This window comes from Pollicipes pollicipes, unplaced genomic scaffold (genome assembly GCF_011947565.3).
Source record: "Pollicipes pollicipes isolate AB1234 unplaced genomic scaffold, Ppol_2.1 Scaffold_5724;HRSCAF=6776_pilon_pilon_pilon, whole genome shotgun sequence".
NCBI lineage: Eukaryota > Metazoa > Arthropoda > Thecostraca > Pollicipedomorpha > Pollicipedidae > Pollicipes > Pollicipes pollicipes.
The window spans coordinates 38,955,587-39,099,765 of record NW_023596746.1 but is presented as its reverse complement, the minus strand read 5'-3'; the positions used below and the strand labels follow the sequence as shown (position 1 = coordinate 39,099,765).

The 144,179-nt window shown below is 46.6% G+C and overlaps 5 protein-coding genes and 1 long non-coding RNA gene across 18 annotated transcripts in view; 2 read left to right on the top strand and 4 right to left on the bottom strand.

Moving 5' to 3' along the window:
* Positions 1-3,266, bottom strand: part of LOC119103313 (dynein light chain Tctex-type 1) — a 6,674-nt gene extending 3,408 nt beyond the window's left edge. Inside the window, exons 1-2 of one of the 13 annotated variants that reach the window (XM_037226796.1) lie at positions 3,246-3,266; positions 1,962-2,066 (exon numbers count right to left, since the gene is read on the bottom strand). In XM_037226796.1, coding sequence (XP_037082691.1) covers positions 1,962-1,982 — 21 coding nt within the window. In that variant the 5' untranslated portion in view covers positions 1,983-2,066; positions 3,246-3,266. The other 12 variants (XM_037226794.1, XM_037226788.1, XM_037226792.1 and 9 more) reach the window with 12 other exon arrangements.
* A 36,028-nt stretch (positions 3,267-39,294) lies between these two features.
* On the top strand, positions 39,295-41,189 carry LOC119103510 (uncharacterized). Its single transcript, XM_037227084.1, has 4 exons — positions 39,295-39,402; positions 39,684-39,777; positions 40,109-40,280; positions 40,807-41,189. Exons 2-4 carry the CDS (start codon positions 39,684-39,686, stop codon positions 41,018-41,020), a joined length of 480 nt encoding a protein of 159 aa, XP_037082979.1. The 5' UTR covers positions 39,295-39,402; the 3' UTR covers positions 41,021-41,189.
* Positions 41,190-65,487: 24,298 nt separating this feature from the next.
* On the bottom strand, positions 65,488-72,124 carry LOC119103515 (uncharacterized). The gene is made up of 6 exons (XM_037227091.1): positions 72,052-72,124; positions 71,247-71,364; positions 70,350-70,448; positions 67,813-67,894; positions 67,359-67,439; positions 65,488-65,835 (listed from the first exon to the last, which is right to left on the bottom strand). Exons 1-6 carry the CDS (start codon positions 72,064-72,066, stop codon positions 65,697-65,699), a joined length of 534 nt encoding a protein of 177 aa, XP_037082986.1. The 5' UTR covers positions 72,067-72,124; the 3' UTR covers positions 65,488-65,696.
* On the top strand, positions 69,827-124,605 carry LOC119103518 (uncharacterized). Its single transcript, XM_037227093.1, has 4 exons — positions 69,827-69,867; positions 122,061-122,156; positions 123,028-123,088; positions 123,673-124,605. The coding sequence occupies exons 1-4, from the start codon at positions 69,831-69,833 to the stop codon at positions 123,929-123,931; spliced, it is 453 nt and encodes a 150-aa protein (XP_037082988.1). The 5' UTR covers positions 69,827-69,830; the 3' UTR covers positions 123,932-124,605.
* Positions 95,137-104,965, bottom strand: LOC119103517 (uncharacterized). Its single transcript, XM_037227092.1, has 6 exons — positions 104,916-104,965; positions 104,067-104,181; positions 101,108-101,206; positions 97,423-97,504; positions 96,978-97,058; positions 95,137-95,470 (listed from the first exon to the last, which is right to left on the bottom strand). Exons 1-6 carry the CDS (start codon positions 104,928-104,930, stop codon positions 95,332-95,334), a joined length of 531 nt encoding a protein of 176 aa, XP_037082987.1. The 5' UTR covers positions 104,931-104,965; the 3' UTR covers positions 95,137-95,331.
* Positions 111,598-113,840, bottom strand: LOC119103519 (uncharacterized). Its single transcript, XR_005094770.1, has 3 exons — positions 113,783-113,840; positions 113,337-113,417; positions 111,598-111,826 (listed from the first exon to the last, which is right to left on the bottom strand). It is a non-coding gene; the product is annotated as an uncharacterized LOC119103519 (long non-coding RNA).
* Positions 124,606-144,179: the final 19,574 nt, after the last annotated feature.

The following is a 144,179-nucleotide window of genomic DNA, read 5'->3' as shown; positions in this document are numbered from 1 at the left end:
ACTAATGATTTTCCATCTTCTTCGAGTGGGCCCACACGGGATCCCCTAGATTCTAAGTTGTAATGGTTAAAAAATTATGCCACCAGAGCGAGTGTGTGCTACCCGTATTTGCGATACTCTTTTGGCTACCCTGATTTACTTCCTTAGTTTTCTGAACCAATCCTATGCACTGCCTTGTGGCTCTCTGTGTCCTACACTTTTTGCCCATCATATGCCACCTTTTTTCACTGCCAGCAAATTGCGCACTGTCTGCGTCTTGATGGTCCTTGTGGCTCTCTATTGGCCCAATGTCTGCTGATATGCGTCAGCCATGGGGATTCCTAAAACTATTTTCTTGCATTTTACTAAGGGGAATGTGTTTTTCCTGTCCCTTTTCTCAAATACGCTGCACAACTTCCGACATCTGGTGTGTGGTGGGTCAAGCTAGATTATTTTCCCCCTGCAAGCTAGCACAAAACACTCTCAGTTCTTCAAATTAACCTCAGCAACCTCTTACAACTGCTTATACTGTGTAGCACAAACACGTGATTCATGATTCAAACTTGCACAGCTTGCTCAACACTGATTGAAAGCCAATTGAAGTCTACTATATTTGGAAATTGTGCTGATAGATGTCAGATCTGAGTGATGTGACAATGATATTGTTCTTGGTCATAAATGGCACATGATCCACGAAGCAATGCCATTTTAATGATGTCGCTCTGGCGTCACACATACCTGACTGGCCTTCAAGTAGTCCACATGTCTTTGCAGGCATGTAGCTCAGAAACAAGAGGGCTTTAGGTCTTAAGAAGGCACGGATGTGAGCTGCACTACATGATCTTTAAAATGGCCATTTCAATTCAAAGCCCTACAGAAATGTGGAACACTGTCTTTAACTAGGTCCTACACTCTTCCAGCTGAGTCTAGGGTATGAAATATTTGGCATCTCCTTCCTGAATGAAGGATCAAGCTAAGCCTTTCTTGGATCCTCAATCACACTTAGGACTACATTGGTGGCTGGCATATCCTCAGCATGGTCTGTCCTCCCCTCTTATGTCAGCTGATTTTTACAAAGGCTGATGTCACCAGCCCCAGGTCATACCTGTCAAGGTCACAAATCAAGCACCCAAAATGACACACACGTCCTGTCCTAGGTGGGTGGATTGTAAGGCAGGTGCTGTAATCAAATGAGGTATCAGGATGGACAATGTGTTGACAGACTGTCGATTTAGTGCTTGTTTGTCTATTTGAGGCCCAGAACTAGAAAATGAGCCTGTATTTTGTGCTTTTGTATCAGAAAAAGGCAAGAGAAGGAACCACAGGATGTTAATGACATAACACAACACATGGGCATTATAGCAGTCATTTCATGTACAATCAAAGTATTACATACATGACATGGCATCTAACAAAAAGAATCCTACCATTTCTCTTAGCCTGAAACGGTGAGGACTTGCCATGAATATGTGGTGTGGTTAACTATACTGTCCCACCCCATTACAGTCCATGGGCATGCAGATGAAACAGTTGTAAAACTAATCACATTTTAAAGCATCCCAGCCACATAACCATATCAACAGTTTATACAAACATTTCACAGCAAAAGTATCAATGAAATTATTAAATAAATTTACAGATGTGTCATCAAACTATGTCAGTATTACAGTAAACAAATAAGCATCTTTGTAAGGCAAGATATTTGGGGCAGACATATTATTTTGAATGTGTGGATGTGTAACAGCCAACCATGCATCTTAGAAAAAAAACATATATTTGCAACATACATTTCATTAAAACACAAAAGTGGATACACAAACACAATTGTTAGGTGTGATGAATCACACACCAGCAAGCAATCACCTGATGAACAAATATTTGTGATTAACAAATATTTGAAGTGTCTTTGTTCTGTTGGGAATGTGTGTATGACAATGTGGCATAAGTAATAACTGATCCCTATATTCAGAAAGATGACTTACCTCTTCTGATGAATCCTCCATAATCCAGATGTTACCTCTATGTGGTACTGCAGGAGTACAAGAAGTACTTACAGGCTTTGAAAGACAAACAGCTGCTTTGGTCTACTGCAAGAAAAAAAGAGCAGCCAGTCATTGAATGCAAATGTGTGTGACTGATATCATCTTAAAACATCAAACTGACATGTCACACACATTTCAAAACATGTAGACAAAATCATGGACAGGCTAACACATAACACAAGTACTTCAGGCATGCTGTCATTTTACGAAGATAAACCTTAGGTGCAACGTAGCAACACATGTCAATGGGGAAATGCTCAGTTACCATGTAGGATGATATTTGGATTTTCATGCATATCAATTATAGCAGCCATTTTGTACCACATACATCACAGAAACATGCAGCCTTCATGCACTGCTTTTCCAGACACTTTTCCCGGCCAGTCTTTGAAAACTTTGTACAAAAATACATGCATGCATGGGCACGTACCATGCCCACAAAATGGTGTACCAGCATAAGCCTGTCTTTACTGGAACAGATACGTTACCACCTATAGCAATAGATAATGGAGGTCTGTTGTCTGGCCTCACTCTTCAGACACGAGCCAACTGCAACTGAAGTTGGTCTTTCCGCTGCATCGGTTTACGCCCGACTTACATGACTGCTGATAACTGGGCGAGTGTGTCGCTAGCGATATGCACAAAACACGCATCTTTTTGAACCTCCATGCATACGCACTGCAAGGTAGTGGGGGCCTGGCTTCTGAAGGTGTGCATTAGCTTGGTTGTAAGTCATATCATGTCATTGGGGCTTTACGACGCACCCACCTGCTCAGGCTATATAGCATCGCCCACCTCTCACCCTGACAGGAAGGGCGGGCACCGCGGGGAATCGAACCCCGTACGCCTGGTTTCCCAGACGCGCAGTGGTTAGCGCAGGTGCATTAACCACTACACTACCGGCACCCCTCGTTTGTATGGGCTTTTTTTGATGGGACAGCGCAAGGCCTCTTTTCTCTCTCGACGGACCTAGTCACCTCCGAGGGGAGAAATTTATCTCCGGCAAAAAGCCAGGCAACGATTACGTTACGCCGGCTTATGCTGTCCGGCTCAAACCAAGGGAGAGGGCATTTGCAAGTGACGTTAGTGACGCTACGTTAACCCGACTCATTTTTGTCCAGCAAGATTATAGCAAGTACATCAGGCCGCAGCAGCAGACATATTTATTTCATGACGACATAGCACGCATTCAATACGTTCGAACGTGAAAGTGAGGCTCCTCACCCATCCTCCCTCCCTACTCCTGGGGTGCCACGTCCTGTGTCCTGTGTGGGGTGTCCGTGTCATCGATGGCGTTGGCTCAGCTGACTTGCCGGCGACCCGTGGGGTGGATGGATGCCGGCCCGCTTCATCGCTGCAACGGGGAGATCAGCCCCCGGGCTCCGCCGCCCGGCACGACCTTGCGGTGTCGTGTGATGTTATTGCGTCCTGGAAAGTCCTAACTAAGAAAAAACGAGGACTCCTAACCAATAGCGAAAAATCTGCAATCTTTGCCAAATTATGCAAGAAAGAAACCCTTTATCCAAATGGAGACATTTAATCCTGTACTGTGTAAAAACTCAGAGGAGAACGATCAAATCGGGATAAAAATCACCGAGGAGAGAGTGGAGATTGAATGGAAACCGAAAAGCGTTGGTGTAATTGATGAGCGGCTGCCTTGATCGTTGGCATACCGGACACACGAGGAGGAAGTGATTTATTGTGAAAGGGATGCCGCAGTGATGACACAGCGGAGGAGGAGTGCGTTCGAAAAGGTGGCAGTGAGTGATTTTGGTGTGACCGATACGCAGTCTGGCAACCAGCACTTCCTTCAGGCGATTATCTTGATTAATTGTCGGCCAGTATTGAAGTATGGGTTTGATTGGGTGAAGGTGAAGGTGGTGAGCGCGTTGATCCCATTCAGATTGGAAAAAGAGTCGGGAGTGTAAATTGATAGCTGCTAGAATATCAGAAACGGGACAATGAAGATGATTACGTTCCGGAAGCATGAGACTTCGTTTTGCTTCTTCGTCAGCAGTGCTGTTTCCACGAATATTTGCGCGTACAGGTATCCAGAGAAATATTACGTGAGTTTGTTGAGGAAGGGAGCGGAGCGTTCGTCGTATGCCGTTTAAAGTTCGGTGGGATGAATTATGGAGAGTGATGATAGCTTGTAACGACGAATGAGAGCCGGCGCATATGACTGCCCTTTGTAGATTACCTTGCTTAATGTAGAGCAGAGTTGCCAGGATTGCTGTTAGTACAGCTGTACACGCAGTATTGTAATTTGACAGGCGGTTTGATTTGTGGTAATTATCATGTACGAAGGCAGCTCCTGTGCGACCATCGCGTCGGGTGCCGTCAGTATAAATAAAAGTGTGCTGGCCATATTCTCGTTTGAACTCAGCGAAGAGTGCATGCACTTCGGTTCCTGATACGTTTCGTTTTTTTGTGTTTAAACAGAAAGATTACGTTAGGTGTAGGGTCGCCTTAAAAGGGTCGGGGACTGGGGGATGGGTTGCAGGGAATGTCGGGGAGATTAAACACTCGCTGCGCTCGAATGACACGAGTGCTGATGGTTGGATGCTGGAGTTCCGCGGTGGTAAGTGTGCGGTTGGGGCGGAGGTGTGCGAGGGCGTTGTATGTGGGGTTACCAACGTGCGCTGTGGCGCGTGCGCCAAATCTGAAAAGTTGTAATTTTCGTCGGTGTGATAGGGAGGGGATATTCGTGCCCGCGAGCAGATTTGGGACTGGGGAGGTGCGAAGTGCACCAGTCACTATGCGAAGGGCTGCGTTTTGGATGGTCTCCAGGGTTTCGACTTTTTTGGAAGAAATATCATAAAAAAGAAAGCCATTGTAGTCCAGGATCGGGCGTATCAGGGAGGTGTAGAGGCGGAGGAGAGTGCGTATGTCGGCGCCCCACTCCCGCCCTGCTGTGCATTTCATTATGTTCAATCGTCTGGCGCATCGTTGCTTAAGGTCAGCAAAACGAGCATTGAAAGTAAGACGACGATCGTATGTCATCCCAAGGTATTTAAAACTGTAAACTAGAGGGATTATTTCACCATTAAGATTCAGGGTAGTGGGAGGTTGAACGTTATTTCGCCTAGAGAAGATAATTACAGCTGACTTCGTCGGGGAAATCCGCAGTCCCCACCGTGCACACCAGGCGTGAATATTTACAGCTAACTGTATATAATGCAGTGCGTGATCGACATTAGCATGCGTATGCCACACAGCCAGGTCGTCCGCGTATAAAGAATGCTGAAAATATGGAGAATATTATTACTATTGTTGAAAACATCATTTATCATCATAAGGAAGAGGGTTGGAGATAAGACACTGCCCTGAGGAAAACCGTGATCCTGCGTCGTCGGAGTAGAATACGTATTTCCGCAACGCACAGAAAACGTCCTATCAGGTAGGAAGTTTTTAATGAAAGCGGCGAGCCGGCCACGTACTCCGATTTCATGTAATTTAATGAGAAGGGCACTTTTATTCACCCTGTCAAAAGCGGCCTTTAAATCCACGAATAGTGCTACCGTAGTAGATTTAGTCTGAAATCTGAGCTGAACTGAATCTATAATGTGGACCATGCTGCCCGCCGTGGAGCGGCCGGAACGAAAGCCGTTCTGAAAAGGTGAAAGAAGGTGATTTGACTCAAGAACACCCTGATACGTCCGTTGACCATCCGTTCCAATATTTTAGAAGCACAGCTGGTAAGAGAGATGGGGAGATAGCTGGAAAGGTCAGAGGGAGGCTTAGAAGGCTTAAGTATAGGGGTAGGTGTGTTAGAGCGCCATGAGGGAGGGAAGGAACTGTTAACCCACATATCGTTGAAAGCCGACAGAAGTCAGTGTCCAGTTGGTGTTGTTGGTGTTGTTGGTGAGTCCAGTAGGTGAGTCCAGACCTAGTAAGATTTCGAAAAAAGTGGTATGCTAACTGGTCTGGACCGACAGAAGTGTTTCCGCACTTACTGATCGCAAGATCCAATTCATAGGGTGTGAAGAGTACGTTGAATGTCTCAGTGTTAGCAGACGTGAAGTTGAGTGCGAGCAGTGTGCCATAAAGTGTGCTAGTGATCTGTTGGGAATACTGCTCGGATGATGATACACGGGCGAAGTGTGTGACAAATTTTGTGGCGACTTCGAATGGAATGCTGTAGTGTTGGTTGCTGACTACAAGGTGCGGGGTCTTATAACGTGGCGTGCGTTTGTTTGTGTAACACCGAATCAGTGACCATATTTTAGATAGAGGGGTAAAGCGGTTGAACGTACGTGAAAATTGCTCCCAGCTTTCCTGTTTTGCGCGTTTAATGATTATATCGGCTTGATGTTTAGCTCTGCGAAACTCCTCTTCATGAGCTCTTCAAATGCAATTACGAAAGGCACGCATAGCCCGGCGTCGCAGGGCTAATGCGCGCTGACACTCATCGTTTCACCAGGGCGCACGTTTGTGCCCTGGACGACGATGAGTGTGTGGAACGAACTGGTGCGCTGAGGCCAAAATAGTGTTTATAAATGTAGGTAGGTTGGGAGTTGTGCCTGAAGGGTGTGCCTCATCGATATAATTTTGGAAACATGCCCAGTCTGCTCTGCGAACATTCCATCGGGAAAAAATTGGAGTCCATTTGCCCTGATGGGACCTCCAAATTTATGTGGATCGGGTAGTGGTCACTGAAAAGCATGTCTGATTGAACATTGTGCGTAAAGAGTGGTGCTATGCGTGGTGTTGTTAAGGCTGGATCTATAACAGAGTATGTCACTGTGCCTCCGTGGTGATGTGCACGCGTAGGTGTCAGTTTGTTGATACATATGAGGTCATGAGTGTCCATGAGTGTGTGTAAAACTCTCCCCCTTGCTTGTGTCGTGCTACAACCCCATGCGCGATGATGGGTGTTCAGATCCCCAAGGAGACAGGCGAGGGAATTTGTGCGAGTAAGGCCGAGAGATCAGCTGAGGAGACAGGGCTAGTTATTGCAACTGAATTGAAATGAGTATTAAAATGAGCTTGACGATGCAAAAAGTTATTTGAGACGAACGAGGCCAAACCGCCTCGGCGCGGGTTTTGGTTTACGTTATGTGTGTAGAGGCAATAACCGTTGATCTTAAACCTATAATTAAAAGAATCCTAGAGTCATTAGATAACGTCTCTTGAACGGCGACTATCCATGGTTTGTTTTTTATCATATGTTCCTTGAATTCTCCCCAATGGGATACCATAGATCTCGTATTCCACTGGAGCAAGAATTCACCGAACTGGGGATTCATTTAGGACGGGGAGGGGGACCATCCAGCGGGGCGGCAGTGAGAGAGCGATCGAAGGGCGCGACGACGGGAGCGCGTAACGGGTCGGGCTCGGCGTTCGACTGAGGGACTGGCCCGAGGGGGGGGGGGGGTTGGCGTCGGGAGCGCGGTGGCTGAGACATCGGATAGGGCTTCTTGGGACGCCGGCACGAGTGGAATAGACCAACAGCGACGTGATGGGGTGGGAGAGAGGCTCCCCGAGTTTGGCGGGGCGGGTTCCTGCTCAGGGAGGTTCGCAGCCGCCGGGCTCGCTGTAACAGGGTCGGCTGGCGCGGGCTCGATCGTACGCAGCACTGGACGTGACTGACCTGCTGAGGATGGTCGGCGTGCTGAGGAGGAGCGTTGTGCTGAGGCACAACGCTGGTTCGATACCTCAGGCTCCTCAACAGGACGCGGAGGAGGGAGGGGGCGCCGCCGCGGAGCTGGTGTTAGAGGGGGAGGATGGGGCTACGCCTCCCGCGGCGTGGGCCACTCCTGAGGCTGGAGCACTCAGACCGGTGCATAGGCCGCTGCCGCTGCCTGCTGCTGGCGCTCGCGCAGCGCCTCGCGCTGCATATGCCAAGCGGGATAGGCGCGGCGGTCCCCAGCTGCGTGCGGGCCTTTGCATGTGGCGCAGTGCGGGTTTTCTGCGTCACACTCCCGCGTGTGATGAGGGTCGGCGCAGCGGCCGCAGGTCGGGCGCACAACGCGGTAGGTCCGGTCAGTGTGGCCGAACCGTTGGCACGTGCGGTACTGCTGTGGTGGAGGGGCCCAGGCCTTTACCGGGACCATGAGGTATCCACAGTGGATGGCACGTGGGAGATTTAGCCCCCTAAATCGCAGGCGGACGAGTGGGTTGGGGCCCAGGCCGGGACGGCGGGAAGGCAGGCGCATAACCTCGCACACCCCTTGCTCGGTCAGCTCCTCTAGTAGCTCGTCGTCCGACAGCTCGGTGAGCTCCGGGCTGTACACAACCGCCTGGATGGTGTTCAGGCGGTCTGCGATGGTGGCTGTGACCGCCCGCCCCAAAAAACTGCTCAGTTTGAGCAGGGTCTCTGCCAGACGCTTCGAAAAACCCCAACTAGCAGGGTTCCGAGCGCAGCGGTTTGGTTCCATCCACTTCACCGGTGTGGAGCTCGAGCTCCCGACGGATGGCAAAAGGGTTCGTCGTGCGGAAACTTTTTCCGTCGACGTTTCTGATGAGCACGAAGCTCCGTCCTTCCGGAGGGGAAGTGGAGGGGTGTAGACAAGTCTCTCGCTGGGCCGGCCGCCGGAGGGGAGATGTCGATGACATCTTGGGTCTTAACCTTAAACTTAACTTACATTAACTTATGAACTAGTTATTACATTGACTCAAAACTAAATTACACAATTCCAACACACATTAAGCCGTCGTCAGCACAAGCGCGATCAGCTACCCGCCCCGTCCCTACAGTGGCTGGCAGGTGGCAGCACTTCCTGGCGCCGGGAAGAGGCGGAGCCTAAATTGTGGCGTGAGCACGGGACGCTGAAGGAGAAATATACTACTTACTCTTTTGAAATTAAGATAGGCGAGACGGAATACAGTGAACGCTACCAGGACAATGTGTGATGGAATCTTAATAAAAATGCCACCACCACATTGCCCCACAACGACAGAAAACTAACGCAGAACGGAGCAAGCTGGAACACGACCGCCGTGAATCACGCCGCAAGCCGGTAGGGGTTGTATGCAGTGTCCTAGAATTGCCGACTTTGGGTGTAAAGCAGCACCCTATGGGGAGGAATTTTTCACTCCTTTTCCCCATATTTTACGTGAATTTTTCCCTCCTGCCTGACATTGTCTAATCGCACATGCCAAACGCCTATTTCCTTTTCTGAGGTTTTCAGATGTCATCCAAAACCGAGCTCACTTGAAACCACCAAGCATAAACGAGGCTCCACAGAACCTGGACACCTATGGCTATGTCCTGCCTCACCTACATCTGAATCATGTCTATCTATGCTCAGAGCAAGGGCGCCAGGTACCTCCAAACCCAAGAACCGCAGCGACCCCAGCCGCTTGCACGCATTAAGTTTGGTTTGTTTACGAAATGCATCACAACCTGCACCTGTGCGCCAAATGCAAGGTTTTCACGCATCCCCTATTTTTGTGGTCTCACCACCACACCACGAAAGCAGAGCCTGGAGCAAATACCAGGAAGGCCTGGTAGAGAATTTTACCGTACTTACTTCTTTTTCCCGAGGAAACTTGGCCACTAAATTGCATCACTCCCGAAATGCATGAGTGAAAAGTTCAAGAAATGTCTTTCAAACTAAACTCACGAGATGAATATCAGCATTTGAGCACTTACATTAACAGATTTTAAGCCAAATCAGCTGATTACAAAATTTTGCTAGACAAGTACCAGTCTTTCTATTTATTTAGTTACTTGTTTTTTTTTTTTGGTGTGATACCAGTGTGATACCACTTTATTTTTTCTTCCTTTTCAAATGTCTTTAGAGGTACCATCTGCTGCTTAAAATGCTGACTATTTTCTCTCCAAGATGCTCCAACTGCAAGCTTGTACGTATTTCATACATAAATTGTATTAATTCGCCAGCCGCCCAAACATGTTTGATATGCACCCAAGAGTGAACAATTCACAGAGAATGAAGGAGACAATTTGAAGCGCAGAACTTATTTTTACCGCTATTTTTGCCCAGTTAAACCTTTCGGTTAACTGTTTTCTTAGTTCATGGCGGTGCGCACCAAGGATAAATCCGAGCTTTTCGAGTGCCTGACTTACCAGGCTACCTGGCAAGGCTTGGAATAGCCTCGCCGAATGCTGCCTCTATATGACAGCATTAGAATGTGCTGCCATATGGAACCTTGGGACAGACCTGACGCAGCTAATACAAAAGTGTTTGATGGCCGAACTCTGCCCTCTGGAGGTGTTTATAATGCACACCCCTTACTTGTTTCGCATTTTAATATCGAAGGTTGGTGGGCATGATTGATATTTATATTTGGAGGGGAGGGGGGGGGGGGAGTCGGATGACTATCTGCCAGCAGACCATGCAAAAGATGGATTACTAGGGGAGCAGGAAGAAGCCGGTAAGTTTCCTGTGGACCGTGAAATTGCTTACCTTACCTGCTTTTAACACATGATTGGCAACCAGAGCTATTTTCGGTTTTAATGTATCGAGTTTTGCCATAAAACAAATTATGATGCCACAAGATATGCAATGGGCTTATTTTGTTCCATATTCTTGGTTATTTACCCCAAATTTGTTGAAGTGGTCCCTCATGGCAGCTTTAACCTGATGTTTGCTATAGTTTTCATGGATTGCTGACTGGCAAATGACTGTACCGTATATATGCACTATATTTTTAACACAGGGATGCTCTAAGCTGCATAAACTTATAACATGAGTTAAATATTGGTATGTAACAAATAGTCAGACTACCCCATTTAAAACGTGAAGCCGACATCTCAAACTTTGTCATTAAATATGAATAAACAAGCCCAAATGGATACATTTGCTGCAGTTTAAAAGGCAAGCAGCAATTCTGGCATGGTCATCTAAAAGTTATCTTATTTTTGGAGAAGAGAGATTGTTTTGTGGAGCACACCCATTATTTCCCTTGACATACGCTAACCATGACTATCAAAATAAGTTGTTCAAAGTTATTTAAAGTGTTTTGATTTGTGTCTTGTCAACTTTGTGTGACATCAACAAGCATGCACAAATGAGTTGAATAAAAATGCAAGTTGAAACCCGCCAAAAACTAGCGTTAAATATCATGTTTTTATCACAAGTGCTGCTGTCAACAGATAGGTGAGTTGAGTTGATGTTCATCATATGGGCTTCTCTAAGTTAGGTTAAGTTGGTCAAGTGCATGGCAAGTGGCAATAGGAGTTGCGCAAGAATCAGTAACTCACAACTGCTGCTATGATACAAACTGGTTATACAGGATGAGATGATGTAAGGCCTCTTTAGGTTAGGCATGGGCTACTTTCATGGAAATAAGCATTGGTATTTTGTAAGAAACAGTGACAAAATGTTTGTTTTCCCTGACCCCACCTACATTGTGTTTGATTTGGTGATGGGCTGATGTGTAGAAGTCCAATGTTTTTTGTTTGAGTGTTTTATGCTTGTTGAATTTTCTGTCATGTTGTTATTGAATTTCTTTGTTTTGTTTTAAAAGTGCTGTGGAAGGGAATTGAAAAGTGCAGCATCAAATTATTGGTGCTAATAATTTGTTATGCTCATGAACTGTTACGAAATTACTATGCTTTAACACGCTCCCGGTTGGCCGGCTAGACACCCTTCGCTCGGGTGTGGGGATTGGAACCCCCCCCCCCCTCTCTGAGATCTTGTGAACTAAGAAAGCTAGAGACACCTAATTTACAGGGTGTTTTGAGCTATACGCGAACTCACTTAGGTTTGGATTTCAGCTTCCTAGGTCACGACCATCAGGTTGAATAAGGTCAAACAAGGTCAAGTTCCAGGTTCGTCTCCAAAGCGCCCCCAGAACCTAGGCAGTTGTCTGTAAGCAAAAGGCCACAAGCCCATTTGAGGTCATCGACCTTGTTTGACTCTTTGAAGGTCATGGTGACCAAAATGATACAAGACTGCTCTGCGTTTTCATTTGAATAAGCGACAAAGATTACGCCAGGCAGCATGTTCCTAAACCAAAACGTTCGACCCGGGTCGTCTTAGGTCAATGGCCTGTTCTTATCTCTAAGAAGTCAACTGAAAATTTATAATGCGGTTCCTGTTGTCAGTAAATTAGAAATGAGCACCAGAAACTATCCCATTCTGCAAGCCCTAGAGTAATAAATCAGGTTGGTTTTGACCTTGGTCTGACCATCATACCTGACCTTAGGTCAACGTAATTTGCGCATTCAATATTTTTGGTGCCTGAGAAAGCATCTCAGATATGTATGTCTTCGTCAAATACTCCGTTATTGTATCAGATTGAACGATTCCCCAGAAATTGCTTTCGCTGAAACCATGGGCTGACTTTGACCTGTCATACTGACTGGTCAAACTGGCTGACCTGCTGACCTGTAACAAAAAGTCTGACCTGTAAGGTCAGCGACCTTACAAGTTACATCTAAAATTTGTATGCCAAACGATCCGCTGTGCAATTTTCTACAGCTATGCAAAATGTGGCGCGGCTACGCGGCGCCGTTCAAAAACCATTCGGGAAAAGCCCTCGGGAGGGGGTCAATTTGCCCCCCACCCGAACGCGTGTTAATGTATTCTGTTTCACTTTGATAGCCTAAGATGTTAAAAAACGAAATAGTTTTGTCAGGTTTCTGATATTGCGTTCATGCCAACTTGAAATAGATGTCTTTGTTTGCTGAAGCATCCGTCACGAACTCGGTTCTGTTCTGTTTTTTGTGAATTGATTTTTTTCACTCCAGCACGGTCTTTTTGCGATGGAATTTTTCACTCCCACCCTAATCCAAAAGCGATTCTAGCTCCCTGGTTGTATGTGTGTGTCATTGGGGCTTTACGCCGCACTCAGCTGCTGAGGCTATATGGCGTTGCCTGCCTCTCACCCTGGCAGGAAGGGCGGGCACCGCGTGGAATCGAACCCCATACCTCTGGTTTCCCAGACGCGCAGTGGTTAACGTAGACGCGTTAACCAGGTAGGGGTTGTATGGGCGTTAGCAAGCATTCCATATTCGAAACAAGTGCACCATGTCTGCAAACATTCAAGACTCAAGGTACTGCCACGTCTGTCAATCCAGCAACAGACAAATATTGGGCTGCTACTGATATTGTGAGGCGTCGTGGCTGTCCCCAATTGTTCTTTTTGACAAGTCAGCTCCAAAAAACATGCATTTTATGGCCATTTTTTGGGTAAACATGAAGTTTTAAGCCTCGTTACATTGCCAGTCTGGTTCCAGGATGTTACGATTGCCTACAACTTTGGTGTGCGGGGTCTTCTCGACACGCTAATTCTGAACAACATAGCTTGTTGATGGGATTTTGAATATGTTTCAACTTGTTTGTCTCGTAATATGGTCAGCTTTTGCGAAACATGTCATTTGTGGAAGCTAGTGTCAAAAAGGCCCGTACAGTATATTTGGAGGCAATTAGTTCGTCCTGCAATATCAAAGTATCGGTGTAAAGAAGGCTGTAATTCAGAAGTCATGCAAATTGCCATTCCCAAAACCAATGAGTTTTGGAATTAACGAGTCGAGAAGGCCACGCACACCAAACCTGAAGGAACTCGAGATGCGCGCAGTATCACACAGATAGTCCGACACCAATATGCTGCTAGATTAACGAACGTTGTGCTGTCACAAAACATTGAGCCGTGTTTTGCAGACGTGCGTATTTAATACTACAAGTCATTGGAAGATATTAACCGGTTAGACGAATGCAATTTTTTTAGGAGCTTGCGCATTCTTATCAGATTAGGACAGATACCACATTTTATTAGAGACACGTTGATAGTGCAGTGCTGCATAAACAATTACTCAATAGTAGCAGGCGCGGATCTAGAGGGAGCTAAGGGGACATGACGCACCTCTTGGGGCCCTGAGGTTTTCGCGCTCCTTCAAATCCAAAAGTTGATACCCCGAAGGAGCACTTAAATGTCATCGGAAATTGCTCCAAATCCTTTATTTCGGAAGCACGCACGCTTTCTTTTTAATAGCAGGGGGCTAGAATCGGTTTTGAACTAGGGTGGGAGTGAAAAATTTCATCGCAAAAAGACCGTCCGGGAGTGAAAAACTCATTCACAAAAGATGGAACTTATGAGCTCTTGTCTGATGCTTCAGCAAACAAAGACATCTATTTCAAGTTTGCATGGACGTAATATCAGAAACCTGCCAAAAATATTTTTTAACATCTTAGGCCATGAAAGTGCAACAGAGCACATTAAAATATAGTAACTTCATGGTAGTGTAATGAGCATAGCAAATTATTAACACCAATAATTTGATGCTGCACTTTGCACTTACCTTCCACAGCACTTTTAGCACAACACAAACCAAGGGAATTCAATGACAAAATAGTAACAGAAAATTCAACAAGCATAAAACACTCAAACAAAAAAACCTTGGACTCATGCACATCAGCCCATCACCAATTCATACATAATAGACATTCCTCTGGCTTCTGTTAAGATGGAGTCAGGGAAACAATTATTTTGCCACTGTTTCTTGCAAAATACCAATGCCTATTTCCATTAAAGTAGCCTAACTATGCCTATCCTAAAGAGGCCTTACTTCACCTCATCTTGTATAACCTGTTTGTATCACAGCAGCAGTTGTGAGTTACTGATTCTTGCACCATTCCTATTGCTACTTGCTATGCACTTAGCCAACTTAACCTAACTTAGAGAAGCCTATATGTTGAACGTCATCTCAGCTCACCTATCTGTTGACAGCAGCACTTATGATGAAAACATGATAAAGCTGATTTTGGGCTGGTTTCAACTTGCATTCTTATTCGGTTTATTCGTGTATGCTTGCTGACATCAGAGAAAGTTGACAACACACAAATCAAAACACTTGAAACCACTTTGAACAACGTATTTTGATTGCCGTGGTTAGCCTATGTCAAGAGCAATGATGGGCATGCTCCACAAAACAATCTCTTTTCTCCAAAAATAACACAACTTTTAGATGACCATGCCAGAATTGCTGCTTGCGTTTTCAGCTGCAGCAAAGGCATCTATTTAGGTTTGTTTATTCATATTAAATGATAAAGTCTGAGATGTCGGCTTCACATTTTAAATGGGATGGTCTGGCTATTTGTTGCATGCTAATGTTTAGCTGATATTACAATTGTTTTGCAGCTTAGAGTATCCCAGTGTTAAAAATATAGTGCATATATACAGTACAGTCATTTGCTAGTCAGCAAACCGGGACAACTATGAAAACAACATCTGGCTAAAGCAGCCATGAGAGACCACTTCAAGAAATAGGTGACAAATAATCAAAAAAATTGAACAAAATGGGTCAGTTGCATGCCTCGTGGCATCATAATTTGTGTTATGACAAAACCCGATGGATTAGAACAGAACATGGCTAACTCTGGTTACCACTCATATGCTGGAAGCCGGTCGGGTAAGCAATTACTTGGTCCACAGGAGGCTTACTGGCTTCTTCCTGCTCCCCCAAAACAAAAAGTCAGTACCTTTTGCATGATCTACTGGCAGACAGAGCCATCCCACTCACCCTCCAAATATAAATATCAATCATGCCCACCAACCTACAAGATTAAAATGCGAAACAGGTAAGAGGTGTCCATGATAAACATCTCCAGAGGGCGTAATTTCGCCATCAAACACTTCTTCATTAGCTGCGTCAGGTCTGTCCAAAACCTCTGCATTGCAGCATTAGGATAGCCTTGTCAGGTAGCCTAGTGAGTTGGAAGCTCGAAAGGCTTAAATTTATCATTATGGAGCACCGCCATGCACCAAGTAAACGGTTAACCGAGGCTTTAACAGGGCAAAAATGGTGATAAAAATAAGTTCCGTGCTTCAGGTTGTCTCCTTCATTCTCTGTGAATTGTTTACTCTTGGGTGCATATGAAACATGCTTGGGCGGCTGGCGCATTAATCCGATTTATGTAAAAAAATACGTACAAGTTTGCAGTTGGAACATATTGCAGAGAAAATGGTCAACAATTTAAGCAGCAGATGGTACCTCTAAAGGCAATCGAAAAGGAAGGAAGAATGAGGTGGTATCACGCTCGTATACTACCAAGAAAAACAAAAGTGGTTAAATAAATATAAAAACCGATAATTCTGTGGCAAAATTTTGTTATCAGCTGATTTGACTTAAAATCTGTTAGCATGAGTGCTCAAATGGTGATATTCATCTTATGAATTTGCTTTAGAAGACATTTCTTGAATTTTCACTCCTGCATTTTGGGAGTGATGCCATTGGGAATGATGTCATTAGTGGCTTCTTCCTGCTCCCCCAAAACAAAAAGTCAGTACTTTTTGAATGATGTACTGGCAGACAGAGCCATCCCACTCACCCCCCAAATATAAATATCAATGATGCCAACCAACCTACGAGATTAAAATGCGAAACAAGTAAAAGGTGTGCATGGCAAACATCTTCAAAGGGCAGAATTTCGCCATCAAACACTTCTGCATTAGCTGCGTCAGGTCTGTCGGGTCAAGTCAGGCTAAGATTCCTCGGGAAAAAATAAATACGTGGAGTAAAATTCACTACTAGGCCTTGCTGGTGTTTGCACCAGGCTCTGCTTTCGTGGTGTGGTGGTGAGACCACAAAAATAGTGGATGCGTGAAAACCTTGCATTTGGCACATTGGTACCGATTGTGATGCATTTTGTAAACAAACCAGACTTAATGCGTGCAAGCGGCTGGAGTCGCTGGGGTTCTTGGGTTTGGAGGTACCTGGCGCCCTTGCTCTGTGCATAGATAGACATGATTCAGATGTAGGTGAGGCAAGACATAGCCATAGGTGTCCAGGTTCTGTAGAGCCTCGTTTATGCTTGGTGGTTTCAAGTGAGCTCGGTTTTGTATGGCATCTGAAAACCTCATATAGGGAAATTGGGGTTTGGCATGTGCGATTAGACAATGTCAGGCAGGAGTGAAATATTCACATAAAATATGGGGAAAAGGAGTGAAAATTCCTCCTCATAGGGTGTTGCTTTACACCCAAAATCGGCAATTCTAGGACACTGTTTAATAGGCACCAAATCCAGGGATACCACAAATGAACTAACTCTTCATTTCGAAATGCACAGTGTTCAAGGAGCACTACATTGTCGGTACCTTTCCCCTGCTGAAATCCTGGGTCAGCTTTTTCGGAGGTGGTGCATCATGTTTAATACGGGACACAATATTCGTTATTCTCAAGAAGAGCCCAATTTTAGAGGGCATTTCAAAGGCCCCGGATCTTCACTTGTTAAGGGGCATCACATTACAGGGGCGAGTGTGTTGCATCTCCCACTCTGATGCAATCTTGGATCGTTACGTTGGGCGAGAAGGCACGAAAATTTGATTGCGGTGCTCCATGTTTTGTTTTTTTTTGTCAACAGGCACCAAATCTAGGCAAGCCATTTCAAGGGCCCAACAGCATAATTTCAAAAGGGAGCAAAAATCATTGTGCACCATAATTTCTGTGCTAGGGGCCCGAAGTCTGCATTTCCAGAGGGCACCGAAATCCACGGGGACCAGGATCCAAGATCTTGGATCAGCCCGTTCGGTGAAAGGGCACCAAACACCTTTATTTCGGGCCAACAGAAGCCTTTCATTTTATTTGGCATCCCATCCCCGCCGCCCCAAAATCTCCACTTCCAAGAGACCAAAAAGTCCAAGGGCACTGCAATACCTGTCTATTGAAAAAATCTAGATAGGTCCATTCGACGTGGGCCGTTGGGACCATCTGAAACCAGGGCCGACAAGCCGAACTGGTATCTCGGTGCTCATTAGACTTGCTGTGTCGGTAAGAGATCCTTTGACATCAGTGATGGCTCTGCATCGATTCCGTGTCGGATATGCCGGGCCCGATCAGAGGACCTGCCACACCACGGAGGGACCGGCGCGGCGTATCCCTCTGGGCCTCCGGATTGACCAGGGATCAGCGGTCGATTGGTCCACGTATTGCTATAATGGCAGCCGTTACGCATCCAGGGCCGGACGGAAACGGACGGACGTAGCCGAACGGCCCCCTTTTCGTAGCTCGTAACCAGGAAATTCCAATGTCATTTAAAGTTGATTATCTGAGCTGAATTAGCAGGTGGAGCAACACGAGCAATGGGCATTACGGATTGCGTCACGAGCTCGGTGTGCTCTATGTACCCATCCGTCCCGAGTAGCAATCTGAAAGCTGCAAAGGGGAAAGCTACGGTCCGGAGGTACTTTCTACACGTGTGCGAATGGGCGCTCAAAAGTATCGCTTTCCGACGCGTGGTCCTATTCGCCCGCCCATGGACCACCTTAACTGCGGGGTCGAAGCTGCGCGGTTCGCGGAGACTGCAACGCCGGGTGTCGGTGCACTTTTCGCTTTACCATAAGACCACGCGCCTAACACACGTCCGGTTGACCTGCGTCATTTTACGTCAGTGAACTATTGTAACCTTCACGAAGTCTAAAGAAGATGTATGACGCGGTTCCCGTTGCAATAAATTCCAAATGAGCACAAGAAATTATTCGATACAGCAGCAGCCGAGCAAGCCTGAGTAAAAAATAGGTTGGTTTTGTCCTTGTTCCGACCTTCATACCTGGCCCCAGGCAAAAGGAGTTTGTTAATTCAATTGCTCTGCTGTCTAACAAATTATCTCATAGATTAATGACCTTGTGTAACACTCTGTTATTGCATCAAATTCAATGATTCACTAGAATTTGTCTTCGCTGCATCCGTGGCGTCAATTTGACCAGCCGTAGGTCAGCAACCTCACAAGGTACATCTTAATTTGGATACCAAACGGTCCGCCATTTATGTAAGTTGTTCAGTGCATTAACGAGAAATATGTCACATAGATAAGAGAGTATTATTAGTATTATTCCTCGGAAAGACAAGGAGAATGGAGACATAGTTAGGCTGATATTTTGGCAACATGCCCTTCTCGAAACAATCGCAGAAGTGAATTCATTTCTGAATTCACTTCTGCTATATAATAAACAATTCAGAAGTAAACTTACTTCTGCTATTGTGTCGAGAAAGGCATTTTGCCGAAACCTTAACCTAATTTTATCTCCATTGTCCCGTTTCTCCCGAGAAATAAGGCTAATACTACCGTCCTATCGATCCGCCATTTCATTGTCTACAGCTATGGAAAATCTTGCGTGGCTGCGCCACGCCTTTCGGAAATCATTCCGAAAAAACCTTTGGGGGCGGATAAATTTACCTCCCACCATGTGTGCGTTAATTATATTGCTTACAATTCTGGCTTCCGATTTATAAAAGGTGAACTCCCTCTAGCGACCAAGGGTTAGACATAACGATGCAATTTTGTTTAGCCTGTTTGCATCTACGCTGGCGTTTAGTCCATGGGCCTCTTAACATATTCGTAAAACCCCGAGAAAATCCGGTAAGGGCCCTGACTGCTAATGCCTGCTTTTTATCGTCGAAGGAAGCAAAGAAGCCATCGTGAAGTGATAGAAGCCTTTGGTTTATTCCATTCAGTCCTTTCCTTTCTGGTTGATTTAATATGATCTATGCTTTTAAATACATGCAGAAGTGTGTCATCTGCATCAAGACAATATCCTGAAGCTACCTCTGAACACTAGCGGGACAAGTCTTAGCCCCCTGTTTTTTTTTTGGGGGGGGGGCAATGGGAATTGAAAATTTACTTTCTGAAACTAATCGACCTTACAAATGCAAAGAGGCACTGGATGAGCGATATTATTAAGCCTTTTTAACGATTTGCTTTACAACCATTTGCTTTTTACAAAACCAAACCGCAAGCGCCAAAAAGGGCCTGAACAATTTTGTTAAAGGCAATTCCGTATTCAGCAAGGTCTCAGGCCCTCAACTTGGGCCCAGCTCCTCTCTCCCTAAAGGCGAAAAGAAAGTGGGTCAAATTCGGGGAAAACCCCGTTGATGGCGTATTGTGGGGATGGGTTGCGCCGCATTTTACCGCTTGGCTCCTACTCCGCCTTAAAAATCATTTTGCGAAGATACACCAATGGTCATTAAGCGCGCGCTCATGTGGGAGTCAATTTGATTCCACCGAAGGTTTTTCCGCAATGTCCGTACGACGCGGCGTAGCTGCGCCAAGTGTTGTGTATCTGTAGACAGTTGAATAGCCGAGCATTCGGTACCAAAAAATAAAATTTACCTCGTAAGGTCGGTGACCTGCGGCAGGTCAACTCAGGCCATGAATTCAACGAAGACAATTTCTAGGGAACCGTTCAATACTGATGCCACAACGGAGTGTTAGACGAAGCCAAATACCTCTGAGATAGCTTCTGAGGCAAGACAACAGTTGAATTAACAAATTCAATTGGCATCGGCATCTCCTCTCCTCCAATAAGACATTGACATCTCCTCTTGCCAAAAATCCCAAAATGTGTCGTGCGTTTAGACAGGCTCTTACAAGCCATATTTTAAGTCATCTTCCCTGCATGGACCTGCAATATGCCGAGCCTACGGGGAATTTTTTTTTTTTGGCTAAAAGCCAGTCCTATTATTTATCTGTCCAAAAAGACATCTATCTTCTATCTATTTATCTGTCCAATCAACACCCTCTCTTGCCAAAAAAAGAAAAAAACCGGATGCGCGTTCAGGCAGGCTTTTACAAGTCATCTTACGCAAACACATCGTATCCTTTTAGGTGGCCATTGCACGGCCATCAACCTGTTGGATTGGTGCACCAATGTCGTGCGGTTGGTGGTGCTATCAATAGCTAAGGCTGTTTTCGAAACGTCTTACTGGCATTCTTCGACACGTGGGCTATGGTGTGAATGGAACCAAAGTACATATATGGTATGCGACTGGGCAACACAAGTCATCCCGCCAAATACCGTATAAGAGGACCATTCAGCACCTGGTAAAACTTTTAAACCCGATGCTTTATCCGGTGCATCCCTAATGATCACTGGCGTGGGTGTGGTCACCATACGGATGATGTCAATGCATAAGCTGGAAGGACGCGACGTAGGCCTTATCAATGCCACTGAAATTGGAATATCACTGGAATTACCATTTAACTATTTCTTTTCATAGGTTTAGCAGACAAGGCTGCACTGATGCTTAGCGTCCGAGCAAAAATTTGCTATTTGAATTGAACTTTTCCTTTTGCATTGCTTAATTATTGTCAGCATTGCACCTTGGCAAGGCGTGCTAATTTTCATCGCTGAAATTAACGAATTTAGCGCTCCTCGCTTTTAACGGCTGTGATCAAAGCGTTGGAAAGTGTAAATATTTTGGATGGACGTTGGTAAGATTATGCTAGTGTATAACCTATCAAGTCCGCTTGGTTCACTCTCCTGGATAAGCCCGCAGCGTCTTTTATTCGATGCCAGCGTCTCTGTTAAGAAAAAATAACGAGTCCCTCCGTTTCATGGAGACAGTTTCGTCCACAGATGATCAAGACAAATGTTGATGTAGCATTACAAGTTGGTGGGCGTGCTTTTTGCAATAATGTTTCGACTATGCAGCTTTCTTGTTAAACCTCTTTTTGCCGGTTCCGATTGTGTAAAACATTGGCTACCTTATGATGGCTTTAAGCGCTTCCTTGACACACTTGCTACATCGCGTAGCAATTTGTAGCATTCAGTGTCGAAGATTTGTCTTCTGGCTGTTTCAACTTTCAGAAGCTACTGGTGAACACTGTACAGCTCTGCAGCCACCATCTTTGTATTTTCCCAAGTTTGCGGTATTCCGCACTATTTGTAGCAATATGTGATTTGTTCTTCTTTAATTTCACAATACCATAGGGTAGTCAGAGACCAGTATTTGTCTTTTGATCGCTTCCTGATATTCTGTGACAGGTATGTGATGCTGCGTACCGTGCTTCTTTTAGCCCTGCACGCGAATTGGGGGGCTGGCAAATACCATGGTGCGGCACAAAAGGCCGGCCAGTCTGCACGCATCGACCGTCTAGCTGCGTGAGTTCGTACTGATTCTCCTTCCCACAAACGACTTTGAGTTCCAGTCTTCGACAGCCCTCAGGTGCGACCTCGTGGGCCAGACCTCGTGCGCCCACTGGCCCTGCTCTCCTTTTGCCCAGACCACTCCTTCTCCCCATACGGCGAGTGGCATCGCCGTAATTCATGGAATATTACTTTTTTTCCTGCGAACTCCTTCCGACTGCCTGGGATAGGGTCATGCGCTCCTCCGCGGCGGTCCACCGGTCTCCAGTTGCCCCACCCTCTGCAGGGTACTGACCTCGGTTACATCCTCTGTTTGCGCGCCTTGGCCCGCGCTGGAAGGAATGCTGTCCGCCGAGAGAGGGCGGCTGAAGTAATGGCGCTGGCGGGAGGTAGTCAGTGGCCGAATAATGTGCTACACACCCGTACCCCGTTGTTTATCGGCCGCGCCGCCTTGCGGACTTGAATTTCATCGAGCGGGGAAATTGTTCTGTTTTCCTGGTTTACGTGTGCTTCGAGCTTCGGCTACCTTAGCCATGGAGGTTCTAATGAGGTAGGATATCTCGGTTAAGCTCACATGCGTGGCAAGCATACGCCGGTGATAGGTAAAGAGGTACTCGCGGTATCTCGACGTAGTTTTAGTATGAATTTTTTATCTATTTTACCTTACACTGACAAAGATAAGAAAAAGTGCTAGCCTTATTTCTTGAAGAAAAAAAAACAAGGAGAACGGAAATATAGTTGGGTTGCTATTTTGGGCAGCATGCCCTTATCTACACAACACTTCTGCTATTGTTTCGATAAAAGCATGTTGCCGAAATATCAACCCAACAACATTTTCATTTTATTGGTTTTTCTCCGAAGAATAAGGCTAATACTTCTGTCTTATCTATGTGAATAATGTTCCTCGCTAATGCACTGAACAACTTACTCTGACAAACTCAAAACACATTTTCTATCACCACGATTTTCAAGAGTTGACCGTTAGACGCGGCGTAATGGATTCGCCGAGCCAAGAAAGCATTAAACATTTGTGTTATGAGCATTACAATTGACCATTAAACTCAAGAGTAACCATGTTTGGCTGCTAGCACCCCAAAGAAACTTTATCGGCTCCGACCAGTGTACAAAATACACCAACCGGCCACCCGTAGTGGAACTACTAGGGCAAGCGAGCAAAAAAGTTGTGGAATTAACTGTTCGTGGCGTAGTAATAAGCAAACATCACATTTTTTTGGGGGGGATGGGTGGGTGGGAGTGTCTGTTAACCAGCTAAGAAAAAACACTTTTCTTCTGTCCTATTGCGACAAAAAGTTACTAACCCTTTTATGTCGCATAATAAATTTATTCCAAGCAAACGAATCTGAAATATGTCGGTCATGAGCGCTGTAAATCACGAATCCATAGGGTCCAGAATTGTCCACTGCCGCTGACCCGTCACAAACCAGCTCTTCTAACGCGGATCGCAATAAAAATAGCCAATCGGCGCGCTGCACTCCATTTACCGCAGACTAACGGGCATGAAAAGTGCACCAAACACCTAATTCACGTCCGATTGCAATGCAAACATATCACTTGATGCAGCGAGTCATTATACCGGAGAAAAAAACATGTAACATATGGGGCCTACATTGCGTGGCTGACGAGTCAACAAAATCCCAAATTTTTCATTGTCCTCTTCCGACACGCTAAAACCGCCTGTATTTACTCGGATTGAACCCAAAAGCACACCAATCAACACACCGTACTTAATATACCAGAGGCAAGCAAGCATGGGGTGTCCCAGTCGTGAACGTCGTGATCCACGAGTAAATAAGGCCTGAGATACTCCATTAATTAATAGCCCATAAATTTGCCCTTGGCAGGCATGACCTGCGGCCGGTGGCAGCGGCCGCGATATAGGTCAGATGACGATGAGATGACAGACGAGAACAGGACGGACCGTGCCGACATTGCGGCACATTAAGCTTTCGCCACCAAGTTCTGCCGTTGGCATATAATTGCGCGATTGGGCGGCGGGAGTCTATACATTTAAAAGGTTTGGATTAAGTAAAAAAGTGGCGGAGGTGATTCGTTAGCAGTTGTGAACTTTGCTGCCCGTGGGCTGCGACACTTGTGACCCTTCTGTTTCTTGTATTTTGTCATCTGGTAAGTTGATGACGCCGCGTCAGTCGGTGTACGTTTTAGTAATCATAGCGAGGACTTACGATTTTTTGGCGACTCAACATCTTTTCTTGAGCGCGCGAACATTGAAGCACCTCCCTTTGGGGCGGGTCTACCAGCTGGATGCGTATGTGTCATTAAGTTCACCTCGCTTGCGATCGGAGCGGTTCATAAGGCTGAACTGTTAATAAGAAATAGTCACAAACATGAGGAAAACCTTTCGGCGATACCCTTTCCCTTATCTTTGCACTCGTTTACGCAATCACAGTCAAGCTGATGGAAGTGGAAAGCTGGCATTTAAGACAGGTGAGCGCTCATCTTACTTTTTCGGAATATATACCTCACCGAAGATATATTCTCGTCACAGTCTCTGCCCTATGCGTGTCAAAGACCTGGTCGGTGTCGGCTGCTGGCAAAGCAACGTTTTCACCAGAGTAGATTTTGCTGTTTATTAGGGGATCTCGCGGGGTCACAAGCGGGGATTCCCCTTCCAAGTTAGCATATCAATCCTTTCCCGAGAGAGAATCCTCATAACCCCCTAAGGCCTTCCAGAATAATGTCCGGATAGGTTTGGGCATGATGCTGAGTTGTAGCGTGCTTAGTCTTGAGCTAAAAGGAGGGTTTATAACGTGCTAGTTGATCCCTATTTCCCCGGTTGACCTGTCCAAGGATATTCATCACATTTCAGTCAAGCCTGTATGATGCAGTTTGACAGAAGCTTCCAAATGCCGCTCCCTCAATGGCTTTAGCTTTCTGAGTTTTCGAGCTCTTTGGGGTCTCTGAGGCCCGCCTGGTAAGACGAAGGTGGAAAACTTCCGTAAGCCGAGGACTAAGGCGAACCCTGTCGGAGGCCGGTTTGGGAGAAGGTACCGATGTCCGCCCGCCGGTGCACCACTGGCCCACCCACAGGTGGAACCCGCTTGCGATTCCCCCACGATTTGCAGGTGGCACATTCGCTTGCCTGCAGCAGCTGGATCTGCTTTTTTGTTTGTTTGTTGTTTTTTTCCTGCTCTAGTTGCTGGTCCTGACATCAGGCTTGTTTTTACCCGTGTTCAGCAACTTTAAAAGTATACCTCGCCCTGAAATGTATCTAGAGATCTACAAAGACTCATAATGGCTATAATAATAGGGACCACGCAACCACGCTGAGCCTACGCCGCTAAGCTACAGCTGAGATGACCGATATGCTGGGGTGGTGGAGAGGACGCTTGTAGCCACGACGCTGTCAGGTTTCAAATAAAGATCCCAGCCCTCTGCAGTCGTCATTCTGAACCAGCGGGGAGGGCGCCGACTACTTTTGGCAATGGCGGGTCCAGGATTTCGTGAAGGAGGCGCGGTACGAAACATTGCGGGCCCGCTGGAGTTTGGACCCCTTGCAAAAATTCTCGGATTTTGTTCATTAAACTGTGAGATTTTTGTTTATGCACTTGATACACGTGAAACCATCTTATTGGGTGCAGTTGTAGAACACTAGGTGTGGTACATACAGACCTGCATGAATCGCGTTTATTTTCTCCAGATCCAGATCCTGTCATTTTGAGGCTGAGTATTTCTGAGAAGATGTGGCAAATGAGCTATGGCTGGCTGTTAAATAGGACGAAAATTGAGCACGACACATGATTACAAGTTTATCTACAGCTAGCCGGCTTCCGGTAACTGGTCGGCTAGTCGTGATTAGCTGATGGTTGATGAGTAATGAAGCTTTTGTTTGTACTGAAATTAAGGAGTATAACATCTAGCATTCAAGATGTTTTAAGAGCGTGAAGCACAAGTATAATGAGTCACGTAAATTAAAGAGCCAAAGGAAATGAAACATGCGACTTCAGTGGCGTGAAACATTGTTTTAAGTAATTGCGCGTAGCAATTCCTTGGAGCATATCCGACTGCTGCTCTGCGGCATAGGCGCCAAGGAAAATCGCCATCGCATAGATCTCGGGCTCGTGTACATGAATTCACTTAGCCAGGCCCGTACACATGAACAAGCCAAACATCCTGACGTTCGAAAGCCCGCATGGCGGCGCTTTCGGCAACAGAGTAAAGGGCTTCCGACCTCATCGAAGGAGCCCACGACCAATGTGCAGAGTCTCAGAGTGGTCAGAGTGTCCCAACCGATTAACATTTAGGTCTCCGTCAACAGCGTAGGTCCTTCGACAAAATGGAAAAAGGCCAACAGGGACAACAGCTGAACGATCGGTGGTGCCACGACATGTCAACAAAAATGCTCCCGCCTACAGCGTAGGGTCCTCCGAGCAAACAAGAAGACCTTAAGACCAGAGGCGTAGCCGGAGACTTGGCAAGGGGGCACAGTGTTGACAGAGAGCTCCTGACAGTGAAAGGCCTCCCCCAAGTCGCCAGATATGGCCCATTTGCTATAAAGAGCTTGTTTATCGTTGTTGTCCTTTCATTTCTACCTTCTGTACCGAAGCAGAAGCCACAACCTACCACGGGATAAATTCTGCCTGAATTTTTTGGCCAACAAATTGTAGAAATCATGCATTACACGGCTGCATGAAATAAATCACAGGTGCTCTTCATTTCACCATTGCCCAGCAAACCCTTTAAAAGCAAAAAAAAAAAACTGAAGCTTTACCAGAACTCCTATCTAGAGTCTGGAGAGTTATTGGAGGGGGTGTTCCACATCTGTATGGGGTTTCGAACTGAAAAAGCCATCTTGAAGATTATTCGGTTCGGTTCATAGCCCCGCCTTTCTTCAGATTTCAACCCGTCTAGTTTTTGAGCTACACGCCTGCGCAGAGCCTGCAAACTTTTCCGGGAGACTTTTCTAAGGCCATCCGGGCAGCCATAACGCTATGATGTCATTCAAAGTCTGCCATTCCATTGGTCATGCGGAGATCAAAGACAATAAATACACAATTGTCTAGTCGTTTGTATCTGGCGTTCGTGAAGACGAATTCAATACATAACGGTTTTCAATTGATCCTTAATCAATGTTGGACAAAGTACGATAACGTAATAAAAAATGAGGTATCGATGAGCACCTTTACTTAATAGGGAAATGTGTTGCCAACAGCAGCGTTTTCTTCTTAAAAGCATACCAACAGTTTTAAGTAAACTGATCCCATTAAACAGGATGCTTGCTTCAAGATCCTAAAATGTGGGAAATTCCTTTTTAAGTCCTCGGGAATGTACCTTGTAGATCGAAATTGGCCAGCAATTTGTATTATGAGGGCCAGGCCATGCATTTTCCGGAAGTGTTCAACATTCAGATAATCGATTAGAACTCAAAGTATACAGCGCGGTTTTGAACATCTGTGCTCACATATCCTTGCAAAAAATACCGACGCCCGGCGTTGCAGTCTCCATGGGCATCCGTCCCGTAGTGAAAGGTAAGACGTGGACAAAGGTTGGATGAAACTGATGACACATTTGAAAAAAGCAACTGCGAACCCTTGTGGACTTTAAATCGTGCCTTAAGGAGGTAGTCTGGATGCATATTTTACCTGCGCCATTTTTACACTGATGATTAGAGCGGATTGGCATTTATTGGCGCCACGATGGTGCGTTGGAATGTGACAATGGAATGAGTTTGAATCAATCGAAAGGACAGCTTCAAGTTAGTAAAAAGATACACCCAGTTTAAGGTTTACGGTGCGATTTTATTTTGAAAGACATTTAGAGGTATTATTTCACGTCACTCACTCTCGCATCCACGGCGCCTGCCGCCTGGTGTTACTTACAGTGGCCAACGCCCTTTGGTTTTACGGAGACCGCGGCCCAGCCATCGCCGTCCTGGCCCCCGATATTGCGTGCGCGCGTACTCAAACTTTTTTATGTCAAATGCTTCAGCAGTCCGTTCTGAAAAGGAATAAACGTTCTCAGGCAATCATGGGGTGGTTTTGTTAATTTTTGAACCCATTTGGGCCCACCGCACTCAACACTAATGGGACACCTTGCTCCCTCCAGGAAAGAGGATCTCTTGAGTGGAACACTAGTGGCACAATACTGTTCTCGGTAAGGACTGAACTGGCCCATGTTGGAATCGAGTTGGTGGGCTTACCGTTCGGTACTGGGGGCGCTTAAATGACGAAGGGCCCTTCCTTCGTCTCAATGTGAGCACTTATCATGAGTCATCATATTTCCTTTCATTGTCAGAGGGCCCTGACCAACACAAGAGGCCCTCTGGCATTTGGTGTCTCTTTCCCCTCCCTATTCAGCAAATATTTTCCTGGCCAACTCGAGGCTCATTTTTGACACAACACACCCCGTTATGCATTGCGGGCCCCTGACCGATACAGGTGCCCCATATTGGCACAGGGGCCCCGACTAATGTAAACCACGGGCTCGGCCTTGTCCCTGCTTTGAAAATTGTCCCTGCTCCCTGCTCAGACCGACACGGAGCAGACTGCTTGGTGACGTCTGGCCGAAATACTGGACCGTAATGTTTTAGGTGTCCTCAATCGGTGCAGGAGGCGTTCTTACCGGCATTTTAGGTCGCGACCTGACGGGTGCGGGGGTGCCCTTAATGTGACCCACGGCCAGTCCTTCGGAACCCTCAGCATTTCAATCAGCGCGTTGATCTTTGGTGCTGAGGATCCCTTCGGCCCGTCTTCAAACCTCCTCAAACAAAGTTAGTGACCGACTCGGGGCCACCAGTCGACACATGATCCCCTGTTAGGCACTGTGCGCCCATGACCGACATAGAGACACCAACCATTGTTTTAGGGACGCAGATCAATGCAAGCCGTGCCTTGGTCTTGCCCCTCCATGGGAAATAGGCCCCCAGTGTTTAGGCTAACATGGGGCGGCTGTTCGGTGTTGGTGGTTTCTGGCCGAATTAGACACCTGTATTGTCTCAGGGATCCTGAAACAGTGCAGGAGGCCCTCTGACTGGTGTTTAAGGTCACAAACCCACGGATCGCAGTTATTCATGCGAGCTATAGGCCCTTTAGACCTTTATGCCCTCCAAATGGCCCCTGATCTCCGGTGCCGATGGGACGCCCGGGTCTCTTCGGGCCTCATCAAACACTGCTCTTGAAAGGTTCAGGGCCTCCTGCGAACACAGGATCCTCTTTTAATCACCGTGGGCCCCTGCCATGGGCCCCGATCAGCCTAATCCGTTGGTCCTGGCTTTGTAACTGCTTGGGAAGTGGGGCCTCAGGCTCATACCGACACGGAGCCGACTTTGTGTACTGGTGGTGCCTGACCGACGTACATGCCCTTATCGACTCAGGGATTCCCGATCGGGGCAAAGAGCCCTCTGACTGTCATTTGAGGGCCTATCTTCGCAGGCCGGCGCCTCTGAAAAAGACTCCGGCTAGCCCTTCGTGCTCTTAGGCCCTCGAATTGGGCCCTTGATCATCGATCCCAGTAAACCCTCCAAGCTCTTCAGGCCTCCTCGAACACTGTCTCTGGCCGACTCGGGGCCTCTTGCCAACACAGGGCTACCTGTTAGGCGCCGAGGTGCTTTGACAGACGCTGGTGCCCCGACCTTGGTAAATCTCTGGCTTTGACTTTGCCCCTACTTGCAAAATGGACCCTCAGCCCCATGCCCACACGGAGTTGATTGTGCGTTACTCCTGGTGTCTGACCGGCCTATAAGCCCTTATCGACTCAGGGGGCCCTGACCAGCGCGCAAGGCCCTTAAGCTGGCACTCGAGTGCCCTGCCCTGCGGGTCGGGGCCCTGAATACATCCTGCGGCCAACCTTTTGGGCCTTTCTGAACCTAAGGATGGGGAAGGGGGGGGGGGGGTGCACGAGCCCCCTGTGCCCTTCTGCCACCGCACAAGACCTATGTTGTGGGCCACTGGGCGGTCAGAAGTGCATCGCCAGGTTAAGATATGGGGCCCCGGCCAAAGCGCTAGGCCTTCCGAGCAAACGGTAAAAACCCAAGGCCACTGAACGGAAGGCAGTACCTCGCCAGGTTAAGATATGGAACCCCGGGCAGAGCGCAAGGCCTTCCGAGCAAACGGCGAGAACCCAAGGCCACTGAACGGCCGGAAGTGTCTCGCCAGGTTCAGATATGGGACCCCGGCCAGTGTGCAAGGCCTCCCAAGCAAACGGTAAGAACCCAAGGCCACTGAACGGTCGGGAGTGCCTCGCCAGGTTAAGATATGGGGCCCCGGCCAGAGTGCAAGCCCTTCCGAGCAGACGGCAATAACCTAAGGCCGATGTACATGATTGCTTAGCCTTGAGTGATAGAGAATGATTGGTAGATGAAGGTATAGGACCAACAACAACAGCGTAGGGCCCTCCAAATCAATATGAAGTCCGCAAGACTATTGCAGCGGATGCCTGTGTGATCAAGAGTGTCCGGGCAGGTTAACAGAAAAAGTCCCGACCAGAGTGTATGATCCTTCACAAATAGGATGAAAAGGAAAGAGCTCTAGACTAATGCAGAGGGTCTCTAAGCGTTGAGTGCCTCGACACGTTAACTTAACACGCGCCCGGGTGGCCAGCTAGATACCCTTCGCTCGGGTGGGGGTGGGGGTGGGGTGTCAATTTACCCCCTGAGATCTCGAGAACCAAGATAGAGACACCAAGTTTGCAGGGTGTGTTGACCTGTACGTTAAATCACCTAGGTCAAAATTTATGGTTCCTAGGTCGTGACCTTCAGGTCAAATAAGGTCAAACAAGATCAAATTCTAGATTGGTCTTCAGTGCCCCTAAAACCTAGATAACTGTTTCTGAGCAAAAAGTCACAAACTCATTTAAGGTAGGTGACCTTTTTTGACCTTTTGAAGGTCATGGTGACAACATCATACAAGACTGCTCTGAGTTTTCCATTTGAATAAGCGACACGGATTACGCTAGGCAGTATGCTCCTAAAAACAAAATGTCGACCTTCGTCATCTTAGGTCATTGACCTATTCTGACCTCTTACAAGTAAACGAAAGATGTAAAATGCGGTTCCTGCTATCAATAAATTCGAAATGAGCACCATAAACTATGCCGTACAGGCCCTAGAGTAATAAAACAGGTTTATTTTGACCTTGGTCTGATATTTGTACCAGGCCTTGGGTCAACGTAATTTGCTTATTCAATACTTGTTTTGACTAGGAAAGCATCCCAGAGATGTATGGGTTCGTCAAACACCCCGTTGTTACGTCAGATTGAACGATTCTCTAGAAATTGTCTTCACTGAAGCCGTGGCCTGACTTTGACCTGCCGTAGGTCAGCGACTTTGCAAGAAACATCTAAATTTTTCATGTCAAACGATCTGCTATTCAATTGCCTACAACTATGCAAAATTTAGCGCTCCTGCGCTGCGTCGTTCGGAAACCATTTTTGAAAACCTGCGGGTGGTCAATTTGACCCCCGCCCGAGCGCGTGTTAAATGAGCCTCGGCAATAACGCAGGACACTGAGCAAGTGGAAGCAGCCCGAGACTAAAGCGAAGGGCCCTGGTCACGAGGGTGCGAGGCTATTACGAGGACCCGGCAGGCTGGCATATAAGGCCACGATAACAGTGTAGGGCCTCCGAGCAAATAACAAGAAATCAACGGTAACGTGGAAGGCTCCTAAGCGACAGGATCGACCGGGTAACTGGACATATAGGGCCACTGGCAGAAGTGTACGGCGTCCGGACAGCGTAATAAGCCTTACAGTCTCACCACTCGCCACCAGCTTTATCAGCCAAAAATTATGTTTTTTATACTCATGACCCTTCACTCTCTCTTGCGACAGCTGTTGGTAGCCTCGAGGCCAAAGGATATTCAGTTCTTAGGTTTTTTTATAGAAAACTGCGTGCTTTCAATCGGTTATGAACCTCCATTAGGGCATATAGACGCTTTAGGAGCCGAGGACCCATCGATACACAAGGAGTGACTCATGGGTTCATTTTCTGGCGTCATTACTGACGGAAACCGCTAAGCGAAGAGGTTCAAAAATTGCATGATACTGATCGGTGCGTTTACCCTATGTCCTAATTTTAGCCCAGATATGAGATGACGGTATGCCAAAGTGTGGCTATATTGGGTTGAATTGGTGTTGAATAATCAAATCGCCTTAATTTGTTATCATATGCTTCTTTTCGGGAGCATTAAGTACAAAACTGGGCAGGCTTAGAACTGAAGACATATGAATCGGTGGTATTCAAATAATACTGCAATCCTTTCATTCCGTGGGATTCTGACGTAGCGAGAACGAACACCAGCACATATTATCGTTAAGTGACTTTCAGGCGCCACCCACGAGCTGACCGGCGATTGCGTGCCCGAGAATCGTCCTTGGTAAAAATGTGTTTATGTCATGAATCACTGCTGGCCGCGGGTAGCGCCAGCATTGACAACACAGGCGCAGGCACGGACAAGTGTTGAAAACTGACGAATCGACATGGCTGTTCCAGGCGACGAATCTACTAAGTGTCGCTCATTTTGTGAAACCTCCGGATTGAGAGGGCACATTGACGGAGCTGTTGCACGCTGCCGTCGACTCTCTGCGCCAGGTTGGCCTTTTTCAAAGGGTGTCGCAGTGAGATGCATGAAAATATATGTTTCTACTCAACAAAGATAAGATGAAATGTTGCTGTATTTTACATGAGTTTTTTGTACCATGTAGGTATGTGATCTGTCATGCACAGGTGTGCATGCTGTCACGTGATGCGTTTTAATTATTTGTTTCAGCGCATTCGTTTCAAAACATTTTTCTACTGACATCGTGCCTTCAGGTGGACTACATGAGTTGATTAAAAGGGACTTCATGAACTGGGAGTGCATAGCACCCATTAATAAGTCACTTGATGTTTACCAGATTATTTATATCATGTGGTATCTGGTGGCACCATATCTGGCCACGTGAGATCAAATCACGCTTATGAATTTTTGACGTAGGTATTTAGATGCGCGCAGAATAAAGCTGGTGAAAATCTAATCATGCCACCATTTCCTTGCGACAGGTAATATGAGTACCTGAGACGCTACAAGTTTCATGGCTTAACTTCGGACGGCCCCGCGCTTACGCTATCCATTCGCGAGTATCCCGTTGGTTCTTTGTGAAGTGTCATAAGTTTGCACAGTTTGAAGACCTGGGCTGATGTAGCCTCGACCGTGAATGACCTTTACAGCACTATTTATGCTTGTCAGTAATTTTGTTTCACGGTAATGAGCGTTTGTCAGGAACATTAAAGGAAATGTTGCACATTTGTATGGCGTTTTGAACTAAAAGAGCCATCTTGAGGACATTTTGGTGCAGTTCATTGATGTGCCCTTTTTAAGACCCAAAACGGTCTGGTTCCTGGGTTACACTCCCGCAAAGTACGAAAAGGCTTAATTACAGCCAACTTCAAAATCGCGTTCTGATTAATGACGCCATAGAAACGTCATTAGATCTCCGTGATATTACAGGCTGTTTTTTGTTTATGGTCAAAACATCGTGGCCACTGATACATTCGCAAAGGCGATGATGCTGCACAGGTGGTACAGTCCGCGGAAAATGATTGGGTGTCAGTAAGATTTTATTGCTGAACGCGTGTCGCGAACACAAGCGTGAGCAATTTCGGGTTGTGCGACACTTGTCGTGAACGGGTCATTTTTCCTGATTTCTAAGCCCCAGTTCAATGTTATAAAAAACAATGCCACTGTCTGCAAAAAATGCGGCACCCAAAAAGATGGGCACTCTCCCGAAGTTATAAAAAGGAAGACGCGACGGCAAATCTTTTTTTCTTGCTGGCGTTTTTTTCTTCTTCTACTAACGTATCTCTTGACAGCTCGGTTGGTGCCTTGGAACAGGAGCACAGAACCTTGCACGGGTTTATGGGCTAACAAGGTATTATGAAATTGGGAAAACATTACAGCAATTTTGGGTATATACATCCTCTCTCCTCCTCTCTGCTCTCTCTCCTCTCTCCCTCCTCTCTCTCTCTCTCTCTCTCTCTCTCTCTCTCTCTCTCTCTCTCTCTCTCTCTCTCTCTCTCTCTCTCTCTCTCTCTCTCTCTCTCTCTCTCTCTCTCTCTCTCTCTCTCTCTCTCTCTCTCTAAGTATTTCACATTGGTACAATAAATTTAAATCTTGAACACAAATTGCGTTTTACAAGAAGACGTTCTTGAGGCGCATTACCATGAACCCTCGTTGGGACTTTGTTTCGAAGGGAGGTCACGGTGAAGTCCGGTGTTGTGACTGAAGATCTCTGCGCAAATTGTGAGAAAACCTGCGATTTGATAGTCCTGCGAGCTGTGCAATGTGAGATCACACTTATTTGACAAAAGAGTGTGAATCGGGGCTCGAAATGCGTGTGATCACTAGTGGTGTGTGCCAGTGGCTTGTATTGGTATTGACGTGATGCGTGTGCGTGTGTGCGTACGTGCGATGCGCGTGCGAGGTTTGGTCTTCTTAGAGAGGATACTGTTTTGGTGTTATTCAGTCTACTGACTCCCGACAAAATGTGATATATTGGTGCCTGATATATTGATGCCTGTTGGTTTTGATGCATGCCTCTACTTTTGCGTTTGTGTTTGAACATGACAAAAGAGTGCTGGCAAACTGAGAGAAACACTAAAACTTATGTTGCAGGGGCGTACAAAGGCAAGTGCTGGTACTGGTACTTCATTATGATCTTGCCAACATTGTGAACCTATTGAGGCATTACAGCACGTAATTAATCCATCGCATGCCAGTACATCAGCAATGCATTTTGGCAGTAGGGGTTGGTGTGTGCAGCTTATTGAGGGACATGCTCAGTATAGGCTCACATTATTTGGCTTTGCAAAATTGTCTTTCCCTAAATAATTTTGAAAATATAGTTATATTGCTACCGATGCACAGTGTAGTGTCTTCACAAATCTTGTATGCAGGCGAGCATTGCTTCTGAGTAATCAATGCCATAGTCACTGCAACTTGTGTGGGATGCGGGGTGCTGAGAGGTGGAAAAGTGTTGCTGTTGGTGTCTTGGACAGCACTTATAATATGTGTATCATGAGCCTTGCATGCACTGGCAGCTTCATCACTTCCTCGCATTTTGCCCATGTAGCCATAACTACATGCACTTGTCACGTCTCCAGCCTTGTGCAAGGTCAGCATGTTTGCTGGGTCCTCACATGTGTAATGTGTGAGTGTTCTCCACATGTAAAATGTTCCTGTTATTTTTTAGTAAAGCAGCCTGATGGCTGCAGCATGTTGCATGCCCATGGAAGTGAAAGATGTGTTTGCATCTTTCTCACCTGCGTTTTCTGGATTCCCGAAGCAGGCTGAGCAAGTGACGCCACTTATTGGTTGTCTGCTTTACTGAAAGTGATTTGTATATTGCATCATGTGTTTTTGGTCAGTCCTATATCAGACGGGAAGTCAATACGAGAGCCCATGCTTGACCCATATGTTCATGTTGGAATTTATTATGAAAACGGCATGGATTGCAGTCGAAATACCATATTGTTGTCCATTTTGTCATGCCGCAGAACAGCACCGAGGTAGTGCCAAAATGAAGCTATTGACCAATGCCATTACAAAATGTACCGCATTGGTTGAGTACTCTTTGTCAAGATTATGAGATAGCAGGTTATAATTTATGACCGACTGGTCAAAATTTATTTAACAATGCCAAAGGACTGTCTACGTCAAGAATGTTGCTGCACTACAGTGGTTTTATCAGGGTTAACTATTAATTGCATGAACAATCCTAAGCACAAAAAAAAACATTCTTGGTAGCCCAATCTTGCCATCTTTATCATAGCAATAGCAATGCCTTGACAACCAATGCATGGCAACGTTACAAATTTACTGATTTTTTATGACACTACATTTCCAGTTGCAAACAATAGAGACAATGTTACAAATTTGTTAATTTTGGCACGACACCGCATTTCCAGCAACAAACAATAGAGACAGTGACTATTGAGGACTACAGCATCGCGCGCAACGATGGGTCGACGACAAAGTATTGACAAAATCATCAACAGCAAAGCAGCAACAGCAGCAGCGCAGCATATCGTGCTTTGGTATTAATAATCTGCCATAAAAGCTGGCAATCGCCACGTTGCGCATGTCAAGCAGTCTACGGAAGCTTTTCTTACGGCCAGCACCAAGACAAAGAATCCACAGGTAACCCACCCACCAATCCGGCCCCGACACGGCCCCCGCGACGAGAATGGCCGGCTGGCGTCAGCTTTCGTATGTTTCGAGGTATTCTTTAGGTCTGGCTGGCAGATGCTGCCAGGTTTTGCTGTCGTCACAAACCCAGTTCATGACTCCATCAAACAATGGCGTGATGCGGCCCATTTTTATAAACTTGAAGATTCTGCTACTTAGCGTCGTTTTTTTAACTTTGAAAGCTAACCAACAGTCACAAGGAAGCATTTCCCATCATATCTGATGCCTAGCTCAATATCTTCAAATGTGGAACATTCCCTTTAATGAAAACTACAGGTTTTACCTAATGCGATCTTTGCAATGGCTAGGCTGTAAAGGTCATCGGTGTTCGATGGTTTCATTATTCTCCAACTGATGGTCACTATTTTCCAGCTGATGGCGAGCACGCATTCGACGCCAAATTACTTGCACAACTGTAGACCAGTTTGGGCTGTGCTGCTGATCCTTTCAGAGGCTTACGTCACACCAGTGTCGAAAATCCTGTGGCATGTTCTGTTCTAGATCACATAAGGTCAATGACCTTTATACACTTAAGCTTCCTATGACTGAAGAAACGCAAGAAATGCGTTACGCTTTAGCCTGCCCGCCTTTTCTTAACGATCTGTCCGGTTAAGCTTCCTATGACTGAAAAAACGCAAGAAATGCGTTGCGCTTTAACCTGCCCGCCTTTTCTTAACGATCTGTCTGGTTCTTCAAAAGCAGGCAGGTACCATAATAAACCAAGGACTCAACTTCACCTTGCAGGCAGGAAGACCACGACTAAAGAAGGCTGACGTCGGTAGGTTTTTTCTCGACCGGCTCCTTCCCAGGCGATGGCAGCAGCTGAGGTGTGGTCGACCAGCCGTGGGATCAGTGCTGTAACAGCCAGCGCCAGAGGCCGTCGGTTCACTGGCGTGGTCTGCCTTTAAATAGACGCTTCGGCCCGGTGTCATTCCCCAAGGGCACGGCCTCGCTTCATGTCACTGGAACAATCCTCTGATCCGCCGGTCCCTGGGAATCGGGAATGCCTCTGCGTGTGCACATGTGCCACCTGGGGAGCCTGAGAGCAAGCGTGTGGACAAGACTGTCTCGAAACGGTGCTGAAAACCTGAGACATCTGCCTTGTGCGCGCGCGTGGCAGTGTGTGTGTAGGTCACATAGTGCGCGTGTGTAACGACCAGGGTGATTGTGTGCATATCACAAGAATACCTCTGCGGGGCATGACTGTCAACATAGAAAACGGATTTATGCTGCGATCTGCTTCTGGTTTTCGTTAACGGCCTTACTAGTTACAAAGGATGCTGGCTGGTTTGATTTTATGGACTAGGTAATGTCGCGCCATTAATTACTGGTGACATGAAACCAACGGTTTTCAAATGTCACTTTCCCCAACCGGTCCTTACCCTACAAATTTGATAATGTGCGATCTAACGGCACTGTCTGTCGGTTTCGGTCCATATTTATGCTTCATGCGGTCGCCTCCTCATCTCGCTGTGGCGCAGAGCCCCAGCGTGCCATTTGAGGTCATTGAACTGAGTTGAATTCGAAATGCCACTAGCTTGACAGATGTAAGTTATTAAATGCATTTGCGGGGAGCGTAAGGCGTCTAGATAACACAGTACCAATAGCCTTAGCACTCGTAGATTCACCGGGTGAATGGGAAGATAAGTAGACTAATGATGGATAAATGGATTAATTCATTCATCTCTTCATTCTGCAAATCATTCCGAGAGGAATAAGGCTTTTATACTGATAAACTGCATGTTTAAAATTCGTTGGCTGAGGTGAAATGTTAGTTGCATTTAATCATGAGTTTGACACCGCAATTGTTCCATCGAATTGTTCGGTTGCTGCCAGACTTTAAGCGAGAGAAACGATTTCAGGGTTCGACTGTAAACAAATTAGAAGGCAAAGTGACCACCGTTTAAAATGACCTTGACGATGACCCCACGCTGACATGAAGAAAAAGCCTAATGATAAATTATAAGTAAGTTTACAAGCTGTCCAACTGACGCTGTATTTTTCACATCATCTCTCGTCAATCACGAAACGGCCACCACTCCCCGCACTCGTCAGTCAGTGGTGGCTGAGTGCCATCGGTGCGGAGGCTGTGTACCTCTCCAGCTCATTGGGGGCTGCCTCAGTCAGTGGTGGCGGAGTGCCATCGGTGCGGAGGCTGTATACCTCTCCAGCTCATTGGGGGCTGCCTCAGTCAGTGGTGGCGGAGTGCCATCGGTGCGGAGGCTGTGTACCTCTCCAGCTCATTAGGGGCTGTCTCAGTCAGTGGTGGCGGAGTGCCATCGGTGCAGAGGCTGTATAGCCTCTCCAGCTCATTGGGGACTGCCTGTCAAACATTTCTGGTCACGGCCGGGGCCAGTCTGCTGAATCCAGGGCAGTGATCTACATTGTGGTTGGATTTCGACAGCACAGATACACTTACTGCATTCAGCTCTCAACGTTTTTTTCGTGCCTGAACCCTCGATGTGAATAAAATCGCTGCGCCTGATTTTTGGCTAGTACTCTATAATATGTTTTTGGCTCAGCGCACGTGGTGTGTAGCGGTGCATTGGGGACATCGCCTTCTACTCAGCGCCTACCAATGAATGCGGTCTGGACGGTTGCCGTCTTGACTCAGACATGATTCGGCTTTGATCGCAGTCTCTCCCCCCCCCCCTCCTCAAAATCTTTATGTTCCTCTCGGGCTTAATTTCTCCCGTTTCGGAATGCCTGCTGTGGGCAATCATATTTCCTGACACCGAGGTGCGCTTAAGCTGTGCTGTGTGAGACTGCAGTTCCATGGGCCATGTTGAGAAGAGATCCCTTCGAGCTTTTTGCAAAGACTGATGATTCTCAAATTGAGGACACCAAATATTCTGGTCGGAGATGTGGCTGCACCACGGAGCAAATAAGCAAGGGCCGCTAGAAGAAAGCACTATGGCCATAGGGTGTTGGAACCCGCAATGCGGACCCGGGAACACGTTGTGCATATTAGGCTGCACATCAACTGTTGTTAGCACAGTTACAGAGCACTGCATCCGGGACAGCTGCCAAGTGGGTCATGCTAAGTTTGCCACTGTGGTGCCAGTGGGTACGGAAGTCGGTTTCACTGGCCAGTGTTCGTCCCTGAGGTGTTGCATCTGTAGCCACTGGTCACCGGAGTCACCCAGCGTTGACACGCTGTACCACCCTGTGCCACCTGTGCCACCTGTGCCAGTACAGGTGCGCGTGACAACGACGGTGTCCGCTTCCGCCGCCACGCACTGCGGCGGCCGCTGAGTGGCCCGCGGGGTCGGGGCGAGGCTCCGCTCGACCCAGGGGAGGCGGCCCGCCCCACCGGTCGGACGGCCCAAAACTAGGGCAGCTATAAAAGACGTCGCCTCCAAATGGGCTCATTTCCCGTTACAGCTGCCTCGCCGCCGGACCACTCCAGAGGTGTGTGTCTGTGTGTCTGTGTGTCTGTGTATGGGGGGGGAGCGCATGGGGGTTGCCTGGCTGGGAAAGTGTGGTAGGCGGGCCGTCCTGGCCGTTGCTTGACTCGCGATGCGCCACCACTGACGCACAGGACCGCGGCGCGCCAGGCCGCCGGCAGAGCGGCCCAGCGCTTGCGCACCGCTGCTGCTGGCTGAACTTCTGGCACGTTGACCCCTAGCCGGGCAGGCAGGCCGGTGGTCCGCCGTCGTCTGTCGTTGAGGCTGTGTGTGTTGCGTCGGCAGATGAAGGCGCGGCTAGTTCTGTTGGTGGCCCTGTTCGCGGCCGGCTGCTATGCTGAGCAGCAAGGCCAGGACAGCGTGGAGATCAATGAGGCCGGTGAGTACCAGCGCGGTCGTGTCAGGGCAGCAGACTTAACGTAAAAGCTGTGCAATTTAGCGATACTTGTGAGGACCATCGTCGTAAATTTGCGTGCCGCTCGCCGCCACAGACCGCATTATGATCAATAGAAGCGTGGCTTCTCTGTGTAACCTCCATCGAGCCAGATGGGCGTCAGAAGCGCATCTCTTTTAGCGACAGTCACGCTCTTTGTCACGCTTCTAGTCACGCTCTCTGTCTGTTGACCGACCCGTTGGACCCGATGCTGGCGTGCCGTGCTCCACCGTAAGCGACCCGCCTGGCGCCGCCCCACTGACCAGCGCCTCCGCAGACGCCGCCCAAGAGCGCCTGATCGCCCTCTACTCGACCTTCACGCTGTCGAGGATCTCGAGCACGACGACCACGGTGGCGTTCTCCTGCAACATCGTGCCGGCAGCGGCCACCGCCTGCAAGCGGCGCAGGAGGAAGCGTTCCGCCCGGCCCGCCACTGACGCCATTCAGCTGTGAGTGCAGGGCCCCCGCCGCCGCCGCCGGTCGTCACGCGGGCGACCGGTACAGGCGCGACCGGGCCGGGTCCAGGGTTGTGCTACGGTGCACAGCACAAACTGTTACAGACCACGACACGCACCGTGTACCCACACACTGTTACAGACCTAAGTCTGGCTCAAGCTCGCGAGGCGCGTGTGTCAGTCGATGTTTGATGTTCACGTCTCCTAGAGAGCGCGGCGCCACGGCTCGTCATGTCAACAGTAGTCGTGTAGCACGTGCCTGTAGAAAATTTTGTTAACTAATGAGGTCACAGCAAGTCTTCGGACATTTCATGTGGGCCTTTTTGTGCTGGAGGCCTACGCCGTGACTCAGGGTCGGAACAGGGCAGCGGATGAGCCTTCCATAAACTGAAAGCCGTTTCATTTCATGCGTAAAAGCACAGAGAACGTCACGTCACAGGAGTGGCGGCCGTGAAAACGCTAACGAACAGGTCGCAGTGCGCTGTCACCGGAGGCTGACGTGTCTGCCGTCATGTTGCAGGGCTTCCCCGGAGATGGCGGCACCCGAGCTGAGCTCATCCCTCGACCGCAGCCAGCGGGACACATCCGAGGCCTCCGGCAGGCTCTTCTTCACCATCTGGACCACATCCTTCACGACGCTCACCACCACGTTCATGTCAACCAACTTCTCGACCACAGTGTCGTACACGCTGCTATGCACGGCACCTGGCCAGAGCCTGCTGCCCCTCTGCTGAGGCCCGCAGTGGTTCGCCGAAACTCGCCTCCGACACACGCTGAGCTTGTTGTTATTGTTTCTCACGTTGTTACGCGCAAGCAATATGACCAAGGACTGTTTCTGTTACCGCATGCTGTAAATATGAGCATTTACCAAAATGAAGAAAAATACAGGGACGTGAATCGAGAGCCGGACTGTGTATAAAAGCGCTCGGGGGATTGTGTGAGAAAGCCGCGGCGCACTTGTTTGCTTCTCTTCGGATTATTTAGCTTGGCACGCGCCAATAACTTCCACTAAACGATGAGGTACATCATCGCCGAAGAGCTCATGCACTGGGGCTGACGGGGAGATTGTTGGCTGGGGTTGTTTTGATAGTCCAGCGCATGCGTCCACTCCATAGCCCGTCGGGGCGTTCAGACGATACTTAACGCAAGATGAGGCAAGTGAGTAGGTTCTATCCTCCTGTCGTCTAATCCCAGGGTTTGGCCGGTCTCAGTCTTCATCCACACTCGGGCCGTCCGATCCCTGAGTCTACCACACGTGGCTCGTGCACACTCGGGCCGTCCCCGAGCCTGACGCTCGCGCCTCGTGCACACTCGGGCCGTCCCCGAGCCTGCCACTCGTGCCACGTCCACACTCGGGCCGTCCGATCCCCGAGCCTACCACACGTGGCTCGTGCACACTCGGGCCGTCCCCGAGCCTGCCACACGTGCGCCGTCCACACTCGGGCCGTCCGATCCTCGAGCCTCGCCACTCGTGCCTCGTCCGGCATCTTCGTATCATCAAAACCATGGATTCATTGGATCTACGACCAACGAGTGTGCTTGTACTTTGTAAAGGACGACCACAAGGTAGACGCTCAAAAACAACTGAGATTCATTTGTTTTCCATGTAACACAAACATTGATTTGTCTTTGACATTTCTGTCAATAACAATGCTTGCCACGAAAAGTACATATTGCTATTCTGACGACCGTTACTGGATATAGGCCCACCAGCCCATACACTTCGCACCTTATCTAAACGCTGGCTACAACTGCGGTCGAACTATCATCAGTGAAGTTGTATGCATGATGCACAGGTCAGCAGAAATGATCGTGTTTGTTGTGATGCACATGTTGGTACTATCTTCATATTTTCCTCATAATTTCTGCCTATTTTTGCTTGCCCCTGCACGTGAAGAGCTATGAATGCCCAGCTCATAATGAAATGCAGCACAGGTAATGCTAGAGGCTTGAAACGTCTATGCATGAACGTTATATTACAGTACAAAAAGCGATGAAAACATCAGTCACGGTGCAGGAAAACTGATCAGATGGGGTACAACTAAGATGACATTGAAATTTAACCCATATACCTTTTCCAGGCAAAAGGTTTCTCAGCATCATTTTAGGCCAGTGAGCTTCTCCTACCTTTAGCCACTAACAAACACCAAAAAGATTTCGAGATAATTTTGATGTTTTACTTTGCAGTGAAGATCAACAACTATCGTAGGGGGCAAGTTTTTGAGAAAAAGAAAGAAGTTGTTTTTTGGTTAGCAGCCTCTTCTGGCGTTCATAACGTTAATACAATGATCCCTAAAAGATGATGCCTAAAAGAGGATTAAAGACACCTTTCATCGTTTTCTGATCATTTAATTGGAAATAAACGTCAATAATCACCCCATAAAATAATTTTTTTTAGCCAAAGGTATCCCTGTTTGTGACCTTGACCTGACCTTCATAGGCAACCAAAAATCAATGGAATTAGTTCTTATCATTTGCAATAATTGGAATGTTTTAGAAGTCATGCCAAAAAGGCTCGGCCTAAAGCGTCTTTCTCGTGTCAGCTTGAAAGATTTCCTTGTGTTCGCAGACAAACACGGGTTTCCTGATTGGCTAAAGGTCAGTGACCTTAAAGGTGTAACTGATTTATTGCCCTTAAGATCGGTTGATCATTGCTTACGGTACGAAAGTGTGCCTTCGCCACGCTGCACACGCGGGAAGTTATTCTGGCAACAAAGCCTTGGGGACGGGCGTTCTGACACCCAGCCCGAGCGCGCTTAAAAGTGGGTATTTCTTATGCAGTCGTACCTGACTAATCAGCAACACCGTTTCAACCAGGGTGCGTATAGATGGCGCTAGTTTTCACCGAAACGACCAGATTTACTTAGGACATGGCAGCTTATGCATCTCAACAGTACGGTGTGGGCATTAATTCAGAAACCGGCAAAAAAGATGGAGCTTGGGCGAAATCTATCCCAGTTCGGCGAGAAGGTTATGCATAGGGTAGTAACTATTCGTCCATACATTAAAATGGCGTATTCGGGCTTCGAAAATGTAGGGCATGTTTTGTTAAAGGTGTAAACAGCTTGACTGCATCCTTCGAGAGCCAAAATTACCCATAACAGGTAGGTGGCCATGAATGAGACAGCCTTCAACCTGTACCCCGGGCACACGTGCGACCTGAATGAACTGCCGGGTTTGAGTCAACGAGATAGTCAGCTCGCAACATGGTATCATCGTGACTTTACCGCTTGTCATAACCCTCTGTGATCCCCGCTAGCATACTCCTGTCGTATGGGCATGTTTCCTCTACCTCTGCTGTGCTGCAGCGTGCTATCAGCAAAGCCGACGAAGCTGCGTTTGCGACCATACCGTCAGCGATCCTTGATAGTGAGTAAGCAACTCTGCTCATGGATGACGTCCCCATCATTGTAACCCCCCAGCTTCCACTGCCGACACGTCCTATCCGGTTTTTACCAACCGACTGTCTGTTCCTCAACCCCATCGGCACTTGCTTTTCCGTGCCGAAGTCTAGCGCCAACAGACAGGCACGCATTCGGGGACTGGCTGACGGTGCGGGCTCCACCCCAATAAAATAGGAGAGCTGTGACCTGGCGAAACAATGCCCTTGTCAGAAAAGTATACGAGCCACGTGGTTTGTATCCAACGACATCGGTTTCGCTAGAATGCGCCATGCTGATAGCTTTCAAGCTGGTCATTATTCGGAAAAGCAGAGCCTGGTGTGAGATGAGGAATGATAACCTCCAAGCATTCTTGCTGATGCTCTTGCTTGCGTACGTATGATGCGCTACTTTGGTGAACGCACTTTGCACTTCTTATGTGACATTGAGGCATACTTTATCAAGCTTAAGATTTTCATCAGAAAATCCATTTGTTCTGCATCGCTTAACCATGCGATACCGCAGCTAACTTATTGTTGCGAGTGACCTAATACTTTAACACATCTGACAGTGGCGGATCAGGCAGGGGTCTACAGGGACATGATGTTCCCCTGGGCCCGAAGAACATCTCGGACCATGTTTAAGTATGAAGCTCGGCAAGTAATGAAGGCAAGCTCTGTATGTCAGGGACGGATCCAGGATTTCGTCAAGATGGAGGCGCGCAACATCGTGGGGCCCCCTATAGTTAAGGCTACCTTTCCCCAAAATCCTTGCACTATAGGCATTAAATTCTAAGATTCTTGTGTATGCCATTTTTTACACGAGAACCCATCTTACTGTGCACAGCTCGAGAAAAATGGCCATGCCACGCGTGCCAATGCATGGAGGTCGTTCATTTTTTTATGGTGGATCCTGGCGGATCATGTCGCTTTGACGCTAAGTATTCGGGAGAAAACATGGCAAAATGCACTAAAATTGGCTGCTAAAGACCATTAAAATCAAGCAGAACTTTAATTCCTAGCTTATTTATGTCTACCCGGCTAGATGTAATCAGCTGATGGCTGATGCCTAATGCAGAGTTTTTGCTTTGACTGTCATGAGGGAGTACACAATATCCTTGTTTTCAAAACGCATTAAGAGCGCGATGCTCAAGAATACCAGGTGTCAAAAATTAAGTTATCAACGGGAATAACATGCACACCATCGGCGGCGGTGCGTAGCATTATGTTCGATAATTACGTGTAAACGTTCATCGGCATATAGCCGACTGCTGCTCTAAGGCTAAAGCGCTAAGAAAAATCGCCACCCGGCGATCTTGAATTTGTGTACATGACGTAAATAGTCAGACCATCATTAACGAGTAGGCAAAGCGCCCTGGCACTCGCAAGCACACGAACAACATAATCAGCTTTCAGGCAATTCGACAACAGAATAAGATCCGTCTGAACTTATCGGAAGAGCACATGATCAGTGTGAAGGGCCCTGAAACGATCAAGAGTGTCCAGACCGATTAAGTTTTAGATCCGGGGCGGTTGTGGTAGAACGGTTAGAACACTCGACTCTGGGTCTGTCAGTCAAGGGTTGGGCTCGGCCGCGCCAACACCACAGTCCGGGTGATACCTGATATAAGCACCCGTCTCAAAATGGCCCCAGCAGTCGGTGGGACGTAACACCCAAGTCATTATTACTAAGATTTAGGTCTCCGGCAGCGGTATAGGCCCTCCTTTATTAAATAGCCCAATTCTAATAAGGACGGTACCTGAGCGGTCGAGGTTGCCTCGGCAGCCCAACAAAGAGGCTCGCATCAACAGAAAAAGGTCCTCAGAACAAGCGAGAATAACCTGAGACAAACATGGTGGGGCTCTGAACGATCGGGAGTACCCCGGCAGGCCAACATATAGGGCCCGGCAAGAGCATGGGGCCTTCTGGGCAAAGGGGAACAACCCAAGGATAGTACACCTGAACCAATGTCCATTTTCGATCAAGAGTGACCGGGTAGGTCAATAGAATGGACCCCAATAGGAGTGAGGGCCCTCCGCAAAAGAGCACAAACGGAAGAGACACTAAATCAATGTAGATTTAGGGTCTGTCCCTTCCTGCACTGTACTCTGCCTGCTTGGCGGCCCCTTCTCCAGATCCTGCCCCTGCACCGTCCTCCATCTCCGATGTAGATCCTCCTCCCGCTCCTTTTTCTGAGCTGACCTTTACCTGCAGGATGGCTCCTCTTCCTGCACCATCCTCAATTTGCGTGGCAGCTCCTCCTACCGTCCCTGTTCCCGCGCTATCCTCCATTTGTGGGACGGCGCCACCTCCTGGTTCTCGTCCTACCATGTTTTCCCTCGGAAGGATGCGCCCTTATCCTGCTCCTTGTCGTGCAGCATCCTCTACCTGCGAGGCGACTTCTCCTCCTTGTCCTACCATAGCTTCTTGTTCTCGACTGTCCTTTATCTGTGGGACTCCGCTGCTCTTCCTCTGAACCGTCTTCTATCTACAGGTGCAGCTTCTCTTCCCCTTTCCCTTCCTGCGCCGCCCTCCATCTGAGGGTCGGTCTCTGTCCCATATTCCCCCTGCACCGCCCCCTCCCCCTCCATCTGCAACACGGATCCTCCGCGCTGTCCTCTTTTAGGCAGGCGGCCCCACCCGCTGGTTCTCCTCCTGTGCCGTCCTCCCTCTGTGGGATAGATCCTGCTCCTTGTCCTGCGGCATCTTCCATCTGTGGGGTGATTTCCCCCGTCTCTATTGCTCCTGCGACGTTCTCCACGTCTTGTTCTAAGAATGGGCGTATTTTCTTGGACCCTAGCTTCGCGCCCTTTGGCACGTATTCTTCACATAATCTGTGCTTTTCTTGTACATTTTGTTTCATACAAAAGTCTGGGACGCAAATTAAACTGAGATCCAATCACCTTTGTTTCTTTTCATGGCCAATACGCACCTCTTCCCAACTATTGCGGTCTTGACGCACCGGAATGATGCATGTTGTCACCGTGAATCAAATCTTCCCCCCGCAACCAAAGAATTAATTGAGTATGGATTAAAAACGGCGGTTGTATTCCATCACAGCGTGTGCGCTTTCCTGCGTTTTACTTGAATTACTCGGTGGTTTGGCACGCTGCCCAGGCCTCGCCTGCTGTCCACTGCACCTCAGATTTAGGGAACTGACCAGTTGAGAAGCGTAAGATAAAGCACTTTATCGTAACTACATTATGTTGGTTGAGAGCCTGTTGGGAAATGCGAGGCATGCGACGCTACTGATATACGGAGGAATGCGTATTGAAACGTCGAGAGCTCATAGAGTCCAGTGGTCAAAAGGTCCAGAATCGCAGCATCCAGCGTTCACAACGTCCAGAAAACGTCCAAACCCCCGGGCAGAGGAGGATCATAAGGTCCTGTGCTCATAAACTCCAGTGTTGATAACGTCCAGCGTGCGTGAGATCTACGGTTTCGGATGCTGGCCCAACTCAGCCGACGAGTAACGTCATGCGGACAGTGCTGCCCAGTTAAACTACTGTGCATGGATAGGGCAACGTTTTGTTTGAGGGCACAAACTCCGCCGCGTCAGCACACCCTTGGCAACAGGCACATTAAATAATTCAAAATTGATCCCTGGCTCGTGGCATGGGAAATAACTGGTTATTCGGCAGTACCTGCACGGTAATCGTGGAAAGCACTTGTCCGTTTGCCTGCTGTTTGGTATTGTGGGCAACGGATAAGATCCTCCCCGGTATTTGATTCCGTTATTTACTGAATGTGTTGGTGATGTTTCTTACTTTTTGAAGGAGTCCATGATTAATGTGTAAGGCTGACTGATTTCATGTCTGCTCCAGGTAGGCGCGCATATAGATCTCCAGTTCCTGGCTCGCTAACCTATATTGTTCGTGATTTTATTTGACTGATTCCCATCCCTCCTCCAACTGAAAAATTATTTCACACGTTTCTGCAAACGGGACTTAGTCTGAATTATACATGCCTCTACTCTCAAAGAGAGGGGTAGGGGCTGCCTCATCAGCCGAATCCGGACACTACTCCCTGGTAAGACACATTCAATGGCTCAGCCTACTCGTTTCTTCGATTAAGTACGTTTTAAACGGGCGTGGCTTACCAAACTAACTTGGTTGGCTGAGCGATGAAGATACAACGAAGAGTATGAAAATACGAGAAGAATACAGAGAAGAGCACCGTGATAAGATAGCAACGAATTGGTTTCTCTCCGAATTTGGTTCACTTCCTCACAAATCTGCAGGCTGCGACCTAAGTTACGGCAGGTGGTGAAACCCATGCATATTTGAACGGTGAAACCCATGCAGCTGAAAAGGGAACCGCACTCCTGGTTGCAAGTAAATGGGAAGTAAAAAAGCAAACGTTGGCTGCAAATGTATTCAACTGCCTGTCAAACGTCACGCAAAACACTGCGCACGTTTGGCGCTTAAAGGCGCTGTTGACTCACCATCTGAACAGCGGAGCAGAGTGTATGCCACTGAGCTGGTTTGCAATAGATGAGCTGAATGAATTGGGAGAATCGTGAGTTTGTATTCGCCATCCACTCCATCAATCTTGACACGTTTTCCTCCTTTTACGCTTCAGAACCTCTTAAGTATAGCATTTGGGGCCAGCAACACCAATATAGAGTTTATCGGGACGGATGCAGTTCGCGCCGCAGGGGGGCGATGGTGGCATCGTGGTTAGTGGTTAGGGTGCTCATCTTTGGACTTTTCCATCCTGGGATGGATTCCTGGCCACACTACTACGGCATCCCACGTACCTAATGCCTGATAAATGCGTAATAGAAGCTTTCCGCCTTGAAATGGCCATAGCAGCCGATGAGACGTAAAGCTCCAATGGGTATTTCAGCCCGTCCCGACAAACAAACCGCCGCCCGCCAAATTTGCAGACAATGCTTCCGATCAGTCACTGCATGTATATGGAATAATAATGTGTGAACGGTTGGACGCGGAGCTCGGACACACAGGCCAGCCCAGAGGCTGCCCAGCTTGACGGTCCGGTTACGGTTGGACGCGGAGCTCGGACACACAGGCCAGCCCAGAGGCTGCCCAGCTTGACGGTCCGGTTGGCAGCCACGCCTGCGGCGGGCCGGCGGACGAGGCAGCCCGGCCGCCAAATGAAGAACGCATTCGCGCGCGCACCATCCCTCGCCCAAGAACCGAACCCCGCCACACACGCGCGAGGCCTGTCCGTGGGGCAGCCCGTCCGCGGTCGAAACGCTGGCAGCTCAGTCGGGCACGCCGCCATCTTCGTATCAGAGCCTGAGGCCCCTGACTCGGTTTCACTCCGTTCGCTGCGGTACACATCCCGGCGGGCCGGACATTCGGACGTGTCGGACATCTCGGGATCTCGCTCGTACTGGACCGGAGCCGCCCGCCCCCCCCCCCCCCCCCTCCTCCTCCTTGACGGGCGCCTTAATGGTAGAGCTTCATGTCAGTCAGGAACCAGCGCCGAATAGGGTCCCTCCGCCCGTTTTCTCTAGGGCCCAAATGCGTCGAACTGGAATCCCTGTGCTATTTATTAAACCCGCTACTTTTTAAAACGATGAGTGGCCCCACGTTGATCCAGTGTCAACCATCTCCTTCCCCGTCAGTGAGCCTTCAGCGTCAGAGAGGAGACCAATGTATTATGTGTAGTAATAGTAACCGATTGGAAATCTGAGAGGGGACGGTACGGTCCTTCAGCTCCAATCGAGAAATGCATGGGGTCTCAAGTCTTGGCTGAAAACTCTGTTGGGGTTTGGCTGTTGAAGGGGGTTGGGGGGGGGGGGAGAAGAGCGAGGGGTCCAAGAGCCCCACGGGAGGAGCTCTTTCCGAACCATGAAATCCAAAAATGACCATACTGAGTGAGAAGGACAAAAATATTGCCAAATGAAAATTCTGACAATACCGTAGCAGCGTCTAGCAGTCCAAAAAACGCTCTCTGGTAAACTCGTGGACCCCCTCTGGCCGCTCAGTCGGGGCATGCGGTTAAGTCATGCATCAGATCTCGCGCCAGGTAGTGGTCCAGAATCGGCCAAAACAGAGGACCATTGCAGGCTAAGTGGATCGGATTTGTTATTGAAAATTAGGTTCAGTGCGTGTCCCCGTTCACAAACGACGGTCTCATGGCAGGGCAACGTGAATACACCTTCAAAAATACTTTCGTCTCACAAACACTGCGACGCTAAATGCCCACATGCGTCACATATATTTTCGTGATTGACGGTGACAAGCTATTTAGATGCCTCTTTCGGTGAAAATGACAGCACATCGCGCATTTTTTTGTTTCTTGTGAAGATTGTTTAGCCTCCGGAATATCTGACCGAATTATGACCAGAGTGACATAACGGGAGAGCTTTGGCACCCACAGAGCGGAGTACGAAAGTGTGGATTCATGTAATGTTACGCTCAGGAATATGTGACTGATAGCCATATCCCTTCTGCATGTGCGCTGTACGCATGTTTAAGCATCTACGCTCGCTGTATGTCTTAACCATCGCCCTGATTCGCCGTTTTGCATAACTCGGACTGATAGGGGGAGACGGGGTTGATGCGACCCTCCCCCGGCGTTTCCAAGCTTATAAAGATAGAGCTTGCCGAGAACAGCAGTATATTGTTCTGAGCACAATTTCACGATTGGTATTAGTTTTTGTGTTATTGACAGGTCAAAGGTCGAATTTGATAGAAAACCGCACTTTCTAGCTTGATTTTATGTTCACGAGAACAAACTTTGCAGTGACACGGACCTTAAATTGGCGTGTGTCTTGTTCAATTCTGAGTACATTCTGTAGTGCAATTCTCTTGCCGCCCGCCGCCTCAGCCAGCCATAGATCGCCGTGGAGTGTTCATCACAAACTGCCGCTGCTCCGAAACCGGAAAATCTAGGATCATGTTTTGGTATTAAAACGGGTGCCATAACCACCACCTATCAAGGGGAAAGTTAAACGTTTTGGTAATAGTGTTTTGTAAGATAATTTTCTCATTTTGCTAAAAGCTGAAGCCATAGCCGACAAAACAGGAAAAAATAATGTTTGTTTCCGCCCATAATTGCTTGCTACTAGCTTCACCTCACGCTGACCCCGTTCCCAAAGACCAAGTTTCTCGCAGCAAGTTGTGCTCTGTCCATGGGCTGGCGCCAAAAGGTTCCGATGCTCGCGAAACTTTCCCCATCCGAACAAGAACATCTTCATTGACGCGCCGGACAGTTCGCACGCGCTTGGCGACAGGCAGGTTGGCACGAATGAAAATGGCGCGAACGATGAGATGATCGACCCAGACAACCGATCGCTGTTATCGCGTAAGACGAACTGCAGTGAACGCATAAGACCGAAGGGAATATGACAAAGATACGGGTATGTAATCTGAAGATGATCATAATAGTTTTAAATATGTTCAGCTCTTTTCATCGTTTCCCTAAGCCTTTGATAATGGATGTAGGAGCGCACTGTGCGCTTACGACAACCCCAGTGTGTGGGGTATGTTACAAATGCTCTTGAATGAATGTTCCGAAAACCAACTCCTACGCGACAAGTCGCGATCTGTCTGGGGTCCGGTGCTAGACAACTACGGCGTTTGAGAAACTCAAAGCGGAAAACGTCCCCGTTCGACCACTTATGAATGTCATTAGAACATTTTCATCCACGCGCCGAACTTCCCGCGCTTGACAACAGGCAGGCTGGCGCGAATGAAAATGGCGCGAACGATCAGTTGATCGGCCAAGGCAACCGATGGCCCTAACTGCGTCAGAAGTCAGTGAATCAGACTTCGCATAAGGCCAAGGGAAATACAACCACCATGCGGGTGTAACTATGGATATGGAGACTATAGTTTTTAATATGAACAGTTCGTTTCATTGTTTTGCTATGCCCTTGGTAATGGAGGTAGGAACACCGCGTGCTCGAGGCAAGGGCGGCAGAAAGCACTCAACGGTGCTTATTGCATAGGCTCTTGAAACGGGGTGAGCGATGCAGTATGCAACAGACGCCTAGCAGCAGGCCGTATGTAGCAACACAGCGTGCGCACCTGTTCGCGTGCGTACGTGAACCACTGGTGGGTATCTGTTGACTTGAAGGAAACATGCGCTTAGAGCCTGCGCGGGGTGAGTTTAGCGGCAGCATGGCCCAGTACACATGTCTCGTGCGAAGAAGGCGTCAGCTACATAGCATGTACAGGTAACACTTTTCGGAACATAGAATTGGGTTTCGCAGTCATAAACACAACACGCCATATATTCGGATCCACACCAAAGTGACATAAATGGGCTTACGCGAGGAGCCGAATGACAAATTCGGAAGAAGTAACAGGCTACGCTTTGAGACGATGAAGCGATGAGATGCGTCTTGTCAACCGACCTCGACCAATGACGGATCCAGAGTGGTGCGGGGTGGGGGTGGAATGGGGCTATGCCCCCTGTCTCTTCCGGTGAGGGGGCAACAAAATATCAAGGTGAAGGGGCAGCAAAATGTTCATTTCGCATCCCCATAACCATTATTTTCAAAAGGCCCCAAAGTTTCACGGGCACCACAAATGACCACGGATATTTATTTTCGATAGGCACTGATATCCGGGTACACCATAACCGGCCCAAACTCTTCATTTTCTAAGGGCACCAGATTTCAGGGATACAGCAGTGTTGTGCCTCCTACCCTGACGAAATCCTGGATTGGTTCCTTGGGCTAGGGGGCACCGAAATAATCAGTTTGGAGCATCGTGGCTTTCATTTCGCGACATCATAACCTTTATTTTAAAGAACACCTCTATCTAAATTGGCGATTCAAATTTCCCAAAGGTTTGGTTTTAAACAGCCTTCAAAATCCGTGGACGTCACAATACCTATGCCTTTCACACTTGCAAAATTCTCGATCTGCCTGTTCCGCGAGAGAGCACCAAAAAAGATTCGTTACCGGTTATCTTAGCTTTTATTTTCCAGAGGCACACACTTCATGTGGCAACACAAAGCAGGAGCGTGTCCAGAGGGGGGGGGGGGTCACGGGTTCATTCCTCTCCCCCTTGGGCCCAAGGAGGTTTGAACGCCCTGAAGAGGCACCAAATCTCATCGCAAAGGGGCAACAATACCTTCATTCCAGACCCACATGACATATTTTTATGAGACACCAAATTGCAGGAGCACCACGACATTTGTGCCGTTGTCTTGACGAAACCCTGCGTCGCCCCATGCCGTGAAGGAGCACCAATCCTTAATTTAGGGGCAACATAACTTCAAGAAGCGCCCAATTCCAGAGAGCACCAGTAAGGGCCCCAACCCTTCATTCTAAAAGGGCCATACATTCCAGGGGCATCACTATGTGGAGCTTTCCGCCCTGATCAAATCCTGGATCGGACCCATGGGCAAGGAGGCACAAAGACCGTCCTTGCGGGGCGACATCATCTGGATTGCCGAGGGGTACTAAATCAGAGCGGGCCATTTACAAAGCCCAAAACCATAATTTAAAAGGGCGCCAATATCCAGCTGCATTACGATCGGTGAGCCTGTCACTTCGGAAAAATTCTGAATCGGACCGTTCAGGGAAGGGGCACATTGTTTAAGGAGACAGGCACAAACAGTCTCTGTTGTCATTGGGGCTTTTCGACGCGTCATCACAATGCCCGTGCTTCTCCATTACCGAAATTCTGCACAGGCCCATTCGGCCAAGCGACACCTTTCTGTCGGACCACCATTACATTTATTTCCTTGAGACAACAAATGCAAGTGGGCGATTGAAAGAACAATTGAAGGCGGTCCAAAACTTCCCTTTCAAGGGGCGCCGAAATACAGGAGCACCACGATTGCCCTGCCTTACACTGTTGAAATCCTGGTTCGGCTCCTTTGGTGAAAAGGCAGCAAGAACCTTGATTGCGGGGCATCATAACATGTATTTTTATGAGCTCCCAATTTAAATTGCAACACCACAATCGGCCCAAACGCTCATTGTAAGACGATGCAAAGTTCCAGGGCCCTACAATGGCCCATAAAGCTTTGTTTTCGCGGGAAACCGAATTAAGCACGACTTCCCCACGTTCCCCCTGGGCTCCAAGGATCCCATGGGTTCCGAAGGTCCTTTTTTGGTCCCCTGGGGCGGAAGATCAATAGCCCAATTAAAGGGTCCGAAGGGCAGGCCAAAGGTCGTATGGAGAGATCACAGTCCGAGGGCCGGACCCTAAAATGTAAGAGTAGCTCTATCAGTGATCGGAGACCCGTGTGACTGCGCGTCTGTCTGAAGCAACTGATTGAAAACAGCCATATCGAACAGTCCATTCGGTGCTATTTTGGGGCAGAGCGGTTATTTCCCGAGCAGAGATAAGGCTAAGATCTCTAAATGCCAATAAAAATGCATCCTACAGCCGTCGGGACACCTACGCAATGAGTCCCAACCAGGAGCACATTTGCTGAATAGGGACGATGATGGGCCCCCTATGTCAAAGAGCCTATTGTGCTGGTCTGGACCCCCCTGACAGTGAAAGTATTCATGAGAAATGACAAAAGGGGGTTCTCATGTACAATGAGACAGTGGAGAGGCCTGTGCCAGCCAGGGACACCAGAACCGGACGAGGAATGCTCTGCACCATTTCAGCCAGGGACCGATAAGGCGAATTAATGTCTCAATGCCAATTATCGGACTTCCTGTGCCTAGTAAAGAGTCTGTTTGCATCAGCGAAGGCCCCTGCGCCGATCCGTTGCTGCATGTCTCAGTTAGAAGGCAAGCCACATCGAAGTGGGGACCGGTCGTGACGCATCCCTCTGAGGGTCTCCGTACGGTCCTGGGGGCTATCACTAGACTCAAAACCTCTGGGGACCCCAGGATTGGACGCAATGCCTTCAGCTGCTGACCAGAACGTTTTACCAATGTCATTTATTTGGCTGACCAGTTGGTTCTCTGATTGGGTTCAGCAGTTGCAGCATTACAAGCAAGAGAGATTACGTCATTGCGCCTTCCCATCGCGCCTTCCCGTAATCCGTCCCAACTACCAATCTAAAAATTGCATTAGTGAAACATCCGGCAGGGAGATACCTTTTATACGCATGCCCATTGACTTCATAAAACGTCGGAAAGTACCAATTTCCATGCGTGGTCAGTTCCACCCGCTGTTGACCGCCGCAAGGTGTTGTTGCAAGGTTCTGTAGGCTACGATGGTGTAACTACAACATTTTTGTTGTAACGTCTCACTGAGCACCTTACGGAGGGGGCACCAAGGAATCACGTACGGTCCGACCGCAATACTCTTCTCGGGCGCCGAGCGCTCACACAAATCTGCAATGTTATCATCTACACACAAAACAATGCAAATCGACATTTTGGATGCATTTCTCATTCATGACCACAAACCACTTCTAAGCAAAAAAAATGGATCAAACTTCTGAACTATCTCTTCGGAGCAGTATCACAAATAAATCACTTGGACAGGGAACAAGGCACTGATGAATGGTGCGATTATTCGGTGATTGGCATGCGGTGTTGGGATTTGCTGTGTTGATTGTGTTATTCACAGTGTGTGGTACTAATGATATCTTCTGCACGGCTAAAGAATTGTTCGTTGTTGCCAAGTCAAAACGGCAGTGAGTGCTGTCCAGTAAAAAGTTTATAACTGGTTTGTATGCTCGTGTTTTATGCTCTGATTTAAAATGTTTATGGTGCCGAAATGAAATGAAGAGCCAGATATACAGAAGAGTCAGTCACCAGTCATATACCGTGAAATTTCTGCGAGCTTCGTGTGTCTGTCGTCACAAAAGCATCTATATATATATATATATATATATATATATATATATATATATATATATATATATATATATAAATGTGTGTGTGTGTGTGTGTGTGTGTGTGTGTGTGTGTGTGTGTGTGTGTGTGTGTGTGTGTGTGTTTGTGTGTGTGTGTGTGTGTGTGTGTTTGTTTGTGTGTAGATAATTATTAAACGCTATTTGCGATTCGATCAAAAGCACCGGTCAGAACCAACACGACACCGGCTCCTCTTACTTTATCGGCTCCTTAGAATTCAGGGCTGTATCCACCAAAAATTATCGTATTCCGGCCATTAAGTTCTAATATTATTATGTGCGCAGTTCGTATACGGGAACCTAGCTTACTGCGCACAGCCTTAGAAAACTACACGTGCTTTGTATGCAAGTACGCGGAGCTTATTCACCTCCGTCGGGTCATGGTGCATTCTGTCATTTTAAGACTAAGTATTTCAAAGAAAACATGACAGCATGCACCTAAATTGCCTGCTAAATGTCATAAAAATAAAGCACGGGCTTGATTTTTAGCGTACACACGGTTAGCCGGGGAGTTGATGAGATCAGCTCATGGCTGAGGACTAATGCAGGGTTTTTACTTTGTCTGTTGCAAGGGAATACAGAATATTATTTCCTTTAAAAAAATATTAAAACGCAACGTACAGGTATAACAATCGTCACAAATTCAATAAACAATGGAATAAGATGCACGACGTCGGCGGCGTGTAAAATTACGTTCGACAATGACAATAGCGAATTAATCGGCGTAATCGCCATACCCGCAAATTCAGTCATGAGCCCGTAAGAAGTAAACCCCCAATAAAAATGATTAGGATTTAGGTCCCCGTCAATGGCGTAGGCCCTCCTATAATATGGAAAAACCGGAGACCAATAAGGACGGCACCCGAGCAATTGAAACTGCCGTGGAAGGCCAACGAAGAAGCTCCAGTGAACAGTGAAGGGTCCTCATAACAAGCGAGAACAACTTAACACCAGTATGGTAGGACCCTTGAATGATCGGGAGCACCTCGGCAGGCTAACAGTTAGGGTCTGGCCGGAGTACAAGCTCTCCTGAACAAAGGGCACTAGCCGAAGATCAGTGTACATGAATTAACGACCCTGTGTGACCAAAAGTGCCCGGGCAGGTTAACAGAAAGAGCTCTGACAAGTGAAGGGTCCTCAGCAAATAAGCTCAAAAGGGAAAGAGTCATAGGTCAATGAAGAGGGCCCCTGGGCATCGAGCGCCTTGGAGCGTTACCTTATATGGGGCCCCAGCAACAGCACGGGGTCCTCCAAGCAAGTGGAAAGAACCCGATACCAATATGAAGGGCCCCTGAGCAACCGAGTGTACCCTTGCATTTGGGGCCCAGGCAGCAGCGGCGGGGCGGGACAGCCCTCTTACCCCGCGGGCGCAGCGGTCCATGCCGAGCCCGAGCCGCCCGCCATGTCTCCGGCCGCGCCGCCGCCCGGCGCATCTGCGACCAGTCCGCCGGTAAGCTCTGGGGCGCGGCCGCACCCAGGCCGGACACAGCCGCTCAACGTCTCGGTAATTTATAGTTACCATGCTTGACTGTACGCATCACGTGGTCATCAGTGGAATGCCAGGTTGACTGTGCTATCTGTTGACAAAAAAAAGGGAAATGACGACAGGACTCAAAGATGCTTATGTTGTGGTATCTAGCGGCAGGAATCCAAACTAGCCTGGTTGTCATGGATTCTGGACGTTTTTAGGACTGGACTTTGCGACCCTGGACTTCACGTCCCTAAACCTTATGACCGCTCCCAATGGGCACGAAATTTGACCCTTTCTGGACGTTATGGACACTGGATGCTGCAATCCTGGACGATATGAACACTGGACACTGCGATCTTGGACTTTTTGACGGCTGCCTATACGGGGAACGATACGGATACGGGGAAGACCGTAAAGGTCGATAACGCTTCCAGTTGATTGCACGATGACGTCGCCCCATTAAACTGATATCATGTTAGGTGCTTGTAGACCCATGATGATCAGTAAATGTAGGGCCACGGGGATGCTGCTTTCAAAATACATAGGGGTGAGGGAGGGGAGGGTTGTAGGAAAAAATACTTGAAAAAATGTTATCAGGCTTCATCTGCGTGCGTGCAATGCCCACATATTTACTCACTGAAATGACTTCTGCTAGATTTCTTTTAGACATCTCCTTTTCTTTTACCGCCTGGTTAATGCTATCAGGCCTATAAGGGCGAGAAAATTACCTGCATAAAAAGCATACTGATTGATAGTGGTGTCAATTTTTGCAAATTATTTGGGGGCGATTTTTTTGGGGGGTGGGCCGACGGCCTAACCTCCTATTTTTCCCCGTTGGATTTAACCCACTTCACTTTGATTAAACGCAATGTATGTTTTTAATCTTTGTATGGTTTATAAAAGTACTTAATTGAAGCAGTATAGAAGTTATACAGGGTTGGGTCCAGGGAATAGACACAGGACGCACGCGTCTCTTCTGATCGGCGCGTGAAGGTGCCCTTTAATAGCCATCTTGGGGCGCCGATGGCACTCTTCTATGGCGGTCATGGCAGACGGCACGCATTTTTGGTTGTGGGGGACGGGGACGGGGTAAGCCATGACGGACTTCGGCTGTACCCATATTCAAGAGCTTTTCACTTTAACCTCACAGACCGTTGCGTGTCTTATGGCGCTAGTTATGTGGAGTTTATTGCCTCGTTTATGCGCTCAGCTGTTACGATTTGTATCTTGTGGTGAGAGTAATCATGACGTTTCGTTATGAGAGTGGTACGAGACGCCACCACGCAGAAAGATTAAAGAAGATGGCCTTTATGTTATGCTCATCTTTTGCCCACGTTTTTGTTTTATTCCAGCCAGAAACACTGGAGAGACCAAGCCTGCACGGGGGGAGGGGGAGGGGGGGGGGGGGCAACTCAACATTGGGAAAGGGGCAGTGACCTCACAGAACAAAACAAATCGACACCCGTGTGGATTGGCCTTAACTAGATCTCGCCGCTGGTAAGCGCTATGGTTTCAGATAATAAATGTGAAGCAATGAATTGTCCTGAAATGGAATATTTTCAGGTTTCTGTGATCAAATGTATGAGACCACATTCCGTAGTGACACAAAATTTAACTGAGCGTGATCCTTTTTCTAATCATCAGCACAATGATGTGTAGTTTTAGGTGTTTTGAGCTTTAAGTTGCATGATGTAGAGCTCCGTTAATGTAGCAGAGTCGCCCCACAGCCCGCGCCCTCCGTTGGCCGTCGTGCAGTGTTCCTTAAAACATCGCCTGGGAAAAAAGGATTTTTGCGGACCGGTTGCTGGTGTCAAAGTATGCGTCATAGATGCCTCACAGGCTGCCGAAACCTGAGCGCGGCTTCACGAAATGCCGGTAAAGTATCCTCCAAAAAAGAGAATTCCCCCTTCTACCTGAGCGAAGATAAGGCTTGCTATTTGTTAGTGTGATTACCACTCCACCAATGTTACGCCACATGATGTATTACTGAGTCTTCAGTAAGCTTCATGGATATGAATGTGTGCTGAATTGAGTCCAAGATAACATTGTGGGTAAGTGACACAATCATCGATGGCTGGGAACGGCTGCCTTAAAGGGCTTTTGTTTGGTGCGGGGGATTTACCCAGCCGTAGTCAGTAGAAGTAGTTGTTTCAATGCTAGGTTTCTGGGGCCATTAATCAGCATCTATCACCGGATAATACAACTTTACATTCAAAAGAAGCATCAAATTACATCTGTCCATATCTTTAAATGTCATCCCTTTAATGCTCAAAGACAGAGATGAGCCTTAGCGTGTCAGTCTTCCATCGGGTGTAGCATTTGCTCGCAGGTTACCGCGACTCTGGCATGGGCCAGATCAACAGTGTTGCGCCTGACACCACCCACGCCTTAGCGGAGTCGTCGTTATTGGTGGCATGGTCTAAAGCTGCCACTTCGTTGGACAGGCAGTCCGCAATTTCGCTCCCATGTTTGAAGCTGGCATCGAGCGGTCCTAAGTGCAGAGTCGCGTTGTGACTTTGTCATACAACGCGTGCGCCAGCCTCTGAATTCTAGCAGCATGCATAAGGATCTGGCCAGACGGCATGTCTGCGGTAGCTGCTGACCTGATTTTGGGTACGCGGTGTAGCGGGTTGCGTGGATACGCTCGAGATACGAGACCTGTAGACTGTGCACTGCACGATATCCAGAGCTTCTGAAAAGCGATTAGCTTGGCACGTGACCCCACGAAAGGTTTCGGGGATGCCTTTCCGGCATGTCATGCAATCGCGCCCAAAGTTTCGGAATCCTCCGGAACATTCATTGCGCGTGTTTTGACATCAAAAATGCATCCCTAGTAATTCTACTTTTTGAGAAGCTACTAGCTTTTAGGATCACCGCACGGCGATCCACGGCTGGCGCGGGCGACGGGCGGCGACCGACGATGCGTGTTACAACGTTACATTAACGGATCCCTACATCATCAGTAGGTGCAGAAACACGACTTTTTAAATTCCGTGCCAGGGCGGATCATGATCTCATAGGGCGTGTGAAGTTAAATACCGTCGATTGTTAAGAAAATTTGATCTTTGACTGCTGTTCTACAAGGGCCAACGAGGGACCTAGTAGCATGCAACTTATTGGCAATGGCAATGCGTTGTTGAGGTCCATCCACTGTTTCTTTCCGCGAGGTCCTATCTGCCTTACTTTGGAAACGGCAGGGGGTCGCATCGACACAGCCTCTCCGGTATCCGACACGCGGCCGCGACAGTGTCGAACTTGCGCCCATCCTAGTGCCAACCATGCACCCACTCGGGTGACGGAGACGCGGCTTCTCCTGTGCCGGACATGTGGCCTCTCCTGTGCCGGACATGTGGCCCCTCCTGTGCCAGACATGTGGCCTCTCCTGTGCCGGACATGTGGCCTCTCCTGTGCCGGACATGTGGCCTCTCCTGTGCCGGACATGCGGCCTCCTGTGCCGGACATGTGGCCTTACCTGTGCCGGACATGCTGCCTCCTGTGCCGGACATGCTGCCTCCTGTGCCGGACATGCTGCCTCTACTGTGCCGGACATGTGGCCTCTCCTGTGCCGGACATGCTGCCTCCTGTGCCGGACATGCTGCCTCTACTGTGCCGGATATTCGACAGTGCCATTGAGTGGCTTACTGCCGCTGCAATGAGGCACTGACATGGAACGCTTTTTCAAGAGACATAACATTATAATGGTGCAGTGCAGGTGAATGCAACAAGCATTTAGCACCTTGCTTTTATTGAGCTCCTGATATTTGACCATTAGGTTCTAGGTCCATAGCTGGAACATATGACGCACGTCATGTGTTCGTATGCTGTACGTCCAGATGCCCATCACAGGTCAGCGGAGAAAACTTCAGGCGGTTTAGTATGCATGCTGCCCAAATACTGCTAAGAGAACCAGTGAGCTTGAAATCGATTGTTGATCTGAATCAATCCGAAATCAGAATAGCTCTAAACACTTAAGATCGATATGCAAAGAAATAATCGCAGCGCCCGAAATTCGAAATATAAGCTAATTCTGTTTATCCCTGTTCGCTGCGTAGATATTGACCCACGGCCCATGCAACCCAGACCATTGAATAGTTTATCCAGTGAAGGATTTCTATTTAGTGGCTCTGGAATGGGGAACCAAGTGTTGTAGACGCGGATTCCAATTGCTAGAAATCTAAGCTTTGGGCATCACGGAAAACTTTGAGATTTCATTTTAGACACCGCAGCTATAGAAACAAGGCATAGATGTGATCATAAATAGCATAATAATTCTCAACTCAAGTAATGCAGGTCGTATTATCAAACGTAGTGTAGAACTACTAGCAAAGCGGTGGAGATTGATTTTTCTTGGATAGATTAAGCCCTATGAGAGCTCTTTCTCCAACACTGGTATTGCCCCAGTATGTCGTGAGATAGTGCATGGGGTTTGCTTCATGCCATTTATGGTTATACTATGGCCGATAACCAAACATGTTGTCGCCGTTCCCTTTACACGCCACGTCTTAGGCTCAAACCAGACCGATGTGCTCACCAGCCCTAAGCTCGCTACACCTGCCACTCATGCAGTAAGATCTACGCCCTGACCACCGAGGCTTTGGGCATGGCCAGCAACGGATACTTTAGTGCAAATGAACCTTCCGAAGCGCAAAATACTGATGATGTTTATGACTCATTATACTTCACTTACAATGGTTGGTGTGGTTTATCGTAGCTATAATTATGCTACGACGATTTGTGATAGATTTTGGCTGCAGGCTACAGTTAAGGCTGTTGCGAATTTCGTTGGTGACAGGAAATAACCTTTTCATCCTTTATCATTTCATCAAATCATCTGTCGTAGGATTTTTAAGCATGTACTTTCCTATTGGATGCTGTCAAGGTTATGTTAACAAACTTCACCATAGCAAATTTTAATTGCATGCTGAGCGTGCCGAATGTGCTGTTTGGTCATGATTCATTCATTAGTCCTTCCCCTGATCCGACGTCTTTCATAATGTGGACCGATGAGGAAGGAAACGGTTAAGTGAACTTCTCCAGTTTCGCAAGTGAGAACGACAGAACCTCGCAAAATCCTGTAGATTGCTCTGACAGAAGTTTAACAGTACATTGCATGCAGGGGGGCCAATAATTTACCTCACCAGGCCAGGTCAAAAGTGAGATTTTTGTGATAAGCGCAGTGCTATTTTGTTAATTTGATTATTTGCAGTGCCCGTAATCCGAAATAACAAACCAGCCTCGCTAAGGACGGTTCTTTTCACGGACATTGACCCACCACCAATGTAAACCAGATCACCAGATAAATTATCCAGAGTAGGATTTCTGGCTGGTTGTTCTAGGTTGGGGAATAAATGTTTTTCAGGTGCGGATGGTAAATGATAGAAATTGGACTTCTGTTAACTATGGAATGCTATGATTTAAATTTCAAACACTGCAGTCTTAAATACAGACCATAGTCACAATACGAAACAGCAGAGCAATTCTCGACTTCGAAAATTTGCATGTTAAATCAGGAAACGTGGGCAATATGATAGTAAAGACGTGGCAATATTTTTTGGGGGGATCGATCTAACCGATGAGAATTCTTCATCCACCACTGGTAGTGCCCCAGTGTGTCGTAGGGTGGAGCATGAAGTTTGCCACGTGACAATTGTGATACTTATTTTATTATTTATTCACTTTTTAAGCTGCTAAGATGACATGCTTGTGCGGAGCCTTAATCATTATGCGGAATTAATTTTGATTCAAGCCCAACAGAAAAGAACTGTATGTTTTAAAATTATTTCACATTGTGCTACATAAAGATTACAGGCAGAGTAAAAAACCGACATTCTTCGAACAAGTAGGGACTTGCAACCTACCCGATAAGCCCGGTTGGTTGCAAACCCAGAAGGGAGTTTGCAACTTCAATAGAGAATTTGCGAACTCCCCAGAGAATTCGAGAAATCTCTGGATGGTTAGGTTGCGGCCATGTTAATAACAATAATATATTGTTATCATAAATAAGTGAATAACATCAAATAGAAATTGATTGCACGCCTTGCACCTGCGTTGTGGAACGCGTTTGTGAGTGCGGTAGTCAATGAGTGGCAGCGGCCATTGAAAAGCGCAACACATAAGCCTAGGTTTACGCGGCGATTTGTTTTTGGGAGCCATGGCAGGTGCTGCATATCCGGATCTAACCAGTTCGAAGGAAGCTTGTGTTACGCTTCCTGTCGCCGCAGGGTCATGAAGCGTCACCGGGCGCCCCAATTTAGGCCGGCTTTGTTTTGTCCGTTGTTGGATACGAACAAATCCGTGACGTCATCATTCTGATATTCGGCAGATGGCCCAAAAATAGTGAAATGCTTGGGACTGGAGCGATTGTTCGTCGTCATGTTTATTATGCGTCGTATCATGTCCCAGCCAAACCGACAGTGTGATAGCTGTGTCGGACTGAGGCCGGAATGAATGATCACAATGCCGAACCAGGCCGTGACATGGGATCATTTCCGAGGGCATGGCAGGGCACCGAACTTAAAATCCCGAGAAAAGTTATTAGAAATGTGTTACAGGTCATTGTATCGCAGCATATTTTGGCGTAAATTATATTCAATGGTCTACTGCAGTTTTTCATTGTCGGCAGTTTATAATTGTCATTGCCATTATTTTCCATCATAGCATGCATGCATATTCATATAATGTCGGATAGAATTATAAGCCGGGCATTTACCTTCAGTACCGCTCTTTGAATGTTCCACGGCTTATAGCCATTCAAGTAGCATGAAAAATGTAGGCCTCCTTTGGAAGTACCCTCAATATTCCTTAAGCTGCTTAGGCAGTCTGCAAACTTCCAGTTGTGTTTGCAAAGTCCTTTTTTGTTTCTTTTTTCTTAGTTTAGTTTTTTTCTTAGTTTTCTTAGTTTACCGCCCTGTATATGGGGACAAATCCATACATCTGTACATAAACACCCTTCAAATGCGTCGCAATAACCGCAATAGAACGCCCGGATTCGTAAACCAAGTACAGGTCCTTACATGGTGCGTGATGTTACCACCAGTCGTGTTTCATCCCACAACTATCCCAAGCCATTTGCAATACCGCAATACCGTAATACAGAAGAACCGTTCGCAATACTGCGTAATACTACCACAAGCAATGAATTCACAATACTAATAAAGCTACTGTTTGCTTATTAACAAGGATAGCAGAAAATATTTCGTCCAAGACTCTTGGCCACCCAAACATCATTCACAATTGCCGTTACCACAAACGATCGTAAGATATTGATAAATGCCGCGGAAAAAACTTTGCTAGAAAAATTGAGGGAATCACGTCCAGGGTATCTACCCTTATTTTACATAGCCTGCTAGCTGCAAGTTTTATTTCTATGGAATATTTGCTTGACGTCATATGTTAAACTAGCATTTTTACGCAAACCTGTACACAGATACAGACATTGAAGGAAATGAAAAAGCAAGTATACAAATCTTACTGAATATCGTTTAAAACTTATGGCAATCGCTGTAAGAGAAAATGTAACGAACCTCTGTTATCCCGGTGAATATTGCATATTACTTAAGTACGAAGGTACAAAATATGCGTTTCCATTTAGTTTTACTCGTATTTCGAATACTGTTGCATATTTCACCCAGCAGGAACTGTGGGCTATGTTGATAGGTGAGCAAGGCTGGATCAATATAAGCACAAACTTAATGGGCACTTCATACTCGCAATAGTAGCCTAGGGCGGCATTTAGCTTTGCTGATGCAAAAATTCACGTAACTACTTGATGAAATCGGCTCAAGCTTTGAATTTTTGGGGCTTTATACATGAGTTTTGCATTGAGACGTTCGCCTACAGTTTTCAATTTGTGCAACCTGATTAACGCGTGTGTGTCATGTCTGCAATGGGTTTTCTTCCACTGGGGTTCTTGCTAAAAATCAAACTAAGAATTGTCATAATTGCAAGGCCTTTGCAAGACGCTCACATTTTAGGATGGTTTTAAATTTTAGCGACAGCAAAAAAAAGGGACTGGGGTTCTTGCCACGGAGATCAAACTCATATTTCATATTTTGTCATATTTCAAAATTGCACGTCTTTGGCAAGATACTCATATTTTGGGGTGTCTTTAAAATTTAAGCAATAGCAAAAGACGCACTATTTTGTTAGGTATAATTTTTAACCCATCATGCCCATCACGTCTGGCCAACATCATTTTAACCCTAAATCCCATCACGTCTGTTCTTTGTTCAGAGCCGGCGGGTTCTTGCGTGTCAGACGTTGGCGGGTTGGTGGGTTCACAACTTGCGTCTCTAGTTGCAATTAACCGTGCACGCCGTAGCAAAATCAGAGTTGACTTTATCTATTCCACTTTGCATAACGCGTCTCAATAAGAGTTCACGCCGTTGGGGTTGATTTGAGTTGACCCTGTCTGACTTTGTTGACTCTGTTGACTCTTAAGCAATACACTAGTCTGATGGAACGCAGTCCGTGCGAAGAAGTGATGTCAGATGTCTGCCTCTTCTTGACCACGGCAGTCGCTGATGCGGAAAGAGACGGAGTGCGGGTGCCGGTGCTTCAAGAAAAATAACGATCTATCTAGGACAATAACAACGAATTTCACATGGAAGGCTGATGTATTGCAACAAATAATGTAAGCAGTTTAACAAAGTAACAGGCTGCGTAGCCATGGAGTACACCGGCACCGACCACGCAGAGGCAACAATAACAACGCATACATACTCAGCAGCCTGCATTATAAGACGATAATGTCAATTGCACACTGTCGGGGCAAAGCAGCATAGAGCCTGTTTACGTAGACATCAGCTAGCACAAGGGAGCGAAGTTGACCCCACCAATCGTGCACGCAACGCTGAGACTGACGCTGACGCCAAACGTAGTGACAGTGCTGACGGAGGTGATGATGGTCGTGAATGTCGACCACGACGTAAGTAGCCGGTTCTCCCTGCAAGCAAACGAGGTCCGCCATTAGTGACAGGCACGCCTCCAACAGCACAGGTCTCTCGACCACATCGCTGTCTTCACACAATAATAATGAAATTGATCATGAGGATCCTTTCCACTCTCTGGGACCAATTGTAATTGTAATGGCCTTTCCTCAACCAACATGCCTGTCTTCGCAATCCATGGATCGTCTTTACCCTCGCACTGGGGGGGGGGGGGGGGGGGGGGGGGTCGATGTGCCTACTCCAAAGGTTTTTATAACAGATCTCCGGGAAGTCGTGCAATCGCACCCAAGCTTCCAGCTGCATTTGGGGAATAAATTTCATGCGATCTGACGCAGAAATATGTCACTAGGATTTCTGGTTTTGGAGAAGCGCTTTTTTAGGAACACTGCACGACGATCTATGACCCGTGGAAGCGGCGGGCGGCAACCAACTACGCCGCGGGGCGTGCGGGGCGGGTCGGCACGGCTACATTAACGAAGCCATGCGCTATGAAGACTTGATCAAAACAAATAGTCATGTACCATTGTGCTGAGAATAGAGCAAGGAATACGCTTGTCTGGGCGTATTCGCTACCAGGCATGATCTCGTATGTGTGAGGCTGTAAAATTCAAAAAGTGCGATTTTCGGGAAAACGTGACTTTTGACCTGGCATCATGGCGTCAGTTGATCTGGCAGCATGAGACTTATCACGGACCGCGAGGTGAAATTGATACCAACCCACTGGTATTTTCTGCTAACCTCTATATTTCTTACTTTGGAAACAACACGGAAGGGTCACATCGACCCCCATCAGTCGGCGTTATGAAATACGCCGCGAATCAGAGCGAGAGCCACAGACAGGAGAGTCCACGCAGTCTGATTAACAGGCGTCATTGATGAATTATTCCCATTGATGTGGGTGTTGTTTCAGTTCATTTGGGTCCTAACGAGATCGTCAGGGCTACTTCAGGGCACAGTGGAGAGTCCCACGTGACAGCGCAGTGGCCGTCTTTTTACATTCGTGGTCCTTTTGACTGAAGGACAGCAGGCTAATGTACCGCAGGCCTTTCTATCTGTTAAACAACAGCTATGCTTCATGCACTTGTTGCCCATTTCTTTTGACTTCAGTAGACCTCAGGGCCTGTTTAGCTCACAAGGACACCTGTGAGATTATTAGTGCTTGTTTACACCGGCACGCTGATGTCAGTAATAACTCGCGTTCTCCCTGTAAGCTCGGGGCCATTTTATACACTTTCTGAATGTTTGAATGGTCGAATGTTGCTTTAGTGCCTAAGTTTTGGCAAAGTGGTGTGTCCGAAGGGAACCCAACATTGTCAGAATTAACTCGGATTTTTGCATCTAGATGTGCTTGAATCCGATCAGGAGTCACATAGACCTCTTTTTCCTCCAATGATGCGTCCTTGTTTGGTAACAACGCTTAAGATAGGGCTTAAGTTGGAAAATCCGCATCTAACATTGTGGGGCCTCATTGTTCTGCTGGGTGGCAATGATCCAATCAGGGGCACACCTAAGCACTTACTGATCAGGAGCGTTATCTGTGCCCTCCGCTTCCGTTCTAATCGACGACTGGACTTCCGGAGTCAGCCCTGAGAGAGCTGGTCTGTAAAAAGGAGGCCGCGGCTTTTGTGAATGTTCCGATCGCCTTTCAGCTTGCCACGTTCAATGCACAGCGTTCGGGCATGCAGACATTGCGAGATGCGTTCGCGAATCTTAGCCGGTCAGTGCCTAGCTAGAGGCTAACGTAGTCTGCTTAGCCTGGCCACTGGGCAACAAATAATATGCGAAAACGACCAGTGCGTCGTCAAAACAAACTGCGTCATTAAAACGCGACGAATAATACAAAAAGTGACTTTGAAGACAGGGCGTAATGATACCGTCTATCTAAGTAAAAGACACTGCAACACGGCAAGATTCAAGGCTAAAAAGCAAGCGTGGTGTGAGAACGGCACGCGTTGCAGCCTTAAGACACTCACAGGTCGTGTCCGGTTGTTGCTACAGCAGTTCTCTTCTTTCGCCTCTTCCTCCTTCCGGTGCACGTAGTAGCGGTGTCTACCGCTGAAAACCAGGAAAGCAAATGAAGCTTCCAGCCACATGAGCCCTCCACTTTGCCTCGACCCTATGCTGTATTTACATAAGCGTCTTCAGCCCGAGCTCCGCCAGCAGTTCGAACCAGGCACTGTGAAACCAGAGGACAGGACCAAGCGCTGGCGCCCTGAGGCTGACTCCGATGACGTCAGCGCTGGTGCCCTCCACCCTAGCCGCATCACTCAAGTTTGGGTCTGAGGTCTTTGAATAAAAGAATGGATCCGATTTCATCCATTCCACGGCACATGTTTCCATTTCTGTGTCCTAGGAGCCCATGCGTTTCCCTGCATATTCTTCCAGTTCTGTGTCGTAAGAGTCCATCCATTCCACAGCACATGTTTCCAGTTCTGTGTCCTGGGGGTCCATGCGTTCCACGGCATCTGAGTACACGTGTAAGTCCAAGTTGGATGCGTTAATTATAACTTTCAGGATTGAGATCGGTCCCGATCCCGGCGTTCATACCTGGTCAATCCTTGGGTCCCCGCCCGGAAGAACACATTTTCTCCCCGGAAATTTCACATTCCTCCCAATTCAAATTTCAAACGGTTACATCTTAATCTGATATTTCAACTAAATTTAAATGAGTACCAAGATCTGAACACCAAAGCTCAAACATGAACATTCCATCGCCTGATTTTCCTTCGCTCAGATACTACACAAAAACTGAGACATGGAAGCCCATGCTCAGCCTGCAAGGGCAGGTTAACCAACAGGTGCCCGAACCACACTGAAAGTCCGCAGGTTGGGCACACAGCTTGGGGAACGCATGAGTTGGGCATCGATAGCGTCTGAGGAAATGGCGCGGCTTTGGTTACCGCAATCATCGAACAAATCGAACCAGCATTGAATTATCTCAGATTGACTTAAATGCCTTTATTCCCTAAGTTACTACGCTACACAAAGCAATAGTGCGCATTCCCCACTGCGGAAAATGTGGCACAGTGGTTCTATCTTTGCGCAGTAATGCTTCTCTCGGTTGCTGACAATGCGCTGGCAATGGGCATCCTCCTGAAATCTTCAAGCGAGCCCGTCAACAGTTAAGAGCTATGTCCCGTCAGTGTCAAGAGAAGAGGACACATGTGTGACCTGCGCTCATAAGGTACTAAACAGTGATACAGTTGGACTTCTGTCAGATGCTAGGTTACGCATAGAACATTACAGCTCAAACATGTAAGCCCGAACTACCCCAACCACTTAATATCTTTCGTAAATGCAAATCATTATGATGTGTTACCTACATTCACTTTTCATACAGCTGGGCGTATTAATTTTCATTAACTACGACTCACTAAAAGTCCAGTGACGAGATATAGCTCAGTCAGTCGAGACTCAACGAGACACAAAGGTGGCGACCTGGGGGCAAGACGCTATCGGGTGAAGGGTGAAGACGCAAGGGTGAAGAGCCTGAAATGCAATGGCCATATTCGCAACGTCATTTTGAAACGTTTTGAAAGTTGTTACTAACGGGGTGGTTTCTTTTAGACACTGTCATTGCTTATCCATTAAAAAATGACTAGGAGCGTGACTTTTGAAGCGTTATACCTATCATGCTCGGGTTTCCCAGGTTGAAATCCATACTTTCGAAGAGGAAATGCGGGAAAATTTTTTCAGACACAATTATGCGTAAACGTAGCGATAAATACACAATTTACAGATAATCTGTCAAACACGTCATCGGTGCCCCAATATAGACACGTTGGAGTCAGTTCATAAAATGGACGAAATGTGTCCGCAGTCTCGGGCTCATGCACGTACCATTTACGCATGCAAAACGGCGTATAGCTGCAAGGGTTTAACAAACCTCACCCACGAGGTGCTCCACCGTTTTGTTTAACTCCGATTTTTTTTTACAGCTGGTGCCTAAGTCTCCAAAAAGACGATTGCTATATCATTATCCGTCGCCGCAATGTCACCCTGTGGTTTGATACGCAATCATTCTATGGGTAAGTAGATGAAATCTGGTAGTGTCATCACCATGACGCAACGACTTTGACAAATACCAAATATTAATAATCACAAGATATTTCGTCGTTTGGCTTTCAAATAATGCCATCACGACTGCCAAACCCAGTGTCGGGCTATGTTTGCATTGTTGCTATTGTTGATTCCACTGGAAATATCATCTAAAATCTTTGAACTCAAACCTCCCTGTGACCAGGTAACAGACACAAAATATGAATACAGTTTGACAGCCCTCCGTATAAAGAAAAAGACAGAGAGAGAGAGAGAGAGAGAGAGAGAGAGAGAGAGAGAGAGAGAGAGAGAGAGAGAGAGAGAGAGAGAGAGAGAGAGAGAGAGAGAGAGAGAGAGAGAGAGAGAGAGAGAGAGAGAGAGAGGGGGAGAGAGAGCAATCCAGCACTGAACGTTATGAATATTACGCATTCGTAAACAAGTGTTCTTTTTCAAACAACGCATGTTTCCTTACTGCTAATGCAGGTGAAGGGAACTGTTGTGGTACTGCTGACGATTGAAAAAGAAGTTGTGGTGCGGCGAAGGAAAAACTTCACGAATCGTCCGGCCACATCTGAAAAATACACAGGCGTCACGTAAACAGAACGTGGTAGGTGTCAGATGGGTGCATGTCACATGGATTAACAAATCTCGTTTGGAAGTTAGCGGTGACTGTGACTAGCGACTGAATTATAATCATCATAAACATCAACAACGCTCAACTGTGAGCAACGGCACAGAACTATGAAATATTGTGACAAGATCCCTGGTAAACCAGTGCACCATGCGAATCGGTGAACATTCAATAATGGGCGATACCAGTGCCAGGGGAAACATTCATGATTAGAAATAATTGCGGTGTTGAGAACATAGTAAGAAATAATTAATAGACTTATACAAGCTAATCTTAAGGAAATCGGAGGAGAACATTACTGCATGACCTGCCAATCGCCCGCACAAACTCGGTGAAATCAGTCATTGCCTTTCGGTAGCAAGAGATTAGGAACTGTGCATCGCATTCGCCTGTGTCTGGACCTTTGGGTGCACTTCGTATTTGGCTCGCATTGGTCTGAGCATGATCTATGTCTCACGGAAAATGTGCCTAGCATTCTTTATGTTTGGGGGCCAGCGCGAACCATCTGATGTTGCTCTGATCAGCCGTTTTAAGTATCGACCTCCGGCAGGAGTGCTGACTGCTCACCTTGTTCCCGTCCATATGTTACGTGCTGGCTATCGCTGTCATGACCTGCATGAAGCACTGGATGTTTGTGCCAGGGACGGCGTGAACTGTAGGCTGTACTGTAGGCTTTTATCATTGGCACACTGGAATCTGTCCCGTTGAACATGCCAGCGCATGACCAGACAGACTCACCGGTTTCATCCTGAAGATCAGCTCCATTTCCTTCTAACAACACTTTTCCACCGTGATCAGTGGAGAGGGTCAGTTGGAACGCTGCTGATGCCAGTACTGCTACCAGCAGCGTGCAGCGCTGCGGCAAAAACAAACCATCCAGCACAGCATGAGCGCCATGTCAGCTTTCTGTTCGAGCATATCTTGGTTGACGATAGTCTTAGGCTTGCTGACGGGTCAACGTTGAGGAATCAGACATCACAGCGCTTTAGTCCTTATGGCAAATATTCCCGCCAGTCACGACGAGCATTGCCACCGAATGGCAATAATCATTGGTGCATTATTATCGACACGCGTACCCTCCACGCCTAGAAGTGGCACAGCCCTGCACCAGAGTTCGAGATGCAGCTTTTTCACATGCATGCAATGAACGCAGTCCCATCTTGGGTGTACAAATACAACGTGTCGACATCCGATCACACAATCTAACTGCATCGGTAGGTCCTTAACAGCTGTATGTCACTGTAGATACCAGCGTGGCTACCAGGTAAATCTCCATAACCGAACTGCTGGCAAGAGGGTACTGCACCGATTCTTCTGTGGCCGACAATTTTTGATTCGTTTGCTCCGCACTGACTTTTTATCATGGATACGAAGCAGCATGACTTGGCAAATCTGTGTCTTTTAGATAAGACACCTCGCGTCGGTATTCCGCATAAACTCATGTCAGGAACTCCTGTGTTAAATGAAGTCAGACAGAGCCGCGCCCAATCACCACGCCATGTAGGCGGCCGACAAGCGCCAATACACAGCGTGTGCTACGTACCAGAGACCAGCCCATGGTCGCTCGGGAGGACTGCGACCGAACTGCCGACGTCCAACTGCACTGCAGCTGTGTAATGACCCACGTCGCAAACTCGGCGCAGGTTCGCCTGCCCTGAGGGGGGGTAGCGGTCGCTGCAAAGATTGGCGCGCGGGTGCCCCAGGGGGAGCCACCGCTTGGCGCGTGCAGTCATAGCTCAGGTTGCCTCGCGCACGGTGTTGCTGGCGCCAGCTCCCAGAAGATAAACATGCACACGCGAGCTACTGTGTTATTTAATTTGTTGAAATGGAGTGTTCCACATGTGCCTGGGGTGTTGAATTGCAACCTACAACCGTCTGGTTTTTTAGCTAAATGCCCGCGAATGTGTGCAGACGATTTCGCACGGACTGTTTCAAAGTCATACTGGCATGCACGATGTCGTAGTAACGTCATTCGAAGCCTGTCTCTGCATAGGCCATGCGCTGCTGAAAGCCTGCAAAAAATACAATCGACCCGTTCAGATCTTGCGCCCCTGAGCACGATTTTTAAGTATTGTGGACGTCAGTTGGAAGGAGCAATATCTTGGCCTTCCATCAGAATGCACTTAAAAACAGACTTCTCCCCAGACGTGACCCCCTTTTTCAGAGTTCAGGGCAGCGACAAAGTTTCGCAAAGTGCGTTTGGGGGTTGGGGCGTTAAGTCCTGGTAACTGGCTCTACTTACCTCCAAAATACGTCAACAATGAAGTCACTCCAGATTTGACCCACGTTCGTCTCAAAATTTGGGGGCTGGATGGAGCCCAAGCTGAAAGGAGGGGTGGGGGGGGGGGACTGGCCACCACACCTGAACAGGAAACAGGTAAAGAAAGCGTCTACACTCTCCCGAGCGTGAGAGACTCAATTTGCCTTCATGAAAGGAGACTGAGCCTGCCCTTCATAAAAGGAGACTGAAACGTTCACATTGTGCAAATTTCTATAAATACATGTGCAACATATTATTTCACGGAACGTCGATTGCGATGCAATTGCGCGCATCCCAATAATGAAAAAGAAAATGTGTTTCGGTGGCCTAGACCCTTTCAGCACCGCGGTGTGGGGAGACAGTGTGTGGGCGATTTGTGGGCACACTATGCTGCCTCCCAATTTGTTGGTGCATCATGTTAATTCTGTTTTCAATATGCTCCTCGTCCTTAAAGCGTTGTTAGTTCAGCGTAAAAGAATTTGGCCGCTCACTGAAAGCGTTAACTTATCACATGCACCCTACGTGATGCTACGTAACCGTCAGGCTAAGTTTTTGTATCCGCTTTGCAGAGGTGAAAAAGTGCCTTTTCTGACACTGACGAATTTTGAAACTGTCCAAATGGTCACATTAAGCCAAGCCTTTTAAAGAACCAATACGGTATCATTCTAAATGAGACACAACACAAAAAACAAGACAAATGAAATGCAACGCGGCATAATCACCAAACATTTTCATTTCGGGAGCTCATTTTCACTGAAGTATCATTCGCTGGCCATCAAACACTGAATGATGGTTCATACTTAGCTAATAAAGTCATCGGATGAATGCATACGTCACCAGCCTAGAGGCGTGTAATTTTTTGTTCAGTTGAGGGGGGGGGGGGTCCTCCCAACCAAGAGGAATGTAGATTCTGTTTTATTTATCATTTGCCATTCGTTGTTTTTCATCAGTCAGAACCGTTTATGGTTCAGCCCTCAAACAAACTAAGTTTAAGAAACTACCCCTGCTCCCAACTGTCAAAAAGTGCGTCAGTGGAGGAAAACTCTTAAGTGCCCTTCGGAGCCAGGCTCAGCCATTTTTCTTCCTGCATCCCCCTCTCCCCTAATGCTAAGCATTTTTGCAATGCTGCATCCCCGTACCCCTACATTTACCGATAGCATGGTTCTATAAGCACTTGAAAACAATATTACTCCCTTTTGACGTCATTGTACAATTAGGCGTTGGGGACCTTCGTCACCTCCGCACAAACATCGCCGGCGCGGAACTCACATTTCCTAACATGATCCCAATTAAGTTGTGCAAACCCACGCAGTATTGATATCAACAGATGCAAACGAAAAAAAAGTCTGGGATGCGACAAGCTGCATGAGAAGCCTACACTAGCGTTGTGTGGCATCTTACCTCGAGGCCGCCGTTCCTCCCAGCGGCAGAAATCCCAGGCTGAATCATTGACATGCGTCGCTTCAACGCTGTCCGTTATCCTCTGAGGCTACATTTCGGATATCCACAAACAACAAGCCTCTTAGATTGGCAGTGTCTTTTAACGCTGTTACCGCGGACGCCCCCGTGGCAGAAAGAGGGCCTTAGAAAAGCTGCACAGCGCCTTAAAAAACCTGAGTAACTGGCTAAATTTGTCAAGCCAGTCAGCTTCTCAAGACATGAACACGACCAACGGCAGCACACAGCCTTGCATTGAACCCAATTCAATACCGCGTGGCCAGCATTCGAGCCCATGTGTCTCAAAGGGCACGACGCTTTAAACGCTGCATACCAAACTGATCACGTTCGGCGCAAGATGCTCTGGTCAGTCACGATTCGTATGACTATTAATATGCCTAACTATTTGGTATTGTATGTTGTTTAATATGTGGAGTGAATCTCAGCTGAAAAAAATTGTGAAAAATGCTGAATTCTGGGGCATTGAAAAAGCGCTGTGCCACTACTTATCTGTGATATCACCTCTGATATAGTGTGTTGTTCAGTGCATTAGCGAGGAACATTATTAACATGATAACACAGTAGAATTGGCCTTATTCCTCGGAGAGAACCAAGAGAATGGAGATGTAGTTGGGTTGATATTTCGGCAGCATGCCTTTATCAAAACAATAGGAGAAGATTGAATACATACATCATATATTCGGCAACATGCCTGCGGCAACATGTATTCGGCAACATGTTGCCGAATATACATGCTTTCGGCCTATTTATTCGGCAACATGCCTCCATCGAAACAATAGCTCCTGCTATTGTTTCGATGAAGTCATGTTGCCGAAATATCAACCCAACTCTATCTCGAATCTCCTGGTTTTCTCCAAGGAATAAGGCTAATACTGCTGGCGTATCTGATATAGTACAGTTGGCAGAATATTTCTGTCACCTGCTGAAAACTATCCTGATTAGAGCTACTATGCTTGACAACATCTTGTGGCTCAACTTGCTCATACAGAAAAATATCAACGTTTCGACATGTGCTCTAAACATGCCTAAGCTGCAAGCGTTAGCAAGTACAGACCAAAACTAAACTCTAAGTTGCGTCTAGCTGGCGTGGTCTGTTGTAATACGGTCTGGCCTATTTTGTCATTTGTTTCCATTTTCACAATTTTGTCACCAACTGGCTTGCAGGAGAGTCTGTTTTTGTTACTGATCATATTCAGTAAGTTGGAAGCTTTTTTAGCCCTTGGCTCCAGGTGGTCATGCGATTTGTTCCAAGTTTTGTCGGTAACAAAAAACTTTCTGACCCCTACTATCACATGTCAATGTTATTGGCATCGGTACAAGTAAGTAGGACATCCGGTTCGTAGATTTAAATGCTAATTGAGAGATTTGGGTTGTCACGAATTCATGCGACCAGTTTTTCCGATGCACGGACTGGATAAGATCGGGTTTAGACATTTGAAGCCAGCAAGCAGACTGGTGGGCGTATTGGATGTAGACCAGCAAGACCGAGATGGACCGGATCACAAAGAGCTTTACAGGGGTAGCGTTGCGAGTCATGCCCATATCTTACTTGAAGTAAATGTTTTGGGTGTCTCATTCACCGATCCCGGTGCATCGTCACTCTTAAAATGCGGTGTTTGTCGATGCACTCTTTCTCAAGATCATGTAAGGTAAAGTTGTTCAAAATAAGCAGGGGTGGTAAAAGTGTACTCTTTCTCGCCGACCAAATTTCTAGAGGAAAAATTATCGCTAACAGCGTAATGCGATGTCATGTGACAAAATGGCCATTAAGTTCATGCCCAGTAGCGCCATCGGCTATCAGCCTATCACCGAAAGTCTCTTTCATCACTGCAATTTTCAATATCACGCACATAAGCGTTCAATCATACACTGTCCTCCAACAAATGTCAGGATAAGTGCTGCTGCTAGGAAGGCAGGCGCACCCGCACCAGAATAATGAAATAGCTTAACCACATTAGGGATTTACCTCCTCCCTTGGGACTTGCCGGGCTCGATCTACGGCTGGATCTGCTTCATCTCCGCCGCAAAATAACAACGAAGGACCTCGATAGCCAGGGTAGCATAATACCTCGCAGATTTCGAACCAGTGGCAGGCGGTACTGGGAATGACGTCAAATATAGCGGCCTCCAAGATGCCAGGCCCCCTTATGAAAATAAGGTGTGCGCTTCGAGCTCCATCTCAAACGTCATCAAGCTATCTGCTAAACGTTAGGCATGCTCTTAGCCTGGCGCGACATAATTTGACTGATGGACACCCCTCACCGTGCGGAACAAGTAAATTGTATCGAAATATGTCAATAACTTCACATCGGGCGGCCACCTCTTTCTGAACAAGTTATTTGCCCTGCCGTGGGGCGGGGGGGGGGGGGGGCATGCGATCCCCGTACGGTTTTCCGAGGATACCAATGCGGCATATTGTGCAGTCTCGCTCACATCTTTGGTAGCCTCTGGGGCACGCCTTGCACGCGTGTTGACATAAAAAAGTGCCCCTAGAAATTATTGTTTCCGAGAAGCGAGTTTTTACGAGCACTGCAAGACGATTCAAGACCGGCAGGTGCAGCGGGCGGCAAGCGACGGTTCTGCGGACCGCGCACGGAGGGTTGGCACTGTTGCATGAACGAAACCCTACGTGATAAATAAAGGCTCAAAACATATAAAATTACATGCCATTGTACTATCTGAAAATGTCATTGTACTCTTAACAAAACAAGATACATGCCTCTTTATGTTCCATGTCCCTAAACTGTATGGTTTCGTATATATTAACATGCAAAGCTGATGTTTGGTTATCAGGAAAATTTGACTTTCGGCTCGGTCTAATGGGGTCAACTAACAACAGGAGACTTCTTACCAGTCACGAGATCTGGGTAAAGACAGCTCACTATTCATTTGTTTGTTTTCTTTTTGGGAGGCTTTACCTTTCTTCGTTTGCAAACGTCAGGGAATCCCTTTCCCTCCCCCCCCCCCCCCACCCCCACCTGTCCGCGTCACATACGCCGACGAATCAGGGTAAGGTTAAATTGTTAGCTGCCATCCCTTTTCATGTATTTTAGATAAAGTGGTCTAAAAATCTGCATTTCAGATCGTGAAACGTCAACTGCTACAACAGAATGACACATTTCATTACCAACATCCAAATATTGGTAGAAATTCAATCACCAAGCCAAAATTGCCGCTTCCATGCATGCAGCATACAAATCTTAAGTTATCTGTGATGTTTGTCATGTACCATGCAGGAGTATCAATTCAGATTAATTTCTGCACTATCCAATACCTATGTTGGGTTGGGTTCCATCAATACTGATTCCTCCCCGCCCCCGCTCCTATCCGACATTTCTAGCTTGGAAATTATAAAAAGACATGAGAAAAATGCAACAAAACCATATTCTCCGAACTTTATTTACTGACTTTGATCCATGGGTCACTACCTCCCCCTAACCATGCATAAAATTGGCACTCCTGTCATTATGCGATCATCACAAGAGGTATATTGATTTCTACTATCATTTCATTACGATTTGGATATAAGATAGGCTGTCTGCCTCACAAACTGTATGTAAATGTATACAGTGATAATGCTATTGGCTCCGCCAGGACAATTTTACAATTCAATGTTAGCAAAAGCAGTAGCGTAATATACCATATTTGCATTCATGCAATGCTGTGCTCACAAGCGCAAAGGAAATATGCATATGAGTGAGCACTGCGGAATGGCTTCCAGAGCTTTCCTGTTGCAGCAGGGGTGCTATCACCAAGAAACAGCCAACATTGTCCTTAGAGGCAATCAAATACCAATCTTTCACTAACCCCACAGACAGTTGAGCCACAATACCGTAAAACATGATGCTATTTGAAGTAAAACTCTTGATGAAGGAAAGATGGCAATGAAACCTGTTCCCCTCCCCCCCCCCCCCCATTGCCAACATTTACCACACCACCCCACACCTCACTTTTATTGCCTTCCCATGCCTTACATGATTGGCAGTCATATAAATTTCCAGCGACGAAGATTTGTGTCGGCTAAGGGTTAAACCGTAAAGAATTGCTTAAATGCTACGAAAACATTGATGAAATCATTGCATTTCAAGCAGGGCATGGTTTTTTAGAACAAATTTGTGAGCAGCTAAAAGTATGCAACGTACCCCCAAAATATGGATGTCTCCCAGACTAGCACACCTCTTAGTACACTTAGGTGGAGGGTTGGGGCCCTGAACTGAATTAAAAGTAGGTACACCGCCTGATTTGAAGATCTATATCACTGGTAACTGTTCTCAGTCAGTGCAACAACAAAACCGGCATGAATTGGTATTCTAGAACCGTTGTCATCTCTGGTTATTTCCTTCATGAGAAATGCCATCAGACTTCAACATTAAACCCACAACTGTTTTCAAGGGAAGAAGGCTGGTCGCTTGTGACCGTTTCAGTGAGTCAATAGCCATCTCGGTGTCTTGAAAAGGTGGTTTTGATAATCACAGGTCAATTTTGACCTTGATTGGATCATCCCGCCGACTTACCCTGAACTGTCAATGCCTCTCGTTGCTGAGGACAGGATGCTGAATCGCGACACCGCCAACGAAATAAGTACGGTCAAAAATTAAACCCTAGGCGGGTATTCATCACACTGCACTGCGAATGCCACTTGCGCGATTGCAGTGCATTGAGAGTCACCGCCCACCTCATATCGGTCGCATCGCAACGATTATAACATCCCCTTGGGGCCAGATGAATCTCCATATCTAGATTTCTTTCAGTTTTTTATACTATCTAGTTCGGGCCATTGAGGGTCGGTTGTTAAAAACAGCCAGTCGGCCGACCGATCGGGCAATGAGAAATACATTGATTTGTCGGCGACCTGTCACCGAGTCTGCCGACCAACTAGAATACTTATTTTGTCGCCGGGTTGGAACGAAACCTAGAAAAGATACCAGGGTGCCGTAGAGTACGGTACAGAGTCTTTACGGGAATGTTCGCTGGTGTGTGACGACATGTATTACCATGGAGGCATAATGTCTATGTATGGAGACCTTATGATGCGTTTTGCATAGTGTGCTGTATTTTTTCGTCTTGGCTGTCACCAAACGTGCTGTCCAAAAACATTTTTGGCACCAAGCTCCGCGTGGAGATATATTTTTGTTGCCGACCTTATCCACCAAGTCGGCATGTTTAACCACCCCTGAAAAATACGTATGGTTATGTCAAACCAGCTGGAGGTCGGGCAACAGGCTCTGTGCCTGAGTTAAAAAAGCTAAGAAATTGTGTAAATGTGTTCCGAGTGGTCTAAGTTTTGTGACAGCTGACATGTTAGAGCATGAGCATGAACAAAACCCTAAAAAGGGGATAGGACCTGCCCCATTTGGTACAAGACTTAGGATGTCACAGGCTTCACATCTTGGTGACATATTTGCCATCTTATATGCTTGCTGATGGCTGAAAGGCAATTCCCAATACGTAGATTCAGTTGATGTCCAAAAAGGGCAAGCCATATCATGTATGGTTACATGGTGTCATCTTTTGTGCAAGTGATGCATTTTTTGGTAAAACATTTTGTGTACGATATAAATACATAGAACATACAATGTTAACATACCATGAGAGTAATGTGCATATCATTCAAGGAGTGGTCTGTCACACTTACTTTTTCAGTGGCATAAAGAAAAGGAAACCGTTTAAATTACTCTTTTCTCTGGAATTATGATAGGTTTATTGGTTTCATTTCCCAAAAAGGTCATAGTAGGTACAATGTGCTTGTTATTACTCATTATAAATGTATTCTCAAAAGGCATTAAAATGTGTTCCATTGTACTTAAAATTAAACAAGGAACACGCCTGTTCAAGTTTTGTATCACCGCAAGGCACAATCTCGCAAGTTTTATGTGTAGCTAAAAAGGCGTAATGTTCTTGAAAATTCGATCCTTAACCTACCAGAATGGGGTTAATTATTAACCCGAGAACACGAAAGCTAGTAGCAATTGCGAGATCTCGTTGATACCAATCCTCAAGTTTTTTTTGCTAGGTCTTATCTTTATTGCTTTGGAAACGTCAATGGTTGGAGATCGTTTCACCCCCTCTATCAGTCCGCGTTATGAAAAGCGACGAATCAGAGCGAGTGTTGATGACACAAATCAGACCAATTGTATTTTGGGAGACGGCCTTAACCTTTCTTAGCTCTTGCTTCCTGCTACCGAGAGGAAGAGCGACTTTGGGGTAAGAGGTCGAGTATCGCTGGCATATATCTCGCACGCTGCTCATCGCACCTCAGATTTAGCAAGCTGACCAGTTCACAAGCATGAGATAAACCCTTTTATTGACATCAAGAATGTGCCAAATAAAGGTAATAGAAGTGTTCGCAACGGTTTGACACTGAAACATTTGCTAATACCATTATTGTATGGCCTTCGTGTAAAATTGCGTGGACGTGAGACCGTGTTAGGAAGTGCGAGGCCTATAAAAGTAATAATATGTGGAGGCAGTGAAGGTCGCAAACGCTTCTAGCTGATTGTACGATGACGTGACCTGATCAAAAGTAATTTTATTTCAACGTGCTTGTAGAGCCATGATAATCAATACATGTGGGACTGCATGGATGCGGCTTTGCAATATGCATAGGGTCGAAGGAGGGAGGGCTTCAGACATGACATTTAAAAGATTTCTCATTTCCTCCAAACGTCATCTATTTTCTATTGAGAATGGAAAGCAGAAGCATAGCTTATCATAACAAATTTGCGGGGACGTTGAACTCTGAAAAGACATTGCTTGATGACACTTGCGATGGCGCAAACGCGCCTGATGTGTGTTTAGGAGGCAGTGGTTGTAACTCCAATCACAGGTTTCTGCGGTAATTTATCAACCTATTCTATAAAATAATCCAACTTTGCATCCCAACGAAGCACTAAATTACATTTGTCCACGTCTTTAGATTCCACCCATCCACTGATGAGAGACAGTGATGAGCCGTAGTGTGTCAGGCTTCCGTCGGGTGTGGCAGCTGGTCGCAGGTTACCGCGACTCTGGCGCGGGCCACATCAACAGTGCTGCGCTTGACCTCGCCCACGCTCTGGTCGGGTCGTCGGTATTGGTGGCATGGTCTAAAACTGTCACTTCGTTGCTCAGGCAGTCCGCAGTTTCGTTCCCATGTTTGAAACTGGCATCATCCGGTCCCAAGTGCAGAGTCGGGTTGTGAATCTGTGATACAACACGTGCGTCAGCCTCTGTATTTTAGAAGAATGGGTAGTGATCTAGCCGGAATGCGTATCTGCAGTAGCCTCTGGCTTAATTTTGGATCCGCGGTGAAGCGAGTCTCGTGGATACGCTAATGGTCTGAGGCCGGTAAATTGTGCGCTGCACAACCTCCAGAGCTTCCAAATAGCGGTCAGCTGGGCACGTGACCCCACCAAAGGTTTCGGAAGATGCGTCCCCGGCATGTCATGCGATTGCGCCCAAACTTTTGCGATCATCTCGAACATTCATTGCGCATGTTTTGACATGAAAAACTATCTCTAGCAATTTTAATTTTGAGAAGCTGCTGACTTTTAGGAACACTGCACGGCGATCCACGGCTGGCGCGGGCGACGGGCGGCGACCGACGATGCGCGTTACACCGTTACATTAACGGATCCCTACATCCTCAGTAGGTGTAGAAACAATGCGTCATTAACAAAGCGCAAGCAATTATGCGTTTAACGGAATGTTTGCGTTGAGAGGTAAATTGGTAGAGTGGTAATTGTTTGTTAAATGATCATTTTGCAGACAATTAAGTAAACCAAAGTTAAAAGCTTTAGGACATCCGAACGTACATGTTGAAGGTATTCGGGACGCATTTTTAGCTGTGCGATTTTCAGACTGACGAGAACGGACTGTCCTGGACGGCACCGCGAAGTATTGCTGGAATCCGGTGGAACTGGAAAAGAAAATATACGATCTTTATTTTTCGTGTTGCCGTGGCTGTTAATCAGTTCGGAGGGCATTCTCAAAGTTATAAAAAATGAGCCCAGTCATTGCTTTGGACGGTACTAAATAATTCTGCAAGAAATTCGGAACCATTATTTTATGACGATCGTTCTCGCGGACGCGGCGCCAGCCGCCTGGCGTTACATGCAGTGGTTAATGCGTTCGGTTTTACAGAAACTGCAACCCAGGACATCGCTGTCCTTGATCCGGCGACTGCGGACGCGCAGGCCCAATTCTTGTGGAGTAATTTCTTTCATCAGTTGATTTTGCAAAAGGATTAACGTTCTCAAGACAAACATGGAATGGTGTTCTTCGTGTGTTAACCTGCTTCGGCCCTCCGCATTCAACACTAATGAGACGCCATATTATTTCCGGGAAGGGAGCCCGCTTGGGTAAAACACTAGAGGACTCATATATTATCACACATTGTTATCCCCAGTCAAGGGCTGAAAAGTTGTTGCACCCCACTGCAGAGTGCCTTTCGGTTACCATTCTGGCGACTCAGGGCGAGATCCCACGGCCGGTCCAGAGGTCATATCACGTTGGTGCCGTCCCTGACGCCGGAAGTGTTCTGAGCCGCGCAGTTGACCTCGGGTCGATGCAGGTAGCCTTAACGACGCAGCACGATCCCCTATCGCCGCAGGTGGCTCGATAATTGGCACACAGACCTCAATTCGGCTTAACGGACCCATGCTGGAATAGGGCAGAAGGGCCCTCTGTTTGGTACTGAAGGCGCCGGCTCGAGCAGAACACTTCCATCGCCTTAATATGAACACTCATCATCAATTGTCATGTTTCCCCCCATTGTCAGAGGACCCCGTCCAGCGCAAGAGGCCCTGTGTCATTCCGGGTCCCGCTCCCGTTCCTGTTCAGCAAATCATCTCCCGACCAACTCGAGGTCCCTTGTCGACATCGAATACCCTGTCAAGCACTGTGAGCCTGTGAACGATGCATGAACCCCGCATTGTTGCAGGGGCCCCGACCAATGTAAATTACGGGTGTGTAAGTCGGCCAGAAATCCGAATACTGAGCAGTAGGCCCGCTGTCAGTCTGAACCCCAGAGGCCCATTTTCCAAGCAGGAGCAAGGTCGGGGTCACGACTTACGTTGGTCTGGGTCACTCGGCCTGGGTCACTGGGTCTGGGTCACTGGGTCTGGGTCAATGGGTCACTGGGTCTGGGTCAGTGAAACAATGGCTGGAGTCCCTGTATCGGTCAGGGACCCACAGTGCTTAAGACGGTCATGTGACGGCTAGTCGCCCCTAGTCCGTCGCGGGTTTTGTTTGAGGAGATTTGAAGTGGGGTCTTCGGAACGGAAGATCATGGGCCCAATGGGACTCGAACCCAGACCCCCATCCGCAAATCTGTGGCCTGAAATGTCAATAAGAAGCCTTCTATAAAGGCCCTCTTATCAGAGTTATCTATTCGTGTTGCATACGACCTCGAGGAGGCCTTCAGAGTGTGCAACAGAGTCGCTGACCGATATTTCAGGCCACGACCCTACGAGACGCGTTTTTTTATGTGACCTACAACCACTCAGTCGGGTCCTTCTGCATTCCAATTGGACCTTTGCTAGTTGGTTCCGTTCAGCCACCCGAAACCCTCTTCGGGCCTCACCGAACACTGCCCTTGGTCGGCTTGGGGCACTTTGCGAGCACAGCACCCTCTGTTAGGCACTGTGGCCCCTGACAGACGCTGGGGCCCCGACCAATGCACGTCGCTGGCCCCGGCTTTGTTCCTGCTTTTGAAAATGGTTTTTCAGGCCTATGCCGTCGAAGAGCTGACTGTGCGTTGCTGGTGATGTCTGACCGACACACAGCCCCGTATCGATTCAGCGGGCCCCTGGCCAGCGCCTGGGACCCTCTGGCTGGCACTAGAGTGCCCGGTCTTGCGGGCCGGGGACCCTGAACACAACGCCCGGCCGGCCTTTCGGACCGTTAATCATAGGTCCTGAGGGTCTCTTTCGGCCCCTCAAACCCTAGAGGGGACGTGCCTCGTGTCTCTCCCCCTTTGCCTGCGGTACTGGGCCTCGGCCTCTCATGTGCCGTCACGCCGTCAGTCCGGTGACGGGCACGCGGCCTTTCCTGTGCTCGATGGTCGCTCCTGTCTCGGACACACGACCCTTCCGCGCCCGACACTCAGCATTTCCAGTAGGCCATTGACCGCCGCTGCAATGAGCTACCGGCGCTGCACGTTCTGCCCATATACGGAACATTATAATGACACGCTGCGAGTTTATGCAAAAAGTATTTTATCCCGTTGCGCTATTGTTATGAGTACGTGATTTATGGCCATAAGGCCCTAGGTCCATCGCTAGAACATATGATGTGTTGTACTTGAATGTGCCCATAGCAGGTTACAGAGCGGTGGTTAGCGGTACAGAGCGGTGGAGCAGGTTACACTATGGGCGGTTATAATATACACACTGCCAAAATGCTACTAAAAAAGCGTTTAGATAGAAATCGGTCGCTGACCTGAATCAAACTGAAATCAAAGTCGTTGCTAAACACCGAACAAAACCGTCATATAACGAGACAGTCTCAGCGCGCGAGATTCGAAATATCAGCCAAACCCCCTGAGCACGGCTCGTTGCGCGAACATTGACATGCCATCCATGTAACCGAGATCATGAGCTAGCTTATCCAGTGTAGGATGTTTGATTAGTGGTTCTGGATTGGGGAGTTTAAAAAAATTGGCGCGGATTGTAATTGCTAGAAATCTGCATTTGGACGTTACGGAAAACAATGCAATTTCATTTCAGGCATTGCAACAAGCCATAGTTGTCATATGAAAGAACACGGCATTTTCAACTGAAGGTAACGCAGCTTATATCATCAGAGTGCACGAATGATAGCAAAACGATGGAGAGTGATGTTGCATGCATGAATAAATTCATGTAAAAGCTCTTCCTCCAACACTGGTATTGCCCCGGTATCTCGTGTGGCAATGTATTGGGTTTGTTACGTGCCGTTTATGGTAGTACTACGGCCGCTAACCAACCATGTTGCCGCCTTTCTCCTAACACACAACGCCTTAGGTTTGAACCGAACCGACGAGCTGACCACCCTGAAGCCCGCTGTGCCCGTGACTCGTCCACTAAGACCTACGCGCTAAACAACGGGGCTTTTGGCATGACCAGGAAATGATACTTTAGTGTAAATGAACCTTCCGGAACGAAAATATTTATGATGCTTGCTACTCATTGCACTTAAGTTGTGTTTGCTCCATGTGGTTTATCTCAGTTATGTTCCAATTGCGGTAGATTTTTGATAAATTTGGCTCCAGCTGACAACGCAGGCTATTCTAAATTTCGTCGGTTCCATGAAAGCCATTTTTCATCCCTGATGATTTCATCAAATCATCTTTGCAAAGTCTCTTTGAAACATCTACTTACCTGTTGATATAAGGGTAATGCCAATAAACTTCACCCGGGTAGATTTTAAATGCATGATGACCATGCCGAACATGTTGCTTGGTCATGACTGATTCCATAGCCCTCGCCCTGACTCGCTGTTTTTCATAACGCAGACAGATAAGCAAGGAGGGGGAATGTAACCTCCTGTCGTTTCGAACCTAAAAAAGATAAAACGTCGCAAAAACTGTATTGGTGTGATGGAGATATTACGATCACTAACAGCTTATGTGCAGCCAGATGAATAATTTGGGCCAGGGCCAGGCCAAGAAGAAAACCGAAAGTTCGCAAACTACCAAGAGATTTTCAAATTACCCGATAAGCCAGGTACTCTGCAAAGCCCCTGGGGAGTGGGCAAGTTCACCAGAGGATTTGTGAATTCCCTAGAAAATTTGCGAAATCTCTGGGTGATCTACTTGTGGCCATACTCGGCGCATAGATGTTTTGTGTGTAAGTTTAGCATCTGTATCGGATAAAAGCGCATTGCACCCTCGCATGCCACCATCAAATGTATTCACATCTACAAGGATAACACAGGAGTTGTAGCCGCTGTCCCCGGAGAAAAAAGAGGAGAATGGATATATATATATATATATATATAAATACATATACACACACATATATATATATATATATATATATATATATATATATATGCATGCGTTGACATTGGCAATATGCCCTTGTTGAAACCATATCAGTAGTTGCTCTTCTGGTGCTGTTCTCACAAAGCCATACAGCCGAAATATCAACGCATCTATGCTTCCATTCTCCTGGTTTTTCTCCGACGAATCAGGCTCTATTACTACTGTCTCATCTTTGTGAATAACGCTCCTCACAAATGCACTTAACATCTTACATAATTTTGTTCTCATTTGACCCCACAAAATTTTTTCCCCAACCTCGAAAACATTTACTATGGTCAGCACTGGTGCGAATCGAATATCGGGTCGTGAGATGGACACAATGCACTGCGACTTGCATTGTGCGCGCCCTTTGTCATTTGGAGGCTTGTGTGAAGGTCAAACATGTAGTGCATCTGATAATCACACATGGCACAGACACAAAAACATGAATATTGAGCTTGGCTCACCATTATGACATGCAATTACGAATGCGACAGTTATAAATGCAGAAGGAACTGAAATACGTTGTGTGACGTCTCCTCTTGCCGATATGAGTCAGAATAAAACGCAATTTATGGGCTGCGAAACGGGGCTGTGACTGTAATAGTCAATGAGGAGCAGATTTCATTGAAAAATCCAACACGTGGGCCTAGATCTCACGGCTTTTACTGCTTGGAAGCCATGATAGGAGCTGTATATCCGGACCTAACCGGTCTGAAGGAGGCTTGGTTGACCCGTCGCAGCAGAGCCGTGGAGCATAATCCGGCACCCCACTATAGGCCACCATGTTTTTTGCCTCTTGTTAGGTGTGAAAACATCCGCAACGTCACTGTTCTGGTCTTCGAAAGATGGTCAGGAAATTGCTACTTTAAATGACTGCGAATGGAGCAGCTATTTCTCGTCCCATTTACTGTTTTACATGGATTTGTTGTGCTACGTCCTTACCAAACATACCGCATGAGCCATGTCGGATTAAGGTCGGAATCAAGGATCCCAATGCTATTTCAGGTCGTGATCCGGGGTCACTGTGGGCGGCGGGGGAAGGGCACTCGACCCAAAATCCTGAGAAAAGTTATTGCGCATCGAGCGCAAGAAATTTCCTACAGCTCATTGCACCGTAGCATGTTTTCGGCATACCCTATGTTCACTGGTGTACTCCTTTTTTCATTATCCGCAATTTCATTATTGTCATTGTCATGTTTCATCATGGCTTGCATATATATATATATATATATATATATATATATATATATATATATATATATATATATATATATTAATGCCGATCAGTCATAAGCTGGCCTTATCTACTGTACTGTACTTTGAATTTCTCATGGCTTATAGCCATTGAAGTGGCATGCAAAATATAAATCACCGTTGGACATAGCCTCAGTATTTATTAAGCTACGTAGACGATTTGCAAGCTTCTAAATATGTTTGCGAAGTCATCAGCAAGTTTGCAAATCTTTCTTGCCACCAGCCAGACCTGCATCAGACAGCTAGGGGTTTCGCAGGCAAAAGTCCGCTGTGCTGCAGTGGTGATTCGTTACGAACCCTCAAGTACTAAGGAAATTAAAGGCTGCATGTCGTCATTTTTTCTTAGTCCTCGGCCTACGCAAAAAGTGTGCATAAAAAGTCATGCGAGTGTCATTTGATGCGCAACATTTTTGGCTACCTCCAGTGATGGTGCTCATATAGCAGGGATCAACGTGCCTGCACTGCGGAATTTCTATCATGCCAATGATGTTTCAAGTCATAAGAATTGTCCTCACTGCACCACACTGTGCATGGACACAAATACCATCTAAATGCGTCACAATGGCCTCAATGAACTGACCCGTATTCGAAAACTAAGCGCAGCCTATCACATGGTGTGTGCTATACTGAAGTGGATACATCATATAACAACACCAAATAAATACCATATGACGGCTTTGAAATGATCCACATTTCCTTTTTACCATTATCCGTGTTCTATCTCACTTCCATGCCCGCACCGTTTGCAGCACTACACGTAAAGGTAGCCAAAAAAAGAAACATTTCGTCCAAGAATCTTGGCAACTTAAACGAAATCATTTACATTTCGCACTGCCACCAACAACCGTGAGATATTGTTTAATGCTACAGCAAAATCTCTACGATAGCAAAGTGACGTAATCCTGTCGAAGGCCTCTGCTTATATTTCACATAGCCTCTAGACCGCAACTTTCTGTTTCCATGCAATGTCCTTTTGTCGTCGTATGTCAAATCGGCATTTTTCGACACAAACCTGTATGTAGATACAGATATTGGTAGAAATGGGAAAAGGCCAGCAGAGAAAAAGTTTGAATGAACCTTTTGATGAACCCAAAGCTTATGGCGATGGCAGTAAGGAAAAAATGTACCATACGCGCCAGCCTGCGGTATACCGAACGTACATCATGTGTCTTTAGGCATAACTGGACAAAGTCTACGCCACCATCAAGGCTTAGTTTTGTTTCGAAAACTATTGCGTATTTCACAACAGTAACTGCAGGCTATGTTGACACGAGGGCGAGGCCAGACCAATTGAAGGCACACGGTTTCCCCCCTCATTTCATCGAACATTGATGGTCAATGACCATCAGGTATGATTACCATATAAAGCAATCGGAGGGGGGGGGGGGGTAGAAGTGTGTTTCATGTCGCCGACCAAATATTTGCACACAAAATTATCAAAAGCAGTGATACACGATAACATATGACAAAAATCGCACTGACGTCCATGCCCAGCAGCGTAATCCAAATTCGGGGCATCACCAAAAGGCTCCCTCATCATTGCAACTTGCAATATTATGCACACGACCGCGACGTTCATTTATGCACTGGCATTCAACTAATGCCACGATTGCTTTTGCTACAAAGAATGCAGGGACATCGGCCGTTTACAATGTGACAGTTCCATCACAAAGGCAGTCTTCTTCCACCCACGGGACTTGTCGTGGCCTTACATTTAAACTGGATCTATAATTAAATTTGCTGCCCTCAGCTACAAAAAACGCCGAAGGATTTCAGCATCTAGAGCACCTGAGAACCTGAAAATTCCAGCCGGTGGCGGAACTCGAGGCTATGTCCCCTTTTGGAAACGTAGCGTGCCCTTTGAGCCCCACCCTAACCATCATCATGCTCTTCACCACACCTTGGTACACTGCAAGCCTGATGCGACATGTGTTGCGTGGTGGGCACCTTTCCATGTGCAACGGCAAATGAAAAAAGCTTGAACTGGGTTTCTAAGCTGCCTGGAAAGGAGCAGCAGCATATCATGCTCCAGGTTGGGTTCAGACTGAGGTGAATGCGACTGCGCAAACGCTGCGCAAGAAGTGGTGTGGGCGTGCTTGAAAAAGGATGAATCGGGGTCGCGGAAAATGGGACCATAGAACTGCTTGAGGGCAAAAAATGCCGGTTATTTGATACTCTTGTCACGCCAAGCATAACCCCAACCAATAATTCACGGCCACACCTTACCTTCAGAAGAATGTTACAGGCTTTGACGAGCCGAGGGTGTCCGAAATTCCGGGCTCGAACTTAGTGACTTCCCGCCGTTTGAACAATGAAATGGCATGTGTTTTCATCAAAACGACACAAACCAGCTATCGCCAGTCCCAGCCTTCTCTTTTACCCTTTGCATAGAACAACTCAGCTATCGTTTTTTTTTATTTAAACGCACCGAAGGCGCGAAATTGTTAGTTTTGTTGAATTTATGCGTCTATCCCTTTCTGGACCATAGCCTGGAATTTTTTGAAACATCTCTAGGCTGTGGCTGTGGTTCGCACTTCAATGTTTCCCGCGCAAAGCTTATCAGTTTTGCTTAACACGCGCTCGGGTGGGGGTCACATTGACCCCCGAGGGTTTTTCCGGAATGGTTTCCGAACGGTGCGGCCTAGCCGCGCCAAATTTTGGATAGCTGTAGGCAATTGAATAGCGGATCGTGTGGCATAAAAAATTGGATGTTTCTTCGTAAGGTCGCTGACCAACGACAGGCCAAAGCCAGGCCATGAGTTCAGCGAAATCATTTTCAAGGGAATCGTTCAATCTGATGGAACAACGGAGTGTTAGACGAAGCCATAAATCTCTGAGGTTTTTTGCAGGCGACACAACAATCGAATGACGACATTCCACTTACCTAAGATCAGGTATGAAGATCAGACCAAGGTCAAAACTGGTATGTTCTGTTACTTTGTGTCTTGTTGCGGGAAGTTGCTGGTGCTCATTTGGAATTTATTGATAACAAAAACCTCATCAGCTATCTTCTGTGAACTTATTTTAGGTCAAAATAGGTCACTGACATAAAATGGACCAGGTCCATACTTCGTGTTTATGAACGTACTGCGTAGCCTAATCTTTGTCGGGTATTCAAATGGAAAAGTCAAAGCAGTCTTGTATGATTTTAGTCACCATGACATTCGAAAGGTCAAACAAGGCCACTGGCCTTGAATGAGCATGTGACTTTCTCCTTAGAACATGCATTTAGGTTCTGGGAACAGTTTGGAGGCCAACTTGGAGTCTGACTTTATTTGACCTTATTCATCCCAAGATTATGACCTAGAAGACTCAAAATTTGACCTAAATGATTTCACGTGCAGGTCAATACATCCAGTGAATTTGGTGTTTCTAGCCTTCTTAGTTCCTGAGATCTCAGGGGGTCAAACTGACCCCCCCCCCCCCATCTGAGCCGAAGGCTATCCAACTGGCCACCCCAGCGCGCGTTAATGTGTGATTAACACCAGCTCCGTTTAAACCAGTTGGTTTAGACACGTTGCACGTTATGTAGTTAACGTTTGTTAACGTACAGGCCTCATCATGGCCAATGATATGAACATGGTATGTGCTTTGATGTGTGATGTGTGCTAGCTTAAAATCGTTTACATGTGTAAGTGATGCCTGAAACGTGATGCGCGATGCCTGTTTAATTGAGATCGTCTGTATGTATAATTGATGCGTGATGTGTGATGCCTGTTTAATTGAGATCGTCTGCATGTATAATTGATGCGTGATGTGTAATGTCTGTTCATTCCAGCTCTCTTGCATGCTTGAGTAAAGCGTGATGCATGGTGCCTGTTTGCTTGAGTTTGTTTGCATAGATGCATATTTTCGCGCATTCTATTTATAATGCTATTATTTATTCGCGCATTGATATGCACTGTATCGTAATAATGAATGGAAATTGGTCCTTGTTTAATCTCCTGTATGCTGGTGTTCTGCAAAACTGTGGCTCGCTGTTTTAAAAAAAACAACTGAAAAGTAAGTAGAATCATCGGCAGACAATTGTGAATTCACTTCTGCTCTCTGTTTCTATAAAGACATGTTGTCGAAATATAAACGCATATATATATATATATATATATATATATATATGTTTGATTAAAAATAACTGCTGACTCAGCATTAACGAGCTTTTTGATGCATCGTTCTATTTTCCGGGCCTTTGACTTTGCGTCATCGCTTAGATTAAAGATGGTTCGCACAAAATTACTCATATATTCATCACTCCTTCCATTCTAACGTTTCGAGATCTTATCTCATCTTCGGAGAAGACTAAATTGCACAAGAAAAAAGTTTTGAGTTTTAAAGGATGAAAAATTGTGCACTACTGTTGGAAAACATCTTTTAGTACGGAGAACATAAATGAAGCATAACTAAGTGAAGTAAGACGGATTGCTATTTTCATCTCCATACATGTAAGAAACACTCATAATGGGAACATCACAAAGACACAATGGGAACACTATTGTCACAATCACATCAGAAGTGCTCACCGCCCACCACCTAGTAGCTCAAGAGTTCTGCAAGAATTTGTCTGTCTGTTTAAGTGCAATTTTTTTTTGAATTTGTGAATTTAGTTTGTGCAATTTAGTTTATGCAATTTAGATTTTGTGCAATTTTTTCTTGTGCAGCTTAGTCTTCTCCGAAGATGAGATGAGATCTCGAAACGTTAGAATGGAAGGAGTGATGAATATATGAGCAATTTTGTGCGAACCATCTTTAATCTAAGCGATGACGCAAAGTCAACTGCCCGGAAACTAGAACGATGCATCAAAAAGCTCGTTTATGCTGAGTCAGCAGTTATTTTTAATCAAACATGTATCAAAGAAAGAATTGTGCCAAAATTTTCCAATATATATATATATATATTTATATCCATTTTCCTGTTTTTTCTCCAAGGAATAAATTTCTTACTACCGTCTTATCTAAATTGTTTTCTACTACCAGTGTATTTAAGTAAGGCTGTCTTCCTCCACAACCCGCACTCAATATAGTTATTACGTTAAAGGTTACATCAGAAAATGTGAGGAAAAACAATACTGAAACATGACGTATTAGTTATGTTAACGAAGATGTCATGCTCATGTGTCAAAGGAAATTATGCATCTAAATGAGCGCTGCTGAATGGCTTACATCTATCTTTGCCTGTTACGATAGGGGTGCTATCATCAGCAAAAGGCCAAAATTGCTCTTAGAAAGAGCCAAATGTCAAGCTCTGCTTAGCTCCTACAAGAATACTTCCTAGCTAGCAATTCCTACTGCAAGAATAATCATACTTCGCTCCTACAACGTCCCACAAAACCGCCTCATTTTTAAGTAAGCCTCTTGATTAAGGGAAGACCTTAATGAAATATTTACTTCCCCGGCCTCTCCTCATTGCCTTCATTTCCAGCAACTCCTTACTGCTAGCACTCATTGCCCCATCATTACCTACATTATTCACTGTCATATCAGTTTGGAGCGCCTCATTTTTTAAGCAAACCTCTTGATTAAGGGGGGACCTTAATGCAATCTTTACTTCCCCCGCCTCTCCTCATTGCCTTCATTTCCATCAACTCCTTACTGCGAACACTCATTGCCTCATCATTTCCTACAGAAATGGCTGTCATATCAGTTTGGAGTATGCAAGACTAATATTGAGAAAGGGTTGAAAAGGGAATAACCGACATTTCAACGCTAACAAAACACTGACGAAATGATTGCATCTCAAGCAGAGGCTTAGTTTTCAAGGAGAAGTGGGACAGCTGAGCAGTGAAAAAAATGTTATTTTCCCACAACATATGTCTGTCTCTCCAGATTTCGCACACCTAATCGCAAACGGGAGGGGGGGGGGGGAGAATGGACGTCCGAGCTGAAAAAGAGCTAAGTATATACCTTGATTTGAAGACTTATTCCACTGGTAACCATCCTCAATCAGGAAGAAAGCGACAATGACATAAATTGGCACTTCGGAACCATTTGCACCTCCTGTCATCCCATTTCCTGAGAGGTGCCATCGGCCTCCAGCGCCAAACCACAGTTTTCTTCAAAGGGACTCCTCCCTTGGTTGGTGCAAGAAGCTGCTTCGGTGCTACGGTGCATGTGACTGATACCGTGAATCAACAGCCTTTTCTGTCGTTTTTCTGTGCCTTGAAAAGGCTTTCTGAATAATCACAGATCAATTTCTACTCCGATCGAATCATACCACCGACTTCACCTGCACAGTCAACCAATGAAGTCTACAATGCCCAATAATGGAACCTTAATTATGAAATTAATTCATTATAAAAATACAAAAATATGAAATTAATCAAATGAAACTGCAATGCGAACACCGTTTGCCAAGAAACAGTGCATTAAAAGTCGCTGCCAACCTCACATATCTCAGTTGCATCGCAGCCATTGAAAAATGCCCTTGCAGCCAAATAAGTCACTGTACCTAGACCTTTTTCAGCGTTTTCTACACTTTTCCTCTGTCTAGTTTTGGACACTGATAGTTGGCTGATAAGAGCAGCGAATCGGCCGACCGCCCGAACCAGAGCAAATGCGATTATTTGTCGCAGATCTATCACCGTAGTGAGAGCCCAACTACAAGTGGTAGGATATTTTGTCGCCGGATTGGGATGGAGCCTAGGAAAGATATTATGGGACCATAGGGTAAGGTACAGAGTAGTTACGAAAAGGCTTGCTATTGTTGTGGGATAAAATGTGTTAATTGAATTAAAAGGTGTTTTTTGAAGCTCATATAACGTTGAGGAATGCGCGCTGTAATGTTTTGTCGTGGCTGTCACCAAGGCTATCAGTAAAAAAAGGCACCAAGCGTCGTGTGAAAGTGGACATTTTTGTTGCCAAACTTATCTACCAAGTCGGCAAGCTTTACCACCTCTGAAAGCAAAAAAGTTTACGTACACAGTCGCAACAGCAGCTAAGCACAAAATTTAGCATTGTTTGCATATATATATTCCACCTAAATATTCAACAAATTCAGACAAAGCCTTGAAAATTCGCGTTGTTATGCACAAGTTTAACATATAACTGTTCGCACAAAGCTTTTGATTTTGTGCCGCCTGATTAGCTGGTGTGCCATGTCTGCCGTAAATTTTCTTTCACTGGGGTTCTTCCCAATAGAATCAAACCAATAGAATAGACTGGGGTTCGACTGGGGCTCACTGGGGTTCTTCCTAATAAAATCAAACCAGGATTTTTCATGAATGCATGTCGTTGGCAGGCCACTGATGTTTTGGGATGGTGTTGAAATTTCAACCTTAGCAAAAATGCTCTGTTTTGTTGGATGGAACTTTTGACCGCTAAGGCCCACCATGTCTGGCCAACAGCTTCTCCCACAGCCTGCGGGTTCTTGCAAGTCAGATTTTGGTGGGTTGGTGGGTTCGCAACTTGCATCTCTAGTTAGAATCAACCACGCACGCCGTCTGAGGGTCAGAGTTGACTTTATTTATTCCACTTTGCCTAACGCGTCAAAAAAAAGAGTTGACTCTGTTAAAGCCACGCACTAGTCTGATGGAATGCAGTTCGTGTGAAGAAGTTATGTCAGATGTCTGCCTGTTCTTGACAACGGCAGCCGCTGATACGGAAAGTCACGATGCGACGGTGCTGGACAGAAAATATAAATCTCTCTAGGACGATAACACAAAATTTCAGATGGAGGGCTGATTTATTGCAACAAATAATGTAAGCAGATTAACAAAGTAGCAGGCTGCGTAGCCATGGAGTACACCGGCACCGACCACGCAGAGGCAACAATAACAACGCATACATACTCAGCAGCCTGCATTATAAGACAATAATGTCAATTGCACACTGTCGGGGCAAAGCAGCATAGAGCCTGTTTACGTAGACATCAGCTAGCACATGGGAGGGAAGTTGACCCCACCAATCGTGCACGCAACGCGGAGACTGACGCTGGCGCCAAACGTAGTGACAGTGCTGACGGAGGTGATGATGGTCGTGAATGTCGACCACGACGTAAGTAGCCGGTTCTCCCTGCCAGCAAACGAGGTCCGCCATTAGTGACAGGCACGCCTCCAACAGCACAGGTCTCTCAACCACATCGCTGTCTTCACACAATAATAATGAAATTGATCATCAGGACCTTTTCGGCAGTTCAGGACCACTCAGAGTTATTACAACCTTTTCTCAAACAATATGCCTCTCTTCGCAAGTCACGTGTCGTCTTAACACTCGCGCTGATGCGGGTCAATGCGACCCGTCCAAAGGTATGTGATGGTAGATCTCCGGATGTTATACAACCGCATCCAAACTTTCACTTGTTTATGTGGAATCCATTGTACGTGACCTGACACAAAAACGTGTCACTAAACTCTCTGGTTTCGAAGTAGAAACCTTTTAGGAGCGCTGCACGGCGACGAATTATCTGCACGGGCGGCGGGCGCCAACCAACGATGCGCGCGACAGGCCGGCATGGTTACGTTAAAACGGGTGTCTCACATTTATGTGGGCTCTTTGAAGACCTTTTGGTGCCGTTCACAATACTGCCATTTTTAAGGCCTGAGGCCCTCTAGTTTCTGAGCTACATGCCAGCGAGAATGGGGAAAGGCATATCAAAAACAGTATTTGAAAGTCACCTTGGCATGCACGCAGCCATAATAACGACAGAATCCTGCCATTGCATAAGCCATGCGGCGATCAAGGTCAGGAAAAATATAATTGTCGAGGCGTTCACATCTGGCGTTTGCGAGCGGGATTTCCAGACATAACGTCTGGCAACTGACTCTCAATCAATGTTGTGCAAGGTTTGATGGCGATACCAAACCATGACACATTGAGGAACATATTTACTAAATAAAGAATTGTGCTGTCTAGAACACATTTTACCACTTCAAAATATACCATAAATTATAAGTGAGCTTATTTCATCATACGTCATGCTTGCTTCAATATCTTCATATGTGAAATATTTCCGTTAACGAAGCCATGCATCATAAAGGCATGGCCAAACTCATAAAGTTATGCACCATTGTAATGATAGAATAGAGCAAGAAACACGCTTGCTTGGACACATATGCTACCAGGCCTGGTCTCGTATGCACGAGGTTGTAAAGTGGAACAAATGCAATTTGCGGGTGTGTTTGACCTTTGACGTTTTGTAGCGGGGTCATTTGTTGATCTAGCAGCATAGACTTGTTACCAATCGTAACGTCTCCTCGGTACCAATCGGCTGATGTTTTCCGCTAGCTCTATATTTTTTTCGTTTACGAACGGCATGAGAGGGCCACATCAGCCCTCTATGAATCGACTTCATGAGACAGGCCGCGGCTCAAGGCAAAAGTTAAAGGCAAGATAATTCATGAAGTCGAGACAATATCGTCAATGATGATCCATCTCCATTGATACAGGGTTGCTCTAGAACATGTGAGTCCTAACGAGATTATCGGGGCCACTTCAGGGCGCAGCGAAGATTCCCACGCGACAGCGCGGTGGCCATTTGTTTACATTCGGAGCCCTTTTTGGGCTGCTGGTGAGTGCTTACTTATCAAAATTGTTATCTCTCCTATCCGCTTCTAATCTCATCGACGACCGGACTTCCTGTGTCAGCTCTGAGGGAACTGGTCTGTAAAAAGGAGGCCGCAGGTTATTTGAGCATGCCCATGCCCTTCCAACTTACACCTTTCAATGCACTGTGTCTGAGCGTGCAGACATTGCGAGATGTGCTGCACCTTAATTGCTAAGTGTCTAGCTGAGGCTAACGCAGTCTGCTTGGCGTTGGGCGCTGGGCAACAAATCATACACGGAGAATTCCAGTGCGTCGTGAAAGCAAAATGCTTTAGTAAAACGCGGCAAACAATGCAGTGACTTTTGGCCACAATGCGTTCCAACAACGACTCAGTATAAAAAACAACTGCAACACTGCAGGATTAGGACCAATGGTAAACGTGGCGTGGGAAAGGCACGCGTTGTAAAAGGAAGACACTCACAGGTCGTGCCCGATTGATGATACAGCAGTCCTCTTCGTTCGCCTCTTTCTCCTTCCGTTGCACAAAACTGTTCTGTTTATTGCTGAAAACCAGGGAAGGATATGAAGCTTCCTGCCACATCAGCCTCCCAGTTTGCTTTGACACTATGCTGCACTTATATCAGCGTCACCAGCCTGTTTTCGCGAACAGTTCAAACCAGGCATCGTGAAACCTGAGGACGGGGCGGAAACCGAGCGCTGGTGCTTGAGGCCGAGACCCGATACCACCCTTCCCGCATTAACACGCGGCCGGGTGGCCGGCCCGATACCCTTCGCACGGGGGTGGGATCAATTTGACCCCCTGATTTCTCGGGAACCAAGAAAGCAAGAGACACCACACTTACAGCGTGTGTTAACGTCTTCATGGTCAAAGTTTCAACTTACTTAACTCACTTAGATCAACTCACTTAGGCCAAAGTTTCAGGTTCCTAGGTAATGATTGTTAGGCTAAATAACGTCAAGTTCAAATAAGGTCACATATAGGTTGAATAAGGTCACAAAGTCAAGTTCCAGACTGGTCTCTAAAGTGCCCTCAGACCCTAGATAACTGTTTCTATGCAAACGGTCACGTACCCAATTAAGGCCAGTGACCTTGTTTGACCTTTTGAAGGTCATGGTGATAAAAACCATGCAAGACTGCTCTGAGTTTTGCTTTTGAATAAGCGACAAAGGTCACCCTAGGCAGTAAGTTTCCAAATACAAAGTTGACCTGGCTCATCTCACTTCAGTGACCTATTTTGACCTCTAAGAAGTTCATAGAAGATATATTATGCGGTTCCTGCTATCAATAAATCTGAAATGACCACCAGAAATTATCCCGTGCATTGCTAATCCCCCCCCCCCCCGAGCGCGTGTCAACACGCGCTCGGTTAATGGTCAAATTGACCCCCAAAGATTTTTCCAGGATGGTTTCCGAACGACGCGGCGTAGCCGCGCGAAATTTTACACAGCTGCAGACAATTGAATACCAGAACATCTGGAATCAACCATTTGGATACATATGGTGAGGTCGCTGACCTATCGCAGGTCAAAGCCAGGCCATGGTTTCAGTGAAGACAATTTCTAGGGAATCGTTCGATCTGATCCAACGACGGAGTGTTACACGAAGCCATCCATCTCTAAGATACTTTCTTAGGCAACACAGCAATTAAGTGAACAAATTGTATTCACCTAAGGTCAGGTATGAAGGTCAAGCTAGGGTCATAACCAACCTGTTTTATTTACCTAGCGCCTTCTGTATAGGGTGCTCACTTCGAATGGGGTGCTCATATGCTCATTTCGAATTAATTGATAGCAGGAACCACGTTATACACCTTCCACAGACTTTCTAACGGTTAAAACAGGTCGATGACCTAGAATGACCCGGGTCAACCTTTTTTAGGAACATACGGTCTAACATAACCTTTTTCGCTTATCTAAACGCAAAACTCAAAGCGGTCTTGTGTGATGTTGGTCAACATGACCTTAAAAAGGTCAAACAAGGTCACTGGCCTTAGGTGAGCATGTGACTATTTGCTTAGAACAGTTATCTAGGCTTTAAGGATCCTTTGGAGACCAACCTGGAATCTGACCTTGTTTAACCTTATTTGACCAAAAGGTCATGACCTAGGAACCTCAAACTGACCTAAATGAGTTCATGTGCAGGTCAACACACCCTGTGAGCTTGTTGCATCTAATTCTTTTAGTTCCTGAGATCTCAGGGTGGGGGTCAAATTGCCCCTCACCAGAGCGAAGGGTATCCAACCGGCCTCCCGGGCGCGTGTTAAATAAGTCTCAGTCTGAGGTCTTTGAATAACAGTCTGAATTCGATTTCATCGATTTCACGGCAAAGGTCTCCAGTTGTGTTCCAGAATATTCGGGCCGAGTCCTGAGTCCATGCACTCCACGGCATTGGAGTACACGCGTGAGCCCAAGTTGGCTGTGTTAATTTTAACATTCAGGATTGAGATCAGTCCCGATCTTGATATTTATAGCCGGTCAATCTTTGGCGCCCGACTCTGAAAAAGCACATTTTCTCTCCGGATATTCATATTTCTCTCATATTAAACTTCAAATGCATGTGGCTTCTTTGTTTTAACTCAGATTACGTGAGTACAAATATTTTAACACCATAGATAACAAATGAACTAGCCATCACCTGAATCTTATTGTCATGGGCTTAGATACTACACAAATATTGAGACATGGAAGCTAATGCCCAGCCCGCAAGGGCAGGTTAACCAACAGGCGTCCGATCCACACTGGAAGTCTAAAGGTGGGGTACACAGCTTTTGGGAAGCACACAGATAAGGCAGCGGTGGCGTGTGAAGAAGTGGCGCGACTTTGGCTACCATAATCATCAAACAAATCGAACTCTCATTTAATCCACTTAGATTGATAAAAATGATTTTATTCGTTAAGTTACTACGCTGCCCAAAGGCGATAGTGCGCATTTTCCACCGCGGAAAACGTGATACATGCGATTCTGTCTTCACATAGTAATGCTTTTGTCGTCTGTTTCCAATGCACTGGCAATGGGCATCCGCTAGAAAAGCTCCTCCAAGTTAGCTCGCCAACGGTCAAGAGCTATGCCTCGTCAGTATTAAGAGAAGAGAACACATACATAACCTGCGGTCATAGAGTACTTACAAGTGATACGTAAGGGGATCTGGCAAATGCCATGCCCCGCGTGGAGCATTATTTTTGAACACGTAAGCCCAAACTTCCGTAAGCCCAAACAAAGATAATTGTGATGTGTTATCTGCATTTTTTTTGCGGAGCTGGGTGTGTTCATCTATAACTCCATTGTCCTGTTTTTTTTCTCCGAGGAATAAGGCCATTACTACTGTCTTATCTAAGTGAATAATGTTCCTCGCAAGTGCATTGAACAACTTACCTTATACCTATCACGCGCCGGTTTCCCAGGCTGAATTTCAGACTTTCGGAAAGAAGAAGCACCAGTTCTGCTCAGACACACGTGTATATACGTAGCGATGAATATACACTCGACAGGTAAATTGTCAGAGACACTATCGATGTGCCAGTATAGATGCGTCGGAGTCAGTTTAGAAAGTCGTCTAAGCGTGCCCGCAGTCTCCGACTCTTGCACGCACCCTTTGCGCATGCAAAACGGTGTATAGCTGCAAGAGCTTGATAAATCTCGCCCGCGAGATGTTGAACCGTTCTGTCTGACTTTGAGCTTCTTTCCAGCCGGTGTTTGCGCCTTTCAAAAGACGGTCGCCGTGTCGTTGTCTGTCGGTGAAGCGCTACCCTGCGGTTTGATATGCAATCAGGCTATAGGCAAGTAGATGAAAATAGACATTGTCGTATGTCGTACGACGAAATGGTTACGTCGTAGTGACGTAACCATTTCGACAAATATCACATGATGATAATTATAAGATATGTCGACGCTTGGCTTTCAAATGATATCATTCCGGCCATGAAGTCCAGTGTCTGACTATGCTCTCGCCTTAACTATTTCCGATTCAACCGTAAATCTCATCCCGTATCGTTGAGCTTAAGCGTCCCTCTGACCAGACAACAGATGCAACTGTTGAATGCATTTTGAAAGAGAAGTCATCATGAAAATAATCAAGCGCGGAATGTTACGAATATTACACATTTGTAATCCCGTGTTTAACTTTAGATAATACAGATTTCCTTACCGCTAACGCAGGTGAAAGGAACTGTTGTGGTACTGCTGACGATTGAAAAAGAAGTTGTGGTGCGGCGAAGGAAAAACTTCACGAATCGTCCGGCTACGTCTGAAAAATACACAGGCGTCACGTAAACAGAATGTGGTACGCGTCAGATGGGCGTATGTCACATGGATAAACAAATCTCGTTTGGAAGTTGGCGGTGACGGGGACTAATAACTGGGCTATGATCATCATTGGCACTAACAACGTGTGAACATTACTGAATTGCTGCAAGATCCGTAGTATGTTGTTAGCAACGAGGATTGACCTCACATTATTGTATGATAGGATGTTTGTGGATGAAACCACGGTGACCGCCTGATTGTTCACGGTGCCTCCATTTCGCTGTAAGATACCTGTCATACCACACGTCGAAAATTCATTATTTCCCATCAATTTGTCGTGTCATGAGTATGTAGTGCAAGACAACATAACCAACTTCTCTGTACAATAGAATACGGTGTCCACGGCGCTCACGTGTCACAGAGCCTGCACAAATAGTGCCTGCAGTAGCCGATGAGTACCGGTCCTGACTGGCGCCCTTCTATACTGCATCTGTACCTGCCCCAGACTGCTGACGCCTACTACTACTACCGCATGCTGACGATACGGTTTAATTCGGAATTGGTATTCGCGCTACGCCAAAGCTAAGCAGCTTCCAACAAGGAATATGCGCCTGACCAGGGCTGCGCAGGAACTGCTCAAAATTCACTGATGGACGTCACCATACTCAGGGAAATATTCATGGTTGGAATTGCTTCCAGACTGATGCAAGCTAAGCTCAGGAAATTGAAGATGAGAATTACTGCATGAGGTCCCAGTCTGCCACACAGACCAGGTGCAAGGGAATGTTTCACATTTGCAGATATTCAATCGAGCATTAGATATAATGAAACAAGCTCACTTAAGGCTAGTGCTTTACTTTTAAGTTGAAAAGGCTTCTAGATAGCACTATTCTCTGTCTAGTTAGTATGCTCCTCAGTGCCCCATGGTTTGATTGCACGTCATCTTACCTTGCATGACACTGATTAAGGGCGAATTGACGGCCATTATGTCTGGAAATCGCGCTCGCGAATGTCAAATATAAATGCCTCAACAGTCATATTTTTCTTGGGCCTGGTCGCCGGATGGCTTATGGAATGGAAGAATTTGAATGACGTTATCATGACGTAATGACTGCCAAGGTGGCCATGAAATACTGTCCCCGATATATCTGAGAGCGCGTCGCCGGCTGGGCGCTCCCGGTCTCAGGCGGGGTCCGCGGACATGGGATCACCCAGAGGTAATAATGTTTCGCTCGCGCGTACTAGAGTTGTGGTCGTTACGCGTCGTTAGATGCTTCCCAAAATTGTGTTCTTTAGATTGTATACTATATGCTTTGCGTAGATATGTGATTGTCAGGTGCGATAAGGTGGTTCTGTCGGAGTACGTCGATCATTCAGCCCCAAAAATTATGATACTATGATACAAGGTGAATTTCTTTGGAAGCAGGGCAATAGAACGCTGGATACTCCAAAGTTTTGGCTATTGGGTATCGACACATACTATAAGTATACCAGAAGCGGGATAAACACCAGGTTTAGTATGTTGTACCAAAATTTAGCAGTGCTGTGCTAGCGGCATCTTTGGCTTGTCTGTGACGATTAAGTGTAATCACGTCTATCAGTCGCAAAACTCTACGAAGTGGCGCGCGGTAGCGGGGCAGGCGGTTGGAGGATCATATTGTTAGAGTTATTTCAGATGCCTCTGGGTAAATCTTATATATATATATATATATATATATATATATATATATATATGTGTGTGTGTGTGTGTGTGTGTGTGTGTATGTGTGTGGGTGTATAACGCTAACAGAAGGTCGTTGCACTCGGTAGTTCTATTACCAGTTAGTGACCGTATTCGCTGTGTTCCATCTCAACTCCGCTGAAAAGAGATAGCGGTCTCGGATTCGATCTCTTGCCGGGACATCGCGGCGCGTGCATTGGTTCGCGCTTTGTCTCATAGCTCGAAAAGGAGTGCCACGGCGCACGCTTTAGATCCTGAAAATCGGAAAGAGAATTGTTCAAGGTTCATTTCCATGCCCTTCGTTGCATGTATATATGCTTAGGTTTTAGAAAGCCGTGGGCCTGAAGACGGGCATTTTAACATGGGGACCCGATGGCCAGTAGTGAAATGTGCGCCGCTGCCTCCATATCTTATACTGGACTTTTGACCCCGCCCCCCCCCCCCGCCCGACTTGGGAGCAAGTCGCCGCCTTCCTCTTAATTCCGTGTCGAATGGGGATGGTGGCAACTTCGAACACGAAGTTCGAAGTTCGTCCGTGGCCAGTAGGGCGATACCGTCGGTAAGCATGGATGAACAGAAATAATGTCATGGCCCATTTTTTGAGTCGTGGGATAAAACTGAAATGTATTCGTACCCAAATAATGGTTTCATGACGACGGAGGAGATCGATTTGTGGCAGCATTCACTTCGATCGCCACATGTGCAATGCATGTGTACCTCTGTGAAATGCCTTCTGGAAACCGTGTCATGGCCGTTGGCACAGTACAGTGTACCAGACCTACATACGCGCAGTTTGGCTGGCATTAGTCTGCGCATTATCTATCTGTCGCGGATAGTGTGTGAAGCTCTTTCTGTTGGGGGGAGGGGGGAGGGCAGCGTAAATGATCTGGTGTTGCCCTGGAAAGCTTGTGAACGCCATTTCAAGTGCTACCCCACCGGCAATGGCGCAGACCATTGATTTTGCTGCCGTGCACATGCTACGGCTTGGCTATCTCTGCCAGGAACTGAATGAAGTACCGGCTGTTTGTGCAAGGAACGGCGTGAACTGTATGCTGTACTGTAGGCTATTTACCACTGGAGCACTGAACTCTGTTGAACATACCAGACCTCGGCTGGCTGCGCATGAGCAATTGATCCTCACCGGTTTTATGCTGAAGATCAGCTTCATCTCCCTCAGACACTTTTCCATCGTGGTCAGTGCAGAGGATCAGTTGGAACGCTGCTGGTGCCAGTACTGCTACTAACAGCGTGCAGCGCTGCGGCAAAAAAAAAACAGACCATCCAGCACAGCACGAGCGCCATGTCAGCTTTGTGTTCGAGCATATGTTGGTTGGCAACAGTCTAATGCTTGCTGACGGGTCAACGTTGATGAATCAGACATCACAGCGCTTTAGTCCTCATGGTGGATGTTCCCGCCAGTCACGACGAGCATTACCACTGAATGGCAACAATCATTGGTACGTTATTATCGACACGAGTGCCCTCTACGCCTATGAGTGGCACAGCCTTGCACCACAGAGTTCGGGATGCAGCTATTTTACATAAATACAATGGACGCAGCTCCGTCTTGGGTGTCCAAATACAAAGTGCAGATGTCCGATCACACGATCTAGCTGCCTCGGTTGGTCCTTAACAGCCGTATGCCACTGCAGATACCGCGGTGGCTACCGGGAAAACTTCAATGGCAACCACCAGCAATAGAGTACGGCACCAAGACTTCAGTGGCCAACAAACTTTTGACTCGTTCACTCCACACAAACTTTGAATCATGACTGCTCAACACTACCTTTTTATCGTGAATGCGGAGCAGCACAACGTAGTCACACAAGCGTCGTTGAGATAAGCATGCCTCGCGTTGGTATTGTGCAGCAGCTGTTGTCATGAACGTCTGCAATGAACTCCTGCGTTAAATCAAGCCAGACAGAGCCGCGCCCAATCACCACGCCATGCAGGCGGCCGAAAAGCCCAATGCACAGCGTGTGCTACGTACCAGAGACCAGCCCATGGTCGCTCGGGAGGACTGCGACCGAACGGCCGACGTCCAACTGCACGGCAGTTGTGCAATGGCCCACGTCGTAAACTTGGCACAGGCGTCGACTGCCCCGCAGGGTGGGAGGCAGGCACTGCATGAATTGTTTGTATTTATGTATTCACTTTCCGGCACGTTCCAGCATCTCATGCATTCTTTACGCAGGTCACATACACGCTTGGCCTCACGTCGCGATGACAGGTAGCGGCAAGGCATGAGTAGTCAGAGCTCTCACGTAGTGTAACAGCGGCCAGCCAACCGAAGCTCGACACATAAACTGGTGTCTACCACTGTCCTGACACGCCGCAGGCAGTCTGATGTCGTGTGACTGGCGGTTGCGTCTTTCTGTCCTGTCGATGTTTGTGCTGAGTATATTTGCCAATGCTCATGTCCTGTATGTAATGCTGGACAAGTGACGTTGTCCCGTTGAGATGATCTTATGAAGAACGGTTACGTTGTATGGCAGGCGTATCACATTTACCGCTGGAGTTTGGTTTACCAGGTGGGAAATATAGTCGACATTCTGCGGTTTGGCATTACTCTCACGTAAAATTCTAGAATTGACTGAACCTGTTTCAAGTTTGATTGGTTTGCGCTACCGTACACAGATGTGCAGTGGCGACCTATGGAGATATGAAAATATATCTGGAGATGACCAAGTTCTTCACTATTGTGCCTATATTTTCACTGCGGAGACTTTACCTTCCATGAGATACGGCTACAAGCAGCCATGGCAGCGTACTTTCATGATGATAAGGTGCATGAAGAAGGTGAGCGGTCAAAGGTCAAAGGTCAAAACAAGGTTAAGTGCCGTGCCGCTCTTCTCATTCACGCTGTCTTCGACGTGGATTGAGACGGGCGGCACGTGTCGTATCATTTCCTGAGTGCCGATGACCTTACTTTACCTTATTCATTCCCTACAGCATGCAATTGCCACTTTTTAGCCATATGCCAGTTCATTGCAATCTACTCTGCCAACAAAGCCCCCCCCGTCAGTCAGCGCAAGTTCACCCACAAAGCCGTCACCGCGCATGTGAATTTCTCATGCTCGTTCCTTTGTCCCGTGGAAGGTGCAGCCTCGTGCCCCCATCAGTTTGCTCTCCAGACGATTTTCGCTATTTTATTTGGCGTTTTTACGGGCACAAGCCAACACGCAGAACGGCGTACGCACTAGTACAACTCTAAATTAGTATGTTGGATGCTGGTGACCAGAAATACGTGGTGTATGGGACCCGAAAACCTTTCCAGCCAACATCTTTTTGGCAGCTTAGATAACCATATCCCAAGCTTCAGAACCGTAATGACGCGCGGCTACTCGTGTGGCCGCGTACAGGTCATGGCCGTGGATGAATGGTTATAAATCGCATGCCCACGTTTATCAAAGCCCGAAAGGTAGGAAACGTGAGCAACTGGAAACGTCGTGCCACATGATAATTAGTACTTAACCGATATACACCAGCCACAGCGGTAATTTATAGCCTGTCGAATCATTTCAGAGACCAGTAAGAGTCGAAAACATGAGTTACACCAGATCGTCCGGTGATGTTTTGGAGGCTTCGGTACCCGGACATCCGCAAACTGCTTTTTTGATCAAGCTGTCATTGTGTGCTTTCGAAATGATTATATTGACAGAAAGCCTCACCGACCCACCAAAACACACAACAGCAAAACAACGGTGACAACAGTAAGAAGAAGTGAACCCCTGAAATTTCCTGAGGAAACAAAGGCCGAGGAATCTGTGGGCCCATGCTCCATATCGAACTTACTGATTTTGCGCTGTGATCAAATAATGGGGGTTTACATCTAAGGGTAGGTGACGTGAAAAATTAGCTAGATGAAAACTAACTTTCCTGGGGCAGAGTTACCTAAGGAGCCCCAATGGGGTTGTCTGCCGTAGGTGCCACAGATGGGGACGAAGGAGGTGGAGATCTGGAAAAAAACACCTGATGGTCCTCAAGACAACTGTCAATTTCCTACGACACGGAGCATCTTTAACCCCTAGTTCAACAAACGTCGTGATCTTAATCTGTCTGACTATAACCGACCGACACAGAAATAACTGCTTGATATCAAGGAACCATTTCAGGGTTTAAACTTGAACATAAAAAACGTTATGATATGTAAAAAAGGCATATTTATAATGTCCCAAAGTCAATAGATATCAAAAACTTGCTATACAATCGAAGCGATCTTGTCATGTACTGACACGCTCTAGAGGAATTTAATGTTCACGCCAACTGAAGTAAGGCACGACACACTGCACGACGGTCCACGGCCTGCGTGTTCAGCGAGCAGCCAACGACGAATCCACTAATCACGAGTGACGGGGCGACATCATTATATCAACGGAGCTATACAGCACACATTTTGCCAAAACACTTAAAACTACATACTAATGCGTACAGAAATAAGCAATGAATACGTTTGTTGGAGCTTCATGCTATGATGTAGTCTGCTTTCATAAATATGAGCATGTGAAGCTGACGGCGTGATTTTTAGGAGAACTTCATTCTTGACCCGGTGGAGTCATCTATTAAGCTACCATCACACAAATTATTCTTAATCGCAAGATTGCCTTAAGGGCTTGATGTCCTTTTGTGGTCTCTATCATTTCTAATATGAAAAATGGAAGTTTAGTTAGTTAGCTGGTTTAGAAAAGTGAAAACAAAGTGTCACGATGAGCAGCCAGCATACCATGGTGACCGTCCATGACCATGAAGTGATTTCTGTTTAAAGCAAGCAGGGGTGGTAAAATGCATTATTTGTCGCCGACCGAATTTCTGCGGACAATATTGTCAAAAGCAGCGTAACACGATAATACATGACGAGAAATGACAGTGAGATTTTAACATGACATCAAAAACCGATCATACTTCAAACCATCAAGCGTAATCAAGGCTACAGAGAACCTAGACACCAATGGCTACATCCTTCTTCACCGATATCTGAATCATGCCTACGCATGCACAGAGCATGGGCACCACATACCGTCAAGCCCGAGAGACCCAGAGATTCCAGCCATTTGCATGCGTCAAGTTTGGTTGGTTTACAAAATGTATCACAATCTATAGCTCTGTACCAACTGCAAGGTTTTCACGCATCCCCAATTTTTGGGTCACACCACGCAAACACCACACCAGGTTAGCAAAGCCTTGTACATAATTTTACTGTACGTATTATTTTTACCCGAAGAAACTTTAACACTAAATTGCAACAGTCCCAAAATGTGGGAGTGAAAAATCCAAGAAATGCCTTCTTAACGAAGTCTAACACCTGAATATCACCATTTGCGCATTCATTTACTCATAATACCACCATTTTTATAGATTTTTTTGTCAAATGAGTCGATCACAATATTTGCCACAAAACTTCAGTCTTTACATTCGTCTACTTATTTTTGTTCTTCTTGTCTTATAGAAATGTGTAGCTACTTCATTTTCCTTCCTCTCCGATAATATTTAAATATGCCATCTATGTCTCAAATTGTTAGCCAATTTCTCACAACATATTACACCCGCAAACTTGCACATATTTCATGCATTAATGGGATTAATTTGCCAGCCGCTAAAAAATGTTTGATGTGCACCTAAGAGTGAACAATGCATGGAGAATGGTAGAGGCATTTTGAAACATGGAACTTTTATCGTCATTTTTGCCTTGTGAAATCCCCAATTAGCTGTTTTTGGGGGGGTCACCACGTGGCTCAGTTATGATTAATCTAAGCAATTCCACATTTTCTGCCTCACCACTTTACTTTATCCTGCCGTATATTGTTCTGGGACAGACCTGGTGCAGCTATACCAAACTGTTTGGTAGCGAAATTCCGCCCTTCGAAACTGTGTTCTCATGCAGATCTCCTCTTACTTATGTCAAATTTTAATCCTGTAGGCCGGTTGGAATGATTGATATTTATATTCTGTGAATGGGTTGGATGACCATGTCTGTCAGAAAACCATGTGAAAAATGTTGGTTTTTTGTGTGCGGAGGCAAAAGAAGCCTGCTCATAAGAAGCCATTAAGTTTCTCCTGTGAAGCACATAACTGCTGATCTCACTTGCTTTCAGCACATGATTTGTGACCAGATTTGGTCATTTTCTGTTTGATTTTGTGTTGCATAGTAATCACATTATGAAGTAGATATCAGTTTTCGGCACATAGTCAAACCATCCCATTTTAATGTCTGGAGCAAAGAGATGTTTATGAAGCATACCCATTATTGTCCTTCACCAATCAGAATAAGTTATTGAAAGTGATATGAGGGTTTTGATTTGTGTGTTGCGCACTTTTTCTGGTGTCAACTAGCTGAAACAAGTAAATCAAACTAGAACGGCGGTTGAAATCAGCCAAATATAAGCTTTGTCGTGTTTAAATCGCCACTGCTGCTGTCAAGAAATAAGTGAAGTGAGGTCAGATGATATTCAATATATGGACTACTCTCAGCTAGGTCAACTTGGTTTATTGTTTGGAAAGTGACAGAAGGAATTTTGAAAAAATAGGCGACTCAAAAATGCTGCTATGATGCAATTAGTTCGGTCACGATGAGATGGGGTAGGGCTTCTTCACGTTAGGCTCATATATCATTCATGGAAATAAGCATTAATATTTTGCAAGAAACAGTGATATGATATTTTTATTTCCTGGCCCCATCTTAACAGAAACCAGGGTGTGTCCGTTGGTGTGATTCGGTGATGTGTTGATGTGCATGATGCCAAGTTTTTTGTTTCAATAGTTAATGCTTGTCGATCTTTGTTCTTTTGTCGTTTGATTCCTTTGCCTTGTTTTGTAACAAAGATCATGTGGAAGAAAAATAAATATGCAACATCAAAACATCGGTGTTACATATTTTTTGGTGTCCATCACACTCTTATGAAATTAACATTCCTTGATGTATTGTGTTTCAGTGGAATGACCCAAAATCTTAAAAAAAACAAAAAATGTTCATTGCTTCATGGTCCCATAACGTCATCGTGCATTGCACAGCATTGAATGAGAGCCAGCTGACAGCTGTTGTATCTGAAAATTGTGCTCACGAACGCCAGATATGAACGCCTCAACAACTATGTTCTTTTTGGTCTTCATCGTCGTATGGCTTATGCAAAGGTAGGATTTTAATGGCGTTATTGTGACTATTCGCACTGTCTCTACCATGAGAAGAGAAACTACCTGCAGTCGACAGACAAACTTGGGGGAAGGGAGACCGTGAGGCTCATGGCTTGCTAACCCCTCTCTCTCGTCATGCATAAAAAGAGTGGCACCGCTGACATGACGTCACAACCAGACAATCTATATTGTTTTCTCCTACCAGTATGGGCTGCATTTAAGTTAGGTTGTCGTCCCTAGCAACGCGCACTTGATATAGTGATTATGTTAAGGTTTTCATCAGAAAAATATTTGTATTCAAGGTGAGGAAAAACAATAATGAAATACAATGAATTTGCATCCTTGCAAATGTCATGCTCAATTGCGCAAAGAAATCATGTATATCAATTATCACTGCAGAAGGATTCACTTGAGGCTTTTCCTGTTACAGTAGGGATGATATCATCAGCAAGTAGCCAAAATTGCTCTCAGGGGCAGCCAAATGTCAATTTTGACTTAACTCCTGTTACAGTAGCATTAAAATCCCATAAAACCACTTCCTAGTTCCAAGAGAATGTCTTGTTGGGGAGATAGTAAGAGAGCCTTCCCCCCTCCCCTTCTTCATTGCCTACATTTTCTGCAACTCCTTACTCCTTTCTTCACTGCCTCCTCATTGCTTACATAGCTGGCTGTCATATCAGCTTCCAGGGGGCAAGATTAGCACTGGGAAAATGTTGAAGGGGAATGGTTGTCACTTTAGTTCTAACAAAACATTAATTAAATAATTGCGTTTTAATTAAAGGTGCATTGTTGAAAGAGAAGTATGTTGGGGGGGGGGGAGGAACGGCTAAGCAGGGGAAAATCATGCAACCTTCCACCAAATATGTCTGTCCTTCCACATTTCTCACACTTCGTAAACTGGAGCGGGGGGCCTGGAGGCCTGCACTGAAGAAGACCTAGGTACAAAGCCTCATATAACTGGTACTCATGTACTGTAACTGGTACTCATGGTAACTGGTAACTCATGCAACTGGTAACCATCCTCAATCAGGATTAAAACAACAATGGCATGAATTAGCGCTTCAGAGACATTTTCACCTCCTGTCTTTCCCTTTCCTGAGAAGTGCCATCAGCTCCCAGCGCCAAACCCACAGTTCTCTTCGAAGGAAAGAAGGTTTGGTTGGTACTTGAGGCTGCTACGATGAGTCAGCGGCGAGTCAGCGTTTTCTGTTCTTTTTCTGTGCCTTAAAAAGCCAGTCTGAATAATCACAGCTCAAATTCTACATGATAGGATCATCCCACCGATTTCCCCGCACCGTCAATCAAGTCAACAAAGCCCAAGAATCAAATCTAGATTAATGAAACTGCAATGTGAATGTCGTTTGCGAAGCCCCAGTTTGAGGGAAAATATCCATCTATCTATAATAATACATCTTAGAGGGAAGACTGATGTATTCCAATCAATAACATAAGCAGATTAACAACGCAACAAGCCGTGTAGCCAGCTTGTTGCTTTCCCACGGAGTACACCGGCACATGCAACGCAGAAGTACAAACACCGCCTACATACTTAGCAATTTACGTTCTAAGACAATGATCGCCAATTGCACACCGTCGTAGCAAAGCAGCATAGAGCCTGTTTACGTAGACATCAGCTAGCACATGGGAGGGAAGTTGACCCCACCAATCGTGCACGCAACGCGGAGACTGACGCTGGCGCCAAACGTAGTGACAGTGCTGACGGAGGTGATGATGGTCGTGAATGTCGACCACGACGTAAGTAGCCGGTTCTCCCTGCCAGCAAACGAGGTCCGCCATTAGTGACAGGCACGCCTCCAACAGCACAGGTCTCTCAACCACATCGCTGTCTTCACACAATAATAATGAAATTGATCATCAGGACCTTTTCGGCAGTTCAGGACCACTCAGAGTTATTACAACCTTTTCTCAAACAATATGCCTCTCTTCGCAAGTCACGTGTCGTCTTAACACTCGCGCTGATGCGGGTCAATGCGACCCGTCCAAAGGTATGTGATGGTAGATCTCCGGATGTTATACAATCGCATCCAAACTTTCACTTGTTTATGTGGAATCCATTGTACGTGACCTGACACAAAAACGTGTCACTAAACTCTCTGGTTTCGAAGTAGAGACCTTTTAGGAGCGCTGCACGGCGACGAATTATCTGCACGGGCGGCGGGCGCCAACCAACGATGCGCGCGACAGGCCGGCATGGTTACGTTAAAACGGGTGTCACATTTATATGGGCTCTTTGAAGACCTTTTGGTACCGTTCACAATCCTGCCATTTTTAAGGCCTGAGGCCCTCTAGTTTCTGAGCTACATGCCAGCGAGAATTGGGAAAGGCATATCAAAAGCAGTATTTGAAAGTCACCTTGGCATAGACGCAGCCATAATAACGACATTAGAATCATGCCATTGCATAAGCCATGCGGCGATCAAGGTCAGGAAAAATATAATTGTCGAGGCGTTCACATCTGGCGTTTGCGAGCGGGATTTCCAGACATAACGTCTGGCAACTGACTCTCAGTCAATATTGTGTAAGGTTTGATGGCGATACCAAACCATGACACATTGAGGAACATATTTACTAAATAAAGAATTGTGCTGTCTAGAACACATTTTACCACTTCAAAATATACCATAAATTATAAGTGAGCTTATTTCATCAAACGTCATGCTTGCTTCGATATCTTCATATGTGAAATATTTCCGTTAACGAAGCCATGCATCATAAAGGCATGGCCAAAACACATAAAGTTATGCACCATTGTAATGATAGAATAGAGCAAGAAACACGCTTGCTTGGACACATATGCTACCAGGCCTGGTCTCGTATGCACGAGGTTGTAAAGTGGAACAAATGCAATTTGCGGGTATGTTTGACCTTTGACGTTTTGTAGCGGGGTCATTTGTTGATCTAGCAGCATAGACTTGTTACCAATCGTAACGTCTCCTCGGTACCAATCGGCTGATGTTTTCCGCTAAGCTCTATATTTTTTTCGTTTGCGAACGGCATGAGAGGGCCACATCAGCCCTCTATGAATCGACTTCATGAGACAGGCCGCGGCTCAAGGCAAAAGTTAAAGGCAAGATAATTCATGAAGTCGAGACAATATCGTCAATGATGATCCATCTCCATTGATACAGGGTTGCTCTAGAACATGTGAGTCCTAACGAGATTATCGGGGCCACTTCAGGGCGCAGCGAAGATTCCCACGCGACAGCGCGGTGGCCATTTGTTTACATTCGGAGCCCTTTTTGGGCTGCTGGTGAGTGCTTACTTATCAAAATTGTTATCTCTCCTATCCGCTTCTAATCTCATCGACGACCGGACTTCCTGTGTCAGCTCTGAGGGAACTGGTCTGTAAAAAGGAGGCCGCAGGTTATTTGAGCATGCCCATGCCCTTCCAACTTACACCTTTCAATGCACTGTGTCTGAGCGTGCAGACATTGCGAGATGTGCTGCACCTTAATTGCTAAGTGTCTAGCTAAGGCTAACGTAGCCTGCTTGGCGTTGGGCGCTGGGTAACAAATCATACACGGAGAATTCCAGTGCGTCGTGAAAGCAAAATGCTTTAGTAAAACGCGGCAAACAATGCAGTGACTTTTGGCAACAATGCGTTCCAACAACGAGTCAGTATAAAAAAACAACTGCAACACTGCAGGATTAGGACCAATGGTAAACGTGGCGTGGGAAAGGCACGCGTTGCAAAAGGAAGACACTCACAGGTCGTGACCGATTGGTAATACAGCAGTCCTCTTCTTTCGCCTCTTTCTCCTTCCGTTGCACAAAACTGTTCTGTTTATTGCTGAAAACCAGGGAAGGATATGAAGCTTCCTGCCACATCAGCCTCCCAGTTTGCTTTGACACTATGCTGCACTTATATCAGCGTCACCAGCCTGTTTTCGCGAACAGTTCAAACCAGGCATCGTGAAACCTGAGGACGGGGCGGAAACCGAGCGCTGGTGCTTGAGGCCGAGACCCGATACCACCCTTCCCGCATTAACACGCGGCCGGGTGGCCGGCTCGATACCCTTCGCACGGGGGTGGGATCAATTTGACCCCCTGATTTCTCGGGAACCAAGAAAGCAAGAGACACCACACTTACAGCGTGTGTTAACGTCTTCATGGTCAAAGTTTCAACTTACTTAACTCACTTAGGTCAACTCACTTAGGCCAAAGTTTCAGGTTCCTAGGTAATGATTGTTAGGCTAAATAACGTCAAGTTCAAATAAGGTCACATATAGGTTGAATAAGGTCACAAAGTCAAGTTCCAGGCTGGTCTCTAAAGTGCCCTCAGACCCTAGATAACTGTTTCTATGCAAACGGTCACGTACCCAACTAAGGCCGGTGACCTTGTTTGACCTTTTGAAGGTCATGGTGATAAAAACCATGCAAGACTGCTCTGAGTTTTGCTTTTGAATAAGCGACAAAGGTCACCCTAGGCAGTAAGTTTCCAAATACAAAGTTGACCTGGCTCATCTCATTTCAGTGACCTATTTTGACCTCTAAGAAGTCCATAGAAGATATATTATGCGGTTCCTGCTATCAATAAATCTGAAATGACCACCAGAAATTATCCCGTGCATTGCTAATCCCCCCCCCCCCCGAGCGCGTGTCAACACGCGCTCGGTTAATGGTCAAATTGACCCCCAAAGATTTTTCCAGGATGGTTTCCGAACGACGCGGCGTAGCCGCGCGAAATTTTACACAGCTGCAGACAATTGAATACCAGAACATCTGGAATCAACCATTTGGATACATATGGTGAGGTCGCTGACCTATCACAGGTCAAAGCCAGGCCATGGTTTCAGTGAAGACAATTTCAAGGGAATCGTTCGATCTGATCCAACGACGGAGTGTTACACGAAGCCATCCATCTCTAAGATACTTTCTTAGGCAACACAGCAATTAAGTGAACAAATTGTATTCACCTAAGGTCAGGTATGAAGGTCAAGCTAGGGTCATAACCAACCTGTTTTATTAACCTAGCGCTTTCTGTATAGGGTGCTCACTTCGAATGGGGTGCTCATATGCTCATTTCGAATTAATTGATAGCAGGAACTACGTTATACACCTTCCACAGACTTTCTAACGGTTAAAACAGGTCGATGACCTAGAATGACCCGGGTCAACCTTTTTTAGGAACATACGGTCTAACATAACCTTTTTCGCTTATCTAAACGCAACACTCAAAGCGGTCTTGTGTGATGTTGGTCAACATGACCTTAAAAAGGTCAAACAAGGTCACTGGCCTTAGGTGAGCATGTGACTATTTGCTTAGAACAGTTATCTAGGCTTTAAGGATCCTTTGGAGACCAACCTGGAATCTGACCTTGTTTAACCTTATTTGACCAAAAGGTCATGACCTAGGAACCTCAAACTGACCTAAATGAGTTCATGTGCAGGTCAACACACCCTGTGAGCTTGTTGCATCTAATTCTTTTAGTTCCTGAGATCTCAGGGTGGGGGTCAAATTGCCCCTCACCAGAGCGAAGGGTATCCAACCGGCCTCCCGGGCGCGTGTTAAATAAGTCTCAGTCTGAGGTCTTTGAATAACAGTCTGAATTCGATTTCATCGATTTCACGGCAAAGGTCTCCAGTTGTGTTCCAGAATATTCGGGCCGAGTCCTGAGTCCATGCACTCCACGGCATTGGAGTACACGCGTGAGCCCAAGTTGGCTGTGTTAATTTTAACATTCAGGATTGAGATCAGTCCCGATCTTGATATTTATGGCCGGTCAATCTTTGGCGCCCGACTCTGAAAAAGCACATTTTCTCTCCGGATATTCATATTTCTCTCATATTAAACTTCAAATGCATGTGGCTTCTTTGTTTTAACTCAGATTACGTGAGTACAAATATTTTAACACCATAGATAACAAATGAACTAGCCATCACCTGAATCTTATTGTCATGGGCTTAGATACTACACAAATATTGAGACATGGAAGCTAATGCCCAGCCCGCAAGGGCAGGTTAACCAACAGGCGTCCGATCCACACTGGAAGTCTAAAGGTGGGGTACACAGCTTTTGGGAAGCACACAGATAAGGCAGCGGTGGCGTGTGAAGAAGTGGCGCGACTTTGGCTACCATAATCATCAAACAAATCGAACTCTCATTTAATCCACTTAGATTGATAAAAATGATTTTATTCGTTAAGTTACTACGCTGCCCAAAGTCAATATTGCGCATTTTCCACCGCGGAAAACGTGATACATGCGATTCTGTCTTCACATAGTAATGCTTTTGTCGTCTGTTTCCAATGCACTGGCAATGGGCATCCGCTAGAAAAGCTCCTCCAAGTTAGCTCGCCAACGGTCAAGAGCTATGCCTCGTCAGTATTAAGAGAAGAGAACACATACATAACCTGCGGTCATAGAGTACTTACAAGTGATACGTGAGGGGATCTGGCAAATGCCATGCCCCGCGTGGAGCATTATTTTTGAACACGTAAGCCCAAACTTCCGTAAGCCCAAACAAAGATAATTGTGATGTGTTATCTGCATTTTTTTTGCGGAGCTGGGTGTGTTCATCTATAACTCCATTGTCCTGTTTTTTTTCTCCGAGGAATAAGGCCATTACTACTGTCTTATCTAAGTGAATAATGTTCCTCGCAAGTGCATTGAACAACTTACCTTATACCTATCACGCGCCGGTTTCCCAGGCTGAATTTCAGACTTTCGGAAAGAAGAAGCACCAGTTCTGCTCAGACACACGTGTATATACGTAGCGATGAATATACACTCGACAGGTAAATTGTCAGAGACACTATCGATTTGCCAGTATAGATGCGTCGGAGTCAGTTTAGAAAATCGTCTAAGCGTGCCCGCAGTCTCCGACTCTTGCACGCACCCTTTGCGCATGCAAAACGGTGTATAGCTGCAAGAGCTTGATAAATCTCGCCCGCGAGATGTTGAACCGTTCTGTCTGACTTGACAGTTGGTTCCGTGTTTGGTCACATTTACCGCTTTGCGGTCGAACTGCAGCGGCGTGACGTTTCGACTGTCATTCGCGCTATACGCTAATGCGCATGACGAGCTTCAAATTCCCATGCGTTGCGGATTTTTCCCATTGTTCGGAGGAGCTGGCGACGGCGCCGCACAGGCAACCTCGTCACGTCATAGCCATACGACGCCCACTCGTCTAGCTTACGGCAGAGCAGGGGTGGCCATTTTCTAGCGCACCCATTCAGTTCAACACCCTGCCCCGTGTTTCGACGAGTACCAAACCTTTCTTCACATGAAGACTTCTGAGATGCAACATGCGGTGGTTTTGAGGCGACAGTTCTTTATATGCCACTTCTAAAGAATTAATGCAAAGATCGCTTATGTCATGCACGCGGACAAAAAGGACGCCTGTGCTATCTTCACGCAGTCATCAGCGCGGCCAATAACCATCCAAGATAATTAGACGCTTGGTCCATCCAATGGGCTTAGAGACACGCTGGAGTGGTTGGGCAAAAACAATGCGCGAAAGCATTTATATACGTGAGCCGTCCATGCATGCTTGACCATTTGGGACCAGACGTAGCGGCTGGATAAGGGTTCACATCGCGTCAATGTTTCAATATCGTAATGACTGAAGCAACACTCCATAGCAAGACTATGCGCGTCAGTCTGCTGGTCCTAGGAGCACTCCTGGTGGTACGCGCCCTGGGTCACAACCCCGACCGAGGTGAGACCAGCCAGGGGTAAGACGATCTGTTTGGCAGACGTCAGTATGTAGGCGAGTCGTCTATTCAACGAACTGTGCCCTCAGTATGCAGTTTTGGGCAATTGGGGGATGGGACTACTGCAGTGCGGGATCCTCGGGGTGCTACCAAGATGCATTCTGCACGCAACACGTGTGCTGGCGTGATGGACGAACTCGCACGCGTTTAAGGAGGGTGAGATTGGCAAACTTTTGGGCACATCTAAGCGTTGGTTAATCGCTTGTGAAAAGGCTGGCTTTGGTCCCTCTTTTTTTAAACTCGTATGGCCATTGCATCCTGGCGGGTGACACCTAAACATGCTGCTGAAGACGTAAACAAACACGCGTTATGACAAGTAACGGTGCGATCCCAGAAATCCGTCACGTGGAAAAGGATCAAACTTAATTTGTTCCACACGAAGACCAGGTGCAAAAACTGTCACTTCCTTTTCTTAAAATGGCTTTTACATGCTCTTTTCACCCGAGAAGATCTCAGTTTACGCGACCTCACGATGCTTTCAGGGAATGGAAATGTCGCATTTTACACCACATTGATTTTGCTCATAGATGTCAACTTAATAGAATGCTTGTAACACGAATGTGTCTGCCACAGTTATATATGTAGAGGAAGGCCTTATAGGTGCCTTAACCATCGTTATCAGTCAGGATTGGTTAGTACGGGGCAGCCGAATAGGCCTTGCTTTCAGAGCCTTGTTACCACCTAGTGCCCATGCAGTTTGAAATGTGGTATGACGTAAAACAAGCGTTGATGTCGAAGATGCGTCATATGCAAGAGCACTTCACGGACTTAATTTTAAGGACCTTGTCCAGCCCAGTCCGGCTAGTCCAATCCAATCCGCTTTTCCAACATTTCTCAACCTAAACCGGGCCTGCCCGCCTTACAGAACAATACATGAAATGAATCCGTGCCAATCCGCTTTCGCATGAAACACTTTTTTAAAAATTTTAATGATAAATTTGGTTATCTCAGTATCTTGACTTAAAGAAGTATGTTTATTTCAATTGGGAAAAATGTGCAACAAGCTGTCATAAACCAGTGGGTATCGATATATTTTACACTGCATGTTGCCTGTTATGAATGCAATTTTGCATCGAGATAAGAAAAATCGAGTATCATGTCACAACTACTTTGGCCAAACATTCGCAGGTGCTAACGCATCGCAGGGGCAAAAATCGCTTATGTGTTAAATAGCCTAAAGGCATGAACCATACCATTCTTGAGTAATTTTAGACCCAATGTAAGATGTAACATACCTGCATATGCGGCTGCATATATATATATATATATATATATATATATATATATATATATATATATAACTGCGACCATTCTTTCCTGCTAGATTGCCGGCTTTGTGACCATCGTGCTCAACTGCCTGCTGCCTGCTGTACCTGCTATTTCATACAGGGGAATGAAACAGCTGCAACATTTTTAATCCTATTGCTGAAACGTCAGACGCCACCAAATCTCCCTTTTCTGCTCTTACTGGAATAAACAAAACTTTTTCAGTTGTAATGGCGTATCGTAAAGCTGCATGAAGTCAAATTTGCAGTCAAAAACAAAATTGTTGTGTATATTGACAATAGTACGTAACTTTGCTTCCGATCTATTTTCCATGCGCTAAAAGAGATACCATGATTGCTCTATTAGATACCGCAGCGTTTTAGTCAAAGTGTATAGCGTTCCTTGTGCGCTGGTAGTGCCTTGAACACAAATATAGAACCCTCTCATAGTCGCAAAACGTGGCATGAGAGCTAGGGAATATGTATGCTAGCCACATGCCAAGGGCTCTGGCGGCCGCACAAGCTACTCTAAATCTTACCAAATTTGCGCTATGAGGTGTGAATAGACGGTCTTGGGCGGCATGCTCACGTAACGTTAATGTCGCGTTAATATTTGTGACGTTGCGTTAGTGTGCTGGACCTAACTCACTGCGGGAGAATCGACGGTGTGCAAATGCAATATTGGCGCACCCTTTGCATAGTTTACGTCGGTGGGAGCAGAACAGATAAGACACAATTCAGTTCCTACCTAATTTCAAATGTCTTACTGGATGAGAGAGCACCTGACACACTTTTGGGGAGAAAGTTACCTTTGGGTCATGGCTGTAGAGGACACCATCGTATTTTTGAGATATATGAATTGGAGAGGGGTGCGAGCAAACAAGTAATGTGAGGATGCAACATTATTTGTGGTGTGAATTGTGGTGTCACCCACTGGGTTAAATGAGATTGCTGGCGAGGTCAGGAAGAATGGTAGCTATGCTACGATAAGATAAGTTAGTAGATGATTATATATTTTACTTACCTTGAAAGGAATGGGAGCTCCAGTTTTCCACGGCACATCTCAGTGGCACCCATTCAGATCAATTTGTCAAGGTGAGCTGTTAATCAGAAAATTTGCTTGTGAAATAGTTGGCTGCGTTATGTTGCATGTAGTCTGTGCATTGCTAGGAATTGAGAGTGCTGTATGATATTGATTGAAATATTCTTTTGGGAGTTGATGCCTTACGTAAGTTGTTCAGCGCATTAGCAATGAACATTAGTCACATAGATAAGACAATGGTATTGGCCTAATTTCTCGGGAAACGAGGAGAATGGAAATGTAGCTAGGTTGGCATTTCGCCAACATGCCTTTCTCGAAACAATAGCAGAAGCGAATTTCCTTCTAATTATGAAATATAACTATAATTAGTATATCTAGTTATGAAACAAATGTGAATTCACTTATGCTATTGTTTCGAGAAAGGCATGTTGCCGAAATATCAACCTAACCACATTTCCATTCTCCTGGTTTTTCCGAGGAATAAGGCTAAAGTATTGTCTTATCTATGAGGTGATACCTTCATTGAGCATTTGAGAAATAATGTAGCGACAATTTCATGAGACTGGCGCTACGTCCACTCAGTCCGTGCAAGCTTCTGAATTTGAAAACCCGGTCTGGTCCTCATTCATGTTTTCGTGGAAATGTTTGACATGCCCTAATCTGGCCTGCAGATTGATCCACAATTCGTGGATTGATTCATTCCATGAAGTGTTCTTTCGTACACGATCTGCACAGCTCCTACCGATTTTTTTTCGCTGCAATTATGTTTCCGCAGCAAAAACAGAACTTGCTTTTCCGCTGCAAAATTTACAATGACTTTCGGAGGCACGGTATTGCCCACTGAATACCATAATAGCTGTACTGAACTAATCGAAAACGAACGCCTAGCGTCCAACGACGGTTTGTTTTCTTACAAACTGTGGTGGCGTTACCTTGTGTTCGTCTCCTCTGCAAGGCTTACCACGACACGACTCACTAAGCAACGTGAATAGCGTCAAGGATCGCCGTGGTTCGCCAGTCTCCCAAGGTGTACCCAAGTGTACCCAAGGCCCGGAAGGCTCTTCAGCCAAGCTTCCAGGGGTCTCTGTAACGGCCTAGGCAGAAGCTGAGCTACAGCAGGACAGCAGTACAATGCTTAGCAAGACAGCACCTACGGCTGTATATGTCTGGGAGGTGCGGGAGCACCAGACCCTTTACAAGCTCGAGTGCGCCGCACAAGCTCGGTTGGGCGGCTGGTCCATCGCAGTGCAATGCCCCGACAAACTTCAGAAGTTACGGTCCTCCCATGGGGCGAATTTGCGCCTGGACGACTGCGTTCATACCCGTAATCACAGATTCTGGTCGGTGCAAAGCCGGACGCGGTCGACGGAGCTCCCTCCCCTAAACTGGTGAGCGTTCAGCCACAACGCTTTCAATGCTCACAAGTTTCAAAGCACACACGCGGCGGGGGAACTCAGGCAACGATCACCGTGAGAGTTCGCCGTATCAGGCCAGTGGCCTTAGGCCCAATGCTCTGGTGTGCATAAATCAAGCGTTTGCCAAGAATTGAACGAATTGTTATCGTGGATTTTGACCCCTTCGAAAGCACTGTAAACTCAGTTTTGCCAATGGGCGATAAGTGGCTGTTAACATGCATGTCATATCAATGCATTGTGGAAGCCCCAAATATAATTTACCAACTGGCAGTTCTTGGCCAGAAATGCAGAAAAAGGGCAGAAATGCTCGATCACGCCTGTATCGCGTAGTATTTGCATTTGTGACAGTTGGAATAATACCAACCTGGTGAATTGATTACTATTTATAAATTTCATTACCAAACATCCCTTTTATTTTCATAGGGTGCGATTTTGCTGGAACATACACTGTACTCAGCAACAGTGGGTACTGTCTGGAGACAGTGATAACATCTTGCCCTACAACACAAGGGTTCGTATACCTGCTGTGCTAACTGTTGTGTTTTTCAGAGAACAGACAGCTGGTTGCATTTGTGTTCACCTCAACTCACACCTCGCTCAGCATCACAACGACCACCAGCACCGTGCCTCGAATTTGCATCTTTGGTGAGACAGTGTGCATTTTCCTTGTGTGCCTGCCTGCTTACTGTGAGTGTTGGTCGGCTACTTCAGCGCATTATGCTCGCCAGCGCAGCCACATCTAGCGCGAGCTGTGGTCAGAGCAGTGACAGCAGCGCCGTCCACGTGACCGACACCCGACAGCCACCCACAATGGTTATCGGTCATTAAAACCTTTGTAATCAGAACACTGATAATTGGACAAGTAAGGAGACGTATTTGACTAAATATTTCGACCGAGACAAATGCTTATCAAGGTCACAGCTATAATATATATATATATATATATATATATATATATATATATATATATCCGCACCTTCCTCTATTTGTAGCAACACTGATACCCCTACCTCAGCTGCGAATCTCTCCGCTCTCCGGCTATGTCCCTCAGTGTAAAATAAACCGCTCTTGTTTTCTTTCCATGGTTCTTGGGATATTGAGTTTCCCAAACTAAATAAAGTGGATGAGTTAATTGCCTAGGGGTGCCGGCAGGGTAGTGATTGAGTTGCGAGAAAAGCGTAGTGTAGTGGTTAAGTCTGGGAAACCAGAGGAACGGGATTCGGTCCCTCGCGTTGCCCGTCGTTCCTACTAGGGCGACAGGCTGGCGGCATCACATAGCCTTGGCTGCTGAGTGCGTCGTATAGCCACAATGACAGCATATTTGATTGCCTGGTCAAACTCATCGAAGATCACTCTTGGATTTTCAATAACACATCTCCGATCATGTTTTTTATAGGTACAATGTTTGTGACGCTGAATATAAAGCTCACCGCCGACATTACCGTCGCTGCGTCCGCGCACGGATCGTAATTTGGCGCAGATGTTGTTCCCAGCTGACGCGCAGCGCCTGTTTCAGGACCGAACACACTAGCCACTTGTACGGGTCGCCGCAGGAGGAAGCGTCATCAGGAGGACAGGTGTGGTTTTCTGCCAGATTAGCTGATACGTTGTTTCGTCGGGCCGATTTAGGGGACGTTGCTCGGGAGTTGTTTATATGTGTAGGAAGCTGCGCATCGCGTCCGTGTAAGTTTGGTAGCTTTGCTTTTGCCAGTCGTTCCTTCTTACGCTGAAATGTTCCCTAAAAACTTTGGGTGTAAGCATAGACCCTGTATTATGGGCCGAGCATGGAGTTTATAGGAATCCATAGGACTCGTCTGGACCCTATGTGAAGAATTCACTGCTGCTGCGCGCCGGTATTAGGCCAATGCCTTGTGCAATGTCGCCAAAGCAAAGTGTTTAATTGCAATATTGCCCTATTCTTTACTTTGCTTTTGATTGATACCCTGGGTCTTGTAATTATAATTTTCACCTCAGTCCATAATACAAAGAGGTTGGGTGTTGTCAGCACGATATCTTTTAGTGTGCATCAAATGTGATTTTGAGCATCCATGTGCTGTGAGCATCAGCCCTGCCAAAGCCCACCGTCACGCTGTGCCACCGACCGCCGTGAGGTGCATGTCCCCTGACAGTGGGTGCCGCATATGCGTGCGGTGGATTCCAGCCCGGCCGGACAGCGCAGCGCCCTGCCAGCAGCGACGAGGTCGGCTCCCGTACTCCTGCCGTCCGTCGAGCCGGCCGGGGCGGCCACTGGCCCGCGCGCCGCTCGCTTCTTGGCCATCTCCTTCACCAGCCTGGTGACGGTCACGTCCACCACCACAAGCACCACGTTCACCACCAACACCTCCACCACCGTCTCCGTGTCGATCCTGTGCACGGCGGCGGGCATGAACCTCGAGACCATCTATTGTGCGAGCGGTTAGCAGTGCGCGATGGGCGGGCCTGGCCGAGCCGGGCGACATCGGACGACATAGCGCCGGCTGATCAGCTGAACTCAGCAAAGGTTCGCCTCGAGCCTCTGCCGAGCATCAGGTGCCGGCAGAGGCTCGCCCCCTGATGGTGCCAGCAGAGGCTCGTCTCCAGATGGTGCCAGCAGAGGCTCGCCCCAAGCCGGTGTCCGCAGAGGCTCGCCACAGCCTCTTGTTGGTGTCTGCAGAGACTCACACCCAGCTCGTGCCAGCAGAGCCTCGCCCCCAACTGGTGTCTGCAGAGGCTCGCCACCTGTTGGTGTCTGCAGAGGTGTCTTACATGCCGCCCCAGCGCGCTCTTTTTGTCTGTTTGTTTTTTTGCGTTTTTTTTTGTTGTTGTTTGTTTTGTTAAGGCGTACATTATCTTGTTACGTTTTGCCAACGCGTTCCAACATGACTTCTGTTTGCCTGTCGCCAGTATTTTAGTAACTTACGTCCGTCACCGGTGTCCCATTTGCCTTGTACTCCCCGTTTGGTTTTTTTTTTTGGCAATGTAGCGTTCCCAGAGACGTATTAGAGTTTTCATGACTTCCAGCGTTGCGTAAGTGCGTGCTTGCTTTCCCGGCATGCGGCCGATCCCAGCGCGGACTGCGATAACCAGTGACGCCGGGAGGGTGAGCCTCATTTGGGTGAGCAACCAGAAGTCACTTTGGGGGCTGGGGAGGGGTTCGGGGATTACGAGGGATGTTTCAAGAGCTGCGTGCTGTTATCAACCAGAGTGTCAGAGCAGCGGTGCGATCAGGTGGTATGTTGCATATTCTGATCTATCTTCTTTGGGTATGAACGTGATAAGGAAATGTGCCCTATTCACGAAGGCGTACAGCGCGAACTGTTAAAACGTTTTTTATTGCTTGTGTAAATGTTCTTAGATAATTCTGGACTCCTGGTTTAACAACGCGAAGGGATGAAAATTGGCCGGTTTCGCCGGGACGTGCTCCATTAATTGCCTGAGTATTGAAAAATGTTCGTGCGAACTTTGTTGGACAAATGCGTAGTCTAGTAGCCAGTTTCTCAACTCGGAATGGTGGAGAGTTTGTCGTAAATCGTACAAGTTAGCGTATAATCTGTAATAAAGTTTTTTCCAGGAGAGCATATGCAACTTACGGCTGCAATCGACGACACTAATAAATCACTGTAAAGGTACAACCTACGACAAAAGTGGATGCAACCAATCCTGCCTGGGTTTCTCAGACAAGCACTAGTAAACGACAGAGCTTATATTTGCTAAACCTGAGTAAATCGGTTTGCGCAACTCACGCAAACATCTGTATCCTAGATTGTGAAACGAAGCTTAGGATTGAAAATTGTTGAAGGTCAACTCCTGAAGAAGCGAGCCTAAATAACATGCAACAGCTGCAAAATGCATACAAGAATATCGCAATCCGGTGTGAGGAAGAAATCATGACGGCTTCAGCCAATCAGACAGCAAGCGATGATTGGAACATGCCAAGGTCAATAGGTATTGGCAAAACTGCTTGATCAATCATTTTTCTTTGCAAGATGTCAAAACGCGTTTTACTTGAACGGACATTGTGTGGCAAATACGGCACTTTTATGTGGTGTTCGGTGTTAACATAGGTTAAATTCCAGAAACAGTTACAAAGTAGCATGTGGGCATTGTCACTACCTGCCTGCCTGAGTGGAATGGGAATAGTGTACAATGAATGCTAAAATACGAGCATGGTATATCAAGGCGTTTTGTTCTGAATTTCTTTTAATTGGATAGCGCAGCTGAACAAAATTTGTGCATCACTAGACGGCCATCAGCCCACATGCAAGTCACAGGGTGGAAACCTGTCTCCCGTGATCAGAACATCAGGCTGACTATGATAAGATGCGTGAATGACACATTTTTAGCGTTCAATGACGGCTCTTTTTTAATTTTCATGTCTCCTTAGCTCTAAAATCTGAGATATGACTGTCTCTCATGTCATGTCCAACATATACTTCATAAGCACAGGCATTATGTTCTACAGGGCATCATCGTATTGTTCCCAAATACTGCGCAAAGAAAAACATGAAGCTCTTTTTGGGAAGAGAACTTTAGCTGATGCATATTGGATATAATTGGAGGGCTTAGCAATGATGACTGGTTAATTGGGGGTAGCTGCCTTCACCAAACATGTAAATTATGGACAGTCTTTTCGGCCATATCGCACTCCCAGTTCTGCACAACTCTGTACAAGTTCATACACCGCTAAAACACTTAGTACTCTGTCCATCACGAAGCACGTGAACTTACAAACACGGCGCGTCGATGACAAAAACAAAAACGCGCAGCGGTCAGAGCAACTAAATGATGTTGCCGTGCGGTAGGTCTGTACTGCCATGGGCGAGCCGGCGGGAAATGGCATGTCAAGAATTTTTCGCGGACGGTGTACTGTTTTCATGTCCTCCAGTTTTAGCAAACAGTCCCGATCATGCTCTTCCATTACTCACGTATCCTGATCAGCGTTGTTGTTTTCAATCAAAGCGTCATAATTGCAGCTAGAGAGAATTATCCATTCAATTGTAATCTGAAGTGACCGCTTTGATTTCGAGCCAGCCAAGTGAAGACCTAATGATCTGCTTTGTTTTTATTGTTGGTTACTTGAGTTAAGGTAACGCATGCTCAAAACCTTAAGACGCATGTTTATGGCTGTCAATATTGCGTTCGGTTTGGCGGTCGTTATCATGTCCACGAGACATATAAATTTTTGCCACAGCAAAATGTAGGTACTACGTCCTCAGGCCATGGAATGGCGTTGAGAGACAGTTAATAGAGTCGGGTAGGTGCAATTAAGGTGCAATCAAGGTGCAATTGATAGAGTCGAAAGTACCCCTTAAAGTAAGTGTTCCTCAGTTGCATAGGGTTTTGAACTGAGGCAGCAATCTTGAAGATCATTCGGTACAGTTCACAGTCTTGTCCCTTCTAACACCTAAACCCTTCTAGTTTCTGATGTTGACAATAAACAGCTTCAATTTCTACACTTCCTTTTTCAATTGCTCAACTGTAAAAGATCCTTGATTTTGGTGATGGCAGGGTGATATCAGGCGTGTGTGGCCGGCCACCTTGATTTATGGAATATGCTAATGGCTTATATAACCATAGCACAGTACCATAATAATATATAATAGCTTATGGCCACTTTGTTCATGGTATTCTCCGAGGAATACGGCTAATACTACTGTCTGAACCATTAATTTAGTTGCGCAACTATCGGCTTTCTCGCAAGAACTGCTTTATCAAAACAATAGCAGGAGTGAATTCGGGGTTTCCGACCGGCACACCTTAACACACACGCCTGAACGTGAAATCATAATGATGTCTCCATCCTCCTGGCATTATCCGAGGAATAAGGCTAGCGCTACTGTCTGACCTACCAACTTAATTGCACAATTATCAGCTTTCTCATAAAAACTGTTTCTGTCCTACAAATAGCTCTCTGATGCATGGCCACGGATGCCATCAGCCCGCAACATTTGAGTGAGAAAAGCTGGTCCGATGTCACAGCCTGGTGATCGGCCTCAGTGTGTCGCGGGCGACGCCGCACCTCGAAACGTGCCATGCCGCCCGCGCACGTGCGTTGTTTCCTTTCTAAACACGTTCCAAAAATTTCTTCAGCATTTGTGGCATAGGCAATGCATAGAGGAGGTTCAAATGCAGCGTTAGATCCTAGTCCATTTGAAATTGTCTGCGGTGCAGAAAAACGTGGCCTAGATATCTATTGTGAAAGTGGCGGGGCCGCCGGACCTGCGCAGGTGTGCCGGCCGGCCAAGGTACCGCTCAGGCGGCGCGCACCTCGCTCAGATCTCACATACCTGAAAGGGCGGTCTGAATGGTATAAATACAATACAATTGCCGGCCGGCACACCGGCCGGCTGACAATTTTAATTCACTTCTGCTGTTGTTTCGATAAAGACATGTTGCCAAAATACCAATCCAACCATATCTCCATTCTCCTGGTTTTCTCCGAGGAATAAGACTAATACTGTTGTCCGATCTATGTGAATAATATTCCTCGCTAATGCATTGAACAACTTGCTAAATTGGTAGGCATGAAATACTTTAAACAACCGTTCATGGATTTGTATAGAATGTGAATTTTCTTTATGCAACGCCATTTACTGCTCCTGCATTAACTGTTCTCAAATCCAACGAAACATTGAGTTCAACCTTGAAAAAACAGCATTGAGGGGCGCTTTGTTTGCCAATGCATGCTTGTCTTTCCAACGCTCTTTCCAGTGTATGCTGCGTGGAAGAAGCGCCATTGTACTTCTTCCACGCATTATTGTGCTATTGTACCTATCGAAATATGTGCGCAAACGAAAGTTTGCACTTGGTTAAGAATAACCAATGCATCAGATTAGATCGTGGGGCCTGGCAGTTAAGTATAAGCTCCGATGTAATAATATCGGTCACTCTGGTTCTGTGTAATGTGAGGTTAACATATTCCCAACAATTTATTTCCGACATAATAACCTTAACGATATAACACCGTATTTTGATAGCTTTTCAGGCGATCAAGGGTCTTGTAGAGTTGAGCAATTCGAAAACCAAGAAGAAAGAAAGAAGGAAAGAGTAACTGTAAATAGCCCAATCCCCAAGTGTTGTAACTACTTCAAGCGAACTTTAATGCAATGCTAAAATAGTACATTTGGCTAAAGCCCTAATACTCCCAAAAACCTAAATGGAAAGAGTGAGAGAGAGTTGTCAATTAGATGCAGAGAGCACTTATGTATTCGTATATTTTAGGGGTGTATAGTTGCATGTATATGGCCGTGGCGGCGCACAAAAGCAGTGAAAGACACAACTAGGCGTGATGTGGTGTGCGGCGTGACGTAAGTATAGGTGCGACGCGCTTACCTGCAGAGGCCATATGGCGACACCTGCTTCTCACGCTGGACGGAAGGGTGGGCACCGCGGGGAATCGGGCCCGGTGCTTATGATTTCCCAGATTCAAAGATGAAGTACTGCCCTACCGCCAAACGACGCACACGTATACAGCCGCTTTTCATAAGGAATAGCACAGGCAGCCACTAAAGTCATCCACATTGGAGGTGCCTGCTGGTCTTTGCAACGTTATATATATATATATATATATATATATATATATATATATGTATATATATACATATATATATATATATATATATATATATATATGTATATATATATACATATATACGTATATATATATATATATATACAATGTTTAATGGCGCTTTCATTATCAGCGGCTCAGATCCCATTCGGTATGGTTCGCAAGTGCGACCTCATGCGACATAGGCATAGACACGACTCATTCGGACTCACTCAGCAATTTTTCCATGAGTCTGTTCCCTGTTATCCCGGTGCCATTCATATTCGCCATGCTGTTGATAAGCGCACCACTTCAAAAAAATATACTTGCTTTCATCAGACACGCGATAGTCACACATAATTTATGCAAGTCTAGTTACGAAGATGAGTTAAACTACTGGACGACCTCCCTAAATACCCCTCTTTTTAGCCGCCATTGACATTGTTGGATCGTTAAATCGTGATGGCTTGCCTTGAGAGGGCTTTTAAAACTATCTGAAACGGTGCAGGAGCGGCACATAGAACCCACGAGTGGCTGTTTAAATTCAAGCGCACGTGCAGGAATGCGCTTGGATACGCAAAGTATAACACTTACACGGTGTGCATTTTCGGCACGAGTTCACAAATGCAGCACATGGCAACGGTCTAGTGGATATGCGATTGCTACGCATACCACTTTTAAACTAACTGTGCACCCCACGCGACTGAATGTAAATGATTGCTTATTAGGTCTGTTGCTGAAAAAGTTATTGTTGGTAGTCTCTTGATAACGTATTATATGCTGGAAGATGTACAAAATAGAGGCTGGGGGTGCACTGAATCCGAACGAGGAACCTCACTAACGCAACCGGCATTCATGCAAGTAGATACTGTTATCTAACCACTCGGCGACAGCCGCTGTCATCAATTTCCGTGCGTGCTTGTCGAGGCCAGCCTGACATCATTGTGACCGCATCGTTACACCGTAGCTTTTGGCTACCCCAGACCGAGCATGTTCTGCCATCCGATGGAATGGTGCGCAGCCTGCCCCACCCGTCAAGAGCGGGGCAGGCCGCTCCAGCGGTGGCTCCGTCCGGAAGGGACCGGTCAGACCGATCTCACGTGGCGGCCGGCAATCAGTGCCAATGACCTCCCGCCTTGCTCCCAAGAAGAATTACCCGGGCGCCGGCGGTCGGGCCGGCCAGAGGCTGCGGGCATTCACCTCCGGAGATAGAGCGTTCACCCGGCGTGGCGCGATGCCTCGTATGTAGACCGCTGGCATCGTTCCATCGGCGGCCGCCCTCCTCCCGTTAGCCGAGGTCGGCGCGAGAAGACCTGACTGGCGGGGCCGACGGCCGAGTCTCGCCCGCGGGTGTGGGCGCCGCCGCCGCCGCTTCCTGGTACCTGTCGCTTGTCTGCCTGGAGCCAGGCGGCTTCGGATGTTTAATGAGTTCCGCGTGCTGTGAGGAGGCTGGCCGTCCACTTCAGGATGCTCGGATACGCTAACGGCACCCACCGACGGCCGACCGCCAGCTAGCGCGGGTGAACGCCTTCAGCTGCGGAGAAACGACCAGACAGGCCGTTCTGGGTCAGCCGCCTCTGAATCCCTCCCCCCCCCCCCCCCCACACACACACACACCTTCCTTCGCCGTCCACGAGCTGATGTCGCGACAAGCGGCTTGATTTGTGACGTTCAAAGATGCTTCTTTTTCTAGGGCACCGTTATTTGTCGTGGGAAAGCGCGGTATGTGATAAGGAATAGCGATGGAATGACTCGCACTGCTGCCAGTTCTCTTCTATTTGCTGGCATCGTGTGTGCATGGCATACATTCAAACACGCAATATTTATTTTTTGTTAGGCACATAACGGCGGCTGATTCGAGCAGACGCGCAATGCCCGCCTCACCAATAATTTTACGTCGCTGCAAATTTTGGCGTCATTCAGTACGGACCAAGGCGGCACAGCACAGCAGCAAGATACCGTCTGAACTTGTGCAAAGCGTTTTCTGAAGGAAGACATGTGGCGTTACGAGAACGTTGCTGCAAGCTAGGGACGCCGTAATGATCCGAAAGAATGATTCTACGAAGGATTCGAGGGGCATGGGGTCATGCCTCCCTCAACCCCCCCCCCCCCCCCCCTTTCTTCCTCATCTCTAGTATCGCGTGGACTCACAGTGACGTGGCAGTGATGATGCTTTCGTTTAGCGGTACGCCTCCCCCTTCCCAAAGCCATGATCCGTCGCTCAAATGTTTTGGTCGCCGCCCCCAACCCACCCAAAATGGCAAGAAAGGCCTACCCACATTAGTCCCGCACTTTTTTAGGCCTCTAATTCCCCATTGAATGCTACAGGGCAATGCTTGTGTATTTCAGCTCCCTTATGACGGGTGCTCACTGAACTCCCCCTCCCTCTAAGAAATTGTGGCTGTGGCCCTGCCCCAAGCACCAGTTTGAAAGCATCCAACAAACAGCTGAGCCCCACCCATGCGTTCATGTTGGGGACGTCCCTGCTGCATGCAGCTGTCCTCGATACACATTTTGGATCACGATGATGGTATTTGGACGGTTGCAGCGGTTTTTACCGGTAGATTACTGACATCTTGATAATCTTTTAATCTGAGCATCCAGTAGGGGCGAGGGATAACTTTTGAATGTGGCCGGTCTCAACGTCGTCCATTAAATCTCAACCGTTCAATAAGTTTAGTGGTGAATAGTTGTATTAGCCTGGGCTGGTATGTTGTATTCATAAACAACATATGAAGCGAACTACTCGAGAGCTCAGATATGTAATATTAGTTCACAGTTATCTGTTTCTGCAACCTTCTCGGACTCCTTTGGGCCAAGCATGTTGGCCATTTCAATGTCCTGTTTGGCCGTGAGCCTGCTACACTTTTGGTACCACCTTCCTGCTTGCTTAAATGCGGGAACTACACTTGTTCCACATCTACGCATTGTCCACACAACTAAGCCGCTTCTTTCCATAGAACGCCAAGGGTTCAAGAGGGTTAAACGATCCAGTGACTCAGGCTCCATGTCCGCTCAAGGTTTGGGACTCGCTACACATATAACAGCTATGGCTGCTATCCGTTAACGCAATGACGTCCTTTCAAGAGCTTGTTTTGAAACGCAGTTCTAGCAATAATCACAATATGTTATTATGATTCGTTCTTAAGGACACATGAAGAAAGAACGCTGTACGTGCATCAAAATATCTGAACGATATGTTTGATAGTTCTTTCATGTGACTGGACTTATTGTGCAGCACATGGTCCGTCTGTTTGCTTTAACTGAGATCACCACCCCCAGGCTCTCAAAATTCTCGCAACAATTTAGCCTGCGTTAGAGCTAGGCGAGAAGGGCGCGCAGGACAACGCATGCACACTGCATCAGAGAGGTTTAATTTTGGAGACAGTAAGGTGAGCGGTACCATATCCAAGGAGTGCCGGGGCGATTCACCCCAAATCTATGCGACGGATGGCCGTGTTAAATCACTCAGCTCAGGCGCAGCAGTGCCCTCTATCTTCCAGCGCATGTTTGTCGGCATACGAACAACTTCTCGGATTCCGTTCACTATGAAACTGAACGTGAGAAGTTGCAGGTCTCAACTAGGCATAAAAAAATACAATTGCGCATGATTGGCAATTATTTGCTTAAGAAGTCTATCGTGTATTCATTGATATATGTGCAACAAGCGTGTACATAATATATGTGCATATATTGGCCCGTCCACAAGGAGGTTCTCGACACGCCAAGATCTCATCAATACAACATACGCATTTCAGCTCGAATGTTACACAAAACATAAGCACCCCCCCCCCCCCTAAATCAGTTCCGAATGTGGTTCTCACCTTTTCCCATTATTGTTTAGGCAAATGCCCTTCTGTTGAGAATTCCTTTTCCCTTTCACTTCAGTAAACGCATTGCAAGCCTGCTACGCTTCTGGGGGATACTGTTCCATGATTTTGTGACTGAAGGGAAAGCAGTCCTAACCCACTTCAGTTCAAGTGTGTGGCAAAAGAAACACCCGCAATGTCGATGTCATGCGTAACACAGGTTAACTGTAGAAGCGTTGCCAGTTCAGCTGCCTCTTCAGAGATCATGTGATTATACCATGTGCCCATACTGAGTGCCCAATGAGCTCACCCGCGCAGGTGCGAAGCCAGTGTGGTAAGGGGGAGGGGCACAGGGTTGACAAGGGACCCCTCCAGGTGCAAGGCCCCCTACCCGAAACGTCTTCAGATATGACCCACTTGTTTCCAAGTGCACGATTTTCTTCGTTTATTTGAATTACCTTTTCATTGAAATAGAAGCCAAAGGGCACCGAAAGGTGTATTTATGCTGAAAGTTTGGAGGCAGCAAACTGAAGAAACCAGGCGTTAATAACAGTGTGGTTCATTTATATGGGATTTTGAACTAAAATAGCTACTTGAAGACCTTTCGGTGCCGTTCACAATCCTGCCCTTCTAAGACCTAGGCCTCTCTAATTTCTGAGCTATACGCCCGGGAAAATGGGGGAAGGTATATTAGAGAGAGTATTTCAAATTCTGCCGCGCCATAATCCATGCAGCAATCAGGGCCAAGCAAAATGGAATTGTCGAGGCGTTCGTACGTGACATTCGTGAGCGTGTTTTCCAGTTATCACGGCCCACAATTGGCTCTCAATGTTGTGCAAGGTGCAATGACGTAATCAAACCATGCGCGTTTAAGATGCATGTTTACTATACAGAAAATTGTGCTGTCTTAGGCAGTCTTTTCCACTCGAAAGGAAAAAGCATACCAACAGTTATAAGTGAGCTTGTTATAATTGAGCTTCAATATCTTCAAACATGAAACATTCTTTTAAACGACTTCATAGAATAAACTGCCGGCGCTGCTCATTGCACAATGGCTCAGCGGACTTTTTCTAAGCGACGGGACTCAAGAACTGTGCCGGAATTTTCCTGGGATGTACGGGGACCTTGTGAACATACAGGAAAAATATACGCCCGAGCCAAACTTCTAAACGCAACGAAATGGCTTTGAATACCTTTGCATACATTATTTCACCATGGCTGTTGTCGCGCACCAGGTGTCCACCGACCGTCGTTAGTTGCGACCCCCAACGCCGCTCGGTCTCAGGACAGCTACATCGGTGTTCTTGGTTCTAAGGTTGCGAGCCGCAGGCTCAAAACTTTTCGTGCGACTTTTCTCACACCCTGATTCGGAACAAAGACGGACGCCCTTCTTTCTGCTCATTCCATGGTTGGTGTCGTTTTGATCCGCCCTACTGAAGACTAATGGAACACATTATCTTTTCCGGGCAAGGGCCCAGTGGAAAGAACACCAGGGGCACATTTTATTTCCCGATCAGAGGCTTAAGTAAACAGCCATTCATTTGCCGTGCGGGGCGCCTGCCGGCTGCCATGCTGGCAACACAGGGTCGGGGTCCCCAGGTCGATTCGGAAGCCCTCGGAGAGACCGTCATACATTGGTCGCCACCTGATGCCGGAGCCCCCTGACCCGGGCGTTGGACCCCGGATGGACGCAGTGGCCCCCCATTGGTCGCCACCTGATGCCGGAGCCCCCTGACCCGGGCGTTGGGCCCCGGATGGACGCAGTGGCCCCCATTGATGCAAAAACATTCCTTATCGCTTCAGGTGTCCAATAACTGGCACAGAGTCGTTGCACTTAACTGAACAGCTCATCGCAGTTTTCATCTGCTTTATCCCTTTTATCTGTGAAACAATAAGTTGAAACTTTCCTTTAATTTTAAACCTTCCTTCTAATCCTTTGATCTCCGATTTAATATTGTGTTTGTGCTTAGGCACTAGAAGGTTCGGCGAGCCAAAATAAATGCTTTGGGGGCCAGATTGGACATGGGGGTAGAGGGGGGCAGTAACCTAAATGGGATGTACCTAATAAATCCTAGAGTAACATAACTAACTAACTAACTAACTAACTCCTCGTAAAATCCTAAAGTAAAAGTAGAGTAACCTAAATCCAAACGAATGCAAATGGGACACTTGTGGGTGGGAAAGAGGGAAGCGAGTTGTGCTGTGGAGGGGGATTTGGCCTAAATCCTAAATCTGGCCGCGTGTGACGCCCGCAGCCTTTTATGCTGACGTCGAATAATGTCTCCTATCTTTCTGTGCACTTACGCATTACTAGCGCACGCGTTTTTGCGCGATTGCGAACGGTACATTTTAGGGATCATACTAAACATACAGTACATTTGGAGACTATCATACTAAACATTTAAAAGCAGGGTAGATGTGCTTTTCAGGTCCCACACTGTAGCCATGCTGACTTGGATGTTTGGGGAGGGGGGCATATACTGCTGTAGGCCATGCGGCTGATTTTGATGTTGTACTGGTTTTTTGGGTAGCAGGCAAACCTCTTGTGCTGCAAAATGTTTTGGTCAGCTAGTTTCATGTGAATGCACGGCGCGAGCTTTCTTCCAAGGCGTCGGATGGTACGTGTTGTAATGACTGAGCTTGGGGCATTCTGTATCAGGACTTTAGCTCACTCTGTCAAATTTGGGGTTAGAGTTTCACCACGAAGTAAGAAGTGAGGAGTGCAAGCATCAGGGCGCTCAGTCCCGATGGTCCAATTGCGTGGATTTGTTTATTCCTCTGTCTCGTGGTCTGCCAAGCCAAGAACTCATTACGAAGGGAGGGGTGGTGCTCCCGTACTGTTTGACACTGCCTCCTGAGCTTACTTGAAACCAGCTGAGGATGTGTTGTTTCATAAAGCCTCTCATCCCTCATTTTGTCCGCCTCGGCAGCTCCGTTGATAGAGCGCCTGCCTTCGGATGATTTCGCTGGCGAGTGGGTACGTTCGAGTAGCGGGTTGTGTACTTACGGTTGGCCCCTGGCTAGAACAGCTTACGACTGGTGGCATCGACCGCGCTTAAAGGTCAAGTGACGTCAGAGCGTGGGGCTGACCGCGCCAAGCTTAACGGCATTGTAGCACGTTATGAAAATTGTGCTGCTCACCCGGAAGTTCACGATCTTATGGTGGGGTCATGGCTCGCGTGACAACAGCTTCTTAGCGGGGGTGCTTATTCCAAAAACCCCTTCCAAACAGAGGGTTTTTGACAAAGTTTCAAAACTTCCCTTCCGCTAGATGTTAAGGCTGCCACTTTTTGGATTTGGAACACTCGCATCCACCCCGCAAGGGAACTGTCCCCAAAAAAGGCCCAATGAACCAGCCGACCTTTTTTCGTTGCAGGAATCCATACCCAACATTATGATATTATTAGTGGCAAAACAAGCTGTAAGGCCCCTTATATGACATTGGTCCGCTCTGTTAGGTGTTTGTAATGGCTAGGATGGAGATGTTTTGTATGAATTCCAGATGGACATGCACAGCCTGATAATCATATAAGGGACTCTACAAGCATCTCGAAATCCTCGCTTATTTCGATGTCTGTTATTGTAAACTAACATCGAGTAAAAGTGTTCAATTTCATTAATTTCAAGATCTGGAACTATGAATTATTTTGAAGACTTCTTATGGACCAACACATGCAATATACTTAACCGCAGGTATAAATGCTTTCTGTCCAAGACAAAATCCTTTTGGTCCTATAAAAGTCTCTTTGAAAGGAACCAGTGGTCTATACCGTAAAGGTAATAAATCAAACACCTCCAACTATAATTAAAATACAAAAACCAAGAGTGATTTCACATTTTCGTGGGCTTATATGACTACCGTCTTAAATATATGCGTATGTGGGCATGCCTTGTGTAAAAATATCCGGCATTGCAAAGCCCAAGGGCAATGTGCATTTCAACTAGCTGGGTTTTCAATTTCACAACGAAAAACTTACATATGCAATGAAAAATGGTCAGCCTCACACATAAACGCATATCATGGAAAGAATGCCCAAAACATTGTTCACAGCCACCAGGCCCCACATCACACCATTATCAGTTCCATGGACAGCAGTGGGTAACTGAATGATGGCTTATCTATGTCCAGTAACGGGGCTTACAGTTTAACTACAAACTGTCATGCTAGGCTTATACTCGAAATGCCTTCAATACGGGTGTTCACACAAAGCCTTATGCCGACTAGCCTTGGCATCGTCATGCCACATGACAAAAGAAGGTAAGTGTAGGATTTGGTGAAAAAGTGGGAACACCATACAGGACTCCAATCCCACGTCTTGCCCCAGGATAGCCGATGATCCGTTCAAACATGACTAGCAAATACGAGCTCGTCTGTACGCCGCGTGAAGGCCATGTTGCGCAACCGAGCTCGTTGAACAGCTGACAACCAACCTCCTGCACAGACTTCATCGTTCGACGGGTTTATTTTAAAACTTTGCTGGGATCGTCACTGTATGCATATAGGAGAAAGCATTCCTATACCAATTTAAAATGAGTGGATAAGGTCTGAGCTGCAGGAAGCTGGATTGATTTCCTGCTATGGATTTCACAGACATACGCTAGAATTCCAATGTAGGACCATGCTTATAATTCAATCCAGGCTATGGGTGGTGGTTGCTGTTTGAACACGTCTGAAGCTGCATCCACCAGATGTGTATACAAACCATTGACTGTTTGCACGTGACCTGTGCTCTCTTTGACCTGTTGAAAAAGCTTACTAGGGGCTGGAGCTGCAGCCCACGAACTGAATAGGAAGCTATTCCCAATGACAAACTGCCACTTAAGTGGAAATGATCACAATATTAACAAAAATATTGCATCGCAATATTAACAAAGATATTAGATCACAATATTAACAAAAATATTGAATCACAATATCAACGCCCAATAATCACACCATTATATGAACAAAGAGGACAACACTAGGCAATGCTAGCATCAGGCTACCATGACCTGTTAGCATCAAGCCACCTCATTGGATATGGTTGATACTCTTCCGTAGCACTTGATTTGAGAAGGTTTGAAAAAGTGTCGGTTGCACCGACCCATTACACTGACGTCACAAATCCTGCCGGGGTGACACCCACACCTTGATATTGATAGTTTATGTTCGGGAACAAAGAAGATTGCGTTCATGATAACTAATCCTGATGTCAGGATAGCTGACAGCAGCTGGCGTCAAGCAGCAAGAAGTCTGGTAGATATCGAAGTGAACCGCAGCTCTACATCATGTCACTTCAACTGGCGTTTTCATTAAAATGATAAGAACTAATAGCGTTAATTATAGCAGCATGAATTCACTTCCTTTAGTAATTTGCTCATTTGCTTTTGACCGGGCTTACAGATCGCCCATGAGATCGCGCTATGAGACTTCATGCAAGTGGCGGGGCTCTCGTTTCTCTCACTCTTTCCTTTTCCTCCCGCTTTTTACGGTTCTGTGTTACCGGTTGTGAAGTTCCGACTTCTTTAAACACCCTCACACAACAGCTTTCTCTTCAGACGGTGACTGTTTGAAGACGAGTGTTTTTTAAATGCAGGCCTTGAAAGTCAGTGATTTCTCCCCCTCGTTTTATGTATCGGATTTTGGCTAGGCTTTTCGGCCACCAGTCGCTTGCAGTTCGTTCACTGTTATAACATAACGCTGAAGATCCGTGTCAGCAAAGCGTTGTCTAGTTTGGCCTGCCGAGGCCTAACGCATTATCATTCGTGTGTCTGTCACTGAGCGTCTGGTCATTTCAGTGCATCGACTGGTTTAGACGGATCCATTTAGCAGGGGACATTCAGCACCTGACAAAAACCTTGTTCTTTGTTTTTGCCACTGGTCGATCTGTCCCAACATTGGGATACCATCTCGCCAGGACAAAGTCATTGCCTTGAGCCGAATCTGACACAGGCCCGGCACCACACAGCTGTTTGAAAATGTCACGATTTGGCAATTTACTCGAGCGTTAGGTTGTAATGTGCTTATGGCCGCAGCTTATTCGCAACGTAATCTACGATTTATTACGACAATGTGTGCGCTTACAACAGTGTGTGATATGTTCTGAACGCGTCTATTTCTTCTTGTTCTTTTTTGCTCGGGCTCGTCACTCACATGGCTTCCACCTTTACGCACTGCCGCTGATAGAAGGAATGATAACGCATGCCTGTGTGCTACCTTTGCGTAACCTGTGTGTTATTTCGACACCAGCCGAACGAGACGAAGCGAGCGAAATTTTCGACGACATGGAAATGATCACCGCTTTAAAAGAATTATAGCAATACTTCCGTCTGAGCGGACGCAAAAATAAATTCGTTCAGAGAACAAAAGAAAGGGCAATCAGTCATGAAATAACTTAGTGGAAAAACGCGGTACAGCAGCCTGGCATATAAACCATACCGTACAGAAACAATAGCATATATGTTTCTGCCGCACGTAGATGCCACACATTGACGACGTGTCCCTAGTGCTATCAAGTCTTCCGATCTCCAAGCACGAGTTTCATGGACGGGTGGCAAAACGCTGGCCATGCTGAGGTCCACTCTTCACTGTCCGCCCCCGCTGACGCCAAAAATACAACACGTGCGAAGCGGAACTACCTGACCGCGGTCACGGGAAAAACGCGGTGAACAAATTGTATGAACCATGTGTGATAACCAAACAGGTTGTTTACATAGGTGAACAGGAAAGACGCGCCCTTGGAATAAAAAAAGACACAGTGAGCACCTCAGAGACGTCATTGCAATACGTTAACACTCGACTCAGAGATATTTCTCTCACCCACGCCATCAATATCACTTCAGTAATTTAAAATCTGTATACTTCAGGTATACAAAGATGCAACAGACGTAAAAACTACAGAATCAATCAAAATTCGTAAGCAACAGCCGCCTGTTTCTGAGCACTGAAATGTTTCTTGGTCCACCATCGGTCCTCTGTCTTAAACACCTGCACCTAGGCCCTTTGAACTAGTGTATGACGTGGCTAGTACTTGTGGTTGGTGTTATATGTATATGCATGGTATTTTCATACAGAGCTTGATGTAAAAGCAGGAATGCACTTTGTGCACGCTTTTTCATGCAGGGCTGCTCAGTTCTTTGGTTTTGTCTAGATTGATACCGTTTGCCGGTGAAGGACCAAGTCTGAAAAATATCGATCATTTGTTCTTGTTTTTAGTATGGCACTATGAGCAAAGCGAACATATTTGCATTTATTCCACTAAGATTCTATAGGTTATATTTCTATTACAAACACGTTTCGAGATTTTATCGCCACATCGGTACAAACCCTGCTTTTCTCGGTTAAGGTTCTCTTCTTCTGCGTTCCGCCGCTTCCGAGATTCGATGACCCGCATGATAACGGCATTAAAGAGGCATGTCGTCTGCGGCCACGGCGGCCCTCGGAGTGGCCTGGAACGGCCTGGACAGGTTTCTCCGCCGCCGGCCGCCGCTCACGCCGACGCCGTAATTCCTCTCCGGCTCTTCCGCGTAGGGATGGGAATGTGGATCAGATACTCTCGCGTCCCTAGGAAGAAATGTGCCGGTCACAGCGGTCCGATGCGGGGTCAAACCCGGCCGCGCCTCATCTGTATGCGACTCCGTGGTGCTAACGGTGAGATCTCTCCTCCGGTTGCCATGGCGACCGGGCCGCTGACCGGGCGCCGGGGCCCGCCTGACCCCGGAAAAGTGGTCCGTGTGAGGCTATTCACCCGTGATGGCCTGCCCGCCACGCAGCGGCCAACTCGGCACACAACACGGCGGTGTGACCGCGTGACTCCCCCCCCCCCCCCTCTCCCTCGTCGACGACCGCTACTCTCGGGACTCCCTCCCGTGTCGCATGACCCATCAGGTCCTCTTTGTTCGGCTGTGAAACCCATAACACAGCTCCGCGCAGGCGGTGTATGCAAAGGCAACCGGCTCCGAGCGCAGCCTAGCACGGCCGCGCAGCAATCGGAACTAGGACGAGTAACTTCGCGCGTGGGATGCAAGGGCCTTGGGTGGGGTACGCCGCGCGACGACAATCCACGGAGTGCGCGTCGGCACCAAGACTTCTGGTCATGCTGGCCAATGGCAGTACTAAATAAAATGAATGAAAGCTTGATATGAAATCAAAAAACGTCATCCTTTCTCCTATTCGCAGCGGTTCGGTTAGATCGATGGAACTGGCAGACCACGCCGTAATTGACCTTCACGGTTAAGATTTTCATCCCCACGGATGTCCTGAACTTGCATGGGCATGCCCATGCTCACGCACTATTCGCCACATCATGCCTCATCCGCCCATGTACCTGCTCCTTTGCCATTTTCGCAGTTGCTGTGTGGAAGGTTTATATAATAACCGCTTTCACGAAGGAGTAAGGTGTAAAACGTTTTAACTTTTTTAAAGATGTTCAGCGTTTATCCTCTAACCACACATCTTTGCTCAGCGGTTTTGGGCTAGACATGATTCGCATAGATTTGAGAACATGTTTTTAAAGACGCATAATTTGACAGCTGCGGTCGGCTGGCTGTAAGCATGGTCATGCTTTTGTTCGGTCTGACTCCAGATCTCTTTCTACCGAAACTTTTCAACACTTATGCAAAAAATATTCGGTGGCATCGGACGCAGACGCGACAAAACAAACTTCTGTGGCCTTGTATTGTCCCTGCTCACGTGTATGCAGCACTTACAGCGTTTACTTACAGTACTTTACTGAGCTTGCGTACAGTACTTGGCAGAGCTTGATAAAAGTACTTACAGAGCTTGCAGGGCTTACATACTTTATCATGATCCAAGGTGGCTGATCCTTGAATGAAACGATCCTCAGTGCCCGCCTTGCTCGACACAGCACCGAGGTAAATAATGTGGCAGCCCGCATCCAAAGCGCTCGAGCGATGCACGCTACTCATTGCCAGGCCTAGCATTCACCTCGAGTATGGTCATGGATGGAATATGGTCATGGACTGAAAAAAATGTTTTTAAATGGTCTCGTGTAATGTGACACACTTATTCCTAGCTAGATGCATGTCGTTTGTCCATTACATGTTAATAACACTGCAAGCAAAAAATCTTTTCTTGTCAGAGTATTTATTTGATGCCGCATTAATCCGTTGTAAGAACGGCTAATGTCAGCCAAAACTTTTACGCAGATATTTTACTTTTCTATCAGCGCCAGCCGATCTGTTTTGATCAACTTCAACGTATCAAGCTCTCAGTTTTTCAAACAATATCATTACGCGTAATAAGCTGAAACTGTCCTGCAATAGGTGACGCGAGTAAACCGATCAATTATCTAACACAAAACGCCATTCATGTTTCGGTGATTGGCCAGCACTGTATCTTTGGACCACAGGTTATGGTGCCAAATAAATACATGTAGATATATGGAGGTGCTAGAAATGAAATCTGCCAAGGCCTTGTTAAAGCTCTTGGTCATGGTGGTCTTGTCACATCCCCTGTTTGGCTGGCATGGCTTATGTCAAGTTAAGGGAAGTCTCAAGGACCAGACCCAAACAATCTAGAAACTATCCAAACTGTGCTGCAGGAGTAGCATACAAAAGGAAACCGAAGTAGCGTTGTATCAGATATCAGCATTTACATTCGTAATACCCATCTCGCCATGCCCCTTCATTTTGCAACATCGTGTGCGACCTGTGCATGGATAAACATATGTCCTGCGAGCTGAATGCCCGTGTGTGATCCTGGACTGCTTAGAGAAAAGAGGATATGTCCCAGGATTTCGTGCTGGCAGGGCACTGAAGCCGACCCATATAGTGCCCTCCCTTCAGACCTTGTGCAACAATGTGTACCGATTTGATATGGTAGAGCTCAATGCCTCCAAGCAAGGATTTTGTCTAAAACGCATCACGATGTCTTGCAAACTATGCTGGTGCCTACATAACTAGAGAAATTGCTTTTTCAACGGAGACAAGCCCCTTCAACATCAATTCCAACTGCTTTGTTCCACTTATCCCAAGATATGTGAGGGCAGCATAATATAACTGGCAGCTAAATCGTTTACAATAAATTGGTGCCGCATTGTAATTCTTATCTATTTCAACTAAATTGCATGGTGATCAACTTGCAACAAGATATATAGCACATCCAAGACATGAGTGTTGCATGAATGCTTGACTTTTCATGACATATTTTTCTTTTGATTTAGCCTCTCTCTTCGTCACCGGACACGTACTAGTGCGCGTGAGTCGTAATTTCAGTATTGGTTATGCAGGTTGTAACATTTTGTGGTTGAAAACACTTTATTTCATTGCAATTGTAATGTTGATACCCAGGATGGACCCGTGGATACCCAGGGTCAATATTGTAGACCCCTTGGATATCGGTTTCTATTCTTTTGAAATAGCTCTTGCCCTCCGCCATTTGATATTGGTCTCCAATGTTGGTTTGGACATAACAATATGGTGGCCGGAACATGACAAACAAGAATAAGAGAACAAGCTCAAGCATCACATAAGCAAACAAAATTTGGGCATCATTTGATAATCGCAACTACCACGCCATTGGAAAGAGAACTTCTTGATAAATTGTAACTTGATAACGCCATGAAATGAGGTATTGTCCCAAAAATTTGAATACTCTTGTCGGGAAACACACGTTTGAAAGGAGGATGGGTTGTCGGGCCTGTAGGCATTTTATCTTGATAGTTGGTATTCGACTGGTTTGCACCACTATTTGTTTCATTTGCCAGGTCATGCTACGGATTGGCTGCATTGTATTGTGATTTAGCTCTCAACAGTTACGAGTATTAATCGACCAAATCATCTAATGGGCTGAATGCATCCAATTTACGTAGTTCATTGACAGGGATTAGATAGACCACGGCCTTTTAAATACTTGTCAAGGTCCCACTATATGGCCTACCCTGCTGTTTTCTACTCTGGTTGACCGATACCGTGTTGTATTGACTCTCTGATAAATGCTCTTTGTCAGTCGTGTAGGTTGACACCTAATGCTCAAGTATACATCATTGCATGTCGACACGTCGATGAAGAAGAAGTGCTCACTTTCGATGGAGATATGACCATTCATAGTGTTACCAATCGCATGATTGTCGGTTCGTTGATGCCTACTTGTTTGACATGTCTAGTGTGCGCCTGGATATCCACCCTGCATGTGCAAGTTATTTCATGTCCATGTTGATGTATGTGGGTGATGAGGTTTGCATTATCTTGATCTTTCTTTGTCCCACGCTATGGCAGCTTTTGTATTCTCCGCAGACCGACTGTGACAAGCTTCAAATTGAAGAGGTACGACATTTCTATGCTGGTTCTCATGTTTACACCAGCACATTGTACGACTTGAACCCGTGTCCG

Bases quoted from the DNA above. Each gene is read 5' to 3' on its own strand.
- LOC119103510 (XM_037227084.1), top strand. From the start codon at position 39,684: ATGAAGGCGCGGCTAGTTCTGTTGGTGGCCCTGTTCGCGGCCGGCTGC. The intron at 39,778-40,108 runs GTGAGTACCAGC...GCGCCTCCGCAG, and splicing joins CGTGGAGATCAATGAGGCCG to ACGCCGCCCAAGAGCGCCTG. The intron at 40,281-40,806 runs GTGAGTGCAGGG...GTCATGTTGCAG, and splicing joins GCCACTGACGCCATTCAGCT to GGCTTCCCCGGAGATGGCGG.
- LOC119103518 (XM_037227093.1), top strand. From the start codon at position 69,831: ATGTCACCCTGTGGTTTGATACGCAATCATTCTATGG. The intron at 69,868-122,060 runs GTAAGTAGATGA...TGTGTTTTTCAG, and splicing joins GATACGCAATCATTCTATGG to AGAACAGACAGCTGGTTGCA. The intron at 122,157-123,027 runs GTGAGACAGTGT...CGCCTGTTTCAG, and splicing joins GCCTCGAATTTGCATCTTTG to GACCGAACACACTAGCCACT.
- LOC119103515 (XM_037227091.1), bottom strand. The intron at 67,440-67,812 runs GTGAGTGTCTTA...TCCTTTTTACAG, and splicing joins GCAACAACCGGACACGACCT to ACCAGCTCTCTCAGGGCTGA. The intron at 65,836-67,358 runs GTAAGTGCTTAG...GTTTGCTTGCAG, and splicing joins ACAGATAACGCTCCTGATCA to GGAGAACCGGCTACTTACGT.
- LOC119103517 (XM_037227092.1), bottom strand. The intron at 97,505-101,107 runs GTAAGGAAATCT...CCTGGTTTTCAG, and splicing joins TCCTTTCACCTGCGTTAGCG to CAATAAACAGAACAGTTTTG. The intron at 97,059-97,422 runs GTGAGTGTCTTC...TCCTTTTTACAG, and splicing joins TCATCAATCGGGCACGACCT to ACCAGTTCCCTCAGAGCTGA.